The following is a 103,406-nucleotide window of genomic DNA, read 5'->3' as shown; positions in this document are numbered from 1 at the left end:
ACACACATATCTTCCGCTGGGGTAAACTGCACTGAGCGGATGAATGCGCTTACTCGATCCTCCATGTTTTTTGTTTTGAAAAGTGTCTTATTTACCCAGAATGCATTGCAGTGCAGTCCTACTTAAGATAGTCAGAGTCTTAAGTGCTTTGTGCAACGGTCTGATTTAGACGTCCATCTAAAGTCTGACTATCTACTATATCTAAGCCATAGTCAAAGTCTATCTTTGTGAAACCGGCCCTGGGTTTAAGGGTTAAAGGCGTCTTGATAACCCTAGTCTAGCTGCTACGCTTCCATGTGCGAACTCTTCTTCTGAAAACTGAATGGCCTTTGCTTCCTCTCCGTGCCTCCTTCCTCTTAAATCCCTCCGGTCGGCTTCTCGTAGGTGTAGCGATCCATCGTGCAGCAGAACCGAGTGCGTTTCGAATGCTCTACTGCTTGAATAGGTGAAAAAAAAAAAAAAATCATCACACTCCACTGGAAATTTCACACATGCAATTGTGCAATATGACTAGACGTGATACGGCCGCATCATAGAAAATAATAAAAGCCATTCAGCCTGGTCTGATCTCTTCTGCTGCTGTCTACATGCACTGAAGTACACTAAACAGCAGAAACAAACTCTACACAAGTCAACGCTGAGACCTTTCAGATGGAGAACTAGAGTGGAAGTTTGTTTCTGGCCTAATTTAATGATATTTTGTCGTGTGTATGTCGGGAAAGTTTTGTTTTGAACTTTGCCACGGGCGACAACGTTTGCTGTACACGTCTAAATGTTGTAAAGTGTTGCCTGTTGAGTTAAAACATCATTTTTTCATGGTCAGATGTGTATGCAAACGTCTCCTCATGTGTATGTGTAGATATCTTGTATTTACTGACATTGGTTTCTGTCTATAGGTGTTTATTTGGGCTGGTTGTGTGATTTTCGGGGTGTTATTTGAGCTAACAAGAGGATTTTGTGTAGTTTTGCAGGTGTTCTGGACAAATCCGGTTCGTGAGAGGAATGAATTCAATATAAAGTTGAACTTGATGTTTTTTATATTCTTTTCTGAACAAATTCAAGTGGCCTATCTGACAAATTCCACACAAACAAATGAAACATGATATGTTGTTAATAAATACACCCGTGCATGTGCATATTGAGATTTGTGTTGCGGTGATTTGTCTGTCGTGCTTTCGCCATGAGTTTATTTCTCAGTTTGAAAGACGAATGTATCATTATTGTGAGCGTGTGATGTCGTTCTGAAATGGGTTTTGATTGGTTGTGGATCTGGCATGCCAACGACACGTCTGCCGTCACTGCTGGCCAGATTTCTCTGATATATCTGATTTTATTTTGAAAAGAGAGAGAAAAGTGCCATGTACAGTGTGAACGGAACTGAAGTGGATCCAGATGTACTGCTATTAAAGAGTTTCATTATAAGACTAAAGAGTGTCTGCTTATTTTTTCCTTTAAACAGACCCCAAATTCATTTTTGTGGATTAAAAGTTAGGTTGCATCCTTCATTCTGTCTCAGAGTGGGATATAAGGTGTAATATATCATAAAATATCAAAGATTCTGTATGAACTGATATTTTGGGTGGAGAATAAACTTGGTCCAGTGGTTTAACCTCAATTTTATGAAGTGACAAGAGTGATTTGTTTGCAAAAAAAACATTATCCTCCAACACAGTTCACACAACAACGTCTGCTCTAGCCTCAACACAACACACACATGCCTTGTGGTGCTCTCATGAACATTATGTTGTTTATTTTTTTTAATTGTTTTTTTTTTGTTTTGCATATTACAAAGTATAATCTCAAAATAACTTATAAAACTTAGTCACATGTATTACTTTAATGATGTCTTTACTACCTTTCTAGGTTTGGAAAGTGGTAGTTGTTGCATAGACTGTCAATGGAGGGACAGAAATCTCTCAGATTTCATCAAAAATATCTTCATTTGTGTTCTGAAGATGAATGAAAGTCTTGCAGGTTTGTAAAGACATGAGGTTTAGTCATTTTTGGGGTGAATCATCCCTCTAACGGCAGTATGAACTGACGGCGATATGGACTTTTAATCAGCTAATTAATCCTAGCGAACTATTTTTACTGTTACCGCTATATTTAGTTTTGATGTACGAATGTTATTGAGTATAAGAGGGGAAAACACTTACAGATATGCGGTGGATATTGCTTATGCTCATCTTTGCTCACTCCTTCGAAGGCATCTTGAGTAAAACAGCTCTATTTAACAAAGCTCTACAAAAGCCCTGAACCGGAAACAATGCAACCCGTGCCATTATATTATTTAAAACCTGTTTGAATTGATTAAAAACAAGTGAATGTCAAACACTGCAAAAAAATCGACATACAAGAATAAGGAAAAAAAAAAAAAAAATTAAGAAAAAAATACTAAAATCAAGCAAAATTGGGCCAATGGGGTGAGAAAATTCTACTTGATAAGACATCTTAAACAAGAAAAATAAACTTGTGATAAAAAAGTTCTTAAAATCTTAAAACAAGAAAAAAATTAAGTAAATTTAGATATTTTAACTTGATTCAAGCAGTATAAATATCTTGAAACCAATGCAAAAATAGTAAAATCTAGTATTTTTGTCTTGTTTTATTAGTGGTTAGTTTTAAATACTCTTGGTAAAAATATCTTGATATAAGAATATATATCACATTTTAAGGGTTTCAGGCTTATTTTAAGGGAAAGGTTTGGTTTAAAATATCTTGATTTAAGAATATATATACACATTTTAAGAGTGTCAGGCTTATTTTAAGAGAAAGGTTTGGTTTAAAATATTGTGATATAAGAATATATATCACATTTTAAGAGTGTCAGGCTTATTTTAAGGGAAAGGTTTGGTTTAAAATATCTACCCAGCTGAGGATATAGGGTCTTATTTAGCGAGTCATTTTCAAAAAAAAAAAAGAAGAAAAAAAAGGTATACTCTTTTAACCAAAATTGTTCGTCTTGTGCTGGTCTGTGACGCGCCGGGCATTAGGCCTACATCATCACGTTGGAAAGTTTGTTTTTTTTTTTTTTTTGGAAAATGACTCTTCGATTCGCTAGATAAGACCCATTGATTTGATTTGGACTTCAACATTTTGGTTGCAATTCCATTGATGTTCCATTCAACAATGCCATTGTCCATTGTGTGGAGAAAAATCCTAAAACGTTTTCCTCAAAAAACTTAATTTCTTTTCCACTGAAGAAAGAAAGACATGAACATCTTGGATGGCATTTGAGTGAGTAAATTATCAGGAAATTTTCATTTTGGGGTGAATAATCTTTTAAAATGAAGTTACTGGGTTGGTGTACAAGATATAGACAGTTGTCAGCACCGAAAAAAATGTTATGGTTCAAACTAAATAATGTTTAATTCACTGAATTGGCTTTATCACTCTCTCTCTCCTCTCCACTATAGTTGGTGTGTGGTGAGCGCTGCGCACTGGTGCTGTGGCTGCCGTCGCATCATCCCAGTGGATGCTGCACACTGGTGGTGGTGGAGGAGAGATCCCCTGATATGATTGCAAAGGGCTTTGGGTGTACAGTAGTACATATGAAAGCGCTAAATGCCTCATGCATTCATTCAATGTAAAGTACGAAACAATTAAAAATATATATCTTTGTGTCTGAATATGCTAACATTGTTTTCGAAAAATAAGAAACGTTGTGCTCTTAAAATAAGAAAATATGGCTTGAAATTGGATAGACTGTGTCAAAATATACCATACACTTTAAAAAGATACTTAATTCATTTACAGAAATCACCAGAATTGGCATTTTTTTCTAAGTAAGAAAATTCAAGTTATATTTCCTCAAAACAAGCAAAATAATCTTTTGCTTTTAGTTCTAGGCTAGTTAATTTATCTTAAAAAAAAAAAAAAAGAATTCTTGCCTTATTTTAAGATTTTTTAACTGGGCAAGATTTCATTTTTTTTGCAGTGAAATTGATCTTATTGTGACCTCTAGTGTCGAACGTGGGTGCCTTAAAAATGATCTTGTGGTAATATTAATATAAAAAATATAATATATTATATATTATATTATTGTTGTTATTATTATAATATAATAACAATATATAGGCTACGAATTGTATTACTAATTATTATAAATAATAATTATTTTATTATTATATTTTTAATATATAAAATAAATCGTGTAATAATTGTAATATATAATACAAACACACCTTAAAAGGTTAGGAAAACTTGCTTATTATCACATTTTCATGATGAACACGAGTGATCAGTAAACCTGTTCGACGCTTCGACACTAGATGGCGCACGAGCTCCAAACGTCAGCGCGACACATAAACTCCTCTCAGGTCCAGAAGTTGTGTGTATCTGTTCTTGATATGTGGTGTTTGATTCGGGAATGACATGCAGCTTTGAATCTGTTTGTCTGTGACTGACTCGAGGACAGTTTAATCCTGCTGGAATGCTCGAGTGAAACTAGACACTCACCAGCCCGCCTGTCCCTGTCTCAGTTTTCACCCTCGCTGTCTTTGAGTTTATCCCTATGGTTTATCCCCGCTTAAAAACAGTTCACATCATCCTCAATGTGCAGTAGCCTATTATTATTATTATTATTATTAATATATCACATTAAACATAACCATACATTTTATTTAATAAAATAAATAATATGCTAAATAAAATAGCAATTATTAATATCAATTTCAATCAGAGTTCTATCTGCTAATAATTATATAACTATTTTAAAAAACCATTAATACTACTGAACCATTCTGAGCTCTTACTCAGTTCGGGTTAAGCTTTGGAAAGCCTTGACATTGTGAGTGCTGTTATAGTGTAAAACACGGCTTTACGAGATCATCCGAACTGCAGCTGCAATGGAAAGGAGTGAGGGTGTTTAATATTTTGCACGCACACACTATCTGCTGAACAGCTGTTTCATATCATAGCTATATGAACTGACCAATCAGCAGGACTGCAACTATCGGCTTTGTAATGTTTAAAATGATTGCATTCTGTGTAAGAGATGTAGGCCTACTGTACACCGAAGTCATGTGCCAGGAAGTCATATTTACATAATCATATATGCCCTCTGATAAGGATTATTGCTTTTAATGCTGGGAAATAGCAGGATATTCAAAATGTCACATTTGAATTGCACAATTTGCATTATGAGTACAAAGGGAAATGACAAATTGCACATATAAAAAAAAAACTCTTTGTAAGATAAAAATGTTTAATTCTTCAAAACCACACCATCGATGGCAGAGTTTCTGTATATCAAACTAGTTCGACTTTATTCATACAGGCCATGAACTCAGATCAGATCTCCTGTAATTACTCTTGTGGGAGAAGAGGAAGCAAAACAACACATCTGTGCAATTATCCGTCATATCAGCGTCCTCAGAGAACGATCCCGGGGTTAAGCCACCAGCAGCTGCTGCGTTCAGGAATAACAGAGGGAACCTGCTGCTGCTTCACTTGTGCTTCAGCTTCAGTGTCAGGAAGCTTTAGCTTGCCGTTAAACTGGTCAAATGGTTTTGCAGTGCAGGAATGCCACAGTTTACTGGTTAACATTACAACATGCATAGTCTCCATCCGCAGGACAAATAGGGCCCATATAATGTATTCTAGAGAAATGAATTACTGGGTTTTGCTAAGGGGGGGGAAAGCACAACTGACATTGCTAATAGTGATCTGAACAAACCTCTAACCTCCAACTTTTTAAAGACCGCAAGAAACCACCTAGAACACTCTGGCAACCACTCAAAGCAACCATATAGCAAATCCCTGGCAACCACCTAGATCACCCTAACAACCATATAGCAAAGCCCTGGCAACCACCTAGATCATCCTAACAACCATATAGCAAAGCCCTGGCAACCACCTAGATCATCCTAACAACCATATAGCAAAGCCCTGGCAACCACCTAGATCACCCTAACAACCATATAGCAAATCTCTGGCAACCACCTAGCATCCCCCCTGCACTATCAACCACATAGCAAATCCCTGGCAACCTCGCTGTCCTAGCAACTACATACCAATTGCCTTGGCAATCACATAAAGCAGTACTGTATCCACATAGCAACTCCCCGTCAACCCCCCAGAACACCCTAGCAACCACATAGTAACTCCATACATGCTCAACCGTATGGTATCTTCTTGGCAACCACCCAGAACACCCTAGCAACCACATAGCAACTCCAAGCCCAAGCAAATGCATAGCAACTCCCTGGCAACCACCTAGACTAACAATTCAAACACATAGCAACTACTTAGATCACCCTAACGACCATATAGCAAATTCCTGGCAACCACCTGTCAACCTCCCTGCCCTAGCAACCACATAGCAACTCCCTGCCAATCACCTAGAGCACTGTAGCAACCACATAGCAACTCCCTGACAACAACCCAGAACACCCTAGCAACACCCGGGCAGCCTCCTAGCGTACCCTAGCAACCACATACAGTATCAACTCTTTTGGCAACCACCTAGAACACCCTAGCAACCATAAAGAAGCGGTGTGGTAACCTCCTAGACAAGCACAGCTCACATTTTCTTCAGAAACTGTTCATATCTAGTTGACATCAGGATTCCTGTATGTTGTACTTCATATCTATACAGTGCAGATCTGATCATACATTGTTACTCAGAGATGCCTCACATTCCCAGGCCTTACACAGGTGTCTTTGACATACTGAACTCAGCTCATGCATGTTTACGCTCATTCTTCACGAGTGCAGCAGCGTTACATGCAGCACTCAGAGCGTGACGTACAGGGTCACACGCAACAGAGCGATTCGCTGCTCGTTTGCCACTGTTATCTGTGTAAGGAGTGTCATTACATCAGATCTCTTCTTTTAAAATTCCTCCAGATCCCTAGATAACAGATAAAGCAGTTTAAAGGGTCCTTCTGTGAAAACAACACGTAAAAACAGATGGAAACTGTTTGCACGGCTCATCAAAGTTAAATATCCAGAGCCGCTGGCCTGAAACAATGAAACTGGTGCACACAAGCAACTTTATTGACTATATTCCTTTTTTTAAAAATAATGTGAATAATGAATAAACGCAGTTTGTTTCTGTCGTTCTTTTGCCTGGTAATGAAAGACAACACTTGCTCTGTCCTCCACACTCCTGTTTTGATTCACTCCTCCATGAGCTGAAAATGTCACATAACCTTTGACCTTTTGACAAGGGGCCTTTCATTTCTTTCTTGCAGCTTGCTAGTGGCGAAAGAAATGTTTCTTTTTCCGCTTTTTATTTCTTATAAACATCCACTGTGATGTCACGGCCCATAATTTGAGACACAGAGCCCATAAACGGAGAAACTGTCCAGGATTAAAGCAAATCTAGTTTCCAGTGTAACACGTATCCTCACATACTGAGCTTATGTAACACTATGACCGCTGTTCAGCCAAAGACAACACTTTTAAATGCTTGTTACATAAACACAATGACTCCATAGGTGCAATAACTCTGTGGCCTGGTTTCACAGACAGGGCTTAGATAAAGCCACGATTAGGTTTAGTTCAATTAAGATATTTCAGTAGCTTTTATAAACATGCCTTAGAAAAAAAACATTACTGTTTTGAGGCTGTGTCTGAAATCGCCCCCTATACTCTTAAATAGGGAGTTATTTGAGGGGACAGCCATTTGTAGTGGTGTACGAAACCATAGTGGACGTTATCGAATGATCTCATTCAATCCCATAATGCACCGCGTCAGCCGTTCCGGCGTACTCGGTGTCCGAATTCACTTACTCGTTTTCTTTCATTCCATCAAGGGGACTATATTAGTGGAGTAATGTAGGGAATAGTGAATGAGGGTAGGCCTATAGGGGGGAGATTTCAAACACACATGAGTCATTGAATCATTCACTAAACCAAGTCATTAAAAAATGCTGATTCATTCGGTAACAAAACAATTGACTTGCTGTTTTTGACAGCATCATCCACTATACACTCATTCACTATTCTCTACATTGCTCCTCTTATCCACACGGGATTTCATTTGGCACAACCGTCACAGTGCATTATGGGTATTCTCTAGCCATTGAGCGTACATCGGTTGTACACTCGTTATTGCGGTGCATTGTGGGATTGAAAAAGTACACTCGATAATGTCACTACAAATGGCCTTACACCACTACAAATGGCTGTTCCCTCAAATAGTGCCCTATTTAAGGGTATAGGGGGCGATTTCAGACACAGCCACTGCCTTTAAGAATGAGTCATTGAATCATTCACTCAATTGATTTGTGTAAAAACACTGAATCATTCATGAGCGAAACACCACTACTGAAGTGTGATGTTCGGTTTAATCATCCATCAACTTCCCAGAAACTGCCCAAGCTGTTGTTGCAAGTTCTAACATATAGGCTAGCCTATGTTATTTACCACATGTAACCATTTTCACTAACAGTTAAAAGTATTTTATATTATTATTTGATATGGTATCAAGAAATAAGGTTTACATATGTATTATATCACATGCTATATCACATAAAATGATTTGTTGTATCATTGAGTAATTTAGTTTTTCTAAAAACATAAAATCTATTTTTTTTTAACCACAGCTGGGTTAAATGAAAAAATGTTTTAAATCAAACATTTATCAAATAAAAATAAAATTGAAAAACATTAAAACGTATATTAACAAAAAAAAATTAATATACTTTTAATTAATATAAAATTAAAAAAATTGGTCGTTTATAAGCGTCTCAGGATAGTTGATCGCTCTCTCTCTCTCTCTCTCTCTCTCTCTCTCTCTCTCTCTCTCTCTCTCTCTCTCTCTCTCTCTCTCTCTCTCTCTCTCTCTCTCTCTCTCTCTCTCTCTCTCTCTCTCTCTCTCTCTCTCTCTCTCTCTCTCTCTCTCTCTCTCTCTCTCTCTCTCTCTCTCTCTCACACACACACGAACACAAACATTGCTGAGAGGGAGAAGCGCGTCAGGTCACGGCATCAGCTCTCACAAACTCTTTAAACTTTAAACGTTTAACCCGCGCGCGGAGGACCGGAACCCTTCCTTCTTCACGCGCCCGGGTGAGTGTCTGTGCGGGATTCAGTCGCAGTGTGTGTGTTCAGGTTTTGAGGATTGTTGTTCTCCGGTTTCTATGGACTCTGGTCTCGAGAGGATTTAGGACTTTGAGCTGCACTTGTTCCTCCGCGGCTGGATCATTTACAGCAGGTTTCTTCCTCCTCTATACGACAAAACACTTCAGTTTCACCGTATATCGCTGTTTGTTCGCGTTAGTGGCGGGTTAGTTTAGTGTTTCTTTGTATTTGGTTCAGAAACAACCGAACAAAAGGAAAGTATTTGCTCTTTTTAAAATATCAAATGCTCATTGGCTGACAGCGACTCTGTCGTCTTCTGTCGCTCCCTTTTAATTGTTTGTTGAAGTTAAGTCAAACTAACTGGGTTAACCTGCACGTTTACTACTGTTTAGTTTAGTTGTGTGTGTTTTTTTTATGTTAGTCTAGCATTTTAGGGTCATGTGGAGGTCTGCAATCAAACTCGCATAAATTATCCCAGACTTTTCATCTAAACAACAAAAGAGTCTTCTAGCTCAAATGAGACCACTACAGATTTTTTTTCTTTGTGCTTTTTTAGTTGAGAACTAGTCAGGTTGTGTTTAGTTGTACAAACTTCCTATGTAAGCAAGGCAAATGTATTTGGTGACGACATGAGCATCATTTTGAACATCAAACTGTAGGTTAAAGTTTATATAAATGTGTGAGGTGAAGTTTTAATCACCCTTTTGTTGTTTTGTGATATGCATAGAAATAAAAGTAATATAAGTAGTACAATTTTACATGATATGAGTTTATAATAGCGTGTAGTTGTTTAAACATTAAAGCATGTCAGTGCTTGACTATATGCAGTATTTTTCGGCACAGTTAATGTATCTTTGTCAGTTTGTTTCTGTTGCTTGTGCCTCATTTTTAACCTTCATAAATCTTCATCTAGTTTTTTAAAACATGTTTGGAGACTCTTTCATGTCTCTCAGAGCAGGTGCCCGAAGGCTGTCTAAAATAGAAGCAAGGTAAAGTGTCTGGTAAGTGGAAGGATATAGCCTGACGTGAATTGTTGGCTGTTAGCGGAGGGTTATCATTAAATGCCTTTGTGTCCATGACCTCTTGACCCCTAACGCCTAAAAACTGACCCTTGAATTGATCGATTTTATTCTTTGCTTCAGGGACTACTTGGTCTTTTGCTGTAAAACGTGTTGAAATTTAATAAACAAAAGCACATGATAATGTTATTAAAAGATAAAAAGGATTCTTATTGCTAGAACTAGCCTAAATCTTAAGTTTAGTATCACGCGAAATTTTGCTGATTTGTTTTCCCATCAATATAGAGTTGGGCTATGTTCAGAATAGCATACGCTACTTCTTGTACTTGTGTTTTTGCATTTTACATTTATTAATTTAGCAGTATTTATACAGTATGCATGTAAATTATTTCCAGATCACCTACACCATGTGATTGGATTATTTGACAGAATTATAAATTCTGTTGGATATATAAGTATGTCTAACTTTATCTGCATACATATAGTATACCGGTATACTCACATATGGTAATATTAGCCTATATATAGCAAGATCACAACTGTTTGATTGTGTGTATCATCACAAAATGTAACTATATTGTCGCCCCCAGCTTAAATCTGCTAAATGCAACTAGGCATGAAAATATTAATATTAACAACAACAACAACATCAGGATTTTCTATAAAGCTGCTTTGAAACAATGTCATGAGGTCATGTGACAACAATGTAGCATACTATTATTTGAAATGCCTGTGTGCTGATTCACATACTACTTTTTAAAAATAGTAGGCCGTGTTTGTATACATAGTGCAGTAAGCTAGGATTTTATTCTGAATATAGCCTTGATCTTTATATGTGCTGTAATAATTAGAGCAGATGCCATTACTCGCCGGGTTCAATGATGTTAAATTAGTCCCTCGGGACATTTTTAATGAGGAAATGATCTTATGAGTGGGTCATATACCATATGTTAATCTGGACATGGATTATGTCGATAGTCCAGCCAGACAATGACCCTCCTTCATGGGTGAACACGATAGAATCATGTAACCCAGATGAGTTGGCGCCGGGTCAGACCGGTACCCAATATCCCTGTGAACCGAACACCAGTGGCCCGTCGATAAACAGAACCGGCCTTTCAGAACAAAACCTGTGAGATTCAGACCTATTTACTGACTGATTTACATTCAAGTGTTGTTTTAAAGGGATAGTTCACCATTTCAATGATGAATTTTCATTTTTGGGTGAACGGGCCCTTTAATGATTTGAATTTGGACAGATAGATTCATCCTGAAGTAAAAATCAATGCAGCGATTGACCACCTTTAGATACCTTCTGACTCTCATTAGTAAGCTAGTGAAATGCGACCTGATCCAAACCCTACATCGATGCCCTAACCGGTCTCCGACCCCGTTTTAATGATCCGTCCACATTGTGGATGCTGAAAAAGACTCGTCCACGGCACATAATGTTCCTTCACTCTAAGAAACCGCACAAAAGTGCCACTCTTGAGTTTGTGAGCCGAACACAGTCGTGCTTTGTGTCCCTCTGCCAAAATCCCTCCATCTCAGAGGAGTGTGGAGAGAAGGATCTGGCCTGATAGGAGGACGCCCTTATTCTGTTACCTTTCTGGATACTAATTACCCCTCTAATCTGACCACAGGCTAGTTTATGCTGCCCCCGACACCTGCACAGGTCTCAGAGCAGTCACAGGGTTTCTTCAGATAGCTGCTGTTTGCAGTTCTCTTCTTGAAAACACACAGTGATAACTAAGCAATGCTTGGTAATCGATAACAGGTCTGAATAATAATGAGGCCAGTGAGAGCGTTATGGTCCAATACTGTGTTGTCACTTATCTTACCTTAATTGTCATGCACATGCATTTTTATGCCTTGCAAAATTAAATAATTAGTTTTGTATAACGTATTGAGTGTTGTTGTGGGGAGCAGTGCTATTTTAGCATTGTTTATATACTATTATAATGTATGTTCATATTTTGAATTCGCTTGTATTTTTATATTTTCAGGTTTCGAATTTAATTTTAGTAATTTTTTATGTGCTTTTGTCGTTTTATTAGTTTTAGGGATGCAAAATATATCGGCCACCATATCGGTGTCGGCCGATATATGATCAGTTTTAATATTATCGTTATCGGTCCGATAAGAAAATTTGTCCAATATATTAAAGCTGATAAATAATGTAATATTTCCTTCAGCTGAGACACTTCAGATGCACTGTTCAACGTGATGGTTTTAAATTGCTTGAAATGTGAATCACTTCAAAAGGAAAATGCAGTTATGTCTGTCAAATCGGCTGCATTGCAATCAGTCTCTCAAAAATTATATACAAATTTGGATTTAGATTTATCAGCCAATATATTGGTTATCAGCTTTCAAATAGAAAGAGTTATAATTTTTTTATATCGGTGCATCCCTAAAAAAATAACAATGATTTATTTCAGCTTCAGTGATGATGTTTTAGTACTTTAACTTAGACTTTTTATTTCAGTTATCTGCCAAGATAACATTTCTCATTTTTGTTTGAAAATATTTTCAAGTATGTTTATACATGGATATCATGAAGTTACACTACTGTACATAACTTGCAGCTATTATTGCAAAATGTAAGTTCACTGTAAAATAAAAGGTTGTGTTTAAAGAACAAAAAAACTGCCAGGTGTGGTTGCCAGAATAATTCTGTAAAAATATATTAAAAATGTAAACATATTTACAGAACAACATGTAGATTTTACAGTTTAAAACTGTAATTTACACACACAAAAAACCCAAAAACATTTTAAACCGGTAAATCCAACAGCATATGTACAACTGATAACAAAAAAAACTAAGAAGAAACATAATAAATACAATTAAAAATCATCAAATGTGAAATGCCACAGAGGCAACTCGGTATATGGCTTTTTACTGTAAAATATAAGATGATTTGTTCGTTATGCTTAAATGTTTTTTTTTTTTTTTAAATAGTATTTTACTGTAAAATTACACTAAATGTAAGGTCAGATCCATTTTAGTACTAAATAAATGTTTTCTGTGGGAATATATGTTAAAAATGTAATTTATTCCTGTGATCAAAGCTGTATTTTCAGCATTATTACTCCAGTCTTCAGTGTCACATGATCCTACAGAAATCACTCTAATATGCTGAACATTTCTTCAATGTTAAACAGTTGTGCTTCTTCGTATTTTTTGGATGAATAGAAAGTTCAAAAGAACAGAATTTATTTGAAATGGAATCTTTTGTGACACTATTTACTGTCAATGGGTCTCATTCATGAAACACGAGCAGAACGAATTTTTGTGTAAATCGTGTGTAAAGTGGTTCTGGCGTAAATTTTCGGATTCATTCAAATGTTCGTATTTTCCAAATGTTAGTTGGTACACAAGAAATCTACACCTGCTCCCAGCCACGCGTAAATAGTGCGCTTAACACCCGAACGCTTTGCTCATTAATAAGGCTGCATTTTAATTCACCTTAATCGGGTACATATTTGCACAGCATTTTGAAAAAATATTATATATAGTAATTACATACGGTTTTTCTTATTATGAGAGCCAGTAATAGCATCTGCGATGGTGGTCCTTCTCCAGTTTGAATGCTATTTTTCCGAAGTGAACTAATTCGTTTTTTTGCTCTCAAGCTTAATGTCGAACCATTTTCTTCTCACTTCTGGGAATGTTCGATTAACAGATGAAACTCCATTAACTGCATCTGTAATATGCTGCCAAGCTTCCTTTTTTTAGGACCCGATACACCACTATGTACACTTGAAAATAAAATGTGGCGTTTTGAATGAACTTCTGACAATAAAACTTCAATTTCTGCATCTGAATTTTTTTTTTTTTTTTTTTTGCATTCATGTCATAATATGATGCCCATATATAGTTGTCCGTCGGATTTAATGGCCGGGATTATGGTAATTGAGAATGAGCGTGCACGCGCATCCCATTTACGACTGATTGGAATTCATTAACACACACACACATTTCACTATCACATCTGACGTTTACGAAGTATTTGTGAATCAGGAGAAGAGTTTTCGGGAAGGTCTCTTTACGCGCAAATCACTCGCATATTTACGAATGTTTCATGAATGAGACCCATTGTCAGTGTCCTTAAATAAGAGGGCCATGAGCTAATCAGTCATTTGATGAAACATTATAAAGACAAATTTTTCTTTCATAACAACATCCATTTATGAATCATTCACAGTGAAACCAGAAACAAAAGTAAATGGGGTAAATTTGGATTTCAAGTTGACTTCATGGAGAGTCAGTTTGTGTCGGGTCACAAGACTCATGTGGGATGGTCATTTTTAATCTGGGAGAACTAAAACAGGCTCATTCCAGAGATAATCGATTTATTGGCTGATGGGAAGGCCATCCTGCTGTTTCCAAGCGTCTCCCTGCTGAATGGATTCATTGTGTCGGATTGACTTGATTTCTCTTGCGTGCCACGAGTTCTCGGACACGGATGTCGCTTGAGACCAGATAACACTAACGCCGGCAAAAAAAACAAATTATTTCTTGGGAACCGATAATGATTAATCCCTATTTGCATTTACAGCAGTGTTCTCGATGTTTTTATTAAATGCAAATGTTTTCTGGGTGGTTTAGGGAGTGAAACAAGAATTTACAGAGATTAAATATTTCTGAAGGGAGTGTTTGAAAAGAAACACAGTTATGTGGAGGAGAGAGCAGTCAGTGCAAGTGGGCTTGTGCAAATTATATTGTGTTCAATCAAGACTAACATCCCTGTCGCATTTTACTTTTCTCCCTGAAGCTAGTCAAGGTCTCTTGCACCAGAACAGTCGTAATTTAGTTTAACATGATCATTTTCCGCCCTCTCTCTGACCTTCTCAACTTGCAAACTCTATTCCAGCTCTATTCCAAACTACAGCTCTCAAATCTCACTTGCACTTACTTTCAGTGAATGACATTGATCACATATGTCATATTGTGATCATGCACAGAGTGATTGTGAATTTGCATAAATGCAGTTAAGACTTTAAAACTGTGGTGGAGGGACAAATATTCAGTATTTAATTCAAGGTGGAGGGACAAATATTCAATATTCAATATAAATGCCTTCAGAAGACTTGGAATATACACTGTAAAAGAGATTTTTTGAAGCTTAATAGAGTACGTTTACAAGGAAATACTATTCCAGTGTTCCTATCTCAAAAGTTAATGTTTCATTTAACGTGTTACTTGCCATTTCTTTGTAATTATTCGTGAAATGTACCTGTAATTTGTGAGTGAAAATGGTTTCAAAGTAAATACTAAATGCAAAACAGTGGAGTTTTTAATGGTACTCTTATAATTTCTATTATTTGTTGTGCTTTTAGGAGTTTTACAGCACCAGAATGAGCTTTGAATTGTGAATGTCAAACTACAAATTTGATTAAACTCCTGTTTTTCATCATATGATATCAAATTTAGTTGAAAGCTTTGGCAGGATCTGTATCTGTGCTTCTGTTTTATGAGAATCCTGTGACTCTGATGGGGTGATGTTGTTACCGTAAACACACACTCAGTACCACATCTACCCTAGTGCGCTGGCTCATGGTCATTCAGGCTGATCGGGGTTCATTGTGTTCTTTAGTGTTACATTGTAACATTATCCAGTGTTTTGGAATGTTTTAAATGTTGAGTGCAACATCCTTAAAGTGGCGTATTATGTTATTTTGAAGTTTGCTAATTTTGTTTTGTAGGCAAGGCAAGTTTATTTGTATAGCACATTTCATACATAAGGCAATTCAAAGTGCTTTACAGAAAGGAATTAAAATAAAATCAAAGAAAATTAAAACAGTTATAAAAGAAATGCAAAAGAGATGTATGATCAGTTATAAAAATTAATTAAAAGAGTAAAAAGATGATACATAGATAAACTTCTCATCTGGCAAAACACCGGTGTCATGTTTTTCACAACTCCCAGTTTTACTCCGAGATTTTCCCATGGTGATTACACTGTCTGTGGTGTTCTTTCTCCTACAACAGGTTTACATGCATCCAAGGTCAAAAAACACTTTCATTTTCTAGCATCAGCTCTTTTCTCACAGTGTCTGAAACGGCTTGATCGAAGATTCACGCTTTAAACCCCTCCTTTCCGTGAGCCTGCTCTGCTCTGATTGGTCAGATGGCAGAGTCTGTTGTGATTGGTCTACTCTGCGCTGATTAGTCAGATGGCCCAGTTTGTCGTGATTGGTCTACTCTGCTCTGATTGGTCAGATGGCACAGTCTGTTGTGATTGGTCTATTCTGCTCTGATTGGTCAGATGGCCCAGTCTGTTGTGATTGGTCTACTCTGCGCTGATTGGTCAGATGGCCCAGTCTGTTGTGATTGGTCTACTCTGCTCTGATTGGTCAGATGGCACAGTGTGTTGTGATTGGTCTATTCTGCTCTGATTGGTCAGATGGCCCAGTGTGTTGTGATTGGTCTACTCTGCTCTGATTGGTCAGATGGCTCAGTCTGTTGTGATTGGTCTACTCTGCTCTGATTGGTCAGATGTCTCAGTCTGTTGTGATTGGTCTACTCTGCTCTGATTGGTCAGATGGCTCAGTCTGTTGTGATTGGTCTACTCTACACTGATTGGTCAGATGGCTCAGTCTGTTGTGATTGGTCTACTCTGCTCTGATTGGTCAGATGTCTCAGTCTGTTGTGATTGGTCTACTCTGCTCTGATTGGTCAGATGGCTCAGTCTGTTGTGATTGGTCTACTCTACACTGATTGGTCAGATGGCTCAGTCTGTTGTGATTGGTCTACTCTGCTCTGATTGGTCAGATGGCTGAGTCTGTTGTGATTGGTCTACTCTGCTCTGATTGGTCAGATGGCCCAGTCTGTTGTGATTGGTCTACTCTGCTCTGATTGGTCAGATGGCCCAGTCTGTTGTGATTGGTCTACTCTGCTCTGATTGGTCAGATGGCTGAGTCTGTTGTGATTGGTCTACTCTGCTCTGATTGGTCAGATGGCCTAGTCTGTTGCGATTGGTCTACTCTGCTCTGATTGGTCAGATGGCCCAGTCTGTTGTGATTGGTCTACTCTACACTGATTGGTCAGATGGCTCAGTCTGTTGTGATTGGTCTACTCTGCTCTGATTGGTCAGATGGCTCAGTCTGTTGTGATTGGTCTACTCTGCTCTGATTGGTCAGATGGTCCAGTCTGTTGTGATTGGTCTACTCTGCTCTGATTGGTCAGATGGCCCAGTCTGTTGTGATTGGTCTACTCTACACTGATTGGTCAGATGGCTCAGTCTGTTGTGATTGGTCTACTCTGCTCTGATTGGTCAGATGGCTGAGTCTGTTGTGATTGGTCTACTCTGCTCTGATTGGTCAGATGGCTCAGTCTGTTGTAATTGGTCTACTCTACACTGATTGGTCAGATGGCTCAGTCTGTTGTGATTGGTCTACTCTGCTCTGATTGGTCAGATGGCTGAGTCTGTTGTGATTGGTCTACTCTGCTCTGATTGGTCAGATGGTCCAGTCTGTTGTGATTGGTCTACTCTGCTCTGATTGGTCAGATGGCCCAGTCTGTTGTGATTGGTCTACTCTGCTCTGATTGGTCAGATGGCCTAGTCTGTTGCGATTGGTCTACTCTGCTCTGATTGGTCAGATGGCCCAGTCTGTTGTGATTGGTCTACTCTACACTGATTGGTCAGATGGCTCAGTCTGTTGTGATTGGTCTACTCTACACTGATTGGTCAGATGGCCCAGTCTGTTGTGATTGGTCTACTCTGCTCTGATTGGTCAGATGGCACAGTGTGTTGTGAGACAATAACTTATTTGTTATGCACTTTGATCTTTAAAACTTTGCAGACCTTTTACCTTCACAAACCGCTATATTACACACTGCAGACTTTAATATGAATGTGTTAATGCATATTTGCATTTGCATTCAAAACAGAATTGTCTTGCTCATTTGTAATGTTTGCTGTAGAGACATATTATCACAACTCAAAGCTTCTCAGTCCATTCAGAACACGATATTACCCTTTAATAAACTAACACATTTGTGTTGTTTTGCAGCTTTGTACTTCTATTATGTCTATTGTTTGGAGGCTTATTTTATTACAGAGCTGATGTCATTTCAATGGTACACCAATCTCTTTAAAATCACAATCTGTGTTCGTTCTTCCAGAATAGTTTCGGAGAGCAAAGTTATTAATTCAAACCGAGCCAGCCCAGCAGGTACAAAGAAAGACAAGCTAATTAAATTTGTAAAATGATTGGCGTGTAGATGAGAATCACAGTTAAACTAATGTACATGCACAATTTCTTTTTCAATGCGTTTTTTTTTTTTTTTGCCAAACTTTCATAATGCCCGCGAATTATCTGATGTAAAGCAACATAAAAATCTTTGCAATTAAAAAGGCTTTGAATTTGATGAAATTCAAAAGATGCACGATATAGAAATTGATTGATAACAAATTTTATATACATACATATATATTGTTAACTTATTTTTTAATCAAATGCATAAATAATATAATATTAAAAATAATTGTATTATGGAAAAAACTGTGTTCACAACTACGATATTTATATTGAACTTTACATGCTTGAATTTAAATGATATTTTAATGTTTGATAGAAACAACTGATATCTTTAGAGCTTTCTACTGGCCATACTGTTTGAATTGCAAAGAAAAAAAGTGCAGATATCTGCTTCAGATATGACTAATTTAAAAATGTGATAGTGATATTGTGCATCTGCATCTCTAATCAAAAACACTGTGCTCTGCTAACGTGAACATTTATCTTTTTTTTTTCTTGCAAATGCAGATCACCTGATGACCGTGCACATGGTCTTCAGACTCCTGTTTGACAACCAATTGCTAAATCCACACAGAGCAGCTCGTGAGATCAGTTTAAGTTTTGCGTTCTGATCAGTTGTCGTCCCTAGTGTAGTGGTTAAATTTAGGATAGAAATGCGATAAGTGTGGATCATCTTGAAACCAGAACTCTTCCCGACCCTGGTGAAGAGCCGACGGGTCTGTCTCGCTGCATTATGGACACACTGACCCTGTAAACAATAGAAGACTCACACACTGACCCAGCCCCCTCTGGGCATTGATTATATTCTGCTGTCAGCAATCTCAAGTGTGCTCTGCGACACACACACACACACAAATGCATGCAGTTGCACCAGCTGAACTGCCGTTATTGTTTTGCACCTGTCACAGCAGTGCTTCAAACAGCGTGTGTGTGAGAGAGAGAGTGTTATAATCTGACATTAATATTTAATTGTTGCTTTGACAGGGGGTGGATGTTGAGGTTAAACCGTCTTGATTTGGGTGCTTTTTTTTTGCATGGTTTTTGACACTCGGCATGCTTTTCTCAGAGAGAGAGAGAGAGAGAGAGAGAAGGAAAGGGGGAGGTTTGAATGTCTTCTCATCTCCGTTTGCTCGTGTTCAGACCTCCACAGCCAGACAGAACCATCAACCTTTATGACACCCAGAAAATTGCAGATTTACTCTAAATTATACACACGTCTGAAAGGAAACAGACACGTATGAGACCAGCAGACACTGAAATGATTCTGGCTAGTTTTTGTTGCATCTTTGTGGATTTTGTGGTTGTCCTCCCTGAGCTTCAGAGCATCTGACCGGCACTTGGTGAGTTTAAGGGACGCTTCTTGTATTTTTTTGGATGTTATTGGATGCATATTGCTAATTTTAATAACATAGAGTAGACAATAGATCAGTTGATGAATGCACATTTTATAGTTTTTCTTTTTTGTGGTGGTTTTCTCTGAGCTTCAGAGCGTCTTTACCAACACTTGGTGGGTTTAATTAAATCATTTTTTATGTCATTAGGTGGTTGTGTTTTATAGGTTTTCTGTTGGTTGTAGGTTTTGTTTTTAAAGTGTGCTTCTCTTTTGCATGATGCTGTAGCACCGCTAATACAATTCTAAAATTGAAGATTTTTATATTTACATGCATATCTCATATGCACATTCATTATTCCACAAATTCCAAACGAATCAAAACCCATCAGAACACTACCTGCAAAAGCCTAACATTATGTTAGCAAGATTTGCAGAAAACGTAAAGATGTCTAGTCATGTATTGTCTGTGAATTCCTCCTGACAGGCTTTAGTAAGGTGTAGTTTAGTTGTGGCTTTTGGCTCGTGTCCGTACGTCTCCTTCAGCCGCGATCAAATGCATATTTCAACCTCCACTGTAATCAGTGTTTTCTCTCTTCAAGTGTGTGTGTGTGTGTGTGCAACGTAGCAGCATTGCGAGATCAAAGCACACGCACACAGCGTTTCAAGACACATCTGTCCGATTTCAAAGTGGGCTCATGCATCCCTTTAGAGTGGACACTGTGTGTGTGTTTTAGTGTCAAAATAAAAGTCCTGACACATCGCCAAACAGAGAAACTTTTCGGCCAATGCCGATAATTAAAAAATATCGGCCGATATATCGGCTTGGGAATATAGCGGTACATAATAAACACCTCCACAAAATGCATGATTTGAGGAATCATTCATGTCTGAAGCTAGCCTGGTTAAAACCAGACCATTCTTAGTTGTAACTGAGTTATGGTCTGGCAAAGCGTCATAGACAAATCATTTCCAGAGGGGCATCACGGATCAACGGACGTCGCGGATAGACCTAAACCCAATCAGAGCCATGAAGGAGATGACGTATGCAGAGCGGCAGAAACATCTCCGAGTGTTGTTCTTTGCTCGGTTTTTAACAAAAAGGAAACGTTCAAATCGCTTAAAACAGACGCGATAGCTGATTCGAACGAGTGATGTTCATCCATCTTTGTAATGTAGGCTAAAATCTGCTTCAAAATCCCAGCGCTGTCGTCATCGTGTAAAGCCCGACCCAACGTTTCTGATTGGTGCCGCGATTTCGGCGGATTGGAAATGGGCTTGAATGAGCTCTTTGCCAGACTAACTTTCAGAGCAAATCTAAATTTGCCGGAAGTTGTCTGGGTTTTCCCAGGCTTGTCTGAAGCACAAACGCTGCAGGATAATACACACATTAGAGGTTTGATCACATAATGGTGATGCTTGACTTGGCAAACGTAGATCTGTGCATTCGGTCTTAAAGTGACAACAGCCTAATAAACCTGCTGCCATCTGTGCCATTAATGTTAATCAAATAACAAAAGACAAAGAGAAAATCACTCACTGCTCTTGACTGGATAACTTTTGAATCTTTAATAAGAATACTTTTATATTTAATTCACTCAGTGAAGACTATGCATTGTATTATATTTTTATATTTGATTATTCAATGTCTGTAGTATTTCTTACTACACTGCTAAACTACAGTATCAGACATAAATGAGCCGTTTAAACTTAAAAGCGGATGTTCTTTTACTCTTCCCTTTGTCCTGTTGTCGGCAGACTCAAGTGTGTGGAAACTGAATGCGCATCTATATACGTCACAGATCCCGCAATATCAAAATTAGTCTTTTTTTAGCTTAATAAAATAAATGCTTTGTTCATAATAAAGAGGATGTTTTAAGCTATGAAACTTGAAGTGTGTTTTAATGGTCCAAAAGACCTCTTATATGTAAAAAAAAATCAAGGCAAATTTTATTTCTCATGAGTTTTAGCAAGTAACTATTTCAGAGAGAAACCCTGGTTGCAACCTTTTTGTAAAGGAATCAAGTTTTAGACGTGAATGTAGTGGCGCCTGATAAGTGAATACATTTACAATGCGTATGGGATCTATTGGGAGAATTTGATTATGGCTTGTGTTTTCCGTCTGCTTGCAGATTTATACCCCGTTGAAGCACCTCAGGTTCTTGGAATCATTTTTGAGGAATTTCATACCCTCATTGGAAACTTCTGGAAATATAACAATTGGGTCGTATTGTGGAAGAAACCCACAGAACTGGACCGTTTGCGTATCATAAATGTTCCATTCCAAGCGTCTCTTCATCCCTGAAGCAGTTCATTAAAGGAAAAAAGTAAGCATTTGACCTTTAGTGGCCCGTTGCATTCTGGGAGCACCCTACAGGGATCGATGAGACGGTGGTAACCGCCCGTCACGTTTGGGTAATTAGCTGCCTTTGTTCTGAGGTGAGAAGGAATTTGTGTCTGTATAGAAATCCAGCGTTGTTTCCAAACCATTGGTTCAAAGCGGAGATGCTGACACATGCAAATGAGCAGTGATGTTGCTATGCGTAATTGTCAGGACATCTCAATTAATGGTCCATTCTTTGTGTACTCTGATGGTTGTACCTGTATGCTAAACTGTGATTTACAGTGTCAGCCTTGCGATCACCATTAGTGTCTTTGTGCAGTTCTGTTGTTGTGGGTTTCATGAACCCTAATGAGGAGAAGTGGGCTAGACGACTGCCATACGTTTGTCTCCCAGAGGACTTCACTGATGTCTCAGACTCGAGCTCGAGGCGTTCTCTTCGCATCTCAAACACATCTTCTAGAGCTGCCAAGAGCCATTTAATAACCAATTAAACATATTAAAAAGTGATTTTAAAGTGACTATTTATCTAAGTACTAAGTTTGTCTGGTTTTAAACCTGGCATTGTATTTTACGAATATTGTTGGCTCCTTGACAAATTGCTTTGTTCCTCTCTTATAATTTGTGTCATCTAAATGCATAATGTAAAATGATCAGACTGCTGGACGATAAAATCCCACACATATTTTCTTCAGTCAAGATTTTTCTTCAGGGTCAATACTGTTATTCAGCAAGGATGCATTACATTAATCAAAAGTGACAGTAAAGACATTTATATTATGTTAAATGATTTCTATTTCAAATAAATGTTTATTTATCAAAGAATCCTGAAAAAAAAACGATCACGGTTTTCTCAAAAATATGTAGCAGAACAACTGTTTTCAAATGTGTTCAAAATCACCCGCAAACATTTGAATAGTTTGAATAATCTAGTTTTCTTCCTGTTCCTAGTGTAGTCTGTTTCCTTCATTGGCTTGATGTTGCATCTGTTGACTTACTGAATAATGCATGAAGCTGACGGTGTGCTGCAGTTTTAATCTGTTCTGTAAAATCATCCTGTTGCGCTCTGATCTGTTCAGATATTAAGTTCGACTAGAGCTGAAGGAAATAAATTGTATATAAACTACCTGTAGGCCTATATATTGCTCTATTTTTAGCACCAATTATATATTTAGCAGATTTTTTCTCTTTGGTTTCAGGGTCTCTATTGATCTATTTTTCGCTAATGAAAACGCTCACACCTTTGTGCAGGTGATAGAATCTAATATTTCTTTAGTTGGTAAGATAGTTCTGTAGTTCTCTCTCCACGTCGCTGGATTCCAGAACGCGTTCTATTCGTTCTCTGGGGTTCCGCTGTCGCCATGGTGATGGAACCCCCCACCTAACTGAGAGTGAGGCAGGGTTAGTGTTCATCAGCCTTGTGTCGCTCGCTCCGAGTGCCATTTGTTTGCAAGAACAGCTGTGTGTGTGTGTGTGTGTGTGTGTGTGGTTAAAAAGTTACCATGGTAATCAATCCACCATAATATAATATTAATTGTTACTATAAAAACTGTAATAACGTGGTATTTGTCAATGTTGGCCTACAAAGCTATTTGTTTAATTAGATTTCCCAGTAGTGTTGCTTGCTGTTTAGTACAAACGCTATTTTATTGGTTAACTTGCTGGTTTGTGTTTGACACCTGACAAGATTTCAGTAATCTAGTCTTGGGTCACATGGGCATCAGCCAACTGTTTTGAATCAGAATTACTGATGCCTGATTCATGAACTTTGGATTTGGATTGAATCTCTCTCAGGATTTGGATTGAATCTCTCTCAGGATTTGGATTGAATCTCTCTCAGGATTTGGATTGAATCTCTCTCAGGATTTGGATTGAATCTCTCTCAGGATTTGGATTGAATCTCTCTCAGGATTCGGATTGAATTGCTCTTAGGAGTCGGATTGAATCCCTCTGTAATTGGGAGCTGTTTCTTATTGCTCCTGGAAGCCGATTCTTTTCAATGAATCAGCCAAATGTGTTCGCAAATGTGACCCTGGACCACAAAACCAGTCACATGGGTCAATTTTTGGAAATTGAGATTTATACATCACGAATAAGCTGAATAAATAAGCTTTCCACTTAGGCTTGCCGCAATAGACGGTGTTGACGGTGTTACTGGTTTTAAGCCCCATCACCGGTGACATCACTTACCCACCGTGACACCGCGATTAGGGCTGGGGCAGTATGGATTTTTTCTAACCGCGGTTGAAAAGCAAGATATTCCCGCGGTATAGCGGTAAACCGCTTTAAACACCCAACCCCACCCCCCCACCCCCCACCCCGACAGACTTCCGCGCACTCACCAGAAGGCGTTTTTGCTAGACAGACTTTGTTAAATATTTTCACCTACATCCGAAAAAAAACGAGCATAATTTGAAAGAGTCCAATTTTCATTAAGCTGTACATTTGGCATGAACCAATCACTGAATAGATTTTCTTATTTAAGAATATTCTCAGATACATTAGCATTGAATTCATCATTTTCAGGAGAATACATTATGATGTTGAACAAAATGAAAGATGAACACCTTTTCCAACATGTCTTAATTACAAAAATTATATTCCATATTTATGTTAACATAATATAATGTTATTTTTTATTATGTCGATTATATGAAAAGTGAACACCATGAGTAAGATAGGATCATAAGATGGGTCAGATGATTTTGACCACTTTATTAAGTTTTGTTTTGTAGAAAGCCTTTCTTTAAATTAAATTTCGTTTTGTATAAATTGTATCTTAATTTTAATCACTGTTTCATTAACTAATTGCCTGGAATTATACAAATATAGCAGACATATAATCAGGACGACGTGGAAGCGACGGTGCGATCTCTTGCGCGTGAACTGGAGCTCGTCTCATAAATTAACCGAAACTCGTGCGCCCATCGGAGACGGACTTCACTGCTGATATTCTGAGGATACAACATAGCCAATAGGCTATACTAGGGACTTTAGCCTTTAAATATCTTTGCTGCATGCGCAGTCTCCTTTCTAGAACAGCCAAGAGTTTTCTAGCCTCGCGGCAGCAGCGCCTTGCATCGCTCATAGACCTTAAAACTGTTCAAAAAATTCAAAAAACGAAAATTGATCAAAAAACGTTGGTGCGGATGGATGGCGGACAGATGATGAGTTTTGTGCTGCGGTTCCGTTGCGGATGAAATAATAATACCACATCCGTGCATCTTTAAGACGAATGTAATGCTATGTGTCATGGAACATTGCGCTCCCCAACTCGCGAAAAGGGATTTGCTCCATCTTTTGATAAGTTTTGTTCAGAAAACCTTGAATCCATGTAAGACACACTATCATTAGAAATAATCCATGTCATTAGAATCAATGAATCCATATCATAAGACACAACGTGCACACATGTGCAGGCCAATGTTTTTTTTTTTTTTTGCGGTGATGACGGTGACGAGCTCAGTTGGAGTCACGTGACCGCGGTAATGCGGTAACCGTCCCAGCCCTAACCGCGATGTCTTGACTTTTTTAAAGTATTTGTTTTTGCTAAAATATTTATTTGAATTAATTAAAAATAATAATTATCAATTATTTAGTTCAGAAGAGAGCATACATTATAATTAAAAACTGAACTGCGCAGTGCATGCCAAGAGCCAGTCACGTCACAGATCAGCAAGCATCAGGAGTCAAATTCCATTTAGCACGTGTGGAGATTTTATATTCGTCTCTTATTTATTTGGTTTTATCTTATTTAAACTTTGTGTAATTTATTTAGGCCTATTTTATTTTATTATTCGTTAATAAGCGTTTTATGGTTCTTATTTGTTTGGGCCCACAGTTAGCCGATTTTTACTTTTTTCAGCCTATGCATGGGGTTATTTTTATTCGTTCGTTATGCTAATAAAAGTTCTGTCTATAGATAAAAGTTTTATTATCAGCGAGTTTTGAATTGTCAGCGCTGAATTGCCAATGGACGCTTATTTCAAAAGTGAAAGTATAACGCGCACGCATTTAAAAGCTATTTACCCCCCCCCCCACGGTGACACCGGGATTACCGGTGTTGTCACACGTCGAATAACCGGTGGGAAATTTTCCTCACCGCCGCAACCCTATTTCCACTGATGTATGATTTATTAGGATAGGACAATATTTGGCCGAGATACAACTATTTGAAAATCTGGAAACTGAAGATGCATTTAAATCGAAACATTGAGAAAATCGCCTTTAAAGTTTTCCATTTATGTTCGCAACTGTGCAGCATTCACTCACAAAAATAAATGTTTTATATATTTTTTTTACCGTAGGAAATTTACAAAATATCTTCATGGAACATGATCTTTACTTAATATCCTAATGATTTTTGGCGATAATTTTGTCCCATACAATGTATTGTTGGCTATAGCCACATATATACCCGTGCGACTTATCACTGGTTTTGGGTCACAAATGTGCGGTCTGAATTATTTTTATACTACTAAGGCATAAAAAAAAAAAAAGTTTGGTTCCGGTTTGTTGGCAGTTGAGGTCATGGGTCGGTAGGGATTTTTTTTTTTTTTTTTTTTTTTTTTTTTTTTTTTAGTGGCAGCAGCAAGGGATAGGTAGGAAATTATTCAGGGCTCGGCCTTAAAGGTGCTCTAAGCGATGTCACGCGTTTTTTAGGCCAAAACATTTTTTGTCACATACAGCAAACATCTCCTCACTAACCGCTGGCTGCCTGTCCTCTGAACACACTGTAAAGAAACGCGATCTCTGTAGACAGCCCAGGCTCCACAAACAGCAACAAAAGCAAACTGCGGCGACCCGCTCCCCGAAACATAACAAACTGTTCCAGCCAATGACCGACAAGAAGGGTTTGGGGGCGGGGTTTGGGGGGTTAGTGTGCGGATGAGGAGGAGGGAGGGTCTAGCTAGCCTCCGTTTTGTTTGACAATAGTTCGAACGTCAACAAGAAGTGATGTCACCCAGGATCGCTTAGAGAACCTTTAAGCCTTTTCATGTGCTTGCCCTCCGAACAAGTAAATCTGTCATTCACTTGTCAGAGTAAAAAAGTTGCTTGTCCGGATTTTTTAAAAATTTTTAATTTATTTATTCTGAAGCAATGTTCTCATCAGTGTTCAATCAGCTTTGATATTTAAATTGGCATATTGTAATATCTGCACCTTTGAAGGGCATCCCCTCCCCCAATCTTATTAAATGCCCTATAGTGTCGTCTTATTCTAAATAATTGAATTTATTGATCAAATTTAGGAATTTAAAATGAAAGATGAAGCATACTGTTACCCTAAGTAGGGCTGATCAAATTAAATAATTTACACTGAAAAATTACAATTGCATAAAATAATGTTATGAAATTGATTTAAATGTACAAATAAGAAACATCGGAAAGAAGTATACTAGGCTACTTATAAACATAACACTAAACTGCCAATAGGTGGCGGCAGGCGGCCGTATTAATGAGTGAGTCATTGATTCATTAATTCAAACGATTCGTTTAAACGGTTGATTCATTCAAGAATGAGACAGATGTTAATGAATGGGTCATTGAATCTTTGACTCAACCGATTCGGTCAAAATGCTGAATCATTCAGTAATGAAAACAGGTTGAGTGTTCCTGTGAGATGCGCCGTGGTTCTGCTGTGATTTTTGTTTGGAACTATTTTCGCTGCAGAAACAGAACAAAAACAGCCAATATTTCATCTAAAATGTAAGTGACTTAATTGTAACTGTTTATTGAACTGTTGTAGGAAATCAATGTCACATTGTGATATGGTATTCAGGAAAAATAATTGAGGCTGCTTAACACATATGTTAAAATATAGAAACTCCACATTTAGATTTGTTTATAGGCAGTATGTTGTTAACTGAGTGTGTGTATGTGTGCTGCGCTCATGTGTGTAGATTTCTCCTCGAGAGGCTGCGCGAGCGTCAACAGCGCACCTCACCGTCAGCAGGCTAATGCATTTATTATCCACAATCGATCGCAACTTACAATAAATGTAATAAAATCATTCTCTCGGTTTAGTGATTCCCTAGTTATTTGTTTGTTTGTTATTGATGTTCTAATCAGGCTACTTGTCCGTTCGGGCAAGTAAAATTCTCTTTTACTTGTCCTTCAAAAATCCATTTGTCGCGGACAAGTTAGACGGGCTCTGGAGATACGAAGCGCGGCAGGTTAGAGTGTTTTGGATTGCATAAAATAATAAAAGAAACGAACAAATACATGGCGAAAGAAGTGGTAGACAGCAGAAGAGGGTATTGGGATTTGGGATGATTTTTAATGAAACTTGGGAGGCGGATGGAGGTTACTCTGTAAGTTGTAACTCATCATGTGGTGTGTGCGTGCCTATGAATGCATGCATTTGTATGTGTGCGTACTGCGTATATGAATAAAAGTGTCCTTAATGACAAAAAAAAAACAAAAAAAACTTGTAGCCTATATGTATTATAGTTCAGTTTGACGAACGATGTGTGAACGACCATGTAGCTGCCTCGTTTGTTTTGCTGGAGGACAACAGATGGCATCTTGCATCGCGTGCTGTACAAAAACGTAAATTATAGTTCGCCTCAAAGTTTTTTATTTGTGTATTTATTTAATTTTTATTATTTCTTCCCCAAGCTCATAAAATAAATTTGGGTCGCACATAAATTGACAGGGTCGGTCGGAAACCGGAACCAAACAAATTTTTTTTTTAAGCCTAATAGTGCTAGAACAAGTATAACTTGACCTTCTATTTCAAGTGTGACAATTGAACCTGAAGTAATACCATCTCTTGTATCATTTCTTTCTAGACTCATCATTTGATTAGCCTGCCAAAAAATCGAAACACAAAATTATATTTAAATATCTACATAACTCTTTTTTTTTTGTGTGACACCACTCATTAAAGGGTTAGTAAGTTCACCCAAAAATGAAAATTATGTCATTAATGCTCACCCTTTTGTCGGTCCAAGCCCGTCAGACCTCCGTTCATCTTCGGAACACAGTTTAAGATATTTTAGATTTAGTCCGAGAGCTTTCTGTCCCTCCTTCAAATGTATGTACGGTATACTGTCCTTGTCCAGAAAGGAAATAAAGACATCATCAAAGTAGTCCATGTGACATCAGTGGGTTAGTTAGAGTGTGTTGAAGCATCGAAAATACATTTTGGTCCAAAAATAACAAAAACTAGGACTTTATTCAGCATTGTATTGTCTTCCGGTTCTGTAGTGGATCCGCGTTCAGTGACGCCGCTGACGTAAGACGCTGCTGACGTGTGTCTGGTGTGTGTGTGTGTGTGTGTGTGTGTGTATTCTGGTTCTGTTGTGGATCCGCGTTCAGTGCCGCTGCTGACGTAAGACGCTGCTGACGTGTGTCTGGTGTGTGTGTGTGTGTGTGTGTGTGTATTCTGGTTCTGTTGTGGATCCGCGTTCAGTGGCGCTGCTGACGTAAGACGCTGCTGACGTGTGTCTGGTGTGTGTGTGTGTGTGTATTCCGGTTCTGTTGTGGATCCGCGTTCAGTGGCGCCGCTGACGTAAGACGCTGCTGACGTGTGTCTGGTGTGTGTGTGTGTGTGTGTGTGTGTGTGTGTATTCTGGTTCTGTTGTGGATCCGCGTTCAGTGCCGCTGCTGACGTAAGACGCTGCTGACGTGTGTCTGGTGTGTGTGTGTGTGTGTGTGTGTGTGTGTGTATTCTGGTTCTGTTGTGGATCCGCGTTCAGTGCCGCTGCTGACGTAAGACGCTGCTGACGTGTGTCTGGTGTGTGTGTGTGTGTGTGTGTGTGTATTCTGGTTCTGTTGTGGATCCGCGTTCAGTGCCGCTGCTGACGTAAGACGCTGCTGACGTGTGTCTGGTGTGTGTGTGTGTGTGTGTGTATTCTGGTTCTGTTGTGGATCCGCGTTCAGTGGCGCTGCTGACGTAAGACGCTGCTGACGTGTGTCTGGTGTGTGTGTGTGTGTGTGTATTCTGGTTCTGTTGTGGATCCGCGTTCAGTGCCGCTGCTGACGTAAGACGCTGCTGACGTGTGTCTGGTGTGTGTGTGTGTGTGTGTGTATTCCGGTTCTGTTGTGGATCCGCGTTCAGTGGCGCTGCTGACGTAAGACGCTGCTGACGTGTGTCTGGTGTGTGTGTGTGTGTGTGTGTATTCTGGTTCTGTTGTGGATCCGCGTTCAGTGGCGCTGCTGACGTAAGACGCTGCTGACGTGTGTCTGGTGTGTGTGTGTGTGTGTGTGTGTGTTCTGGTTCTGTTGTGGATCCGCGTTCAGTGCCGCTGCTGACGTAAGACGCTGCTGACGTGTGTCTGGTGTGTGTGTGTGTGTGTGTATTCCGGTTCTGTTGTGGATCCGCGTTCAGTGGCGCTGCTGACGTAAGACGCTGCTGACGTGTGTCTGGTGTGTGTGTGTGTGTGTATTCCGGTTCTGTTGTGGATCCGCGTTCAGTGGCGCTGCTGACGTAAGACGCTGCTGACGTGTGTCTGGTGTGTGTGTGTGTGTATTCTGGTTCTGTTGTGGATTCGCGTTCAGTGCCGCTACTGACGTAAGACGCTGCTGAGTGACGTGTGTCTGGTGTGTGTGTGTGTGTATTCTGGTTCTGTTGTGGATTCGCGTTCAGTGCCGCTACTGACGTAAGACGCTGCTGAGTGACGTGTGTCTGGTGTGTGTGTGTGTGTGTGTGTGTGTGTGTGTATTCTGGTTCTGTTGTGGATCCGCGTTCAGTGCCGCCGCTGACGTAAGACGCTGCTGACGTGTGTCTGGTGTGTGTGTGTGTGTGTATTCCGGTTCTGTTGTGGATCCGCGTTCAGTGCCGCTGCTGACGTAAGACGCTGCTGAGTGACGTGTGTCTGGTGCGCCCGAGCTTCGTTTACAGTCTGAGGGAGACGCAATCTTCGCAAACATGTCTAAGGATTTCCACACAGAGGAAGACTTGCATTTTTTTGCCCAGCCATATTTATTTAAACCCGAATACACGGGCGCACCAGACACACGTCAGCAGCGTCTTACGTCAGCAGCGGCACTGAACGCGGATCCACAACAGAACCAGAATACACACACACACACACACACCAGACACACGTCAGCAGCGTCTTACGTCAGCAGCGGCACTGAACGCGGATCCACAACAGAACCAGAATATACACACACACACACACCAGACACACGTCAGCAGCGTCTTACGTCAGCAGCGGCACTGAACGCGGATCCACAACAGAACCAGAATACACACACACACACACACCAGACACACGTCAGCAGCGTCTTACGTCAGCAGCGGCACTGAACGCGGATCCACAACAGAACCGGAACACAATACAATGCTGAATAAAGTCCTAGTTTTTGTTATTTTTGGACCAAAATGTATTTTCGATGCTTCAACACATTCTAACTAACCCACTGATGTCACATGGACTACTTTGATGAGTAAGCAATAAGGTACGAGAGGCTGTGCTGTATCGTGAATAAGTAACGGCTGGAGGGCGTTGTTAGGCACGACGCGAAGCGGAGTGCCTGCAACCCCTTCAGCCGTTACTTATTCACGATACAGCACTTGCCTCGAGTACCTTATTGCTTTTATAAAACGGTTGCCACACAATAAAAATATTAAAGCCGAAAAATATGTATCTATGCAACTTTCATGAAGTAAAATCACTAAAAGCCTGCCTTCCGCTGGAAAAAATAGTCCCGGAACGTGAACAGCAACAGAAGTTACATATATTATTTCGCCAATAGATGGCGGCAAAGACTGTCTTTATGAGTGAGTGAGTGAGTGAGTCTGTAGAGAAGGCTTTTGAAAGGACTCGAACTTGTGATCACGGAGAAGACAGACGCAACTGACAGATGACTAACGTTATGCACGGAAAACCCCATGACTGTTAAAAGGACAAAATATGCAGCGGACATTCAAACGCATTTTTTTATTATGAATATAGGACTGACCTGAAGGAAAATGCTACGTCTACTGTAAATGCAGGTACACTCGCTTACTCGATCTCTCACAATGCTCTGCTCTAGCTTTAAATGAACAATATCAATGAGATGAAACATCTGTTTAAGTTGCTAAGAGTGGTTGCTAGGGGTGTTGTGTAGTGATACATAGAACCGTTGGGTGAAGCGGTCATAGCCGTGTTTTATCGTGAATAAAGCACAGCTATTGACCAATCAGAATCAAGGATTGGAACTAACCGTTTTATAATTGTCTTTATTTCCTTTCTGGACAAGGACAGTATACATTTACAATGGAGGGACAGAAAGCTCTCGGACTAAATCTAAAATATCTTAAACCGTGTCCTGAAGATGAACGGAGGTCTTACGGGCTTGGGACGACATGAGGGCGAGTCATTAATGACATCATTTTCATTTTTGGGTGAACTAACCCTTTAAATTCAACATAATGAGGTCATGTGACAGTGTAGCATACGGCTTTGTGCATTTTTCTTAAGAATAGTAGGCAGCGTAAAGTACATACTCTGCAGTACGTTAGTATTGTATTCTGAGCACAGCCTTTGTATGTGCAAGTTGAAATATCTCCCCCTCCTAATCTGAAAGTCCTTGTGTCCTCTCCACAGATCCGTGAAGAGCTCTCTCTCCATCTTCAGCCTGAGACGTGAACCTCAGAAAGACTCTTTAATGAATCAGTATTCGCCGCTCGATGCCATGGCGTTCAAGTGAGTAGTTGTTTGCTTCTGCAGATGTGTTGAATGCTTGCTCTGTTGTCCTGCTTGTTCTCCTGTATGATCTCAGTCCCTATCATCAGGTTAGCAGGGATGTGGTTACGTCTTCAGGCAAACGCATGGAAAACACTGGCATATAAAGGGTCTCTTCTCCAAAGGGGCCCCTTGGAGACGTTTGGCATTTGCATGGAAGCTGATTTGCATTCTGTCTTGGCTGAGTCGAGTTTTCTGATGCTGGATGCTTGTTGGCTGCTCTCTCGTTTTCCTTTTTGACCCAAATTCCTGTTTTGTTTTCTTTTTATTTCTCTTTCTCTCTTGCTTGCCTTTGCCAGTTCGCAGACAATAAGGAATGAAAATAATGACCATCTTCATTGGTGTTGGTCAGATTGTTTTGAAAGAATTTGACACACAAATGCTGATGTTTTTTTGATAGTGCTCTTTACTGCGAATGTACTCTCTGCAAGTATTGCAGCTTTATGAAATGTGTCGGAAGCAGAACACAATTCATAAAGGAACACAAGTATATGTTTGGTTTGTTACCTCACACAGGAACACAATAATTCAGGTTAAAGGGTTAGTTCACCCAAAAATGAAAATTGTGTCAGTACTTACTCGCCCTCATGTTGTTCCAACCCCGTAAGACTTTCGTTCATCTTCGGGACACAAATGAAGATATTTTTGATTAAATCTGAGAGCTGGATCACTCCTCCATAGGCTTCTTAAGGGATCGAAACTTGCCGGCCCCGAAAAGTTATTAAAGAAATCGTTAAAATATTCCGAGTGACTACAGTGGCTCAATCTTAAGTTTATCAAGCGACGAGAATACTTTTTGTGCGCAAAACAAACCAAAATAACGATTTTATTCAACTATTAATTTCCTTCTCTGTGGGCCTCGAGTCAGTTCACGTAGTGTAACAGCGCAGCGCTTCTGTGTTGTACGTCACACACATGACCAGCGTCGGCCAATAGTGAGCCTACGTGTGACGTACAACACAGAAGCGCTGCGCTGTTAAGGGCTGTTCACACCGTGACGAATTTCGCGTGATATTCGCCGACGTTTAACGCCTCGTGACTAAACAAAGGGCGCCAATGTGAGTGTGCACACCGATGCGAAAAAACGCCACGCGTAAAAGCGTCTTTTTTTTTTAAAAACGCCTCAGGTGCATGTTTTTGGTTTGACGCACCGCGTCAAAAACTATCCGACCAATGAGATTGGCGCTTTTGCTCACGTGTCTGGAGCGTCTGAAGTTACAGTAAAACACAACTTGGGGGCGCTCAAACACAAAACGGTCTTGCCGAGCACACAAACATAACGGCGAAGAAGATGCGCCAAGTAGCGTCTACACTGCTGGGAAGAAATAAGACGAGGAAGATGCAAGGCAAGATGAATGTAGAGCTGCTAGGCTCGTTGGTGTCGGAACATAAAGAACTATATGACAAACGCGACAGCGACAACAACATAGGACTATTTCTGTTTTACATTAAGCGCCATCTAATGTCAGGGAATGAATGTGCACGTTCACTCGGCTCATCGTCAGCGAAAATCGCTTGGGTGTGAACACAAAAAACGCGTTGAAAAACACTGGCGAATAACGCGTGCCGATATTCGTCCCTGTGTGTACGAGCCTTTACACTACGTGAACTCACTCGAGGCCCACAGAGAAGGAAATTAATAGTTGAATAAAGTCGTTATTTGAGGTTTTTTTGCGCACAAAAAGTATTCCCGTCGCTTGATAAACTTAAAGTCCCTGTAAAGTCAAAATTAAAAGTATTCCCGTCGCTTGATAAACTTAAAGTCCCTGTAAAGTCAAAATTAAGTATGTGTTCTGAGGTTGTCACACAACAGAAAAATGTGTTATTAGCCACCCAGCCAAATTTGAATGATAAAAAAAGCCGGCAAGTACATAAAATAAGCAAAAATAAGCAGTATTCTCTGCTCTCAAACGCTGGGGGCGTGTCCACTGGCTGTGCTGAAACCACGCCCACTTGCGGGAAAGCAGCCGACGGTGATATTAGCTGATACTGCTTTCGGGACGGGGAGATGAAGGCCGAGGCGGGAGATAGTCGGTTCGGCCCCATTCACCAGTAACAGCGGATTATCAGTGAATCCCAGTTGTCTCCGACGAAAGTTTATAAAACTATCCGTGTACAATGATCGCTACAGAGGCGGGTGTTGGCGGTGATCCTCAGCTCTCCATCAAGATTGGCTCTTCACAAAATTAATCCACCTCTTCTTGATGTGATCGTTTTCAGGAAATTTAAATAAAGACACCGATCTGTTTTGTACATGATCGCATCCAGGTAGTAGCCTACGCATTTCCGTGTCGAAGGCATAGCTAGCTAGAAAACTGTAGGCTGTAGTAACTAATAATACTGACAGTACTCGCGATTGAGCGGTGAACTGATGAGAATGTGCTCTATTGTTAGGGGAGGGGCCAGCCTCAGTGGCTCCAGTGCGTCATCAAGTAGGGGCGTGTCCAGGAGCTCAAGGGCTCCAGTGCGTCATCGAGCCCTGTTTTAGCCCCGCCCAAAAAATCCGGAAAATAGCAATGGTGAAAAACTGTTTAACGGTCTAACTCCACAATTCAGTATTTCACAGTTCACAGTCTTTGTAATATGTTTTAGCAATACATTTCTAACATTTATAATGGGTTTAGAATTTTTTTTTAGAATTGCCTTTACAGGGACTTTAAGGTTGAGCCACTGTAGTCACTCGGACTATTTTAACGATGTCTTTAATAACTTCTGGGCCGGCAAGTTTCGATCCCTTAAGAAGCCTATGGAGGAGTGATCCAGCTCTCAGATTTAATCAAAAATATCTTCATTTGTGTCCCGAAGATGAACGAAAGTCTTACGGGGTTGGAACAACATGAGGGTGAGTAAATACTGACACAATTTTCATTTTTGGGTGAACTATCTCTTTAAGTGGGGTCAAGAAGGGATAGGGATATTAGAAATAACTGACTATATAGGCCTACATTTAATTAAATTGTAGCTTTCGTGATTTGGCTATCGCATTACGCCATATCATGATATTGATTTTATTTCGATGTATATTATGCAGCCCTTGGATCTGCATTCACTTGTGTAGAGTATGTTTTTGGCTTAATGATTCTGTCTTGCGTTTTACTTTCTAATTTTTGAATATAAAGGCATTGGAAAACTTTGACTTAGTCAGGGAAAGTAATGAATATTTAATATCCATGAAAATAATGTGATTTGCGGCGAAGTGCCTCTTACCTGCTGGTTCTTGTACCTCTTATGAAAGTGATGGATTGGACTCCAGATCAGCAGGAAAATCCCGATGGCAAATTAAGTTGTCAGTCAACGCTGACGTCTCTGTTAGTGATCGACGGATGTTTCCATCCGGGGGAAAGTGTTGCAGCGACTCTTGGAAATTTGGACAGCCCGCTGAAACAGTCACATAATTCAATGCAGTTTCCCTGATTTTCTAGTGAATAAGCAATTTGTAAGATTAGCCATTATTTTCTAATGGTGTCAGCAACCCTGAATCAGAGCTTAAATGCTATTTCAGTTTGCGTGAGAGATCTTTAGGATACGGCAAATAGAAATGGGAGAACTTCATTGTTTTTCAGTAAAGTACAATATGTTGCTATGTTGTGAATGTAGTCATGGGTATTATTATTTTAACACAATTTTCCTATGAAAACGAACCATTGAGGTGGCAAGCCTTTAGTCTATCATGTCTTTTTAAATCAACAACAGCTGCAGACGTAAAATCCTCCTAAGACTTATGGAAGTGACAAGCTTGTTGACGAGTTTTTGAAAAAGATCAAAGGTAACCTAGCAACCAGTGTGCGCGGCTGATCGGAGGCCCCCGGTTTAGCCGTCCTTTGTATCGCCTGCGCTCGTGAGTTTTGTAGCACAATTGTTTGTGTGGAGGAATGATAAATGTGCTGCCAAAAAGACGTAAAGAAAACACGGAGTATGAGAATGAGGGATGCTCGCTGTCATCGGGTCCCGAACAAAGACTCCCTCTACTCAAGACTACTTGAGATTCATGTCTGTCTTTCTCTCATTCTCTTTCCCTCGTTCTCTCTATGTCTTGTGTCTGAGTTAATATTGACAGAGATTTTTTTGGAGGACTGTAGTGACGACTACTTCATTTTGTTCTCTTTTACTCTTCGTAAGAGTTGTTTAGACAGTACAGTTATTGAATGTGATTTTGTACACAAAAAAAAGGTCATTCCAAACCTGGATGCTTTTCTTTCTTCAGTAGAGCACAAAAGCTGAACAAACATAGTGACCATGGGCTGTTAAGATCCTAAATGACAGGAAAGGATGATAAATGCACCTTCAAATTGGAGTTAACTATGTTCAAAGTCTTCTGAAGTGATCGGTTTGTGCTTTTCCGGAGCTCAACAGCCTCTGGTCACTGTATGATGATTTATGGAAAAGTGTTGTGTGGAAATTCTGCCTAACTTCTGCTTTTGTGTTGCATGAAAAAAGGAAAATAATACACGTTTATATCGGGTTTAGTTTATAATTGACCCAGCACACACTTTGGCCTGCCTGGATTTGACAAGATTGTTAAAAACAGAAAATAATTAACTTATAAGTAAGCATTCTCTGAAACCGCAACAATGAAGCTCCAAACAGCTCCGTTTCAAAAAGGTGTTTTGTGAAACATTATATGAGACAAAAAAGGGCTTTAATTGTAATTAAATTGCATTGTGCCATCTTCAAAAAAAAAAAAAAAAAAAAAAAAAAAAAAAAATATATATATATATATATATATATATATATATATATATATATATATATATATATATATATATATATATACATATTTATTTATTATATATATATATTTTGGCCACTTAGTATTTAAAAACAATGAACCAATAATTTAACATTTAAAATTATTTAATTAATGAAAGTTTCACCATCTCAAAAAACTAGATTATTATTACAAAATGAATCAATAATAAATTAAGGAAAAGTTCACAAATGAATAAAAATTAAACGTGCCATGTCAAAAAATGTGAATATTATTCAAAATTGACCATAATAAATTAATACAAAATTAAATTAATGAAAATTTCACAAATTAATAGAAATTAAATTTTATTGTGCCATCTAAAAATATATTATTATTAAAAAATTAAGATATATAAAATAATCAAGATCCACCATTTATCGGCTGGACGTCACACACTCCAGCTAAACTGATCAGCATATGAACAGTTTGAGATCACATGACCTGGAGCTGATTTAGTTCAAAGGTCAAGATCCTCTGACCCGTCACCTTCAGGCTGCCGTAACAACTCTGATTCAGCCCAAACAAACGGGAAGCAGCTGCCAAAGACCATGTGAGAGTCAATCATTTACAGATATTACTTGTTGCCTGATGACTTTAGGAAATCTGGAGTTAATCGAGAGGAAGATGATAAACGTCCTAATAAACGTCATAATTTCCTCCTCCTCTGTGGAACACAAAAGGAGATTTTAGACCGATTGTTCATGCTTCTCTTTTTCGTACAATGGAAATAAGACTTTGCATTCATTTTTAGCTTAAAAAAATGAACGCAGAGTAGTTTATATGACTTGTGCGGTCACTTTATGTGAGAACCAGACTGAAATTTAAAATGTTGTTTAAAAACCTCCACTAGGACTGCATGATTTTGGGAGAAATATCTAATTGCATTTTCTTTCTAATATATATTTTTTTATTACAATTTTTAAAAAGCTCCAGGTTTGCTCTGCTTGTTTGTAGGGCTGCACAATTTGGCAAATATGTTTTGTGACTATATCAGTGTGACTATAAAATAATAATAATAATAATTCATTATTATTATTTGATTTAACATACTTTTATTTGTATAGCACCGTTAATACATAAAATGAAGCTCAAAGGCCAGCCCAGCACATAGATTTTTTTAAATTAAATAATATAAAATATAAAAATAAAAGTGGAAAAATATTAAAATACTAATAATAACAATTATTATTAATAATAATAAATAAAAATATTAAAATATAATATTTCACTGTAAATATGAAGTATTTAATAATAATTAATTTATTAAAGTTTAAAATTACAATTCTAATATTAATGACAGTCTTAAAGGCACAATGTTTGGATTAAAATCGACAAAAACCAGTAGAATACTGTTATATATTTTGTTGTTTTGTGTACTTGTATTATTCCAAATGTTATTATCCTACAATGTTTACAGATCCAGATAAATCAGCTATTTTATCCAGTGTAACGGCCCGTGTCATTGCGTCGCCATATCATATCCACGTTATCTCCGATTTCCAGTTTTACTCCCGTAGAAACCATGCAAACACCAAAGACGTTTTAATATATTCTGTGTTTTATTAGACAGGTGAGCAACTGTTTGGAAACCTTTATCGACAGGAAACTAATCATTCTTATACAGCTTAACACGGCTAGTCTTATTGTTTGAATCTCTCGTTTTCTTGATTTACCGCGTGTAACATGTTTGTACCTCAAGTGGCTAACAGTATAATCAGAAAGAGCTTTATTTGTAGTAACAGAACACAGCATTTTCTTTTCAATATTAACTGCATGCCCTTTAGCAACACAAGTATACAGCTTTTTATTAATATGATATTCTAATATCGATCTAGCTTAATGCTATGTGTTGCAAGTGTAAGAGTAACGTTATGACATAACTTTCAACCGTATAAGAACCGTATATTAACTTTCAAATGTATATTAGTATGATTGATTGACCAGGTAAAACAGCGCTGCGTTACCCCACCGTTTTAATTCCTCAAATAAAGTGACCTGTGTGAGTAGTAATTCAGCACATTAGAATAAAATAAAATGCAATGTTTTTAAGTGATCAAAACGAAACTGTAACAAATTGTAAGGTTAGGGAGGAAGGAGGCGGACATTAAACGTAACTTTATTCGTAAGATAAACATAAGCAACAAAACGAAAGGAGCGTCAGCGTAATAACCACAGCAAGGTCAAATATCCCGGGCTCTTGGACTGATTCATACCACAGTAAAATTAAAAATGTAATACTTTTGCTCACTTATGAACACTATTTCTGATTGATTTCCATCGGCTGTGGAGGTGACAACGAAAACTCCCACAATCCCACACTCATTCACGCATCATCAAGCTACGCCTTTGTTGTTTTGAATAAGCGTCCTCTAGCGGTGAAACTCGCATACTGTGCCTTTAAAGTAAGCATGAAATTTGAGATTTATGGCGGTTGGGAACATTTTCAGCAATAAAAAATAATAACAAAAAAACAAGTTCAAAACCAACCAAGATTAGTATATGATGATCGAACTATTCCGACTTTTCTCGTGCCCGTTTTGAAATGTATGAGAGAACTGAAGTTGATTAATAACTCATTTCCCGTCTCCTCTGAGAGCTTTGCTTGAGTTATCACAGCCTGCATTGAAATATAACAATATCGTCCTCTTGTTTTGTAGTGCCACAGTCTTCGTCTCATCAATCAAACCCGTTTGTTCTCCGATCTCAACGGCAACAATCGAATCGTCGTCTCTGCGTTCGATAATAGAAATCCTCCATTATGAAGAGGGCGACCCGTGACATCTTCACTTCCTCGTGGTGTGTTCGAGTGTGACTGATGGCTCGTCCGCCGGAAGTTAATGACACGTTTTGTGTGTGATGTCAGAAGAGTCGTGTGACGGTTTCCTCTCGCTGTAAAGGGACGCGACCTTTGACCCGCAGCTCATCAATTCTAGTCCGCTGTCAGTGATCCGACAAGAGATCCAGACACCTGCCACAGCGTGTGTGTGTGTGTGAAACAAAAGATGAATGATGCTCTGAATGTCAACTGGATATTGAGAACATCAGTTTGTATTAGTGTGTGTGTGTGTTGGGAAGCTTGTTTGCAACCGTATCTGCTACAAGCTCCTCATAACTGAATAAATTACAGTTTAAAAAACTAGTTTCCTAGTTTTTGCTACCAGCTAATATAGCTAACTACATTAAGTTACATAAGTGGCAAATTTGAACATCTATGCCATTCATATTTGTAAATATTTTGTCTTAAGTTAAACATCTTTTTATTATTTGATTTTATATATATATATATATATATATATATATATATATATATATACACACTACCGTTCAAAAGTTTGGGGTCAGTGAGAATTTTATTTTTATTTTTTGGAGGAAAGAAATCAATACTTTTATTTATCAAGGACAGTAAAGACATTTATAATGTTACAAAAGATTCTATTTCAAACAAATGCTGTTCTTTTGAACTTCCTATTCATCAAAGAATCCTAAAAAAAAAAGAAAACTGTACAACTGACAGACCAACAACTGTTTCAACATTGATAATAATAATAAATGTTTCTTGAGCATCAAATCCTCATATTATACTGATTTGTGAAGGATCATTTGACACTGAAGACACTGACACTGGTGATGCTGAAAATTCAGCTTTGATCACAGGAATAAATTACACTTTACTATATATTCACACAGAAAACAGCTGATTTACACTGGAATAATATTTAATACTATAACTGATTTTTGTTGTATTTTTAATCAAATAAGCGCAGCCATGGTTAGCAGAAGAGAATTCTTTTAAAAGTATTTAAAATCGTACCGACCCCAAACTTTTGAACGGTAGTGTATATATATATATATATATATATACACTCACCGGCCACTTTATTAGGTACACCTGTCCAACTGCTCGTTAACACTTAATTTCTAAGCAGCCAATCACATGGCGGCAACTACGTGCATTTAGGCATGTAGACATGGTCAAGACAATCTCCTGCAGTTCAAACCGAGCATCAGTATGGGGAAGAAAGGTGATTTGAGTGACTTTGAACGTGGCATGATTGTTGGTGCCAGAAGGGCTGGTCTGAGTATTTCAGAAACTGCTAATCTACTGGGATTTTCACGCACAACCATCTCTAGGGTTAACAGAGAATGGTCCGAAAAAGAAAAAACATCCAGTGAACGGCAGTTCTGTGGGCGGAAATGCCTTGTTGATGCCAGAGGTCAGAGGAGAATGGCCAGACTGGTTCGAGCTGATAGAAGGGCAACAGTGACTGAAATAACCACTCGTTACAACCGAGGTATGCAGCAAAGCATTTGTGAAGCCACAACACGCACAACCTTGAGGCGGATGGGCTACAACAGCAGAAGACTCCACCGGGTACCACTCATCTCCACTACAAATAGGAAAAAGAGGCTACAATTTGCAAGAGCTCACCAAAATTGAACAGTTGAAGACTGGAAAAATGTTGCCTGGTCTGATGAGTCTCGATTTCTGTTGAGACATTCAGATGTTAGAGTCAGAATTTGGCGTAAACAGAATGAGAAGATGGAACCATCATGCCTTGTTACCACTGTGCAGGCTGGTGGTGGTGGTGTAATGGTGTGGGGGATGTTTTCCTGGCACACTTTAGGCCCCTTAGTGCCAATTGGGCATCGTTTAAATGCCACGGCCTACCTGAGCATTGTTTCTGACCATGTCCATCCCTTTATGGCCACCATGTACCCATCCTCTGATGGCTACTTCCACCATGTCACAAAGCTCTAATCATTTCAAATTGGTTTCTTGAACATGACAATGAGTTCACTGTACTAAAATGGCCTCCACAGTCACCAGATCTCAACCCAATAGAGCATCTTTGGGATGTGGTGGAACGGGAGATTCGCATCATGGATGTGCAGCCGACAAATCTGCGGCAACTGTGTGATGCCATCATGTCAATATGGACCAAAGTCCCTGAGGAATGCTTCCAGCACCTTGTTGAATCTATGCCACGAAGAATTGAGGCAGTTCTGAAGGCAAAAGGGGGTCCAACCCGTTACTAGCATGGGGTACTTAATAAAGTGGCCGGTGAGTGTATATATATATATACTTATTTTATATAATATATAAAATAATAAAAAGATGTTTACAACGAGAGGAAACTCACAAGCCACTTCAGACATCACACACAAAATGTTTCACCAACATCCGGCACGTCTTACTTATTTATATAACTGAATTGATATAGGGATAAACAGCAATATTTAACTAAAGATTAATTTGTTACAAAAAAGTTATGTTTTTAAGTGAATCAATTATTTGAATTTTAATGATTTTTTTAAATGAATCTCCTGAAATAAAAATGTGTCAGGACTACATGGCACATTCCTGGAGAATGTTTTTTATTATGATATTTCACATTTTGTTGCATTGCATTAAACTGCAACAAGTAACTAATGAGGTTTGAGGTTATTACATCTAAATATCATAGCTCATATCAAAACCATCTTTTCAAAAACAAGTTTTTCCATCATGTGTGTGAATCCTCAGACCGGATGAGCAGACGTCTGTGAGGAGTCATCAGTCAGATGAAGCACTGAATCAAATTGAGACTGACATCAGGAAGACATTAGCATGCAACATAATCCGTAATTGGGACATTGTGTTCCTGCCCTGCGCAGGGGCCTGTGTTTGTGTGCGCTGGCATTACGTCCGCATGACTTGCTGTGATTGTGTGTGGCTGGTTTGTTCACCCCTCGACTCAGTCCCGGTTAACACACACATGCTTGAGCGCTTTCTCTCTGACCTACATTAAATTGTATTGCTGATTGTTTCCTTTGCAAAGGTTAATGATCTCACTGATATTAACCAGAACCGTAACTAACCAAAAACACAGGAGCTACTTGTTTATTTTCAGTGTGTGTTGCTTTGATTTAGACGCTTACATGTGCATGTGGTGGTTTTCCTGCTTATTAAATGTGCATGGAAGGGTAAACTGAGCTCAGATACAGTAGGAAATAAATGACTAAATTGATTGAGAATAACTTGAATTTTCAAGTTATTCTCAAACTTAAGCTCAATGACTAATTTATAGTGTAAGTGTTTTACATTCAGAAATTGTACGCTTCATTCACTGGATAAGTGTCTCTTGTGCATGCTTGTTTAAATCAATGCTGGTTTTGTATTTTTGGAGATTGTGTTCATGAGCAGGAAAAAATAAAAAAGGTTATAAAAATCTAAATATATGTAGGTAAATGTCTAACATTTGCGTGCAAATCTTTCAGTGAGTTTAATAAAACTTTTTTATTATGTGATTTTAAAGGTTCCTAATACTGATTGACCTATCGGTAAGCCCCTCCCCTCAAACGCAGATGAGCCAATGGCAGTTGAGTATCAGTTGCACGGGAAACTCGGACATCTTTAGGTTTCAGCGCCATAGAGAAACATTGGAAGATCCGAAGCTCTCATCGGTTTGATGGTGTTTATGCTACAAAATTGGTAAAAGATGTGCCTGGGCTAACTTGTTCCACTGATTCCAGCTATCCTGGGAGGGTGGGCATGAGTATTCATGTATTGAATCACCGTACTGTGCGCGTTTCAAAAGTGTGATAAAATTTGCGCAAACGGACCAATTATCAGAGCAATATGACTGAAGCCCGGTTTATTTATAATATCAACTATATGGGCGCAGTAACCTGATTCCCTAAGGATTTAACCCTAATCCCAATGAAGATGGAAAACTTTCATTTTCTGGTTGTCATATAGGCTCATTTAGTTACAATTAAAGTTAGCGAGTCCATGCTAATGTACAAACCTAAATAGCTAACTGTTCACACGTCATGTACAGTGTTAAAAACACATTAAACGAAGGTCTACAATTCAGTGCCTCTCCATATTAAACTGGTTATAAATGTAAATTAATTGAATCTTACCCTGCGGTACATGAACAGTGTTGATACTGGATTTAGTGATCATGACGACCGTTTCTCCTGCTTGCATTGTGATCTGAATGAAACCCCTCACTTCCAAATTAATCTTGTTACCCACCATATTTATTTAAAAAAACAAAAACTTTTATATATCCCTCCATGACATATTTAATTCCCACATGAATTCTCCTCGACGAGAGGTGGTCCTTCTGTGACCAAAATTTATCAAAAACATCTTGACAGCTGTCATTGTAAGACAGTTAGTAGCAACTCCCTTTGTTTGTCCGAGAAAGCAACAGTAACTCAGGGGGGCGGGGCTTACCGATAGGTCATTTGTGTTTTGGAATGTACTACAACAGGTTTAAATGCATCCAAGGTAAAAAAAAACACAAATCATAATATCCATTGCAGCATCAACTCTTTTCTCAGCGTCTGAAACAGTTTAATAAAAGATTCAGTCTCTCTAAACCCGCCTTTCAGAGACCCTGCTCTGCTCTGATTGGTCAGATGGCTCAGTCTGTCGTGATTGGTCTACTCTGCTCTGATTGGTCAGATGGTCCAGTCTGTTGTGATTGGTCTACTCTGCTCTGATTGGTCAGATGGTTCATTCAGTCTGATTGGTCTACTCTGCTCTGATTGGTCAGATGTCCCAGTCTGTTGTGATTGGTCTACTCTGCTCTGATTGGTCAGATGGCCCAGTCTATTGTAATTGGTCTACTCTGCTCTGATTGGTCAGATGGCTCAGTCTGTTGTGATTGGTCTACTCTGCTCTGATTGGTCAGATGGCTCAGTCTGTTGTGATTGGTCTACTCTGCTCTGATTGGTCAGATGGCCCAGTCTGTTGTGATTGGTCTACTCTGCTCTGATTGGTCAGATGGCCCAGTCTGTTGTGATTGGTCTACTCTGCTCTGATTGGTCAGATGGCCCAGTCTGTTGTGATTGGTCTACTCTGCTCTGATTGGTCAGATGGCCCAGTCTGTTGTGATTGGTCTACTCTGCTCTGATTGGTCAGATGGCTCAGTCTGTTGTGATTGGTCTACTCTGCTCTGATTGGTCAGATGGCCAAGTCTGTTGTGATTGGTCTACTCTGCTCTGATTGGTCAGATGGCCCAGTCTGTTGTGATTGGTCTACTCTGCTCTGATTGGTCAGATGGCTCAGTCTGTTGTGATTGGTCTACTCTGCTCTGATTGGTCAGATGGCCAAGTCTGTTGTGATTGGTCTACTCTGCTCTGATTGGTCAGATGGCCAAGTCTGTTGTGATTGGTCTACTCTGCTCTGATTGGTCAGATGGCTCAGTCTGTTGTGATTGGTCTACTCTGCTCTGATTGGTCAGATGGCCAAGTCTGTTGTGATTGGTCTACTCTGCTCTGATTGGTCAGATGGCTCAGTCTGTTGTGATTGGTCAACTGCTTAAAGCACGTGTTGGAAACTACTCCTTTTTAAATGAGTATGATACCTTTGCTTAAGATTGTACACATTATTATTGCCACTGCTGTTGTGTGTGTTATTAAATCATAAGTGTGTGAATACATACAGATTCGCTGCAGTCCAAACCAAGGCACACATTTTAATGTCCGTGTGAGTGTTTCAAGACTGTAAAGTCTGTAAAACAGACTATTAAAACCATTGATTTAAAACCACAGCAATTTACCCTCAGTGCAACATCCTTTTAAAGGTTTAATTTTTAACAAGTCAAAATGGCAAAACATAAAGGGCTGCTCTGGTAGAGACGCACAGATGCATGTTTATTTTGATATGACCAATACTTGTGCTTTTTAATTTTGTTTCAGTTGGCAAACTGAAGGATATGGATAACTGTTTAATCCTCTAGAAATCTGGTTTATAATTGGAAATGTCTTCCAACGTCTGACCAATGCAACCAATAATCAACTTGATTCTGGTTTAAAAATAAATCAGTGCTAATATTTGCAGTGTTGTGTGTTTATATGTTCGTCTGCTCTTTTAATCCGTAGCAGTGCATCATTTATAAAGTGTGCATGTTCTCAAATGTGATGTCTGTGTGTATTTCCACTTCGGCTTTAATGAAGTGTTTTCTCCTCTGCTCTTCTTCCATTTTTGTGTGATGTTTAACATCCATCCATCCATCCAGTCAGACTCCATGATAACCCTCTCCTCATCTCTGTGTCTCTTTTTAGCCGGCGGATTTTATAATTCTCTCTGAAGGACGGATCTTCTGGTCTAGTCGAGCGTCGTGGAAGAGTTACAGGTCAGAGACTCCCTCCTCTCCTCATCTGTGTGGTTTGGGGCTTTCGCTCTCTCATTTGCGCTGAGCTGCGATGACATCACTGCATGAAGCCCTCGGACGGTCCCTCCTGTTGCGTTTTAAAGCTGCATGTTTCTTTTTGCTCACTTCGATCTTTTGGTTGATTTTGGAAATCCTTCTCGTCCATCCCAAATAATATTATTTTTTTCTCCTGCTTGGTTGTTTTTCCTGCAGTTTATCCTTCTTTTCTTCATTTGTTTAATATCTTCCTTCTGGCTTCATGGTTCTTTGCCTTCTTTTATTCCATGTTTTATGCTTGAGTTTGTTTTGGTTATTTGTGAGAATTCAATTCTCTCTATCTGTCGTCATATTAATGAAACAGAGAGAAGGAAACTTGAGTGTACGACTTGGACTTGAGTCGCAGAAAAAAAAACTTGGACTCGTGAACAACTGACTCGAGACTTGACTTGGACTTAAAGGGTTAGTTCACCCAAAAAAGGAAAATGATGTCATTAATGACTCGCCCTCATGTCGTCCCAAGCCCGTAAGACCTCCGTTCATCTTCAGAACACAGTTTAAGATATTTTAGATTTAGTCCGAGAGCTTTCTGTCCCTCCATTGTAAATGTATGTACGGTATACTGTCCTTGTCCAGAAAGGAAATAAAGACATCATCAAAGTAGTCCATGTGACATCAGTGGGTTAGTTAGAATGTGTTGAAGCATCGAAAATACATTTTGGTCCAAAAATAACAAAAACTACGACTTTATTCAGCATTGTATTGTCTTCCGGTTCTGTTGTGGATCCGCGTTCAGTGACGCCGCTGACGTAAGACGCTGCTGACGTGTGTCTGGTGTGTGTGTGTGTGTGTATTCTGGTTCTGTTGTGGGTCCGCGTTCAGTGGCGCTGCTGACGTAAGACGCTGCTGACGTGTGTCTGGTGTGTGTGTGTGTGTGTATTCTGGTTCTGTTGTGGATCCGCGTTCAGTGACGCCGCTGACGTAAGACGCTGCTGACGTGTGTCTGGTGTGTGTGTGTGTGTGTATTCTGGTTCTGTTGTGGGTCCGCGTTCAGTGGCGCTGCTGACGTAAGACGCTGCTGACGTGTGTCTGGTGTGTGTGTGTGTGAATTCTGGTTCTGTTGTGGGTCCGCGTTCAGTGCCGCTGCTGACGTAAGACGCTGCTGACGTGTGTCTGGTGTGTGTGTGTGTATTCGGGTTCAAATAAAATATGGCTGGGCAAAAAAATGCAAGTCTTCCTCTGTGTGGAAATCCTTAGACATGTTTGTGAAGATTGTTTTGTTTCCAGCGTGCGTCTCCCTCAGACTGTAAACGAAGCTCGGGCGCACCAGACACACACACACACACACCAGACACACGTCAGCAGCGTCTTACGTCAGCGGCGCCACTGAACGCGGATCCACAACAGAACCAGAATACACACACACACACACACCAGACACACGTCAGCAGCGGCACTGAACGCGGATCCACAACAGAACCAGAACACACACACACACACACACACACACCAGACACACGTCAGCAGCGTCTTACGTCAGCAGCGCCACTGAACGCGGATCCACAACAGAACCCGAATACACACACACACACACACCAGACACACGTCAGCAGCGTCTTACGTCAGCGGCGGCACTGAACGCGGATCCACAACAGAACCCGAATACACACACACACACACACCAGACACACGTCAGCAGCGTCTTACGTCAGCGGCGGCACTGAACGCGGATCCACAACAGAACCCGAATACACACACACACACACACCAGACACACGTCAGCAGCGTCTTATGTCAGCAGCGGCACTGAACGCGGATCCACAACAGAACCGGAACACAATACAATGCTGAATAAAGTCCTAGTTTTTGTTATTTTTGGACCAAAATGTATTTTCGATGCTTCAACACATTCTAACTAACCCACTGATGTCACATGGACTACTTTGATGATGTCTTTATTTCCTTTCTGGACAAGGACAGTATACCGTACATACATTTACAATGGAGGGACAGAAAGCTCTCGGATTAAATCTAAAATATCTTAAACTGTGTCCTGAAGATGAACGGAGGTCTTACGGGCTTGGGACGACATGAGGGTGAGCATTAATGACATAATTTTCATTTTTGGGTGAACTAACCCTTTAAATGGATAGTTCACTAAAAAATGGTGAAAATTCTGTCATCAAACCTGTATGAATTCCTGTATGAAACACAAAAGAATATATTTTGAAGAATGACGATAACCAAACAGTTGATGGGCCCCATTGACTTCCATCGTATTTTTTTGGGGTCAACTTGAGCGTGAGTAAATGAGACAATTTCATTTTTGGGTGAACTATCCCTTTAAAGACAGAGACTTTTGGTCATTTTGGTAGGCATTCCCGATTACTTTCTCCCTACTACCCCACATGACAACATGGAACACCCTGTTTTCCTATTAATCTCCAATCAATATGAGCTGCAGCAACAAATATAAACACACCAAGCCAGCGTTATTACATATTATACCATCTGAAGGCATGCATATTCATCACCCATCCGAAAAGTGCTGTTATATACATGAACAACAAACAGAAACAATCTAGCAAAGTCCTACCTTGTGAAAATATCTGTGCCAGGTCATTTGTAAAGCAACCATTTAATCCAAAGGAGAGCTGTGGTGTTGCACAGCTGTCAAGAGGCTTGCTTGCTGACCATTTTCAAGAAGTGCATGTTTCCATCCTTTTCATGTTTTTTTCCCAAAGTGTTTGCTACCAAATGCATGCCTATAATATTTGGATATTATATGCATGCATATGGTAGCAGAAACGTACTTGTATCTGGACTGAACGGACACTTGTTCCATACGCATTTTTTGACCCTGCCCGACTCATTTCTACAGATCGGTTTGAGTCGGGTTATATATATATTATATATATTATGTGTATGTGTGTGTGTGTATATATATATGAAGCGCTGTGTGTTTATATACAATGTTTGCTATTTTAGAAATATATAAATACTATTTTTTATGTATTTAAATATTTTTTTTTAATGGGGGTGGAATTGAAGAACAACAGGTTTTTTTTTTTTTTTTTTTTTTTTTTTTTTGAAGAACATAAAGTGGTATTGCATATGCAAAACTCACTGCCACAATGTTAGTGTGACCTGAATGGTTGCTGGATTTTTATTTATTTATTTATTTATTTTAGCTGTTTTCTGGTCCAGCAGGTGAAAATGGTGCATCTGATCACTTAGTAAAGCATCTACACACCTCTGCTCAACAAGAAAACCAAGTTTGTATTGTAGTCCTCTCACCTAGTTCTTGTTCTGGATCTCAGTTGAGAGAGATTTGCAGCACATACTTCAGCGTAACTCGATCCAGAGTTCGGATTTGTATTGAAGGGTGATTTAAAAGCCGTTGTGTTCTTCAGAAGGAACTATAATCCTGGTACAGTAGCTTATTGTTAGTGGGACGTGAGTATTTAAATTGCAGTTAAACATGCTCATCTAGATGGACGGTTCTCAGCCAGGATTGGTTGCGATGTGGGTAGTCAGAAGTCTGTAATGAAATGAATCCGTGTCTGGCTGTCAAAATGAGCATTTACTCTTGCTTGCCAAGTCCCAAACAAACACTGTGGAGGTGCTGGAAGAGCCGGAGGATGCTGGGAGTTTTCACAAAAGAGCCCAGAAGGGTTTTTTTGTTCATACTGAACCTTAAATCTGAGCGTGAAATCAGTGCCATGCTAAAGATGGTGCCGTGTTACAATACTGACCATGGAGTGTGACAGTGAGGAGTGTCATGGGGTTTTACTCTTGTTTTAAAGACTCGTCCGGGCAGAAAAAGGCACCTTAATTAACAGGAAACAGGCTGATGTATCGCACAATAAAACCGCTGTGTTTATGGAGCTGCTTCAGTGTGGCCTGCCGTGAGGGGTCTTCACTCACTGCTTTCATTGACATTTTTTAAATTGTCTTCAATGATGGGCGAGTTCAAGTTTAAAAAGGGTCATTCCACACATTTGTGGCATTTGATTTTCCACATATAATGTTGTTAAAAGTTATTAACGATGAAATAAAATAATGTAATATAATGTAAATTCATTATTTTATATTTTTATTGTACATTTTAATATGTAATAATAATTATTATGATAAAAAATATCAATTAAATATAATATTAAAATAATCTATATTTTATAATATTAATAATATAAGAATTATAATAAATATATAAATTAAATATAAAATAAATAATGCAAATTATTTATTTATTAAATAATTATTTATTATTGTATATATATTAAATGTTTGCATTTGCATTATAGAATTATGATGTATCATGATGTGCATTGTTTTGTGAGGTGTAATAGTATTTATTTACTAGTACTGAACAATAGTTATATAAATGTGGGTGGTTCATGTATTAAAAATTTCTCATGATTTTGTAAAAAAAAGTAAAAAAAAAAAAAATCACTTAGTTTCATGAGTTGTTTTTGCAGTTCAGTTTCCGTTAATCATCTGTGGATTGGAGAGGGAGTTGTGAATGTTTTTCATGATATGAGAGCTGTGCACTGAGACTGAATCCTGAAATGTTGACAGAAACTGAATCTTTATGCTGGTTTCTGTTTTTGTCTGTCTGTTATATTGCTGTTCAACTGAAACTCTGCTCGTGTCGTTCAGAAAGACTGGCCGTAATATAACCCAGCCCTAAACCTGATCGCCCACTGTGTGTGAGATTTATTTATATACGGGCACTATTCAGAGAGAAACTGAAGATTCCTCACACACACACACACACACACACACACACACACACACACACACACACACACACACACACACACACACACACACACACACACACACACACACACACACACACACACACACACACACACACACACACACACACACACACACACACACACACACACACACACAGTGTTAATGATCCCCAAGACGGCTGCTGAGGTACACACTTGACCACACACATGCATGATGACTGTCACTCACTGAAAACAATCCAGTCTTCCCAAGGTTAAATGTTTTCTCACACCCCACACACACACACACTTTCAGCACCTGCGTTAGGACATCACAGTCCAGACTTCTGCGTCTGATCTCGACCGCCTGTGAATATTTATAGCCTGTGAATATCTAAGACCAGTTCCTCCCTTCTTCTCCCTGTGTTCTCTGTTTCACTTCTTCTGAAGACCTTTCACACTATATTGTAGTCATTAGTAGTTCATGATTCATTTGCACACTTCAGTCACACTGCATTTCTGAATGTCATTGCATTAGAGAACAACATTATTTGAAGGTTTTTATCACATCATGAGAACTTAAATGTTCTGCTAAATCAATTATAATGCGATGTTTTATAGCATCATGGGAACTTTAAAAGTGTTCTTTTTTATGAACTTTAGGATTATTTTGTACCATCATCTGAACTTCTTTAATGGCATTTTATAACATCATAGAATACTTAAAAGTGTTTTTAGGACATCATAGGAATTTATGTGATATTATAGGAACTTAATGGTTTTCTAATGACGACATAGGAACTAAAGTTCTCTTATCTTAGCAACTTAAAGGTTCTTTTATGACATCATAGGAACTTAAAGGTTCTTTTATGACATCATAGGAGCTAAAATATTATTTTATGACTGTATGAATTAAATGTTATTTTATGACATCATAAGAATTTAAAGGTTATTTTATGACTGAATGAATTTCATTCTTTTATGACATCATAGGAACTTAAAGATTAATTTATGACTGTATAAATTAAATGTTATTTTATGACATCATAGGAACTAAAAGGTTATTTTATGACTGAATGAATTTCATTCTTTTATGACATCATAGGAACTTAAAGATTAATTTATGACTGTATAAATTAAATGTTATTTTATGACATCATAGGAACTAAAAGATTATTTTATGACTGTATGAATTAAATGTTATTTTATGACATCATAGGAACTTAAAGGTTATTTTATGACTGAATGAACTTCAGTCTTTTATGACATCATAGGAATTTAAAGGTTCTTTTATGACATCATATGAACGTAAAAGTTCTCTTACGGCGTTATAGGAACTTAAAAAGTCCTTTGTCATTATAGGAAATTAAAGGTTCTTTTATGACTGTTGGAACTTAAAGTTTTTTTTTTACATCACTGGAACTTAAAGGTCCTTTGTGGCGTCTTAGCAACTTAAACGGTTCTTTTAAAAAGGCTCTCTTATGTCATCAATCTGTAAAACCCCTTCTGGAACCTTTATTTTTAAGAGTTTAGACACGCAGATGTTGAAAATGAAGTTTTTCTTTTGATGGGGCAGCAGAGGTAGTCATTATATTGTGTGTGTGTGTGTCCTCTTAAAATGCACCTCACTTTCTTCACATGTGATTCTGCTCCTTCCTGCAGCTCGTGTGGAGCGTGTGTATTTTAAAGGTCTCCGTAGCTCTGCCTAAATATAAGTTTTTACAGGGACTGACCCTTCATCAGGCTTCAGTGTGGTCACGTCAGAGCTGCCCTGCTCTTTCTGCACTGATGTACAGCTGTAATTACACGTGAAGCTGCTATTTTCTGTCCTTTGCATTGGGTTTCCATTACCTACAGTTTCTGTCCTGAAGTTATTTAAGTCATAACTGCTGCAGCTAGTTTTATTTAGAAGGAAATTTTAAAGCGTTTTGCAGCTTTCATAGCGCTTTTAATATACTCTCAGTGGCCTCAAAAAGTATCTAGACACTTAAAATGTCGGAATTGCCATTGCAAAATATCATGAGTTATATTATTTGCATTTATCATAGTTTTTTTCTGCTGTTTATGTTAACTGTTAGATTTAAGTTTTTGGTTTTGTTGTAGTTTCTTTGCATGTGGGCATTAATTGCATGCCGCTGCTCCACAGGGCCGTCATGTCATGAAAGATGCATCATATTTCATGCCAAACCAAAGACTTTGTGTTCACCGCAGTATTTCTGGGTCCGCCGCAGTTCTGCCAGCAACTTATTCTGCTGTGCTTACAGGACTGTTAATGAGAAGCAGACGTCAACACTCATTTGCATGCAAAATGCAACCCATTTTACAACCCATGTGATGCATTTCTGAGTGAACCAGATCCAAACCATTCTGATATAGAAAATGAATCCCTGTGTTTTGCTCAGAAATGCATCACATTACAGAACTTAAACGCATTATACATCCCGTTTCATGGTTCGTTAAAAAAATTTGTAAACATGGTTTCTTTAAACAAACTTTTCTCATCTCGAGGATGCATGAACTGATAACATGTATACCTTAAAGTCACTCTGGATGAATGCATCTGCCAAGTGTTGTTTTTTAGTGATGAGTGGACAGGTTGAAGGTGAAAGACAAACTCTTGGAAAGGAAAAACAAGAACCTAAAGAACAAACCGCACACACACACACAGGCCCTTGAAGCATGAGAGGGTGCAGAGAAAGAGAGGGATTGTGAGAGCTGTCAGCGGGCGTAGTGGGAAAGCTGATTCTGGCAGAAAGTGTTGTGTGTCGCAGCGAGTGGCATCGATCACTGTGCCGTCTCTGTGAGTGCCCGGGCAGAGAGAGAGAGAGAGCGAGAGAGAGGGGACGGGCACAGTTGGCAGACACTGAATGTTTGAGAACGGCCACTTGTGGTTGCCCAGTTGGCAAGACGCCACGGTTTAAACCCAGCTTGCATTTCTGAGCCTGTGCGTGGCAGCGGACACGAAACAGGTGCTCGACAAACTGTAGGCTTCAAGAGTATTAATACAGGAAAAAAGGGCTGTGTGTGCATATGAGATGTGTGCGAGATCGCATGCAGTGTGTGTATGTGTGTGCTGTATCTGTCTGTCTGTTTGTCTTTCTTCTGTGTACCGTTACACCCCTAATATACACACGCATATAAAATGAATGTTTGGAATGTAAACTGATATTTCCTACTGACACAGTAAAGCAAAGGATATAAATATCTGGCTTAAAACCATTTTTGGGGGTGAAATACTAACATGCCTAAGACTTTTGCACAGGTCTGTTTTTGTTTGTGTACTCACAATAACAAACAAATCATTGTGCTTTTGTAAAATAAATAAAACGAACAGGATGCCGCTTTCTGCCGTACCGGTTTCCTTTCCGTGAAGTTTGTGGAGCGCGCCAGCCTGGCTAACGTCAGACCACGTCTCATTGACATTGAGACGGGGTCTGGGAACCACAAGTATTCGTGGTTTACGAATGCCCAGAGCCGTTTATTGGGTGCTACGAATGTCTATCAAATGCGCCTGTACGTAGCTCATAGCCAATCGTTCCAATTATACCAGATGACGTATGTAGAGCGACAGAAATTAGACGAGGAAGAAGACGATGGGTCAGAGATTTATTTGCGTTCTAAACTACTTATATCTAAGGCTGCATCGAAAGGTAACTTCGCGTCTGCTGCCATGTTGGATCCATAGGTATAAACAAACTGCTTCGGTGTGTCGCATAGACGTCGTCATCGTCTTGCTGCTCCCTCCCCGTTCTCTGATTGGTCCCCTCGCTGAGGCGAAAATCTGGTCCATGGTATCCAGACTGCCTAGCAGCGCTATATGGGGAGGCTGCAGACCTGGAGCCGGCAGATATACGCCCCTGGCAGTTTTACGCCCCGGCAGTTTTAGGACCCTGTTGTTCCTGATGCGTCCAGTAGAGGGATATACTGCGAAATAACATAATTAAATCGACGCTTACACATTAATATCCCGTCCATAGACTTGACAATTTTGTGTTTTTTGTTAATTTAAATATAAACGTTACAGTGTAGATCTCCACGGATTAAATTTTCTGTAGATATTCAGTTGGGCTTCACTCTCTTCACTCAACCTACAGAAGACTATTTGTTTTTGTGAATTGAAAAATTAAAAATACGCATAGTTGGATCAACTATGTGTTATGACAGGTGATGCTATGATCTACTGCAGTTATAGGCCAATTCACCGTAGGTTTTTATATACAGGAGACTGAGTGAAATATGTTTTTGTGAATTTATATAGTCACATTTAGATATTGACTATATTTAGCCTATTAGACATGCAGTACCGTGTAATAATATGGATCCTCGATTAAATATCTGCTGTACTATTCTATTGGTCATCATACAGCTACAAAACAGTGTCCTACACAGCATTTTATGAAGACAAACACAATTTATCCCTTTTCTAAAATTCCATGGGCCATTTAGAAGATATAGACAATATTGTTGTTCACAAAAAAATATTTATTAACACCATTTATGAATTATAATGACTCCCCTATGGTTTGCCACTCTTCTTTAACTGTTTTTTTTTTCTTTAACTGCTCCTGCTCACTGATGAAACATTTAAAAATGAAACATTAAAAAAGTTTAAAAAGGACATCCATGGTGAATTTGACCTTGTCCTGTCCCTGTGTGTGTGTGTGTGTGTGTGTGTGTGTGTGTGTGTGTGTGTGTGTATTTCTTTAAGTAGCTAAAGCAAACACACCTTTATGAGATCCAAGTTAAAGAGAACTTGGTAAAGACAGCTTGGTAAAGACAGAGTATGATAAAACCCACATTAAGTGCACATACCCTACATTTGAGTCCAGATCAGTAAGCTATTTTAAGAAAAAATGTATATTAAGATATAAATGAGATAATTAGATAATCTCATTTATAAGAAACAACTCAAACCAGAATCTACATTCAAACCATATGGGGAAAGTTTTTAATGTGTTTTAATGTATTTGAGTGAGTGTGCAGTTTAACTCTTTACTTAGAGAGAGAGAGAGAGAGAGAGAGAGAGAGAGAGAGAGAGAGAGAGAGAGAGAGAGAGAGAGAGAGAGAGAGAGAGAGAGAGAGAGAGAGAGAGAGAGAGAGAGAGAGAGAGAGAGAGAGAGAGAGAGAGAGAGAGAGAGAGAGAGAGAGAGAGAGAGAGAGAGAGAGAGAGAGAGAGAGAGAGAGAGAGAGAGAGAGAGAGAGAGAGAGAGAGAGTTACATACCTATAAATGTGTCTTTTGTGTGTTCACACCATAGACTGTAAAAAAAAATTAACATATTTCCATTATCTACTGTAATATTGCTCTATAAACCACGTGGAGTATGTTTTAATGCAAGGAGTAAACAGAGTCTTACCAGAAGAGGCCAAGCTAAAGACAGGCAACAAAAGAAAATTAAAATTAAAATTTTAATTTTAAATTGAGTAGAGAAGATAGGGGAAGCTAAACCTACACGTGGTTAGCTAAGTTTAAGCCAGATAGAACAGAAACCTGTCAAAATACATTATAGACCCATCCATTGATATATAAATGAATTGATATCTACCTACCCTAGCTCTATCGAGCTAATCGTTTAATAAATGTTGCATCATTGCTAAAAAACAATAACTTTAGCAGATTATTTAACATACAAATGACAGAATCTATTTTTGTCAGATTTTAATTCTAACGATGTTAAACTTGATTATACGCTATTATTACTTTGTCTTCTGGGCAAGTTTCATCTTCATAAAGACAGAACCATTCAAAGTAATCCTGATTCTAGAATATTCTCCTCTGATATAAAGTTCATTTTTTTCTTCCTTTAAGAAAATGTCAGAACCTTTAAACTCAAAGGTTTATCAAACAAATAATATCATTGAGTCTGTTGTAAAGAACCTTACATGTTTTTATATTGACAAAATGTAATATTGCATTGATTTGTGTAACCTAATTCAATCTCTTTTGATGTCCGTTTACCCCCCTTGTTTTTTTGTTAAACAGATAATTTAATCCGTGCAGATCTACACTATAACGTTTATATTTAAATTAACAAAAAACACAAAATTTTCAAGTCTATGGACGGGTTATTAAGCGTCGATTTAATTATGTTATTTCGCAGTAAATCCCTCTACTGGACGCATCAGGAACAACAGGGTCGTAAAACTGCCGGGGCGTATATCTGCCGGCTCCAAGTCTGCAGCCTCCCCCTACTCTAGCAGCGTGAATAAAATCGCGCTGCGCAAAGGCAGTATGGGGAAACCCAGGCTAGGAGCGCGCCACAAAAATGAATGGAAACTCAGCGTATCCACCTTATTCCTGCGCCCCATGACGCTTTGCGCGAATTATGGGTATAACTTCCGTTAAGCTGTAAACAATCAGTGAAAGGCTCGCTCTATGAACGCAATACGTTAAAAAAGTGTCACAATGAGATGACATTAATCGACTCACCCTTCAACCATCGAACATTAAAATGAAATTTAAAAGTTTAAAATAATCAACAAGGTCAACAGACCAAAAATAGCCCCAAATGCGCGAGTCTTTGGTTAAATATCACTGTAGTAGGCAAATATACCTATTGTATAACAAGCCTTAATCAAAAATGTTCATTAACTTCAGCATTATGTGACACTATATGAAAGTGATTTCCGTCATTTTGACAGATTATAAATTGCATTTACCTGTGAAAACAAACCTGGAAAGAAACGTGAGGATTTGAGGAGAATAACGAGATATTCTTCGTGCATTCCAGTGAATTATCGTAAATTAAATTCGGGAGAACAGACCACAAATGTGCCGTATATGTTGGACTTTTTTCATACTTTTACAGCGGATTGCAAAGGAAAAAATAAAAATCATCACGAGGAAAAGAAAGCAGCGACTGAAAATAGCTCTTGCCATAGATCTTCTTGTTATAACATGTCACGTTTAAATACCAAGTATAACGTTATTCTCATGATGTCTGAAAATAAATCATGAAGGAAAATTGACAGCTCATCCAGTCAAACTGACGGATCAGCTTTATTTGTAGGACAACCTTATGATTTGAAATGATTCGTTTCGGCCTTTTTGAATGGAAGTTCCCCAAACCGGAAGTGCCGCCCATAATTCAAAACGCAGTAAGGTCGTCAGGAATAAGGTGGATAGGCTACTAGCAAGCTCTTGCGTGCCGTGCCGTCTGAACTCTTGTTTTGGGTTGGTGCGTAGATCGCCTTTTTCTTCTTCTTCTTCTGCTCTTTTTCCTGTTGTGGTGGTTTGCAAACAGTGTTGCATTACCGCACACGCCCCCTTCTGGATTGGAGTGTGAATGACTGTATTCCTCGTCTGACTGTTTCTTCTATAAAGCTGCTTTGAAACGATGTGTATTGTGAAAAGTGCTATACATGTGAATTGAACTTTATGCACCGAACCGTGATGTCCGTACCGTGACTGTTCGGGACCAATGCATGTACCGTTATACCCCTTATGTATGTGTATATATATATATATATATATATATATATATATATACACACATAGTAAATATAAAATAATTCTTAATATACAATACATACACATCAATTATTTTTTTATTGTTTGTTATAATTTATTTCGTTATTCGCTGCTCCTCGTTTCATATTCAGGGTAAAACCTGAATCAGGGTTCGAGTCGACTAATCAGGTCTGGCATGTGAATGAATTTTTCTGGGAAAGTGCAGTGTGTGAGAGGCCATGTCGTGCGCTCACACTCAGACACACACACATACGTCTAGCTTTTGTTGATTGTTTACTGAGTGTGTGTAATTCTCCCCTCACACACACAACAGGGTCTTTGTGTATGTGTGACCTCCTTTTAGCATTTCCGTACATTGAGGGTCGTTGGTAGAATTTGTTGCGCACGTGTGTTTGTTTCCTCCCTGAAGCTGTGAAATCTCCTCTGCTGTTGATCAATGGTTGTAATTTTACTGTGTTGATTTCCAATGCATCCGTCACTGGTGTTGCTGTCCTGCAGGGTCAACCACGGGCCTCGTGTCGGATTCAGTTCAGTTTTCCTTTTCATATCTGAAGCACATTAAATCATCTGATGTCTAAAGCCACAACAACTAAAAAAAAGTAGTCATAATTTATAGGTTTTCACCTCAAGTGATCTTAAAATTTTAGTCCAGGTTTCTTATTTTTGTCTGATCCTTCCACCATGTCATTCCAATGTCATGTTGTCAATGTTCATTTACTACTCTTTCACAATTTTATAACAGTAAAATTAAGATCAAATCAGTTGAAATGAATATACTACTTTCTCAACAGGAATTAATTGAAATTTGGAATGGAAATGTATAAATACTTGTGATGGGAGTATTTTCAGTTTACAAAAAAATAAGAATTTTGCAAACCTAAGGCCATTGCACAAATTCGCATCCGATATTTTCGCACGTTCAAAAATAAATACGACCTCACATTGTGTCAATCACACTTGCACACTGCCTCCGAAACTTTCGTCCGTCTTAAAAAAACTCGGATCGGGTTTGGTTTTCTGCGTTTTTCTCTTCCGTAGCAAGTAGTTGAATGGTGTTTTGACAAGTCAGAGCCACTGAATCACAAATATAAAAAAACACATACGAAAATTTCGGACTCAGGGCCCTATCTTGCACCCGGCGCAATTGACTTTGTACACTGACGCATGTATCATTCGTATTTTGCACCCGTGCAAAGCGGACTTTTCCCTCCACAGACGCACGCCGGCAAACTAGGGAATGAACTTGCGCTCCCTGGGCGGTTCAGCGCAAAAAAGGAGGCGTGTTCCAGCGCAAACAATCCCTGGTGCTATTTTGCAGTTCCAGAAAACAATTGCGCCACTGACCAGAAAAAACCTAGTCTAAAGTCAGTGGCGCGTTGCGCGTACATTCAGATGCTATTTTAAGCGCGCATGCTTGGCCATAATACAGAGTGTGAACAACGCGCATACACTGTAGAGCATCGGTTCCCAACAGGGGGGTCGCGTCATATTTTGAAAGGTTTGAGCAATGAGCATTAAATAAAAGTCCTTAACTTTTTTTCTGTTCAAAATGTACAAAATGTATATAATGAGCGAGTTCATCATGAATCCATTTTCCAATCCATGTTTTTGTCTTATCCTGAACCACTATGGTACACCTATAATAAGTGTTTACATTGGGACTATTTTACACTGGTTCGGATCGCTGCGCTGCGGAGTAGCCCAGTGCCTGCGTGACTCGACATAGACGACGTACACAGAGAGATGTAGTTCCGGCTACAATGTTCTTCCGAAAGACGCATTATTCTGTTTATAAACGCAAGTTTATTATCGCTCGCTATAGCGCCAAAAAGCGTAAAAAATAAAGCCTCACATTGATAAAGCCTCACAAATAACATGCAAGTATTGAGGCCCCAGACAACAGTCATTTAGTAATAGCCTATATTCTTTCTTTTTTTACCTACACACCAGTGTGAATATTTTTGTTTTTGCATTTCAAATAGGGCCAATTTATAGGCTTCTCCTAGGCTTACGTTTTTAAATTACAAAGGGCCTACTGATGTTTTTGTTATTGTATTTTCAATATTATAGGCTATTATTTGTGCATAAACATACCGTTTGTTTGAAAACAACATATTTTGTCATCCTTGCTGCAAGCTTTCAAGAGCGATAATATCATTAAATGTGAAGGGGGGCCATAAAATATTTTCTTGGGAAAAATGGGTCGCAGACAAAAAAAGGTTGGGAACCACTGCTGTAGAGGATTCACTCATCTACACAGATGCATTTTACTTTTCGCAAATGATACATATTATAAGGAAAAATATTAAAACACGAGGGAAATCATTGTTGTGTCCATGACGATGGGAAAAATAGGCATAAAGCTTACACATTTACCCAAATTATTATATGCATGTTTAACCGAAGCTAATTTGGGTGGGGTTGTCCCATCCCCAATGTCACTTCTCTTTCTTTTACGGCCCTGACGAGAACATCGATCTCCTCGGCTGTGAACCGATCCTGAAGCGCGCCTAAATGTTTTTAATTTTATTTAACCTTTATTTAACCAGGAAGTCCCTTCAGACTGAAATCTCTTTTCCGAGGGAGACCTGGCCAAGACGGCACACCAGTTACAATTTAAATACAAATACAACATGGTCAAAAACAAGCATCACACATAAAAGAAAAGTACAGGTCACATATGGCAGTTACATTTTTGAATTATATGGCATTTTAACATGGCCTTAAATTCATTTAATGGGACTAGATCATTTAGATGTAGCCAATTTTGCACATTATTCCAGGACCGTGGTGCAAAGTAAGAGAAGGCTTTTTTTCCCAGCTCAGTAAAAACCCTTGGAACCTGGTAAGAGAGCCATCTGGTGGAACGGAGATGAAAACTGCTGGAATTCTTTTTAAAGAGATTACATAAATATGCCGGCAATTTACCCAACATGGCTTTGTATAGAAAAATATGAAATGAAGTTGTCTACGTAGACTTAGTGAAGTCCAGCCTACCAGTTCATACAGCGTACAATGATGAGGACGGGAACCAGAGTTAGTTAAAAAGCGTAAAGCACTATGATACACAGAATCTAAAAGGTGGAGAGTACTAGAAGCAGCATGCATGTAGACGACATCACCATAGTCCAAAACACATAAAAAAGTGGCCTGCACAAGTTTTTTTCTAGCTAACATGTTAAAACAAGCATTATTCCTAAAGTAAAACCCCAGCCTTAGTTTCAGCTTTTTTACAAGCTTTTCAACATGAACTAAAAAAAATTAAAAAAACGGCGCTACTAAAAAACTGTTATAACAGCGCTACTACTAAATGCGCCGTTATAATAGTATTGCGCCATGGAACAAGCGCACCTCGTTCATCATGCTCTTAAAGGGAATGTGAGATGACGCTCTTATTGGTTTGTTTCCCGTTATGCCCAAACCACACCTATGAATAATGAAGCTACTTCAGACCAACCCCTTTTAGATTTGCGCCAGGCGCAAGAGGCATTTATCCCGCCGGTTAAATAGCAACAGCGCCGGGATCCGCCCACAAAGTTACTTTCGCTTTGCGCTTGACACTTGCGTTTTAGATCGTTAAAATAGGGCCCTCAGTGTTGCTACAACTGCGAATACTATATGTATCTTTACAAATTAACAATGGCCAGAGACCATTAACATTTGTTTGTATTTGACGCAACAGTCATATTTAAATATATACGTCATTTAAATATAGAATGAATGCAATGTAAAGCGAAATGTACTTTTATTTTATTTTTCCGACTGTTGAAAAGTGTTTTCCAGTGATTTTCCTCGTTTAAAGCACTGTGTCTTGCTAAATCCATGTTCTAAGGATACGATAAGTTTCCTCTCTCTCATGTCAGAATGAAAGCAATGAAACGGGTGAATCTGAAGAGCCGATATAAGCTGAGCGCTGCAGTTTGTGTTCTGTCTTTGCTTGGGGCCGTTTAGTGTCTCCGGTGATGTTCACATGTTCAAATGATGTTTCCTTGAGTTTCCTGTATCTTATTACATTCCTCTCTCTTCACTTCATTTGTTTTCTTTTGTCTTTCAATCTCTCTGCTCTTTTTCTCCACAGAACAATAACATGGAGCACATATGGAGATCATTTGTTGGACTTTAAAAACACTTTCACTGAACACCTGTCAGGATATGCCTGCTTATGAACTCCCAATACTAATGCATGTTATATTATGACATTTAAGTGTTATGTTGATTTTACATATACATACGTTTTATAAAAAATCTAGTTTTGCACATCTCTGTAAGGAGATGAAGGTTGTGTCTTAAATGACCAACTCTAGATGATTTTAAATCTGAGCTGTCGTGAAAATCATTATATCAGGTGTCATTTTTCTGTCCTGGGGGTTAGTTGTCATTTCAGAAGCATGTGTTGTGACCTCATGATGCCTCTACTTCACTTCCCTGTGGCATTGATATCAGTTCAGGGGAATTTCTGAAAAATCAACCGGTCCAGTTTACCGTCATCGTCAGGCGGTGATGACATATCTAGGTTATTGATCTTGTGCTGTGGTTTCTCTATTTTTAAAAACACCTGAATCTGAGTTCAAGGACACGACGGGACATGCTGTTTTTACCACACGGGACAGTGAGCACATGCTATACTAACAGGCCGCCGCTGATAGCGAGCGAGAGGGATGTTTTGGCTTTATCTCACTGATGCTAATTTTGGTCGCTTGTCATCGCATTTCTCTTCTCTCCTTCCCAGCGCTGCTGTTCTGCCTGAAGCTGGGCTCGTTTCATACGAACGTTACGCAAACGCTTAACTGCTCGTTACTCACTGTGAAGCGTCTTCCAACTATGAATGAATACTAGAGTTTAAGAAGTTCATCCATAAAGGCACATTCTGGATTGGGCTGCATGATATTGGAAAAGCTGACATTGCATTATTAAAGGGATAGTTCACTTTGAAATAAATTTTTGGTGTGTTTTAGCTTACCTCAAGGGCATCCAAGATGTAGGTGTCTTTGTTTCCGCAGTAGTTTCAATTTTGATATTTTTAGGTCAAACCGTTCTTGTCTGTCAGTGATATAATGCAGGTCTATGGTCACCACCTCAAAGAGCATGCACAGAGAAGTCCAAATTAAACATGATTTAATGACTCGTAAATGTAAGTACACATTGATGGCCTAAGACACGAAACGAGCGGTTTGTGTGAGAAAACGAACAGTATTTATATCGTTTTTACCTCTTGTAAACACAGCCACGTCCAAGGGCTGAACAGTTTGGGTATGCTAGTTACAAGAACCAAATCAAACCCTTTTCAGTAACAGTGACGTGAACAAACTTTTCCAAAACTCCTCATAAAATATTAAACAAAATAAGAAATGTAATTTATTACAAAATTATTTTATTTTATAGTACAGCTGTAAAAGTATTATTATTTACTTCTTAAATTCTTTATTTTCAAACATTGAACAATCAAGCTTTTATTTTGGTGGTTCTCTGGCAAATAAATAAATGCAATTTCATGTAAATGAAAACAGTGCCAGACTTCACTCTGAAACCAGCAGTGAGTACATATATTTATTTAATTAAATCCCAGCCTTTGTGATTTGATAATCACACTTAGCCATATCGCAGCTATTCTGTCATCATTGTATCAATAATTATTTAAGTTTTGCAACATATTTTTTATACTGTAAATTGTTAGAGCATGAAAATGGTAATTTATGGACCATGGTACTGTATATATTCCAAATTACTTGCTGTTTTGTTCATTGTATGGAAATGAGCAGTGTGAATATGATATGTATATTCATTCTCATTATGTGATTTGTCGTTGTGTGCAAAGTAAACACTTCATCTAAAGGGATGTCGCTCTTAATAAAGCCTGTTACTGCTAAATGATGACACGTGTCAGTTTGAACATGCTAAATTTCTGCATTTGATTGGCTGTGATTGTCTCAGATGTGGAGCTCGTCGTTCGACTGACAGGTGTCTTCTCTTCCTTTTCTTTCTGCCGTTCTCACAGAGGAAACATCACGCTACCGAAGATCCCGGAGTCCAACATGGCTCTGAGCGTGTTAGGAGTGTTTCTCGGATTGCTTCTGGAAGTTTCCACACACGGCCCCTCCAGCGTTCCCAGGAGCTCATGGAAGCAGGATGGTGAGTGAAGGGTTCATTTTTATTTTTATTTATAGGCTAAACTGTTTTTAGAGATAAAACTCTTTACATTCGATAATCATGAAAACAAATCTCAGATAACGGTTGACTATGTAACAATGTGTAATTAGACCAAAGGTTCATTTTGCGCCGGAGTTCTCCTTTAATAAGGCTGCATTTTAATTCACCTTAATCGGGTACATATTTATACAGCATTTTGAAAAAATATTATATATAGTAATTACATATGGTTTTTCTTTTTACTTCTGGGACTGTTTGATTAACAGATGAAACTCCATTAACTGCATCTGTAATATGCTGACAAGCTTCCTTTTTTTTAGGACCTGATACGCCACCTATGCTTGAAAATAAAATGTGGTGTTTTGAATGAACTTCTGATAATAAAACTTCGATTTCGGCATCTGAGAAATTTTTCTTTTTCATTCGCTTTTGAGAAGACATGTTGAAATCCTTCGTTTGGTGTCATAATATGATGCCCATATATAGTTGTCAGTCGGATTTAATGGGCGGGATTTATGGTAATTGAGAATGAGCGTGCACGCGCGTCCCATTCACGACTGATTGGAATTCATTAACACACACACATTTCACTATCACATCTGACGTTTATGAAGTATTTGTGAATCAGGAGACGAGTTTTCGGGAAGGTCTCTTTACACGCAAATCACTCTCATATTTACTCGTGTATTTACGAATGTTTCATGAATGAGACCTATTGTCACGATGATTTGTGGATTTGTCTTAAAGAAATTAATACTTTTATTCAGCAAGGATACGTTTAATTGATCAAGAATTACAATAAAGACATGTATAATGTTACAAAATATTTTATTCTCAATTCTATTGTATTTCAAATAAATGTTGTTCTTTTGAAAAAATGTGGCAAGATTTCCACAAAAATATTCCGCAGCACAACCTTGATAATAATAATAGTTGTTTCTTGAGCAGCAAATCATCATATTAGAGTGATTTCTGAAGGATCATGTGACACTGAAGACTGGAGTAATGATGCTGAAAATACAGTTTTAATCACAGGAATATATTACATTTTAAAATGTTTTTTAATTTGTTGTAATATTTCACAATATTACAGTTTTCACTGTATTTTTGATCAGATAAATGCAGCGTTGGTGAACATAAGAGACATAAGAGAAAAACATTAAAACATTTCATCCACAAACTTTTCACCAGTAATATATGTATATTATATATACAGTATATATATAGTTTAGAAGCATGTTTCACCATCACAGGAAGTTCGATTTTTGGCTTTTCTAACACAAATAGCATCAGCACACACATGTGGCGCCTGCAGACGTCTGGCCGCTGGAGACCCGAGAGCCGCAAGTATGTAGCGTAAACTCACACGCATACACACACCAAACTGGCCGCCAAACACAAACTGAAGTGTGCCAGTGACACATAACTATCTTTGAGTGCTCATGCTCAAATATACATGTAGCGTATAAATATTCCTTACTAAACATAAAGCGTTCAAGAATTACAGCCATTGCACTTGGTCTTGGTCATTTGTGTCCTCCAGAAGAAGCTATTGTAATCAAAATGTACCCTTTTTACTTTCTGAAAAGGGACCTCTTATGCCCTTTTGTCTAGATTTTGTTTTTGGGCTGTACTAAAATAGGTTTTCATGCTTGAATGTTCAAAAAACACATTATTTGTCCCATATTGTCCATTGTTGCAGCTCGTCTATTCCCAGTCTGTCAGTAACGCTCTGTTTAGTTCCTGTCTCTATGAAGCCCCTCCTTCTGAAAAGCACACTGTGCTCTGATTGGTCGGCTGGAGCAGTGTGTTGTGATTGGTCGAGCGCTTCGACTGTGTTTGGGAAATGTCCCGTCCCTTACCATAACATGAGTTTCAACACACTACTAACTAACTCAACCAGGCCCCACCCCTTTATTCTGCATATGAATTATTTAAATGAGGAATATTGTGACGTGTTCGTTCCCGGAAGAAACTGAAGACTACAATAGAGGCGTTTCAGGGTGTTCAGAAACACTGACACTGATATAGAGAAGAACTCTTTGTAACTTCATGCTCAAACAGCAACATTACACGCTGAAGAACATGAACATATAAAACAAGTTTAATAGGACCCCTTTAATGCACATAATTTAATGCTGATTAATGTTAATTTAATGGCAATAATAACAAAAAAAGAAGCATTAGCAATTGGGCTGCTGCTTTCATAAAGTTCAGGATCTCCTCTGGAGCGGATTCAACCACAACCAGCTGGAGAATTATATGTTTACTGTTCAATATACTCTCTTTTGAAAGTTTATTCAATTTTAAAATGTGCAATGCATTCATTCAGCAGACGTAAAGAGATTCCAGAAAATGTCATTTCTTTTCCAGACGTTTTTCTCCTTGAATTTTCCGTCTTAGTCAGATATGTCTGCTGGTTATTTCCAGGACGATCTCAGCCAGTACCCACAAATCCCATCTGATGGTTTGCTAATGTGTGTGTGTGTGTGTGTGTGTGTGTGTGTTCCTGTAGATGTGAACCTGCTGGAGTTCTGGGAGCCGGATGTGTTTAACTACACGACTCTCCTGCTGAGCGAGGACAGAGGTGTGCTGTACGTGGGCGCTCGAGAGGTCATCTACCAACTCAACATGAACAATGTGTCAATCAAGAGCAACCAGGTGAGAATTATTCCTCTTTTAAAGACTCTTGATGTTAGTCACAGTGAGCAGACAGTGTTGTGATGTTGTATTGACTGTGATCTATTTCAGCTGATGTGGAAAGTTCCAGAGAACGACATGTCAATGTGTATTTTAAAGGGGAAATCTAAAGAGGTAATGTGGAAAAATGTCTTCGATCTGAATTTTTCATCACTGATGGTGGAATATTTGTAAGTATTTGATCCAGAGGATGAAATGTTTTTTGTGCTTGTGTGACAGACGGACTGTCGAAATTACGTCCGAGTTTTGCAAGTCCTGGATGAAGACAATCTGTATGTTTGCGGGACTCACGCGTTTCAACCTCTCTGTGATTATCTGGTGTGTACAACTCTTAATATTCACTAATTAAACCTTCAAAACATTTCAAGTGTCAGCCAGGCTTGCCAGCAAACCCTCAACTGTGGAAGATGTTTACAAGTTTGTAATCGGGTAACGGTCAGCTTTTTATCCGCATCGGTTCAGGGACTGTTTTTTCCTTCTATTTTCTCCAAATGGATTTTGAGAAATTTTTCAATAAAGAGTTTTAAGTTTTGAACCAAACTAACCAGCTCACAGATACATAACATTACAAATATTTTGTATAACATTTGAGGCAAAGAAATATTAGAAAATCTGGAGTAAAAAAGGCTTTGTGAGCATCTTTTATGAAGGAATGAGCTACTCTGCGCATAAAGCATTACAATATTACGGCCACTACAATAATAACACTGAGAATTATTAAATGCAGCTATTAAATGCAATTTTTTTTTTAAAGTGTAAATGCCACTGATTCATGGCTTCTACAGAAGCATATAAAATCATGCTCAAACTTCTCAAATTATATTTGCATTACTACAGTTTTACTCATTGGATAACAATTCAGTGAAATTTAGTATTATTTTATAGATAAAGTGTATATATACACACACATGTGTATGTATGTATGTGTGTGTGTGTGTGTATATATATATATATATATATATCATTTGCAAGTGTGAACCACAACTGAATCCTTGATTCACTCACCAAAACGAGACAATATACGAGAACTGCATTATGGTTTTAGTTAACAATAGCAACATTGCTGGGATCTTTACTTATGGAAACTCAGCTGTTCCGCTTATATATATAGTTTTAAACACAAAAGTATTATCATCAATTTCAATATGTGTGACATTTTGGCTTCTCTAGATTGTCAGAACTTCCCTGATATTTTGATAACAATGGCCCTGTTATGGCACTAAATTTCAAATCAGTTTTTTAATACAATAGTTTCCTCTTTTTGTTGCCATAAAGACAGACAACAGGATCATGTGACTCTGTAGTCTGAACTATTTATTTACATTCACGCATTTGGCTGACACTTTATCCAAAGCGACTTGCATTGCATTCAAGGTCTACATATGATGCTTTATATCTGTTGCCTTTCTTATTCCACTTTTACATAATCATTAAAACATTTTAACGGGATGTTCTGATGTCTCTTACCGGCTCATTTCTCTTTAGTCTCTGCAGAATTTCAGTTTGCTCAACAGACCAGAGGATGGCAGGGGGAAATGCTCCTTTGACCCGGGCCAAAGTTTCACAACCGTAATGGTTGGTAAGTTCACCTGCAGTTTCCTTCTGTCACCTAAACCACATCAGCAGGACACACTCAATGTTTCGTCTGGTATTCTTCATATCCTCAAATTGTCAGTAGTAGTGTGTTAACTGCTTGTTTTTCTTGTTCAGATGGCGAGTTGTACTCGGGAACCGCTTATAACTTCCTGGGGAGTGAGCCGATCATCTCTAGATCTTCTCCGTCTCAGAGTTTACTGCGCACTGAGTATTCCACGTCCTGGCTCAACGGTACGCCGCAAATGTTTCCATTACACTGACTAGACAGTGGTATGAAAACCATAGGCGTAATTTGCGCACCACGCAACATGTCCCCACCACTTTTTGCCAGGGTCGATATTGTCCCCACCACTTTTGAAACATCTCGCGGCACGGATGTAACTAATACAAATAAATAAAACATCTCTAGTTAACTAGCAGAGCATTCATTTCGTTCGTTTGTTAAATAAGAGGCGATCTAGCGCTGAAATGTGTTTTTTGAAATCAAGTGATCAGAGTGCTCGTTGACTGCGATCAGTGGCGCGGATACAGTGTTCTCTTGTGGCTCGAGCGCAGTCTTCACACGGACGCACGCTTTAATCCGTTGTGGAGACTCTCTATTCGTTCCAGTGAAATCCCAAAGTAAAATGCACACAAACGTGTGTCTGCTTGATATACAACCACTGATAAACATAATCGGTTTTAAGGAGAAAAAACTAAAACAAAAACTATACGAGTGCGGATTAGAACCCATAACCTCTGACATGCTTGGCAAAAGTTCTGCCACTGGACCATTAAAGTGCATGCGTGTAAATGTCGGATCTATGTTTTTCTTCCCCCCCAACCCCTCCCCCCCAGCACTTCTGGAAATGCACTTATGCATCTCTGTCCCCAGCACATTTCAAACCAAACTGACGCCCATGATGAAAACAATATACTGTATAAATACATATAGATAAACAAGTAGGCATAGAGAACAGTCAAATAAGAATGTAGACTCGAAGTACATTGGCACAGGATAGGCGAGGAACAGGGGGGACATGTATCCCTCACTCATAATAAAATGTAAATTCGTCCCCCACACTTTTTTGGGCTAGTGTGTTCACATAGAGGCCAATGTGAATAATTCTAGACTTAAATACAAAGAGACAAGATAGTCAATGCATGAGCTGTCCTTTTATTCTTATCCAAAACGAGGCGATCTGAACATCGTTCTCTCGTGTAATGTATGTTTCGTTCATACTCGAAGCCGGAGGGCGCTCTCTCACAGAAAGTCCCAAACGGATTCGTAGAAGTAATAACTTATGACGTTCCAGGAAATCCCTTATATGGACAAAGGCATCCAGCTTTAGCAGAAAGCTGAATAAAAAGAAACGTTTTGACTGATGAAACATGAAGACAGTGAACACACGATTGCGATGATATATTTTTTATGTGTGTTTTTCAAGCCATCTCAAGGTATTTATTGACAAGGATATGAATAATGCAGTGCTAATTTACAACCTTTTTTATGTTTTTGACTGCTCACCAAGGCTGCATTTATTTAATCAAAAATACAGTAAAAACAGTAATATTGTGAAGTATTATTACAAATTAAAATAACTGTTTTCTGTGTGAATATACTGAAAATGTAATTTATTCCTGTGATCAAAGCTGTATTTTCAGCATCATTACTCCAGTCTTCAGTGTCACATGATCCTTCAGAAATCATTCTAATATGATGATTTGCTGCTCAAGAAACATTTCTGATTATTATCAGTGTTGAAAACAGTTGTGCTGCTTAAAATTGTTGTGGAAACCATGATGCATATTATTTTTCAGGATTCTTCGATGAATAGAAAGTCCAATGAACAGCATTTATTGGTGTTTATTACATTTATTAATCACATTTATCAAAGCATTTATTAAATAGAATATTTTGTAACATTATAAAAGTCTTCACTGTCACTTATGATCAATTTAATGCATCCTTGACGAATAAAAGTTTATCTTACCACAAATGTTTGAATGGTATCATGGTTTAATGTAATAAAACTAATAAAAATGACAAAAAAAAAAATTTTTAAACTAATATTGAAATGAAAACTGATGTAAAAGCTAATTCAGAATAGTAATAATAACTGTAACGATGATGGTAAAATAGCACTGCTCAGTTGTGACTGGTTCTGGTTGCCTGCGCAGAGCCCAGTTTCGTCTTTGCCGATGTGATCCGGGAAGGGCAGAACAACCCGGATGGAGATGACGATAAGATTTACTACTTCTTCACGGAGGTGTCGGTGGAGTACGAGTTCTTCGGCAAGCTGCTGATCCCCAGGATCGCACGTGTTTGTAAGGTGAGATCAGCCCTGTACTAACTCTTATCTCCATCTCCATTTCTTCATCTTCCATTTCGTTTCCAATGAAGGCATAAAAATTTATTTGTTCCGCATGTTTAGGTTTTTTTACTCCCTCAGTAAAAATCATCAAACTTCCCTCTTTGTCACTTAAGATGGATGTTTCTATCCCATCATCTTATCTAGATCTAGATCTATCTAGATCTCATTTTTGTTTTTCATTCTTTTAACATCTTGCTTTCAGTTTCTCTGCGAGAGAATCAACATTTGATCATATGCCATTTTCACATAAAAAACCTACAGAGCTGAAGATTAAGATATTCTTACAAGCCATATTTTTAGACAAAGTTTGGTGCATATTGATGTTTATTTTGGAAGCATGTTTAGTTTATGGCTCAGCGTGCTGTTGAAATTAGCAGAAGCTTCTGTTGATTCTTCATTCATCCGGATGTAATAATTACCAAATATTTCAGAGACATTGAAAACAAAGCAGAATGAGATTTCAGACTGTAATACTAGAGCCTGACCATGAGCCAATCACACATATTTTTCTATTATATATTATACACTACCATTCTAAAGTTTTGAGCAAGTACAATATTTTAATGTTTTTGAATAAAGTCTCTTCTGCTCACCAAGGCTGCATTTATTTGGTCAAAAATACAGTAAAAACAATAATATGGTGAAATATTATTAAAATTTTTAAATTGCTGAATTGTATTTGAATATATATTAAAATGTCATTTATTCCTGTGATCAAAGCTGAATTTTCAGCATCATTACTCCAGTCTTCAGTGTCACGTGATCCTTCAGAAATCAACCAACAACTAATTTCTTCATTTTAACATCCTGCTATAAACTAAACTAAACTAAACGAAAACACCCGATGAGCTGATGAAATAAAACTTCACCTCTACACAAAGTGTTTGTGATTACAGAAGCCTTTCAGTGCTTGAGGCTGTGGTTAGTTTTAGTTCCAGTTGTAATGAAATATTTGCTTCATGTAAACGACACCATGCAGATGTACCATTGTAAACATTTCTCTCTAAAGTGTGTCACGTCTCTCGCTGTAACAGGGTGATCTGGGCGGCCAGCGGACTCTGCAGAAGAAGTGGACGTCGTTTCTGAAGGCTAAACTGGTTTGCTCCATGCCTGAGCTCAACTTTGTCTTTAACGTGGTTCATGACGTGTTCATTCTGAAAGCCCCTCACTGGAGAGACACCGTCATCTATGGGGTCTTTACATCTCAGTGGTGAGGTTTAGCACATTTCTTTATGGTTAGTCGGAAATAAAAAGCCACAGTGCTAAATGAGCGTGTGTGGCATTTAAAACCGCTTGTTCCAGTTTGACTTGATCCATCCAAGTATGTCTGTGAGTCATAACATCACCTGGATCTGAGTGACTGGATTAATGCAAAGCAAAAGTGGTAAGAAGTGTTGTGAACTTTTTTCTTCTAAAGTGTTTGAAACTCAAAGCGAAGACCAGGAGACTCGGGTGTATCTTTTTAAGCAGGGTTCTTTATTGCTGTTGCATTGCTGTAGTCTGCTTCGTCCAAAAATCGTAGCCAAGTCTGACTAAGCCAAAAATACCTTGTGTTCATATACCTTACAAGGGGGAGGAGTTACATAAAGGTGGAGACACTCTGAAACAAAGCATGTAAATGAAGCACAGGATTCAGCTCGTTACCGGAAATTCCCCAGCCCTGATCTCATCAGCATAACAGTGTCATGTATACAATCAGACTGATTGTATCACCCATACCTTCACATTATCATAGAGCTTAATGGGGAGGAGTTACATCGAGGGGGAGACACTGAAACAAAGCATGTAAATGGAGTTTACAGGTTTAGGAACCTGCTCTCAAGACTGAGAGTGATACCAATCCTAATCCAATCAGCATAACTATTCAAACTGAGCCAGGGGCTCCCAGAACCATTAAAGACAAAGAGTCTCAGTAATCTGACCAGGACTGGCAGAATCTCTTGCTCATTTATACCTCAAATGCTAAATTCAGTCTACTAGACTTTCTCAGTTTATATACTTTTGTACTGGAACCTAAATTAAACATTTTAATAAATTTGTAACACTACAGAAAAAGTGGATTTTTTTCTGCATTAGTGAAATGTGTTTCTTGTTTCTCTGTGTGTCAGGGGGAATGTTGGTCTGTCCGCGGTGTGTGCGTATAACATGAGTTCAGTGCACGAGGTCTTCTCCAAAGGGAAGTACATGCAGAAGGCCACGGTGGAACAGTCCCATACCAAGTGGGTCCGATTTAATGGCATCACCCCGAGTCCCAGACCCGGAGAAGTTAGTATTTGCCCAAAACATGGATTTCACTGTTATATATCTGATCAGATGATCCTTAAACGGATAATGAAGGGGTTCAGTTTAAAGGGTGCTGTGAAAGAGAATTACCCATTGAATATAAATATAAAATATATAATGAAATAATAATGAAGTAAAATAAAATAAAACAATAAAATAAAAGGAAATAATTAAATAATAAAATACGAAATAAAATATAAAATAAAATAATTTCAAAATAATAATGAACTACATGCAAATAATAAAATAACACACACACACACACACACACATATATATATATCAAATACACAACAATATATAGATTTGAAATTATTCAAACATATATATATATATATATATATATATATATAAATAAAATTGTAACTCTTAAAGGGATACTCCACTTTTTTTGGAAATAGGCTCATTTTACAACTCCCCCAGAGTTAAACTGTTGAGTTTTACCGTTTTTGAATCCATTCAGCCGATCTCCGGTTCTGGCGGTACCACTTTTAGCATAGCTTAGCATACATCATTGAAGTGGACAAGACCATTAGCATTTCTAAAAACACAATGACCAAAGAGTTTCGATATTTTTCCTGTTTAAAACTTGACTCTTCTGTAGTTACATCGTGCATAGGACCGACGGAAAATGTAAAGTTGCGATTTTCTAGGCTGATATGGCTAGGAACTATACTCTCATTCCTGCGTAATAATCAAGAAACTTCACTGCCGTACCATGAGAGCAGCAGGCGTAATGATATGACGCAGCGCCTGAAAATAGGCCACCTTCCGTCAACACAACGGAACTATTTTCAGGCGCTGCGTCATATCATGACGCCTGCTGCACTCATGGTACGGCAGTGAAGTTTCTTGATTATTACGCAGGAATGAGAGTATAGTTCCTAGCCATATCAGCCTAGAAAATCGCAACTTTACATTTTCCGTCGGTCTTAGTGCACGATGTAACTACAGAAGAGTCAAGTTTTAAATAGGAAAAATATCGAAACTCTTTGGTCATTTTTTTTTGAGAACTGCTAATGGTCTTGTCCACTTCAATGATGACAAACCATAGACAGTATAAGAAGTGGACAGAGCCATCTCATTGGAACTCAGTTGAGACAGTTGAAGCCCATTTTTAGCGATATTTGAGCACTTCCGTTCCTGACGCGCAGACTCAAACCGACTCAAACTAAGCTTGATGACGTGAGCAACCTGTCTGACAGACGTTAATCTTCTAGTAGCTGTGCGTGAAAATTGCCAACGTTAATCTCGCAGAGACGGGGAACTTGAGCAAAGAGGTCTTTGGCGTGAGTGAGCAGGAGTAAGTATTCCGTTGCTTTTATGGACTCATTATCTATGGGCTTCTCCCTTGACGGGACGTCCCCCCGATTGCCTGCGAGCTTCTCCTCCTGTCTGTACGGTAATTTCTGTGCAGCGCGACAGAGAGTCGAGTGGTTATGACGCAATCGTTAGCCTATTTTTACTAAAACTGTTTCTACGGGGCCATAATGTAACATAGAAGGTAATGGAGCCCTTTATACATTGTCGTGTTTCTTTAGAAATAAATAATGGACAAATGGAGTCTTTAAACTCCTCAGATGTAAAGTTATTCGCTGTCAAAGTGACGCCAAAATGAATGGGAGTCAATGGAAATGCTAACGCAAGTGAAGTTCTGCTACAAGATGTCGGCACCCGGCCGGCTTCAACTTCCGGTCGATGAATTACCCCCTTGTGACAAACACTAAGCTATGCTAAAAGTGGTACCGCCAGAACCAGAGATCGGCTGAATGGATTCAAAAACGGTAAATCTCAACAGTTTAACTCTGGGGGAGTTGTAAAATGAGCCTATTTCCAAAAAAAGTGGAGTATCCCTTTAAGTTAGCATAAATATTTGACATGAGGAGAAACTCATATTTGTTAACCAGCAGGCAGGAAGAGTTATCGGCCGAAGCGAATAACATCACCTATTAATTGCTCTATTTCTAATCAATTGATCTGATTATTATCCGTTTCAGTGCATCACTAACCAGAACCGCAAGCAGAACATCAACTCGTCCCTCCAGCTGCCGGATAAGACTCTGCAGTTCGTGCGGGACCATCCGCTGCTGGAGGACCCCGTGCTGCCCATCGGCAACGGCCCGCGCCTCATCACCAAAGACGTCAACTACACACAGATCGCTGTGGAGAGAGTTCAGGCCCTCGATGGGAACCTCTACGATGTGATTTTCACTGCCACCGGTGAGTGAATGCGGTGAAAACGAGCCAAAACCACTGGATGGGAAAGTCTGGTTTTGATTTGTTTCTTTACACCAGGGTTTCCCAAACGGGGGTTCGTGATATGAATGTAAAATAAGAATGAATAGATGGGGCTGCACGATACTTCATCTCTGCTTGTGCTTTCAGGAACACAACGTGTGCTAGCTTTACTTTATTAGACGTCATTTCCAACATTTTTGTTCACTGAAGTTTGCAGCATTTCAGCAGTACTCGCCAAAATAAAAGCTTGAGGATTTGAACGATTGAAAGTGAAGAATTGAATACATAAATATTATTATTATTATTATTAGTAACTTGTAGTGTAAATAAAGCATTGTGATAATTATCTGATAATTATGATAATTATATATTTATTTCTAGTTTAAAACAGTATTTTTTCTTTCTTTATAATTAATTAAAATATAATAAAAATAATAATAATAGTTCATCAATTGATTAATAATATAAATATTATAGAATTATAAAATAGTATTAATAATAATAATAATAATATATAAATGCTAATTATGGTAAAAATAATATTATAATAAATATAATGATAAAAAAAAAATACAAATAATTATTATTTTTATAATAAATATACAATAATAAAATAGTATTCATAACAACAATAATATAGTGTATTAATAAAAATTATGATAATTGTTATTATCATTATATGATATATATATATATATATATATATATAATAAGAAGAAGTAGTAGCAGTAGTATAATTATTGTTTAGATAATATATTATTATTATTAATGATAATATTTAATTTCGATTGGGTTCCTAAAACACCAGTGTGAATGTAATGTGTGGACTGAGACACTATCACATTTAAAAAGAGATTTAAGTCTACTTGAAATTTCAGCTACAAAGTCAAAACAAACAATTATTTATAAAAGATTATATTTTATCTGTTTACTTGCATGTCATGAAACCATTAACCGACTTCAGAGAAACATGAACGTGTAAATTATTGGAATATTAACTTAAAATCTCAAGGAAAAAGGTTGATGTGACAACAAAGTTCAGGTTTCCTGAAGTGTGGAGGTGGTGATGCAGATGTCATGTTGTTGATGTGTCCTCAGATAAAGGTTTTCTGCATAAGTCTCTGGTGTTGGAGGGAGAGGTTCACACGGTGGAGGAGATCCAGCTGCTGAAGAACTCCGAGCCAATCAAAACGCTGCTGCTCTCCACACGGGCGGTGAGAACAGCTCAGATTCATCTTATCAGCCATGTGGCCGTTTGAGAGATGAAGCACGTGAAATGAAATCCACAAAAACACACGTTATTCACTGTTATTCCACAGCAGGGAGGAAGTTTCCATACGCTGGAGACAGACAGTCTGTACAGACTCTGTTCCTCTTCCAGCAGCAAATCATCTAGTTTCTCATTCTCACACAGACAATGGATGTTTAAGGGAATGAAAAATGGCTTCAGGAATATTAATCGTAATTTATTTTATATATATATATATATATATATATATTATTTCTGCAAGCATTTCTCAATATATATGAAATATACTTTATATTTTAGAGTCAGATGAACCATCATATTTTGTTTTATTTTTATATATTTTATTTTTTTATTTTTTTTACAATCGTATTATTTAATATCCATGCTTGCATATTTGTCCTGAAAAGATTTGTGTCAGAGGAATCATAATTTATATTATTTATATCATAGTCTATCATTCATTTCTCATAATTATATTTATATTATTTTGTATTATCATGTATTATATAGATTTTTTTATTATGCAAGTTCTTGATACTTGATACTTCATAATTTTAGAGTCAGAGGAATCGTCTATATATCGTATATCTTACAATTGATATCATAACATATGTCAATACAATTTATGATATAAATATTTTACATTTTTGTTTTTATTATATAATATCCATACTTGTATATTTGCTCTGAAATAACTTTAGAGGAATCATAATTTCGCTGTTTTTCACTACATGAACACAAGAAAGTTTATTAATTTTAATTTATAAGCACAAATATAACCGTACAGTCTAATAAACAGAAATATTTACCTATTTATATTTTTATTGTATAATTTATCTATTTTAATCTCAAACATTTGAAAAAAGAAAACCATGTAAAACGCACACACTACAAGAGCATTTTTGAGTGGATCATGTGTGAGTCACTGATTGGTTGTTTTGAACGGATTGATTCAGGCCCAGTTCCTGTACGCTGGTTCTGACTCCGGAGTGGTTCAGTGTCCCACAGCGTTCTGTGAGAAGTACCTGTCCTGTGTGGACTGTGTCCTGGCTCGAGACCCGTACTGCGCCTGGGACGCGCGCTCGACTTCCTGCATTAATATTTTCCAGGATGATGCTCAACAACGGTGAGAAATGAGAACTGACCGGCACATCGTGACCGACGGCACGTCTGTCTTGTTGACATGGAGGATTTTAGTCTTTAACTTCTCAAATATTTGCAGACACGGCGTCTCTGCGCTGGGCTTTCATGAGGAACACATTATGTTGTAATTGTGTCTTATTTGTTTATAATTTATCCATGCAGTGTTTAAAAGACGCTTTTAAATATTTTTGAATATATTTCCTGGAATATGTTTGCCAGACGGCATTATCATCATTAATCAGATGTGTCTATATTTACTCTGAGCTGTGTGTTTCTCCTGTGTGTTTTACAGGAAGTTGATTCAGAGCCTCAAAGGGGATGCTGGGATGTGCCCTCCAGGTGTGTAATGCACAATGTCATTTGTATTCACTTGCTCAAATGGTCCAGTTTTAGTGCTTGTTTTTTTGCTGTCTGTACACTAGCTGAGACAGACCAACAAAAGCAAGAGTGCATAAGACCATTGTCACTGTATATCTAATAATTATACAGCCGTGTAAACACCACACACACCAGGAAAGTGTAACGGATACAACTGCTAGAGGCATTTAAGTGTGTGGACTAGGGCTGGGCAATGTTTATCTTTTTTATTATTTATAATTTATTATCTTTTTTTTTTCATTTACGAAAATATAAGTTTAATTTCTTAAGTATTTCTCAGTGTCTTCTAATATATTTAATCTATATAATTTCTAAATATTTGTAATATACTTCATAACTTTATAGTCAGAGGAATTATCATCATTTATTTTTATATAATTTATTTTTTAATAATTATTATTTGTATGTATTTTTATATATAATTAAATATATTATAAATGTTTTATATATAAATATACTTTTTAAATTTCTCAGTACATTATAATGTAATGTATAATATATTATAATGGACTTTATATTTTATCATTTTAGATTCGGATAAATTATCATTATTTTTTTGTTATTATTTAATTTATTTTTTATTTATATAATTTTATTATGTAATATCCATAGTTGCATATTTGTTCTTAACTAACTTAAGAGTCATAGGAATCATAATAGTTTATATATTTTATACTCTTTTTTTAAATTATTTCTCTATATTATTTATAATATACTTTTATAATTTTACAGTCGGATAAATCATCCTAATATATTTTATTATTTATATATTAATAAGGTCAGAGGAATCATAAATTATAATTTAAACAGTCATTTCTGGGTAGATTCTAAATGATTAAAACAGGAAGTGGAATACAGTACAAATCTAGTTATAAATAATCACAATCGCTGTTTTTCACTACATGAACACAAGGAAGAATATTAAATGATTTTAATTAATAAGCACAAATAAAGTAGTACAATTGAATTGGTAAAATGTTCCTTTTTATGTTTTTATTAGGGCTGTCAGTTAAACGCGTTATTAACGGCGGCGATTTTTTTATTGCGAGATTAACGGTCTTTTTGGCCTAGCAAACTTTGTATTTTTTTTCACATGCTTTTGCAACAGGACGCGGCTGCGCTATGAAACCCATTCATTTCAATGGCTTCGTCGACCAAAGCACAAGCGGATCTAGCTAGACCGGAAACAAAACAACAGGCACGCCGCACACACTTGTTTGGGCTTGCGAGCCGGTCAAATAGTTGGTTAACGTTACGTTTTGAGTGGATGACGAGCGCGAGACGCCGAAATGGATGCCAATAAGATTCTGAATGGAAAGTTTACTTTTAAAAAGTTGCCAAATGGTCCCATTGACGAGACCAAAGTGATCTGTGTGTTTTGTCGTTGTGAACTGAGCTATCATCATCGCTGCACGTCCAGTCTGAAATACCACTTGATGATGGCCAAGCACACACACACACACACACGCACACGCGCACACACACACACGCACACACACACGCAAACGCACACACACACACACACAGCTGATGCGAATTCTCCGCCCCCTCGTCAATATCAGGACCTCGTCAGTATTTCTTTCACCCTTTTATTGATGGACAGTGTTACATTGTGTGAGAGATTATTTGCTCCAAGTGAGAATGTTAGTGTGAAATTGAACACAGTATATGCCCATGTTGTTTTCAATAAAAAACATTTGCACAAGGCAAGCCGATCCACTTTTCCACGTTGATAAGAGCATTAAAATGAGAAAAAATAATGGGACAAAAAGAAATCAAGAGACATTTAGAATAGATAAAAATGTGCGATTAATCGCGAGTTAACTATGACATTAATGCGATTAATCGCGATCGTTTGACAGCACTAGTTTTTATTATGCGTTTTTTAATTTTAAATCTTAAACATTTTGAATTTTTAAAATAATTATAGGTGTCACTTTCCCCTTGTAAACTAAGAATTTACTGCATTGATGTTGAAGATGACCCATAATCCCGTCCCTCTTGCAGTCGCTGCTGTGGCGCTGGAGGACTACCAGCAGGTGGCGGTAAAGCCCGGCGGCTCGGCTGATCTGTGGTGTCAGGTGCGCTCTAACCTGGCTCAGGTGTTGTGGAAACTCAACGGTCACGCTCTCAGCGACGCCTCTCGCTTCCTCCTGCTGGGGGAGAACGGGCTCCTCATCTACAGCGTGACGTCAGAGGACGCGGGCCGCTACGAATGCTGGTCCGTCGAAGCGGGTGCGGGACAGAACTTCACCCGTCTGGTGGCCGGATACGTCCTTCGCCTGGATCTTCCCGAGAACACGCCTTCAATATCCGCTCAGCGTCCTCCGAGTGTGTCCCGTGACCCGACCCCGGCGCCTGAAGGTAATGACGGTCTCGCCTCAGGACTAACGTCAACACACACGGACTCTCCCTCACTAACAACCCCTCCATTCAACGCCATTAAACCCAAATCCCACATCCCTCCAGAGGTCAGCAACTTACCGACTCGCACCGAGACGCTCGATCCCTCGGCCAAATACATCCAACACGACAACAGCATAGCCCTGCTGTCGCTCTTCCTCCTCTTCTTCCTCCTCTTCCTCGCGGCTCTGGCGTATAACTGTTACATGCAGTACCTGCCGGCGCCGTGTCTCCGCCTGCGATCCGCTCTGCTCGGCTCCAACAAGAAACCTCAGGCCGAGTACGTGGCCTGCGAGTCGGGCCTGATGGAGCCCGTGCAGGAGAAGACGGATTCACCCAATCAGAACGGAGCGCACCCACTGCACGCGCTCAGAGACACCGGATACGAGACGGAGACGGAATATGTGAACGGAAGAGTCCCGTCCGACGGCTTCGAGGACGGTGACGATAGTCCCACTAAAGACCGGCCCTTCGACATAGACTGCGTGTCTCAGCCCATCGAGTACGCAGACGCTGACACGCCACACTAGTGCGGGCTTACACGTGCGCTTGCGTTTGAGGTAAACCACCGTTACTGAACCAAGAACCACAACTAAATTCCAAATAAGATTCCAAATTGGAAACATTATTTACCAAATTGGTAAGTTTGCGTGATGTTTTCCAAATTGGAGTTCCGGACTGTGTCTGAATATTGTTTGTGCAGTTTTAATAATATTTAGCCTCGGTTTGCACTTTCCTGTTATTGTCTTATTTTCTGGTACAAACCATTCTTAAATCAAGATACTTTTGCTTGAGAAGCTAAATAAGATATTAAGTCTTGCTTTTTGAAAAAAAAAAAAGTATCAAAATTGAGTCGGTTTTGTCGAAATATTATTTGTAGTATTTTTACTTTCTTTTGATTTTGGGGTGAAATATCAACAAACCCTAAAATGTAAAGAAATGTTTTTGTTTTGAAAAACTTTTTTGTTTAAAAAGGACTGTTTCCAGGATCATTATATTAGAATTTTTTATATTATTTTGCATTTTGACATTATTTCATGAGATTTTACTTTTTTTTTTTAATGGGTTTCTGATTCTGACAGGATAATTTTGTATTACATGTAGAGTATTTTTGGCATAATAATAATACACATTTGTTTAAATGTCATAAAAATAATGTCACAAAAAATATATAATTCAAAAGGAAAACACGATACGCCACTGACACATTTCTTCTAGTTTCCTGCATTCATCTTTAATATTTTTTAGTAGAAAACAAGTCATTTTGATTATCCAGTAAATGTGTCTTGATTTCAGAATGTTTAATTATTGGTATTGGAAAAGAAGACAAAACATAGTGAGGAAGAAAAAGATTTTTTGCAGTGTGGGGTCCGACCCGAAGTTTATTGGTGATTGATGGCGTGTGGTTGTTAAATCTCAGGGATGATTTCAGTTTCACACATGCAGAGGAAGAGGAAGATGTCTCTGGAAGACCCAAATGCTCTACAACGCTCAAAAACAGAGCCAGATCGTTCCAAAAGCTAAAATGGGTTCCTCGTGTTTATAAACGAGACCAAAAAAAAGTCTAAACACTGTGATATGTCTCTAGCACAGCTTCCTGTGGGTGCAGATGACATGTCTTGTCTGAAGACAACACTTTCACCTGTGTGTGTGTGTGTGTGTGTGTGTGTGTGAGAGAGAGAGAGAGAAAGAGCTGCCGTCTCACATGACACAATATTCGATTTCTGAGAGTGTTTGACTGAAGTCCACAAACGTGAGCTTTGAAAACTTTTTTTCTTAAAGAAGCAGCTTTATGATTTTGATATTTTTGAAGATATTATATTATTTATGTTAGCAATAGTAGCGTGAATATCACAAAAAAAAGTCAAGAAACCCCAACATTTTTTGCATTTTTATTTTGACATTATTTCATGATGGTGAAATACATAAATTGTGTCCTGACAGGATAATTTTCATCACTTTATGTATTTCTTTAACATTATGGCAGTTGGAATATTAAGCATGCTTAAATGTCATTGAAAATACTGTCACAAAATGTTTTTTTATATGTAATTTGTAGTATTTTTTTTATTTTGTTTTTGGGGTGAATTGTCAAAACTCCAAAATGTCAAGAAAATTTAATATTTTTGCCCCTTTTTAGGACATTATTTTCTTTTTTTCATTTAATTTTGGGTTGCATTTTGGCAATATTTCATGACAGTGATTTTAATAAACACACAAAATATATATAATAAATTGTGTCCTAACTGGATAGTTTTCATGACTGTATTGCATATAAATTATTATTATGCTAATTCAAATATTAAGAATAAATCTTCTTAAATGTCATGAAAATAATGTCACAAATATTGATTTTCTTTATGCAAAAAAAGTAACTTTTTCATGATAGTGACTTGAATACAAAAAATAAATAAATACATAGTGTCCTGCAAGTACTTCTGGCATTATTGGAAAAGAAATGTCATGAAAACAGCGTCACGAAGCATGCTACGTATACTTGGTTTTCTCTTGATTTTTGGGTGAAATGTTTGGTCACGCCTCTCCTGCTGTTTCCCGCCGTCATTCCCAGCTTTTCCCGTGGCGTTCCTGAATCTCCTGTCCATTCTCAGCACACTCTTGTGTTTGTCTCTCTCTCTCTCTCTCTCCTTTCCTCCTTCACTACACAGCACCCTTGGCTGTTCCTCATCCCCCTGTCGACGTCCCGTCCTCGGGCTGGAGGGGTGTGGATGGGCCTCGGCTGATCCCCCCTCTCCTGAGGGAACAGTCCTGGGCCCTTCACCCTCACCAGGCCTTCCTGCTCTTCTGCCTGGCCTTGGGTGAGTGGTACCTCTGACCTCTGACCTGCTTCTCTCTCATCAGTCTTGTCTCAATACTCCCAAGCCTGACTTCCTTTCACTCCTCCTGCAATATTAAGTGTTCTGATTGGCCGACGAGCCAGATTTTGTGAGAGGAAGTCATTGGACGAGTATTTCGACAAGTGTTTTTGTGTGTCTGCATGTTCTGCTCACCGCCTGATGCCTAAAATTTGCATTCGAATTTTTCTTTTTACTCCTTTATTTTCAAAAAAGAGCGAATAATGAAGAGATTCACTTCTTTAGAGTTTACTAAACTTTTATTTTACAGTAAATAACTTTAGAATTTCTGTTCAGATCTTAATTTATGATTATGGTTTGTATTATTGTTTCACCTTGAGACGCGAATCTTGTTCTATAAATGGACTCTTGTGAAAGAAGTGCGTGAGAAAACGTCTGACTAAAGGACTCTATGAAGGTCGTTCATCAGATCACATGCACTTTCAGCACCAGCCGTGTACAGTGTAAATATTTGTACATAAAAAAAAACTGATGATGTACAAAGTTTCTTCAAATCTTTTTGTTAGAGAGCCTGAATAAATGTTTGAATTGCAAAAAATGTGAAATGCTGTTTATTGCGTACAGATGCGTTATTGAAGCTGTATATTATATCATGTGGTTTAAACTGCCCCTATTATGGTATATTTTAAAGACTCAGTGTGTGAATCCTAAAATTAGGATTAAATTGTTAGACTTAAATTGTTTAAGTCTCCTGCAACATGTTTACACGCATCCAAGCTCAAACACTGTCGTCTTCTCACATCCATTGCGGCATCAGCTCATTTCTCAGAGTCTGAAACGGTTTGATCAAGGATCTGATCTCTATAAACCCTGCCTTTCTGAGAGCCTGCTCTGCTCTGATTGGTCAGTGCTCTGCTCCGATTGGTCAGATGGCCCAGTCTGTTGTGATTGGTCTACTCTGCTCCGATTGGTCAGATGGCCCAGTCTGTTGTGATTGGTCTACTCTGCTCTGATTGGTCAGATGGCCCAGTCTGTTGTGATTGGTCTACTCTGCTCCGATTGGTCAGATGGCCCAGTCTGTTGTGATTGGTCTGGTCTGCTCTGATTGGCCGAGCACTTACAGCGTGTTTCAGTAACTAAATGGGCATTACCATATATGGATTTCCGCTCCGGATCTTCCGCCGAACTTGATAGACAGTGATATGAACAGTAACCATGGCGTCGGTTTTACTATATCAATCACATCCTTTAGAAGTGCATCAAAGTGGATTCACACACTGAAAACAGCGTCTTCTCGACATGAACAACACAAAGCAAACTCTTCCAGTCTCAGCTACAACTACAGTGTTTGAGGGCGGGGCTAAGTAGACGCTGTACGCCGTCAGCCAATGAAAACCATAGGCTGGTATTATGCAAATTAGTTACAAAACTACATAATTTTGAGCAGGAAGTGAGACGAGTTACTGACGACTCTGGCGGTTCCTTTCTTCTGCGAGGATTACTCCATTTATCTGCACTTTGTAACTTTACAGACCTTTTACATTCACAAACAGCTTTATTACACACTACATGAAAGGTAATATCCCACAGACCACAATAGGGGCACTTTAAAGGGCTTTTGAAGTGAGCAAAAACATCAACAGCCTGCAAAATCTAATTATTATTATACACTATTACAATTTTTGAATGTTTTTAAGCGAGGGCAGTGAATCAGTCCTTTCCCATAGTGGCATTAAACGTGTGACGGATGTGAAAACATTCATATTTAAAGATTGTCAGCTAGGTGTCACTGTTCACAAGCACAGATGAGATCTCCGCTTCGGTGTTTGCAACAGTGCCGTTACAATGCTAGTCTGTTGGGCAAGACGTTTCAGGGGGTTTCAAAGCAGAAATGTGAAGCTCATATTTTTGTTAAAGCACTTTATATTAATTGTTTCATATATAATTGTGTGTTATTTGTAGCTCAAGCAGCACTGACACAAGCAATGCCACGGTCATGGGTTTGATTCCCAGATCATGATCGGAGAAAATGAATATCTTTAATGAAATGTAAATCACTTTGGATAAAAGCATCTGACAAATGCATGAATGTAAATGTATTTGAGCTAAAGAGTCTTATAAGGTGAAACTCATTTTCTGGGTGGATGAACTGTTATTCATCGCCAAATGATTTTTTCTATCTAAACGGTCACTATTTTATCCCTGTGTTTACTGTGAAAGTTACCAGGTTTACCAGGTTACAAGTCGAAATATTGGATATAACTTTGCACAGAAAGTGGTTTTGTGTCGACACGTACGTGTGTCTTTGTAATGTACCAGTGAAATGAGACAAACTCAATTAGACGAGTCAAAATGTATGGAAACCTGTTTCCGCCATAGAATAAAAAAGGTAATTGCAACTTTTTATCTCAATTCTGACTTAAAGTTTATAACTTAAAGTTCTGACTTTCTCGCAATTCCGAGTTTATGTCTCACTCTGATGTAAACTCTTCATTACGAGTCATAAAGTCTCAATTGTGCGATATTTTTAACTCAGTCATAATTTTGAGTTAAAAAGTTGCTATTACCTTTTATTATTGGTTTTGATTGTTCTGTGGTGCTTGTGGTGGTCAACAACATGTCACACAGATACTGTAAATCAAGCTTGTGTATATAACCACTCAGCTTGTATTGAACCACTCATTTAAAACATTTATTTACTCATTTAGCTGAATGCATTTGAAACAAATCCTAACTAATTTGATCTGGTTTATGATCTGAATGTACAGTTTGTTATGCATGTAGAATGAGAGTGTGTGATAATCCAATGATTCCTCAAACCGCATGATACTGCCAGGTTTGACTGGCTTTAGTTGTGGATGAAAACCGTGTGTGTGTGTGTGTACTGGAGCTCTAAATATCATGTAGGGTCCAAATGTAAGTGCAGTTTTCCTTCAGGTCCTCGAGATGTAAGTGTTGAGTGGCACATGAACGGACGGAGACTCGAGACTCCCGTGTTTGAACACAGGCGCGTGGTTTCCCATGATGCCGTGCTGGTGAGCAGCTGGCTGAAGGAAGAAGCTCTGACAGAAGATGTGCAGTATGAGTGTACGGCAGTGTCTGAAACTGGAAACGACGCTTCAAAAGTCGACCTTCGGCTCAATGCCAGAGGTAAAGCCGCGAGTCGGACTGTAAAATGCGCATGCGTGGTCGTGTTGCCTTCACCTGTGACGTGATGATGATGATGATGTGTGTTTCCTCTCAGACGAGGCCGGTGTTCCTCACACACATGTGGATCAGTGGAGAAACACTCTGTCTGAACACAACACACTCCTGCAGGAGTGGAAGAAAGCCTGGGTGAGGGGAAAATCACACTTTTTGATGTTCGATGTTGAATTTTAGAGCACATTTCCTGAAAGAAATGATTTTTTTTTTTTTGTTCACTGAACTTTTACTCTCAAATCAGTGACCAATTCAACAATTCAAACTCTTGCACTTGAGATTCATAGACACTACCAATCAAACGTTGTTTTTTTATTATTGTTTTTTTTTATAAATGTATCATTTTATTCAGCAATGATGCATTAAATGAATCAATAGTGACAGTGAAGATTAGACAGTGCGCATTTATAATGTTAAGATTTCAATTTCAAATAAATATTGTTCTTTTGAACTTTTTTCATCAATGAATCCTGAAAAAATGGTTTCATCATCATATCATAATGATTTCAGTGACACTGAAGACTGGAGTAATGATGCTGTTGAACACACAGCTTTGATCACAGGAATAAATTACATTTTAATATATATTCACATAGAAAACAGCTATTTTAAATTGTAATAATATTTCACAATATTAATATTTCTACTGTATTTAGAATTAATAATGAGCAGAAGAGACATCTTTCAAAAACATTTAAACCCCAAACTTGTGAATGTTAGTGTGGCTTTCGAGATGTTTTTGCACACATTTGTGTGTGTGTGTGTGTGTGTGCATATATACCGGTATATAGGCCTATATATATATATTGACCTGGACACTGGAATTTGAGGTTAGATGTCCATAGGATGGTTTAGGGTTAACACATGATGATGGTGTGTTTGTTGTTGATCACAGTTGTTCTCGTCCTGTAGGAGAGCTGTGATGGACAGGGTGTTCTCTGAACCGGCTCATTATCGCTCATCATGGCATCGTTTTCTGGCTCCAGGGACGGACGCTTGGACGAGAGCACACACACACACACACACACACACACACTCTCACATCATCACACTGCTGGTGTGTGGTGCTTCAGGTCCATGATGCACACACACACACTCTCTCAGCGGCTCCGTGTCCATCAGCCTGTCCCTGTTCCTCCGGATCCGAGATCCCACTGGAGAACGTCGGGGATTGCAGGCGGTTTGAGACAGTTGTGGAGGACGTACGCAGAGAGACAGGTGCAGACAGCGAGACTGATGACAACCGCTTTCTACAACGCTTCTATTTGTAGCGCTTCCATCCTCGAGAGCAGACACAGCGGCTCATGTTAGTGAAGCAGCATCTGTGTTTATAGCCTCCTGTTGTGTTATTGAAATAATCCCGTGTGTTTATCTAAGCAGATTTTGAATGCATATCAAGGAAGTTGCTAGAATATATTTTTTTGTCCTCCAAATTAGAGGTTGCAACCACAATAAATAATATTTCTATTATTCGTCAGAGACTTTAACCATGTTTTTGGATGTATCTGGAGCAGTTTCACAGCCTCAACTCCTGTTCTGAGCTGTAGTTGTGTTCAAGATATTCTGAAGGAAACTTTGTTTACAGGGGAAAAAACGTACCATAACAATCATAATAGCCTATAAAACCCATGTTCCTTAAAATACTCTATATGTGAAATGACTAAGCTCAGAATCTCTCTTATCTCTTCATGTTGTTTGCACAACTCTAAATGAAGTTTTATGGCTCCTCTCCATATGAAGGTCAATGGCGTCCACTTCATGTGTCCTCTTCCTGACCTCTGACCTCAGAGACCAGCGTATGATCGTCCAGAGAGTGTGTGAAGACTGTTAACTGACCCACACAATCAGCTGCCAATGAAAGGCACATTAATCAATCCCTGCACTGCTTTTCCAGCTGATCCAGACGGGTGACCTCTAGAGACACTGTAACACACACACACACACACACACTTACCAGCCTATTAAAATCAGTGTTCACCTCTGAACACATAAACAGCGTGGCTTTGGGAAGGTGAAGTCTCAGTTTTTACATTCAACCATCCTCATAAAACCGCAGATATTGTACAAACAGGTTTAATTTAAGCTTTTAAATCGCATTTTATAGATCAGCCACCAATGTTTTGAAAACTTGCATGCATACAGCAGTGTCCTTAAGTGATGTTCAGAGCGGATATTTGTTTTTATGACCATACAAGTTTGATTAAATCAAAACATGAGGAATATATATATATATTTTAAATATAAGGGAAAAACTAACACTAAACTTGTGGTATTTATCTGACAAAAGCATTTGGCAAAAAGGATAAACTACAGTTACAGGTTTTATTTTACTATGCAAAACAAAACAAAAAACTTATAGAAAAGCATAAAGCTCAAAGGAAAAAGCATACATTGACCACAACATAATCAGTTATTAATATTTCGTTGGTCTCTCTTGTTCTTGCATGTTCATATTTATATATATTTTTATGACAGCCTGGTCAAAGATGATGTCAACACAATTTGCTTTGTCAATGCACTATTATCACAAATAAAACGACTGACTCCAAGCACAACTACTCAATATACTTACAAAATCTTTTTTTAATAATATTTGAATCGATGGTTATAAGCCAGACATCCCTTTCGGCCACTGCATGCAACATTTTACACAGTATTATGCTGCTGTTGTCAAAAAAATTACTTAATAATTCTTTCAATTCCTCAAGATTCTTAAATGCAATAATTTTAAAACATAACCCTTTCCTGATGAGAGCGAATAAAACCAGTGTGTGGTGTGAGACTTTATTTATTTCCAGGCTAAAATGTGACCTGGACATGAGAATTTCACCAAAGGGCTTTAAATGCTCCTCTTAACACGTTGTTTTCTATAGGATGAAGATCTAATTAAATTATTTTAATAATTTAAATCACATTTGATAGATCAGCAACCATTGTTTTGAAAATTAGCATCCATACATGCATCATAACCGTATTAGTTACTTGTCAAACATGCTTTAAACGCACGTTCCAATTCTCAAGATGCATCTCAGAAAGTTTTCGCACAAGATTCTTAAATGCATTCATTTGAAAACAGGAACTTTGCTATGTGAGTAAATGTTGAGTGGTTTTATATTGTGGTTTTCAGACTCCTATATTCACCAGGAAGGTGTTTTGCCACATACAGGAAGTGGTGGCCTCAGAAACAGGAAATGAGAGAGATCCAGCCACAGGTGAGGGAGATCATGTCATGTGGATTTCATTCAATTAAATAAACTTAATAACAGCGTTATTATCACTGAACCCAATGAACAGGCCTATTTAGAGTCCAGAACTAGTGGCTTTTGTCATTTTGACACCGATTGAAGTCTTAAATATGTTTCAGGTAAAGCCAGGAATTGGATGTCCGGATATTTAGCAGCAACATTCACTCAAATCTTTTATATCTGCTTTAGCTTTGAGAAACAAAACAGGACTCCTGTCATCAATACTAAAAACGACACTACTAGAAATCTGATAAAAGACACTGTGAGAAAAATGATGACCGTTTATAGGCCTGATTCTTCCGCCAGCCATTAGGCTGCTACTGTAACCCACAGCTATTACTGTCAGCTACTGTAATGGTTCAGTCTGACCAAATAATGACAAATGTAAAAGGTAACTAATTAAACTATTCATCGTTTTGACCAACAAATATAATTTCCTTTTAAACACATGACAGTTTGCCCCAAAAAGAATATCCCAAACTGCCCCAATCTACCATCATCATCATCTAGAATCCACTGCCCCAATGCCTGTATTGTAAACCCAGTTAACAGGGAACGTTCTCGGAACTTCCACTTTCAGAATGTTAAGAGAGCATTCAAAAGTAACGTTTCCATGTTTGAAAAATGATCAAATGGAATGTTCTCTTTTTTAACCATTCAGAGAACTTTCAAAAATAGCGTTAAGAACGTTCTCAAAACATAGACTATTTAATTGAGCTGTGAAATCACTGCTCACTGGAGCTTTTAGACCACATAAAACATGGCGATAAACAACACTAGCTAACTAGAATGCATTTTACTTACTAACAAATTGGGAACACATTTGTATTTTATTATTGTAGCCTATTATAATAAGCATTTTACTATGTTCTTATCTTATTTAAAGTACCAAATGAGGCATACAACATGAATGGTTTATCCTAAAATGGGTTAGCTAAATGTTCTTCGAACAGTTGTTCTATAACAAGTATTTGGAATATTGTTATTCAAAACGAACCACTGCATTAGTTGCGATGTGGCGCCATCGTGTGGTGAAAGCAGAGTTGTGCTGGCAGAGGAACTACGCAGAAAACAGGCACGAGGCGGCATTTTAATTTTATTATAAAGAGCAGCAAGAATATAAAAAGTCATAATTCTATTCTTTTTGAAAAGTAATGTTGTGATAAAAGGTATAAACTTGTTCTTTTCTCAGTAAAAACCCTGTTTTCAAGAAGCGCAGTAGCTGATAGTGCTGTCATTATGGCTGTTCTATAACTACTTTTTAAACAGATTGTTCAAATTTTGTATCGTAATTTAAACATGACAAAGCTCTTTTACAGTATACACTTGCCTTCCCTGAACAATTAACGGAAACTAAGAATCTTCATTTCCTAGATACACACAAATTATTCCCTTTAGCATACAGTACATCTTTTTATCCCCCAAAATATTTAGCATTGTTCTTTAGTTCAGCCATGTAAACACTGATTTAGGTTTCTAAACACTGATGATGCATCACAGACTTTTATTCAACACACAAAGGTTTGGTTTCACCCAGAGAGGCACTTGGGTCACATGCTTCTTTTTTTTCTTTTTTTAGTTAAGAGCCCTTGAATTTTTACTGAAAATTTCCCATAATCCCTTGATTCTGTCCAAGCATAAATCATGGTCAAAGGAGTCCAGAAACGAGGTGAAGTTCTCCAGTATTCACTGAATATCACATTCAACCACAGGAATGTTCCAGAAAAGCAGGCGACACTTGCCACTGTCATTATTTTGGTAGAGGTCTTCTAAACAGCAGAATATGCGGTTCTGGAAAAATAAATACAAAAGCAAATGTTATATATCTTTCATTTATTTGATCAAAACTTAAAGGGATAGTTCACCCTAAAATGAAAACTCTTTAATTAATTAATTACTCACCCTCATGTTGTTCCAAACCCGTAAGACTTTCGTTCATCTTCGAAACACAAATGAAGATCTTTTTAATGAAATCGGAGAGCTTTCTGTCCCTCCATTGACAGCTACGCAACTACCTCTAGTGCATCAAAAAGTTCATAAAGAGATCGTAAAACTAATTCATATGAATTGAGCGGTTTAGTCCAAAATTCTCTTAACTGTGCGTTCACACCGGACGCGAATAGCGCGTCAAATTCGCGTCTACCGCGTCTAGTTTGACGCTTGACCACTTTGTGTTAATTCGCGTGTCAATGGCGAAATTGACGCGCGTAAAAACAAAAGTTTGAAGCGAAATTTACGCGCGTCAGAGGCGAAATCCGGAGGCGAAAGTTTCGAAACCCGTTGGCGGCCATCTTTTTAGATGTTTATCGAGCATTAGCATTAGCATTATTCGAGAGAGTCACCGCTCGTATATGCTCTGGAGAGCAGAAGCAGCTCCGTAGGGGACATCGTCGCTGTACTCGGGTCCACCAGAACCTCCGGAGGGTTTCAGGAGTTTCACAATTTAATCCAGGAGCTAGGTTTGGTGGACCTAATGGTGAGGACGCTGATGAGGACAGCGTAGGCCGTATAAGCCCTCGGCCTCGAGTGGTCTACCTATGCCTGTCGAGCCCGCGCTCTACAGCCCGGCGCGAGGTTCACCCTCGCCCGCATCCACCTAATCTGTCATTTATTTTTGTTTTGATAATAAATGAAGCCAGCCTCCAAAAGTGATTAATCTGTCCTGTGATTTTTCTCTCTCTCTCACACATCACTGTCCAGACACGAACTTATATGTTGGTTGTCTTTACATTATAATAATATTTCATATAATCTAGATATGGAATAAATAGCATTCAATGCAAAATGAATATGTCTCATATATTGAAATCAAGTTTTATGTGATAAAATATTTGCTTTGTTGTGCATTAGAACCACAGTCATATATTACAAAATAATTTATTGAAGCATCCAGATACTTCACCACGTGACAGCAGCCAGCAGCTAGGCTCCTGATTGGTTAACGCGGCGCGAATTGACGCAGAAGTTCAGATTTTTCAACTCGGGCGGCAGACGCGAATTCGCGTCAAACGCGTGAATGCACAAATAGCACTAACTAAATCATTCGCGCGTAACGCGCTTAACGCGCCAGACGCTCAATTCGCGCCATTCGCGCGAACTTGACGCGCGAATGAGGCGTATTCGCGTCTACCGCGCCGCGCTCTACGCCTCATTCGCGCCGCAGGAATTTTTTACGCGCGTAACGCGTCTTTGCATTGACTTAACATTGAAATCACTCGCGCCTGACGCGCTATTCGCGTCCGGTGTGAACGCACCATAAGAGACTTGATTACTTAATGATGAACAGATTGATTTAGGCTTTTATTCACATATAAACATTGATCAGCGAACATAAACAGAAACTCAACCGAACCTGCTTGGCGTGCGAGAATGAACCTCATTGGTTCTTGCTAAAGCTCAAACGTGCTGCGTAACACGAGAATGAACCTCATTGGTTCTTGCTAAAGCTCAAACGTGCTGCGTAACACGAGAATGAACCTCATTGGTTCTTGCTAAAGCTCAAATGTGCTGCGTAACACGAGAATGAACCTCATTGGTTCCTGCTGAAGCTTAAATGTGCTGCGTAACACGAGAATGAACCTCATTGGTTCTTGCTGAAGCTCAAATGTGCTGCGTAACACGAGAATGAACCTCATTGGTTCTTGCTGAAGCTCAAATGTGCTGCGTAACACGAGGATGAACCTCATTGGTTCTTGCTGAAGCTCAAAACGTGCTGCGTAACGCGAGGATGAACCTCATTGGTTCTTGCTGAAGCTCAAATGTGCTGCGTAACACGAGAATGAACCTCATTGGTTCTTGCAGAAGCTCAAATGTGCTGCGTAACACGAGAATAAACCTCATTGGTTCTTGCTGAAGCTCAAATGTGCTGCATAACACGAGAATGAACCTCATTGGTTCCTGCTGAAGCTCAAATGTGCTGCGTAACACGAGAATGAACCTCATTGGTTCTTGCAGAAGCTCAAATGTGCTGCGTAACACGAGAATGAACCTCATTGGTTCTTGCAGAAGCTCAAATGTGCTGCGTAACACGAGAATGAACCTCATTGGTTCTTGCAGAAGCTCAAATGTGCTGCGTAACACGAGAATGAACCTCATTGGTTCCTGCTGAAGCTCAAATGTGCTGCGTAACACGAGAATGAACCTCATTGGTTCTTGCAGAAGCTCAAATGTGCTGCGTAACACGAGAATGAACCTCATTGGTTCCTGCTGAAGCTCAAATGTGCTGCGTAACACGAGGATGAACCTCATTGGTTCCTGCTGAAGCTCAAATGTGCTGCGTAACACGAGAATGAACCTCATTGGTTCCTGCTGAAGCTCAAACGTGATGCGTAACACGAGAATGAACCTCATTGGTTCTTGCTGAAGCTCAAACGTGATGCGTAACACGAGAATGAACCTCATTGGTTCCTGCTGAAGCTCAAACGTGCTGCGTAACACGAGAATGAACCTCATTGGTTCTTGCAGAAGCTCAAACGTGCTGCGTAACACGAGAATGAACCTCATTGGTTCTTGCAGAAGCTCAAATGTGCTGCGTAACACGAGAATGAACCTCATTGGTTCTTGCTGAAGCTCAAATGTGCTGCGTAACACGAGAATGAACCTCATTGGTTCTTGCTGAAGCTCAAATGTGCTGCGTAACACGAGAATGAACCTCATTGGTTCTTGGGGAAGCTCAAACGTGCTGCGTAACACGAGAATGAACCTCATTGGTTCCTGCTGAAGCTCAAATGTGCTGCGTAACACGAGAATGAACCTCATTGGTTCTTGCAGAAGCTCAAATGTGCTGCGTAACACGAGAATGAACCTCATTGGTTCTTGCTGAAGCTCAAATGTGCTGCGTAACACGAGAATGAACCTCATTGGTTCTTGGGGAAGCTCAAACGTGCTGCGTAACACGAGAATGAACCTCATTGGTTCCTGCAGAAGCTCAAACGTGCTGCGTAACACGAGAATGAACCTCATTGGTTCCTGCTGAAGCTCAAACGTGCTGCGTAACACGAGAATGAACCTCATTGGTTCCTGCAGAAGCTCAAACGTGCTGCGTAACACGAGAATGAACCTCATTGGTTCTTGCTGAAGCTCAAACGTGGTGCGTAACACGAGAATGAACCTCATTGGTTCTTGCTGAAGCTCAAACGTGGTGCGTAACACGAGAATGAACCTCATTGGTTCTTGCTAAAGCTCAAACGTGATGCGTAACACGAGAATGAACCTCATTGGTTCTTGCTGAAGCTCAAACGTGGTGCGTAACACGAGAATGAACCTCATTGGTTCTTGCTAAAGCTCAAACGTGATGCGTAACACGAGAATGAACCTCATTGGTTCTTGCTAAAGCTCAAACGTGCTGCGTAACACGAGAATGAACCTCATTGGTTCTTGCTAAAGCTCAAACGTGCTGCGTAACACGAGAATGAACCTCATTGGTTCTTGCTAAAGCTCAAACGTGGGGCACGTTCAAGTTCAAAACGGTGCGTAACGTTTTGCTACGGTTTCCGGGTTGAACGTCATGTTTCCTGGAAACGGCGTGCACCGGTGTGCAACAGGGTTTGAGATGCGTTTTCTCTTGTTTGGTGAGTGTGTCAGAACTGCAGTCCAATCAGCAGCAACATGTATATAAAGCACACGGTATTAAAGTGAACTCGCACAATGGGTTCAAGGAAAGTAATTTACAAATGTGTTTCGATGCAGCTCGGTATACGCAACAGTGAGGATATTAGAATACATGTTTGTCGTAAGTTTTATTGTAAAAATATAGGATATCAACATAATGATGTAGTTGTTTATATTTTTAGCTTCATTGCAAGTGTATGACATTTGGTATAGAAATAAACAATGGTAATTAAGTGCTTTTCCTAAAAATGAGAAAGAAAATACAGGGTATTAAAACAGTATGAACTACAAATAAAGTCAGTATGTTAGGCTAAATAGATGTGTTTTCAAATAAAAGCCTAAATTCAATCTGTTCATCATATAAAAAGATCGTGTCTCTTCAGAAATTTGGACTAAACCGCTCGAATCATATGGATTAGTTTTAAAATCCCTTTATGAAATTATTGAAGCGTCAAAGTGGTAGTTGCGTAGCTGTCAATGGAGGAACAGAAAGCTCTCAGATTTCATCCAAAAGATCTTCATTTGTGTTCTGAAGATTAGAACGACATGAGGGTGAGAAATTAATGAAAGAGTTTTTATTTTAGGGTGAACAATCCCTTTAAGTAGATTAATTTAGGTAACAGAATTGGGGTAAATGGCTCTTGAGATCACATGGTCTCAGCTGACTCTGGAGATCAGCTGACTCTGGATCAGAACACACACACACACACACACACACACACACACTCTGGCACTGATGAATTTGTGTGTGTGTTTGTATACAGACCTGGTTCATGGATCATGTAATGCACCCATCCCAGTGACTGCTGCACACCCAGCCTCCTCCACTCATCCTCCGACATCAGGTGAGATTTGGGCACTTGTTTGGCCAGTTCTCGCGGTAACACCACATGTCTGCCACCGCAAATGACAACATACAAATAACAAATACCGTGAATGACATGAACATGCCGCCTGAAAAGTGACGTCACTAGACTAAAAGCACATAAGAGACAATCAAAGCCATAGCTTTGTGTATACGTTAAAACATGCCGCTCAAATATATTACCTAACTTTATTAAGCAATTCACAAGGAGTAAGTTCAACACTACTGTGAAATTAAATGAATGATATTTAAAGAAAAACGCCGCAACGAGGCCTTGGAGCAGTTCAAACCTCCTTACCTGTATTCATAGTGATCATCTGTGTATTTATCCGAGTAGTAGATCTGTTTATGAGCCATATTAGATTGATAAATGTAGACTGCTATGACAATATTCGGATTTATTGAACCGTGAAAGAAGGATTCGATTAAACTCTCACAACTTAGTTACAAATTTAACCGATACAGTTTTAAACCCGAAACTCAACCGGAGCAGCCGCTTCTGATTGGCTGAGAGAGGTCATGTGATTTTAGCCAGCGTGACCACGTCGAAATGGCGGGGGCGTAGGAAAGGGCGGGCGGTTGTCCTGGAAACAGTTCAGCGATGAGCTTGTGAAAATTGATTAGAATATGCGTCTGTACATATAGAAATTTTGATTTTTTTTTTGCCCCAGAAACCCGCCAAAGGTAAAGTGTGCAAGGTTACTGCTGCATTATCATGCTATTTTGACCCATGCTCGATGGTTACAGAGTTAGAGAGCTTAAAAGTTTAGTGAATTTTTTAATCTATGTTGAAAGAAAACAAACAGTTTTATAAAAAATGTAATCTATCGTCGAATGAAAACACATAATGTTTATTACATCAGAGCATTTACAGTTATTGATCTTAATTTTATCAAACAAAGACATTTAATCGAAAAAAGTTTAGATGGTTGAGACTTGATGATGAAATATAAATACTGGGTTTAGAATTTAATTTGCTAACTACCTCAAATAAGTGTGTTTAAGAAACAAAAAAAAGTATAATCTAACATAAAATTTTGTAAATTATTATATTTGTGTGTATGCATGTATGTGTGTATAAATATACTCACACATAGGCTACACATATATTTACAAACATTTATGATAGATGCAATTCATTTTGACAGCACTAATAATTTGCAATTAAGTTAACTACATTAAGTAGTTGATAGTCTCCTGCAATAAACGCCTAACTAAAAGTTATACAACAATTAATAATTGTATTATTATACACTAATTTTTTTATGAAGTCATAAGATTAAAAAAAAATATGAATCTGTCACAGCACAGGACTATTTTAGTGAGCTGCAAAAGGGTGATTTTAAATGGGTTGAAAACTTGCTAATGCTAAATAAAATTACACTCTCCTTCATATAAAAATGAAAGTTAACCAAAAACCTTGATGTAGAATTTCATGTCCATATTATGTGTCAACTACCCATGTACAGTTCAGACTGTCACTTCTAAATAAGAGTAACTCTTCATCCCGAAATCGAATACTTTCCTACTGTATAGTATCCGAAAAAAAGTACGCCAACAGAGTAGTATGTCTGAATTCACAGTACTCATAAAACAGTAGGCGAAAAGTATCCGGATGACCTGTTACTTCCGGTGAGATTCTGAAATGTGCCTACAATGAACTCTTAAAGGGTCAGTTCACCCAAAAATGATCCATGTGACATCAGTGGGTTAGTTAGAATGTTTTGAAGAATCGAAAATACATTTTGGTCCAAAAACAACAAAAACTAGGACTTTATTCAGCATTGTATTGTGTTCCGGTTCTGTTGTGGATCCGCGTTCAGTGACGCCGCTGACGTAAGACGCTGCTGACGTGTGTCTGGTGTGTGTGTGTGTGTGTGTATTCTGGTTCTGTTGTGGATCCGCGTTCAGTGACGCCGCTGACGTAAGACGCTGCTGACGTGTGTCTGGTGTGTGTGTGTGTGTGTGTATTCTGGTTCTGTTGTGGATCCGCGTTCAGTGACGCCGCTGACGTAAGACGCTGCTGACGTGTGTCTGGTGTGTGTGTGTGTGTGTATTCTGGTTCTGTTGTGGATCCGCGTTCAGTGCCGCTGCTGACGTAAGACGCTGCTGACGTGTGTCTGGTGCGTCCGTGTATTCGGGTTCAAATAAATATGGCTGGGCAAAAAAATGCAAGTCTTCCTCTGTGTGGAAATCCTTAGACATGTTTGCGAAGATTGCGTCTCCCTCAGACTGTAAACGAAGCTCGGGCGCACCAGACACACGTCAGCAGCGTCTTACGTCAGTTTTTTTAAAAATCGAACAAAAAGACAAAGGTACAAGACAGTGTACTTAATGGTTTTAGTGAGGGAAAGAACTACAATCCCATGATGCATTGCGAACAGCATAATCGAATTAAAAACAATGGAGAAATATAAAAATTTGGGTGTAGGGATACTCAATTACGTCATTCATTCGCACTGCTTCATGGGAGTGGACGGAGGTAAAGAGCTATTTTGACGCATGTTGCTTTTTTTGACTCTCTGATTGGTGGAATGTTCAGTACAGCATTATGGGTAATGTAGTTTATCACCAGGAATTCTGCTTTTAAACACGATTATATAAAAAAATAAGCTGAAATAATGTGGGCTGACGGCTCCAGCAGAAGCAAATAGCATCGATTGACAAACTCGTAGCTCACAGTACGACTGTCTTTAAAGGTTTATAAGTTATCGTTCAAAATCAATTTCTTTATGGAGAAGTTTTTACTTCCGGAACCGGACTGTTACACTCTATAGGTTTGTGCCATGCCATTGCAGCTGCCTGAGATGAGTATTTCATCTCCACGTTCCAGAATGCAGCAAAATTTAAAAACATGAATCAATATTGTTCATGATTCAGTTATAGTGACTCACACTCGGCTGTTTGCATTATAGATTGTTTGCACAAAAACAAATGTTTATCTTATGTCGTGGTATCCTAGTAACACCTGACTTCTATCTTCCTGCAAACACATGTAGTGGCATGTACACCAGAACATGCGGTGCGACACCGGAAAACACTCACTCACAGCAGCCAATGGCATCCACCGGATGTGAGCTGCCAATCACTATGGCCGGCCCCCTCACCTCATTCCTGTTGCTATGCTGTCTTTGAAACTATGGTTACAGTAAAGGTTCCTGTAGGCAGCGTCTCTCTCTCTGTATGGACTTAACGCATGTGTCTGGATGCATTGGCAGCATTTACTCTGCTAAATGCTGTGCAGTGTTACACTGAAATTTAATCTCTGCAAATCTATACGTTGTGAATATTATCTGTATTCTACATATACACATTATAGACATGCACATTCAAATTTGTAGGGATCACAAACGTAGTATTATAAATGTAGCCTGCAATGTAGTTAAACAAATGCTCCTAGGTCGCTAAACCTCACTATTAGTCACTGGACTAAAATTGGTCTTGTTTTAGCCTGCGTTTAAGAGTGACGTACCTGATGTGTGTCCCAACAGACATGTGATGTGATTTTTGGACTTTGAAAAGGAAAGCCTTCTGTGTTCTCTGTCTCTGTCTCTTCTAGTTTCTATACTTCCTGCTGTTTTAATGAGCATGTGTAGGAGTGAAGCCGACACACTTCAGTCACGACTATGAAGATCACACACACACACACACATGCGCAGTCCACCACCCACTATCTCTTCTCTCTCTATACATATAAACATGTTGAATGTCTAAAGTGCAATACATACATTTACAGTGAAGCAGTTTCATTTCCTATTTGTTTGTAATAGATCTTCTGTATTTTTCATGCTTCAGGACATTCAGGTGTGTTATGAGAGGAAGATAAACCCGATGAACTCTTTTCCACGGTGAGTAAACTGCCTGAGAACCTGTGTGGTGTTCAGAGAGATAGATGTGATGCAGATAGATAAATCAAATCCTGATCCAGACAGATGTGCTCAACTGAAGCGTATTCATTATTCAAGGTTATTGACCAGCTTTTTATATTGAATATTGAAAGTCAGCATGAAGTAATTGAACCCCGTTTATTTTCATTCAATACATGTTCTTGGTCTTATTTTTCTTTAATAAGTGCACATTATTCCAACAAAGGTGGCTAATTATTTTAAAATTAAAATTTAAGTCCTGTCCTACATTTTAATAGATTGCATTAGTGCACTCTTTTTCAGCACGGTTGGTTCCGTAAGAATTTTTGAATTCATTTTTCCAATCGGGATTTTAAAATAATCTTTTTTAAAGAGTTATAAGCCATGAACTGAACCAAACCAACCAGCTTTGAGGTGAATCACTTTGATTTGAAGCAAGAAAGTTTTTGAAAATCTGACAAAGGCACAAGACTACAATCCCATGAAGCATTGCGAACAGCGTAATCGAATTAAAAATGATGGAGAAATATAAAACTACTCATTTAGAAATGTTGATTATAGGTATAAAAATAATAGATTTTTGCAAAATATGCATATACAAACATTTAAGTATTTTGAGAGTGTAGGGAGACTCGATTACATCATTCGCAGTGCTTTATAGGAATGGGCGGAGCTATTTTGACACATGTTGCTTTTTCCGACTCTGATTGGTGGAATTTTCAGTACAGCATCATGGGTAATGTAGTTTATCACCAGGAACTGCACTGTTAAACATGATTATTTTAAAAATAAGCTGAAATAATGTGGGCTGACGGCTTCAGCAGACGCAAATACCATCGATTAACAACCTCGTAGCTCACAGTAAGGCTGACTTTAAAGGTTTATAATCTCCTTATGGAGAAAATTAATGTAGTTTTTACTTCTGGAACCCGACCATTACACTCTATATAGTTTTCTTACAGTCATTACATTATGGCAAAGTAAAATGTGTTGCAAACAGCATTTTATGATGACTTTAAGGATGCATTCATGGGCTACAAGCTACACAATGTCATAGATTTGTGGATCTAACTTAGTGCTATTTGTGCTTCAGATCATGTGTCTTGTTGAGGAGAGGTGTGCTGTTACTTTACTAAGTGATCTGATTTACTATTTCCACCTGCTGGAGGATGAAACAGGTGGAAAAAAAACCCCCACTAAAACACACCTAGCAGCCACTCACATCAACATTTTCTTCAACAAATGTACAAATCCAGTTCCTATAATTTGTTTTGTTTTTTTCTGCCTTGTATTTTATTTCCAGAACTGTCTCGGCTAGCAAACTGCATGTAAATGGCTCTGCCGGGCAGGATGCATCCGATAATTCAGTTGATTCAGTAATATGTTCTTTGATCACCCTTCATTCATATGAATGTGCAAAGTTTGCACTCAGGAGGACACAAGGAGGGGCCGGTTTATTGGAGTGTGCAATTGATCGTTGTTATTCTTTTCCGAAACAGGCCATGCATCCTGCCAGGAGATATTTTAGAAGAGCACAACATGGATTCAGGAGTTTAGATGCGACGCAGCGAGAAGTATGCAGTGCTGTAGGATGAGAATGGTTTCTCCCTTCACCTGTGCCTCAAGTGGTTTGCCCCACTATTCAGCCAGCCTACCCTGAATGAGTCATCCTGCTCTTCCCTGATTGGCCGGTCGGGATCCATCCCGAGGGATTGCCGTGCAGAAAGCTGCCGAGGCCTGACTTCATTCACAGAAACGTCGGTATGCCCGTCTGCCTTTCCATTCACAGCCAGCCCAAAACATTTTCCCTCCACAGCTCCCCAGCATCCTCTCTTCCTCTCCTCAGCATCTCTTCTGCATCTCCGTGACAACACCGAGCGAGGAGCACTTATAACGCTTTTTTATTTTTTTATTTTTTTGCTTGCTTGTTTGCTTTTGTCTCAGTGGAGAAGACAAACCCCTTGCTCTCACTCTCTCTCTCTCTCTCTCTCTTTCTTTTCTTCTTTCTTTTTTTCAATTCGCAGGCAGGCAGGAAAGCGAGACGCTGGGAGGGACTGCAGTGCGTTAGCCGCAGCGTTACAGAAGCTTGTGAATGACTGCCGCTTCCCTGTCACTAGCTCTTCTGGACATTTTACATGAATGGCTCTTTTTCTGCTGCCTTAATGTCATGGGCTTCATCCCGTTGGATGCTTTTTAATGGGGCTGGGAGATCTGACATCACTATTTACGGTTGTATCCTTGCTGAATCCGGATGGCGTTTTAGTGAGATTGAATCTCGACATTGTGTATTTGAGAGGGATGTTTAATTATTCAACAAAGCTCATTCAGAAGCAAAGCTTGGCTTGTTTTGCCTTCTGTAGGGGGGGATATTCGAGTGCCCGTGTGGATAGATTGATGCCGATGTTTCGTAGTATGTAAGGAAGAACGAACGTGACAAACAAAGAGATAAAGCCGTATTGGTCTTGTGATTTAAATTTGTGCACGTTTTAAACTTGCCGTTAACAAAAGCTAGGCAGAACGCGGTTGTGGGGGCGAAAGG

The 103,406-nt window shown here is 38.7% G+C and overlaps 2 protein-coding genes across 7 annotated transcripts; one reads left to right on the top strand and one right to left on the bottom strand.

Moving 5' to 3' along the window:
- The first annotated feature begins 8,867 nt into the window (after positions 1 to 8,867).
- On the top strand, positions 8,868 to 88,758 carry sema4d (sema domain, immunoglobulin domain (Ig), transmembrane domain (TM) and short cytoplasmic domain, (semaphorin) 4D). Of its 6 annotated transcripts, XM_056238416.1 has the most exons (20): positions 8,868 to 9,015; positions 32,529 to 32,627; positions 64,772 to 64,905; positions 67,439 to 67,584; positions 67,675 to 67,737; positions 67,843 to 67,941; positions 69,109 to 69,202; positions 69,334 to 69,450; positions 71,380 to 71,531; positions 72,608 to 72,783; positions 73,682 to 73,838; positions 75,854 to 76,076; positions 77,193 to 77,308; positions 78,300 to 78,469; positions 78,779 to 78,825; positions 80,872 to 81,228; positions 83,934 to 84,083; positions 87,018 to 87,230; positions 87,325 to 87,416; positions 88,194 to 88,758. In XM_056238416.1, the coding sequence occupies exons 2-20, from the start codon at positions 32,590 to 32,592 to the stop codon at positions 88,221 to 88,223; spliced, it is 2,574 nt and encodes an 857-aa protein (XP_056094391.1). In that variant the 5' UTR covers positions 8,868 to 9,015; positions 32,529 to 32,589; the 3' UTR covers positions 88,224 to 88,758. The 6 variants fall into 6 exon arrangements, with proteins under 6 accessions (XP_056094391.1, XP_056094392.1, XP_056094390.1 ...); XM_056238417.1 differs by lacking the exon at positions 83,934 to 84,083; XM_056238415.1 differs by lacking the exons at positions 83,934 to 84,083; positions 87,018 to 87,230; positions 87,325 to 87,416; positions 88,194 to 88,758 and adding an exon at positions 46,477 to 46,547 and having other exon boundaries at positions 8,870 to 9,015; positions 80,872 to 82,082.
- A 2,845-nt stretch (positions 88,759 to 91,603) lies between these two features.
- Positions 91,604 to 97,513, bottom strand: zgc:86839 (Cyclin-dependent kinases regulatory subunit 2-like). Its single transcript, XM_056238540.1, has 3 exons — positions 97,300 to 97,513; positions 96,903 to 97,030; positions 91,604 to 92,317 (listed from the first exon to the last, which is right to left on the bottom strand). Exons 1-3 carry the CDS (start codon positions 97,356 to 97,358, stop codon positions 92,277 to 92,279), a joined length of 228 nt encoding a protein of 75 aa, XP_056094515.1. The 5' UTR covers positions 97,359 to 97,513; the 3' UTR covers positions 91,604 to 92,276.
- Positions 97,514 to 103,406: the final 5,893 nt, after the last annotated feature.

This window comes from Rhinichthys klamathensis, unplaced genomic scaffold (genome assembly GCF_029890125.1).
Source record: "Rhinichthys klamathensis goyatoka isolate OS25496 unplaced genomic scaffold, OSU_Roscu_1.1 h1tg000523l_1, whole genome shotgun sequence".
NCBI classification, from domain to species: Eukaryota; Metazoa; Chordata; class Actinopteri; order Cypriniformes; family Leuciscidae; genus Rhinichthys; species Rhinichthys klamathensis.
The sequence above is the reverse complement of the archived record's forward strand: the minus strand, read 5'-3'. Positions and strand labels throughout refer to the sequence as shown.

Bases quoted from the DNA above. Each gene is read 5' to 3' on its own strand.
- sema4d (XM_056238412.1), top strand. From the start codon at position 32,590: ATGAATCAGTATTCGCCGCTCGATGCCATGGCGTTCAA. The intron at 69,203-69,333 runs GTAAGTTCACCT...TTTCTTGTTCAG, and splicing joins TTTCACAACCGTAATGGTTG to ATGGCGAGTTGTACTCGGGA. The intron at 76,077-77,192 runs GTGAGTGAATGC...ATGTGTCCTCAG, and splicing joins TGTGATTTTCACTGCCACCG to ATAAAGGTTTTCTGCATAAG.
- zgc:86839 (XM_056238540.1), bottom strand. From the start codon at position 97,358: ATGGCTCATAAACAGATCTACTACTCGGATAAATACACAGATGATCAC. The intron at 97,031-97,299 runs GTAAGGAGGTTT...TTGCGGTGGCAG, and splicing joins GATGATCACTATGAATACAG to ACATGTGGTGTTACCGCGAG. The intron at 92,318-96,902 runs GTCTGTATACAA...TTATTTTTCCAG, and splicing joins TTACATGATCCATGAACCAG to AACCGCATATTCTGCTGTTT.